Source organism: Balaenoptera musculus, chromosome 17 (genome assembly GCF_009873245.2).
Source record: "Balaenoptera musculus isolate JJ_BM4_2016_0621 chromosome 17, mBalMus1.pri.v3, whole genome shotgun sequence".
Classification (NCBI taxonomy): Eukaryota; Metazoa; Chordata; class Mammalia; order Artiodactyla; family Balaenopteridae; genus Balaenoptera; species Balaenoptera musculus.
This window is the reverse complement of record NC_045801.1, coordinates 47,365,845-47,504,875: the sequence shown is the minus strand read 5'-3', so window position 1 is coordinate 47,504,875 and position 139,031 is coordinate 47,365,845. Positions and strand designations below refer to the sequence as shown.

The window sequence follows — 139,031 nt, the reverse complement described above, 5'->3', positions numbered from 1 at the left end:
CTGAGGGTGGGGTGGGCATGGATGGAGAAATCACTATCATATATTCTCACCAAGGTGTTACAGGGTGCTTCCTCCTGACAATCCTGCCTCTCCTTCAGTAAATGGGTTCTGGATTGGTAAACTGGCTCAAGTTAGAAAACTGGGTAAGAGACTGACGTTTTATTGAGACTGCTGCTCTCAGCCTTATGTCACCCATCCTTGATTTCTTGTTATTGTATAGATTGAGCATGCCCTTGTTAGCTAACCTCTATCTTTCCCCCTAGGGATGCCATATTCTATTAATCATCTTCAGAGGTCAGGATCTCTGACTGTCACTCCTATTTTGCCACTCATTTGGATACGTGTAGTGGTACCTTTCTGCTGGTTAAGTGCTGCCACCTGGCTTCTATATGTGAACCCAGTTCTGTAACAACATCTTTTATCATTACCCATGACCTACGAGGAGAGCCACCACTGAGCTTCTCAGTGATGCTGGTGCCCCTCTCACCAGAGAATTGCTAGTCACTTTGATAAATAGAGCATCTGTATTGGAATACTAGCATGCCTACTTCTCTGAGCATTTTGCTCCTTACATCTTCCATCTGCCATGACAATTCTGCCATTTCTACTTCTCTTAGTGTGGGCCACCACTTTCTTCAAGCTTCTAAGAGCCATCATGGAAGAATGATATAGTCATATTTCCTAGGGTCCTTGATAGTATTAAATCCTCTCTCCCTGGAGAGTGCTGCCAAATCAATAAACTCTCCCTTGTCCAAATTTATTTTCCATCTGCTCCTTGTTTAGCATTCTCAGAATACAGTCTCATAAGCACTCTTCTTGTTCCTGCTGGTACATGTTGGTGAGGTCCTGCAGCTCCATCACTATAAAGTCACTTTTTCCCTTTTCAGGGCAAGTCCTTCCCCAGATGGCTTTTGCTATAACTTTGTCCTGTTTATGTCTGATTACCAGGAGGACAGATTGAGTAGTCTCAGAATGATTAAGGAAAACTTAACTGTTGCTTGGCAACAATACATGTCTGTTAATCAGAGTTGAGAAATATTAAAAAGATGGGACACAATGAGGGTAGAATTTAAGATTGGTAGCAAATTGGTCTGCTCATTGTTCCATGCTCCTTGCTTCGTGTAGTTTGCTGGCATCTCCTCTTACCTCTGTTCTCTTATAAACAAACCTTCTTAGATCTTTAAAGTCTTCATGGAAAATTCCCTCTACATCTTGCCTTAAATGAAACATGGCTCTCTCCCTAGTTCACAGCTTCCTTCCATGAGTTCTAGGATAGTCATTCCAATACCTCTCCCACTGACATGCACCATATTTATTGGCCAATAGAGTTACTATTTCCCTCTAAACTTTCACTTCTATTTTAAGATATTCATCTTCCCTGCCTTGCAAAATCTCTTCTAGGTCAGGATTATTTCATATGACTACCCATCCTCTATACCCCTTTTATTGTTACTAACTGCAAGTATGTCCATGTCATTTGCCCATATTCATTGAGGACATTGCCATCTATGTGAGAGTTTTCTTCTCCATCCCAACTCCTCCTGTCATTCTCAAGTAATTGTAAGACACAGCTGGACAATATATTCTACCAACTAGGCTCACATTTCTTTGACTTTCAGCTCCTGTGACTTTCATTTCTGCTTTGCACATACTACCCCTTTGAAGGTCAGTTTTAGCTCTTTATATCAGCAGAATCTTCTCCACCTTTGATATCCAACTTTCTGACTGGAGCTGCTTGGTCTTCTCACTCTTATATGTTCACTCCCATTACACCTGCTGTTTAGCTTCTTCCAGGTATCCAGCCACTTAAGCCCTCCACTTTACCCAGGTTATCTGTATCCTTCTATCCTCCATCATATGCAGGATAGACACCAGGATCTGAGCTTGAACTACTTTTTTTTTTTTTTTTTTTTTTTAATTTATTTTATTTATGGCTGTGTTGGGTCTTCGTTTCTGTGCGAGGGCTTTCTCCAGTTGTGGCAAGCGGGGGCCACTCTTCATCGCGGTGCGCGGGCCTCTCGCTATCGCGGCCTCTCTTGTTGCGGAGCACAGGCTCCAGACGCGCAGGCTCAGCAATTGTGGCTCACGGGCCCAGCCGCTCCGCGGCATGTGGGATCTTCCCAGACCAGGGCTCGAACCCGTGTCCCCTGCATTGGCAGGCGGATTCTCAACCACTGCGCCACCAGGGAAGCCCGAGCTTGAACTACTTTTGCTCTTAGCTCATCTCTCAGTACTGAGAATAGCTCTCAGAATAACTTTTACTCTCCGAGCTTTCAACTCTCACTTTCAGCTCTATAGCTTACTTTTCTATGAGCCCTAACAACCCCTCAGTCATGAGTCAATCATACAGCAACATTCTAGACTGAAGCTTCTGGATAAAATCTGCCTATTTTTGAAAATATGAAATGAATGCACATTCATAAACTAACTAAGGTAGCTCAGTCTCCTCTGACATATAAGTGGGATTAAATACTAGCTATGTTGAAGTATTATTGTTAGCATTAAATGAGATACTGTACTATGCATGGTAGATGTTAAACAAATATTAGTTTCCTTTTCTTTCCTTCCTTTCTAGTTCCTTAAGGGTAGGGGCTGTGTCTAAGTCATTTTTGAGTCCCTACTGTACAAATCATTTTTATATCTCTAATATTTACCATAGTGATGGGCACAAACAGGCACATAAGTGTTCGTTGAACTTAACTGCTCATTGATGTCTTTTGAATATCTCATTGAATATCCCTCTTTCCAACCTTTACTTATATTGGAACTGTGAAGATAGGTGGGGTGTGGGGGAATAAGAAGCATGTGGAGAAACAGTGTTGACTCAAGGTGTATCTTTATGATTCTGAGGATTATCTGATAATAAAGAACAATGAGTTCTATTTTTGTAGCCCAACCCTAATTCTACTTTACTAGAATTATTCTACTATAATGATTTTATATTTTTTGAGAATAAACAATTTAATTTCTATGTGACTAAATTGTTTTGTCTTTACATGGGAGTATAATAGTATATATGTTAATCTATGCATTATTAGTAGACTTAATGAATTAATCTACTGGATTACAATTATCAAATTGGCTGTTTGACCAGAATTTATTTGTTAAAAAATTGGAAGTTAAAAGAATGCAAGATCCCAAATTGCAAAGTGTATGACTTGACTTTACAGAATGAGAACAAATAAGTCTATGTAATGGAAGCATGGGTTAGCTTTACTTCCAGAAGTCACTCAAGTCACCCTAAATGATTGCAAAGCACTTTAAAAATCTGAAGCTTAATAATCATCTAAAACGTGTAAATTGGATGAAGTATGTAAATACTAGAATACATAAGAGCTACTATTCTAAAGAAAGTCATATCTTATCAATTACTTTATGTTAACAGCACTTAACAATGACTTTCGTAGTACCATACCAGATGGTCTATAATAATTCTACCAAATCTCATTTATTTGTAAAATCACAGATTTTTAGAACTACAAGTGATTTTAGAGATAATTTATACCAACACCCCAGTTTCATGGATGAGGAAAATAAAGCTGATAAAAATTTATTTGCACAGTAGCAGAAAGCCAGTGTGCAGCAGAGTCATGACAAGAACAAACTTCTGCTTCTCAGTGCAGCTCTCTTTGGATCCCTTCAACTGCAACCTGGACCAAGTCCTTGGAGGTCTACCCTTGAGCAATCTCTGTGTAGTGCAGCCTGGGAAGTGAACACTGGATCAGAAACTAGAAGGAGGAACATTATCAACTGTTGCTTCTTTTTCTCAGCCTCAGACATATAACTTTAAGGATGTTACAGGTCCCATGTTCAGTACCTCTCACCTAAAATAAGCAGGACACCTGCTATTCTCCAGTAGTGAGATAAAAGCCAGGACTTCTTAGTCACTCTAATCCTTCTTCAAGACAATACTAAACAACCCTCTGGCCATTTCTGGAAGTCATGTTTCTTTAGTACCCCACAGTCCAGACCCAAGCCTGGTGTGACTATGTGGCTTTAGCACTGGGCATTGTTGTTGTTTTTTTTTTTTAATGTCTGAAACATTTATATTAACATATTTCCATGCAAATAACCCAATGAAAGTTTAGTATTAGTTGTTTTGTTTGTTTTTTTATACTGCAGGTTCTTATTAGGCATCAATTTTATACACATCAGTGTATACATGTCAATCCCAATCGCCCAATTCAGCACACCAGCATCCCCACCCCACCACAGTTTTCCCCCCTTGGTGTCCATATGTCCATTCTCTACATCTGTGTCTCAACTTCTGCCCTGCAAACTGGCTCATCTGTACCATTTTTCTAGGTTCCACATACATGCATTAATATACGATATTTGTTTTTCTCTTTCTGACTTACTTCACTCTGTATGACAGTCTCTAGATCCATCCACGTCTCAACAAATGACTCAATTTCGTTCCTTTTTATGGCTGAGTAATATTCCATTGTATATATGTACCACAACTTCTTTATCCATTCGTCTGTTGATGGGCATTTAGGTTGCTTCCATGACCTGGCTATTGTAAATAGTGCCGCAATGAACATTGGGGTGCATGTGTCTTTTTATAGCTACTTTTATTTTTATTTATTTATTTATTTTTGGCTGTGCTGGGTCTTCGGTTCGTGCGAGGGCTTTCTCTAGTTGCGGCAAGTGGGGGCCACTCTTCATCACGGTGCGGGGACCGCTCTTCATCGCGGTGCGCGGGCCTTTCACTATCGCGGCCCCTCCTGTTGCGGGGCACAGGCTCCAGACGCGCAGGCTCAGTAGTTGTGGCTCACGGGCCCAGCTGCTCCGCGGCATGTGGGATCTTCCCAGACCAGGGCTCGAACCCGTGTCCCCTGCATTAGCAGGCAGATTCTCAACCACTGCGCCACCAGGGAAGCCCCATGTGTCTTTTTGAATTACGGTTTTCTCTGGGTATATGCCCAGTAGTGGGATTGCTGGGTCATATGGTAATTCTATTTTTAGTTTTTTAAGGAACCTCCATATTGTTCTCCATAGTGGCTGTATCAATTTACATTCCCACCAACAGTGCAAGAGGGTTCCCTTTTCTCCACACCCTCTCCAGCATTTGTTGTTTGTAGATTTTCTGATAATGCCCATTCTAACAGGAGTGAGGTGATACCTCATTGTAGTTTTGATTTGCATTTCTCTAATAATTAGTGATGTTGAGCATCTTTTCATGTGCTTCGTGGCCATCTGTATGTCTTCTTTGGAGAAATGTCTATTTAAGTCTTCTGCCCATTTTTGGATTGGGGTGTTTGTTTCTTTAATATTGAGCTGAATGAGCTGTTTATATATTTTGGAGATTAATCCATTGTCCGTTGATTCATTTGCAAATATTTTCTCCCATTCTGAGGGTTGTCTTTTCGTCTTGTTTATGGTTTCCTTTGCTGGGCAAAAGCTTTGAAGTTTCATTAGGTCCCACTTGTTTATTTTTGTTTTTATTTCCATTACTCTAGGAGGTGGATCAAAAAAGATCTTGCTGTGATTTATGTCAAAGAGTGTTCTTCCTATGTTTTCCTCTAAGAGTTTTATAGTGTCCAGTCTTATATTTAGGTCTCTAATCCATTTTGAGTTTATTTTTGTGTATGGTGTTAGGGAGTATTCTAATTTCATTCTTTTACATGTAGCTGTCCAGTTTTCCCAGCACCACTTATTGAAGAGACACTCTTTTCTCCACTGTATATCTTTGCCTCCTTTGTCATAGATTAGTTGACCATAGGTGCATGGGTTAATCTCTGGGCTTTCTATCTTGTTCCATTGATCTATGTTTCTGTTTTTGTGTCAGTACCATATTGTCTTGATTACTGTAGCTTTGTAGTATAGTCTGAAGTCAGGGAGTCTGATTCCTCCAGCTCCATTTTTTTGCCTCAAGACTGCTTTGGCTATTTGGGGTCTTTTGTGTCTCCATACAAATTTTAAGATGATTTGTTCTAGCTCCGTAAAAAATGCCATTGGTAATTTGATAGGGATTGCATTGAATCTGTAGATTGCTTTGGGTAGTTTACTCATTTTCACAATGTTGATTCTTCCAATCCAAGAACATGGTATATCTCTCCATCTGTTGGTATCATCTTTAATTTCTTTCATCAGTGTCTTATAGTTTTCTGCATACAGGTCTTTTGTCTCCCTAGGTAGTTTTATTCCTAGGTATTTTATTCTTTTTGTTGCAATGGTAAATGGGAGTGTTTCCATAATTTCTCTTTCAGATTTTTCATCATTAGTGTATAGGAATGCAGGAGATTTCTGTGCATTAATTTTGTATCCTGCAACTTTACCATATTCATTAATTAGCTCTAGCAGTTTTCTGGTGGCAGTTTTAGGATTCTCTATGTATAGTATCATGTCATCCGCAAACAGTGACAGTTTTACTTCTTCTTTTCCAATTTGGATTCCTTTTATTTCTTTTTCTTCTCTGATTGCCATGGCTAGGACTTCCAGAACTATGTTGAATAATAGTGGTGAGAGTGGACGTCCTTGTCTCGTTCCTGATCTTAGAGGAAATGCTTTCAGTTTTTCACCATTGAGAATGATGTTTGCTGTGGGTTTGTCATATATGGCCTTTATTATGTTGAGGTAGGTTCCCTCTCTTCCCCCTTTCTGGAGAGTTTTTATCATAAATGGGTGTTGAATTTTGTCAAAAGCTTTCTCTGCATCTATTGAGATGATCATATGGTTTTTATTCTTCAATTTGTTAATATGGTGTATCACATTGATTGATTTGCATATATTGAAGAATCCTTGCATCCCTGGGATAAATCCCACTTGATCGTGGTGTATGATCCTTTTAATGTGTTGTTGGATTCTGCTTGCTAGTATTTTGTTGAGGATTTTTGCATCTATATTCTTCAGTGATATTGGTCTGTAATTTTCTTTTTTTGTAGTGTCTTTCTCTGGTTTTGGTATCAGGGTGATGGTGGCCTCATAGAATGAGTTTGGGAGTGTTCCTTCCTCTGCAATCTTTTGGAAGAGTTTGAGAAGGATGGGTGTTAGCTCTTCTCTAAATGTTTGATAGAATTCACCTGTGAAGCCATCTGGTCCTGGACTTTTGTTTGTTGGAAGAGTTTTAATCACAGTTTCAATTTCATTCCTTGTGATTGGTCTGTTCATATTTTCTGTTTCTTCCTGGTTCAGTCTTGGAAGGTTATACCTTTCTAAGAATTTGTCCACTTCTTCCAGGTTGTCCATTTTATTGGCATAAAGTTGCTTGTAGTAGTCTCTTAGGATGCTTTGTATTTCTGCGGTGTCTGTTGTAACTTCTCCTTTTTCATTTCTGATTTTATTGATTTGAGTCCTCTCCCTCTTTTTCTTGATGAGTCTGGCTAATGGCTTATCAATTTTGTTTATCTTCTCAAAGAACCAACTTTTAGTTTTATTGCTCTTTGCTATTGTTTTCTTTGTTTCTATTTCATTTATTTCTGCTCTGATCTTTATGATTTCTTTCCTTCTGGTAACTTTGGGTTTTGTTTGTTCTTCTTTCTATAGTTTCTTTAGGTGTAAGGTTAGATTGTTTACTTGAGATTTTTCTTGTTTCTTTAGGTAGGCTTGTATAGCTATAACCTTCCCTCTTAGAACTGCTTTTGCTGCATCCCATAGGTTTTGGGTCGTCGTGTTTTCATTGTCATTTGTCTCTAGGTATTTTTTGATTTCCTCTTTGATTTCTTCAGTGATCTCTTGGTTATTTAGTAACGTATTGTTTAGCCTCCATGTGTTTGTCTTTTTTACGTTTTTTTCCCTGTAATTCATTTCTAATCTCATAGCGTTGTGGTCAGAAAAGATGCTTGATATGATTTCAATTTTCTTAAATTTACTGAGGCTTGATTTGTGACCCAAGATGTGACCTATCCTGGAGAATGTTCCGTGCGCACTTGAGAAGAACGTGTAATCTGCTGTTTTTGGATGGAATGCCCTATATATATCAATTAAATCTATCTGGTCTACTGTGTCATTTAAAGCTTCTGTTTCCTTATTTTTTTTCATTTTGAATGATCTGTCCATTGGTGTAAGTGAGGTGTTAAAGTCCCCCACTATGATTGTGTTACTGTCAATTTCCTCTTTTATAGCTGTTAGCAGTTGCCTTATGTATTGAGGTGCTCCTATGTTGGGTGCATATATATTTATAATTGTTATATCTTCTTCTTGGATTGATCCCTGGATCATTATGTAGTGTCCTTCCTTGTCTTTTGTAACATTCTTTATTTTCAAGTCTATTTTATCTGATATGAGTATAGCTACTCCAGCTTTCTTTTGATTTCCATTTGCATGGACTATCTTTTTCCATCCCCTCACTTTCAGTCTGTATGTGTCCCTAGGTCTAAAGTGGGTCTCTTGTAGACAGCATATAAATGGGTCTTGTTTTTGTATCCATTCAGCCAGTCTATGTCTTTTGGTTGGGGCATTTAATCCATTCACGTTTAAGGTAATTATCGATATGTATGTTCCTATGACTATTTTCTTAATTGTTTTGGGTTTGTTTTTGTAGGTCCTTTTCTTCTCTTGTGTTTCCCACTTAGAGAAGTTCCTTTAGCATTTGTTGTAGAGCTGGTTTGGTGGTACTGAATTTTCTTAGCTTTTGCTTGTCTGTAAAGCTTTTGATTTCTCCATCAAATCTAAATGAGATCCTTGCCGGGTAGAGTAATCTTGGTTGTAGGTTCTTCCCTTTCATCACTTTAAGTATATCATGCCACTCCCTTCTGGCTTGCAGAGTTTCTGCTGAGAAATCAGCTGTTAACCTTATGGGAGTTCCCTTGTATGTTATTTGTCGTTTTTCCCTTGCTGCTTTCAATAATTTTTCTTTGTCTTAATTTTTGCCACTTTGATTACTATGTGTCTCGACGTGTTTCTCCTTGGGTTTATTCTGTATGGGACTCTCTGCGCTTCCTGGACTTGGGTGGGTATTTCCTTTCCCATGTTAGGGAAGTTTTCGACTATAATCTCTTCAAATATTTTCTCTGGTCCTTTCTCTCTCTCTTCTCCTTCTGGGACCCCTATAATGCGAATGTTGTTGCGTTTAATGTTGTCTCAGAGGTCTCTTAGGCTGTCTTCATTTCTTTTCATTCTTTTTTCTTTAGTCTGTTCCACAGCAGTGAATTCCACCATTCTGTCTTCCAGGTCACTTATCCGTTCTTCTGCCTCAGTTATTCTGCTATTGATTCCTTCTAGTGTAGTTTTCATTTCAGTTATTGTATTGGTCATCTCTGTTTGTTTGTTCTTTAATTCTTCTAGGTCTTTGTTAATCATTTCTTGCATCTTCTCAATCTTTGTCTCCATTCTTATTCCGAGGTCCTGGATCATCTTCACTATCATTATTCTGAATTCTTTTTCTGGAAGGTTGCCTATCTCCACTACATTTAGTTGTTTTTCTGGGGTTTTTTCTTATTCCTTCATCTGGTACATAGCCCTCTGCCTTTTCATCTTGTCTATCTTTCTGTAACTGTGGTTTTTGGTCCACAGGCTGCAGGATTGTAGTTTTTCTTGCTTCTGCTGTCTGCCCTCTGGTGGTTGAGGCTATCTGAGAGGCTTGATGGGAGGCTCTGGTGGTGGGTAGAGCTGACTGTTGCTGTGGCGGTCCGGCATTGTTGGTTTTACTCACTAAGTGGTTTGTTGCTGGGGGACAGGGCATGATGAAGAACAAAATCTCCTGCTACTCCAGAAAACCTCTCCACAAAGATAGAAGAGAAAGGGAACAGCTTTATTATTGAATAAGCATAAACTGGAATTACAGGTGATCTGCTAAAGAGATTGCAAAGACAGAAAGAAATCTCACCCTTCTATATAGCGTTGACAAAAATTTAATCAATAGTTGAACTAAGAAAGAAATGGGAAATTTTATTTCAGCCAACCTGAGAATTATAACCTGGGAGACAGTCTTTCAGAAAGCTCTGAGGACTGTTCCACACATTAGAGGTCAAAGCACAGTTATATAAATTTTTGAGACAAAGGGTTAGACATCCAATGTTGTATTGACTGTTTACACAATCCAGACTGCATGTACAAAGCAAGTAGTTGGTCATTATGACCTTTACAGTATTAAGAAGGATGGTTGTCTCCTAAGGAGGTCTGGTTAATGCAGATGCACAATACACACTAAGGGGAATAGAGGAGGCCCAAATAGGTGGAAAAAAAATTATGATTAAATTTTTGTCCTGTCATAAAATGAATTTTATTTCATCAGTTTCCCCCTTTTGATCATTAATCTTTTGAGAGAAAGCATTGCGTGACCAAATATTTGGTCCCTCAATGACAGGGTGGTTGCTTACCCGCCCTGGGTCCATCATGTCCCTTGATGTCAGGTCTTAATAGCCTGGTTCTATTTTTCCTTTTATGGGTTGTACTAGTAAGAACTAATGACAGTTCCAAGTTGTCCAATAGGATTTACACCAATTTTATCTTGCATGTGCATCGTGCATGTTCATTAATTTATAGAGAACTATAGATGTGATCAATAGTTTCAAGTTGTTTATATATCATTCTTAGGAGGAGTAGGTGATGCATAGTGTGAAAGGCAAAAAAATTATCACTTTATGAGTTACACAAACTGTAATCAAATTGACAGTTTAAGTAACAATGTCATTTAGTAAAGGTTTAAGCCAAGACCCTCTTAAACCAAACCATTTTCTTAGTATTTCCCCTAAATTGGGAAGAGGAGCATTCAGAGTGGCAATATGATTTTTCATATGTGTCATAAGATGAGTTACAATAAAAGACTCATCAGGTATAAAAGCACAACATTCAGTATGTATTACAGCACAAGCTCCTCCTTGGGAAGCAGTTAGAATATTGAGGACCATGTGATTCTGATCTTCATGGAGACTTCTGAATTGAGCAAGCTAATGGCTTGATTACTATTATTCAAAGCTTGCTGAGTAAATTTTGTTAAAGCCTCTATGTGATTAATGACATCTTCTATTCCAAGCGATGGAAGAAATATTGTAACCAAATGGTCATACTGTTGGAAAACTGATTGAATACAGAATGCTCACATTAAAGGCAGGTTGGCAGGAGCTGTTTCCACCTACCTGTAGGTGACCTTGAGCCCAAGGAAGAAATACATTTGGTTCATAAACAAAAGTTTACTAAAGTAATACATGTCTGGCTTAGCACCTTGAGTCAGCTGTCTACTTCAGATGTCATCTTCTTGTTCTTGTCTGATAGTGCTGGTCTTAAGTTAGTCAGGTGTCAGAAACAGGAGTTGCAGTTCATTCAGGAGAATAAGAGGCCTGATATGGTCCCTCCCAACAGGGCTGTAAAGAATCATTTATCTGATGTTTTTTTCAGTATGCATAATCTCCTGGTCATGGGGCATCTGATCCTCATCCAAATATAGATTACTGTGATAAGCTTCAGAAACAAACTTTACAATAATGTAACATAGCAATAAGGAGCCATTTGAGAAGTGAGTCTTATGCAGTAAATACAAATAACTTCAAAGACAACAAGACTAGAACTTCTTTTTAAACCACATTAGAACTTAATGTCCACTGAAACATAATCTTTTCTCTCTAAAATACAGAAAGTTTTAACAGATTACTTAAAAGGTAAAGAAACTTTTACGATCTGTTATCAAAAGCAGATTAGTATCCTAAGAAAACTTTGTCCTCTTAACAGAGAGAAAACCAAGTTCAGATTTTACACCATCTAACCTTTAATATTAAAATTAATTTACTCAATTAAATTTATTCTAATCTTAGCAAATCATGACATAGAATTCTTTTCTAAAGATTCTTTCATTTTCTTTCTCACAAACCTTCTACAACTTTCTATATCCATATTAATTTGTCCCTTATTTCCTTTCCCATTTAGAAATAACCAGCTTTAGGACAAAATTACTTTCTTTTCCCTTAAGAAAACTCATTTCCAATCCTTATGCCTTCTTTTTCCTTGCGTACAAAGATGTTTTCCTTGTTAATTTTTAGTAGTTTTAATTACATATTTTAATTAGAATTCTTAACTTTAAAACCTTATTGTCTCAAACTAACAGGCAAGTAATTATGAACTGTTTGTTTGTCATACCAGCACTTCCTGATTGGCAAACTTAGGAACATATTTTATAACCTAATTTCTTTCCTCAGTGAGGTACAAAACATATCTAAAGAGCCCAAATATCTTTAGTTTTTCTCTAATAAGAAGACAAAAGTATGTAAACTTAGACTTGTTTAGCAATTAAAGTTCCAGTACATTATTTGAAATGATCTGGATATTCAATGAATTCCCATAATTTAACTTAATTTAGCAGTTTCAAGTTACCAAAAAATCTGGAGAAACTATTTTAAGTAGACAGTCCTAAACATCATTATTCCTAGAGTTCACCTAAGAAACTCTTACCTCACTTATATTTAATGTACTTTAAAGTTTCATCATATCAAGTTAATGTTCTTGCTGACAAATTTTGCAACAAGAATGATAACTTATTTGACTTGTAGTAAACCTAGGTACCATAAAAGTATTGATATTACACTTAATGTTGATGACTCTGAAGACACGTCTATATTAATTAAAACAACAGACTTAAACTTGTTTTCATTCATTAAAGTTAATCTTAGATCATGTGATACTGAAATTCATTTGGATTAGTTTCTTTTATATTTCTGAGTTTTTATATAAGCACTTAATTTCCTTTCACCCAAGTAAATAGAGTTCTTTCATAAATTAATTTTAGCAATACCATATATCTAAAACACACCTATGTAGATACATACAAACACACAGACACAGAGACCCCATAGTTCTTATAACAAAATTTCAGCCATGAATCAGGTACAATAATATAAAACCCATCAGTTACAAAAGAGATTGGATTCAAATTGGGTTTCTGGCAGATGGAACAAATCAAGGTCATTTGTTTAGATGGCTAAATCCTTTTTACTATTATTTATTGAGAAGACACTTAAGATTTGTATTTGTTCTTGACAAGTCAAGTTCCAAATTAACTATCTCCCTTTTGTATTTTTCTTTCCTTAAGAGATACCTTCTTGAAATTTGCATTTTAAAAAGATGGCTTACATAAGAGTTCTTAGAGAAGACCAGATATATGCCTTTATATCTCAAAGGCATAAGAGGGGAAATGCAAATTCCCCTTAGGAGGAAATTTTGTTCCCTTAAAGCCAGAATATATTTTTTCAATACTTACAAGCCACTTAAGATAAATAGGGGAGGTTTGTGGAGTAGTAAAAGGATTGGTGGGCTTTGGATTGTTTCTGGAGACACACATATGGTCCTGTAAAGACTAGACTTATAAAACAAGGACAGCTGTTTTTAATTCCTAAAAGGATTGAGTGGCCACTTAAATGATATCGAAGGGCTGACATACTTTTTCAGCTATGTTGGATTGTTTTCCTTTCCCTCCTTTAGCTTAGGGGAGAAGGCCAAAGGAGACAAAGAAATCCAATCAGGCCCTCAACATTAGCTATGGTTCTGTTAGACTGGTAGCTTCCCCTCTTGGTAATCCGTTTACAAAAACATTTGAGGGTTCTCCCTGGGTTTAAAAACTTCTTTAACTATGGCCCTCAGTTTGGCCTTTGATCTGAAGAGGCTCACCTAGAGCCTCAGGTGGTCCCATTCTTAAAGGTAACCATTCAATAGTCTCTTCATAGTGGAAAGGCAATTCAGAGGATTACTAGAATGAGTACTCAAATAAAGGGGGACAGAGGGGAACAGTAATTACATCAGTCTTGAAGTGTTTTGTTTTAGGTACCTTTTATATCAATCTTTCATTAGCCTTCTACAACAAATCCTTCAATGAGGCCACTTTGGAATTTTGAAACCTTTTGAGGCTTCTGCACACCAATTAAAATAAGTACAATGTTTTAAGATGAGAGGTCTCTAAAATTTTAAGTTTAGAAGTCTTTCCAATTCACAGAATCCAAGGAGCTAGCCCTACACATATTTTCTCCTGCTATTCTAATTTTAGAAAAGAGAAAAACTATTACCACTCTTGTTTCCGGTAGATCCTGCAGACAGAGATCCAGCAGACTGGTTGTCATGGTAAGAACTTACCTTCCACTGGCTTTCTTTAACTGTGCACACAAAGTTCAGTTTTGGTGTGCCTAAAGAACCCTATCTTGACCATTTCTGTGTGGGATTTCCTTTAATACCCAAATAAGTAAGTACTTGCAAGTATACATAAACCCAGCTGTTATCCCCCTGGGTGGCTATCTTCCCAGGAACTGTTTGGCCTTTGAGAAACAATTTTACATTAATAATTTGGTAATCTAATTCAGATATTAGATCTGATCTGAACAACTTTCTGAGGACAGTGTGGTAGATTGGATGTGTGCTTCTTCTGAGTCTAGCTTCCCAAGAAGTTGTCTTTGGGTTGGTTCAACTCTTTTACATGTCTCAGTTTCTCCCTCTGACAGTCTGAAACCACTGTGGGTGCTTGGAGCACTGGATGATCAGTCCTTATCTCGTGCATCTCTGGAAAAGCAGTATTTACTTAATGATTATAGTATGGTTCTCTGTGGGGACCTCACTGCACATCATGAGGATTGATCCTCAGATACTTACACTACATTCCTAGTCACCTAAGAACACCTTGTGGCTGGAAGGAGCAAATGCCCCTTGTTCTTCAGAGCTGAATGATTCAATCTTTCGTACCACTAACAAAAGTTTTGTTCTGAACATATATCAAATTTTTTTGTCAATTTAAGCCAAATTTAAAAAACCCAGGGGCTTCCCTGGTGGCGCAGTGGTTGAGAATCTGCCTGCTAATGCAGGGGACACGGGTTCGAGCCCTGGTCTGGGAAGATCCCACATGCTGCAGAGCAACTAGGCCCGTGAGCCACAATTACTGAGCCTGCGCGTCTGGAGCCTGTGCTCCACAACAAGAGAGGCCGCGATAATGAGAAGCCCGCGCACCGCGATGAAGAGTGGCCCCCACTTGCTGCAAATAGAGAAAGCCCTGGCACAGAAACGAAGACCCAACACAGCCATAAATAAATAAATAAAATTAAAAAAAAAAAAAAAAACCCAGCCACCTGTGTTTCCCTGAATCTCCTACCCAGATCACCCTAGGTTCCTGCCTAAGAAATGCACTGGTGCCCCTTAAGATTCCAAGTCTTAAGTAAAAACCGCTCAAATAAAAATTTAGAATCATCACTTAAAAGCAATGAGATCCAGATATCAGGAGGACTCACCAGAACACCTGAGGAGTACTGAGAAGCTGGTGGGGCTCAATGGGCCTATGTTGGTACCAAGTGACAGTTTGGGGTAGACTCCAGGTACCCTCTGGTGGGTATCTCTGATATCCTGCCAACCATACCATGCATATGTCAATGAAAAAATTAATCAATAGTTGATCTAAGAAAGAAAGGGAGAATTTTATTTGAGCCAACCTGAGGATTATAACCCAGGAGACAGTCTTTCAAATAGCTCCGAGGACTATTCTACCCATTAGAGATCAAAGCACAGTTATATAAGTTTTTGAGACAAAGGGTTATATGTCAAATTACTTATTGACCATTTACACAATCCAGATCTAAATGTACAAAACAAGTAGTGGGCCATCATAACCCCTTACAAGATTAAGAAGGAAGGTTATCTCCTGAGGAGTTATTGAGTAGCAGATCATCCTGACCCTTTACAAGATTGAGAAGGAATGTTGGGGATTCCCTGGTGGTCCAATGGTTAAGAACCCGTCTTCCAATGTAGGGGACGTGGGTTTGATCCCTGGTTGGGGAACTAGGATTCTACATGCCGTGGGGCAACTAAGCCCGCTTGCTCTAGAGCAGGGGTCCACACCCCCCGGGCTGTGGACTGCTACCAGTCCATGGCCTATTAGGAAGCAGGCTGCACATCAGGAGATGAGCAGTGGGCAAGTGAGCAAAGCTTCATTGCTTCATGTGTCGCTCTGCATTGCTTGCATTACCGCCTGAACCATTCCCCCCATCACTCCCGTTACTGCCTGATCCATCCCCCCCAATCTGTGGAAAAATTGTCTTCTATGAAACCAGTCCCTGGTGCCAAAAAAGTTGGGGACCGCTGCGCTAGAGCCCATGCACTACAACTAGAGAGCCCATGTGCTGCAACTACTGAGCCCACGTGCCACAACTAGAGAGCCCACATGCTCTGGAGCCTGTGTGCTGTGGAGCCCACGCACCACAACTAGAGAGAAGCCTGTGTGTTGCAACGAAGAGTCTGCCAGCTGCAACTAAGACCCAATGCAGCTAAAAATAAACAAATAAATAAATACTTTAAAAAATATATATGGTTAAAAAAAAAAAGATGGAATGTTATCTCCTAAGGAGGTCTGGTTAATGCAGATACACAATACACATTAAAGGGGAGGGAGCAGGCTCATATGGGCAGATAAAAATTTTATGTTTAAATTTTTCTTGCCTTGCCATAAAATATTAATTTTATTTCACCAATAGCCAAGCAGATATAACCCATCCCATGCATGTTCTCAAGATAAACAATTACTGGTCTTCAAGTAAGGAGGACTTGATAGCACTGTTTGTCACATATTGTTCATCCTAAATTTACGTGGTAATTGGAGTGACCATCTGTGTTAACTAATTGGCTTTATCCAAAGGAAAAGTAAACTTCTCATATCTTTATGACAGGAGATAATTTTGCAAGTTGGAGCTGGAGGTCCTCCGAAGTTAGGATCCAACCTACCCACAGAAACTAGGAGATGGGGTACTCTCTTTCTTGATAATTACGTTTCTAAGAAATGGCCCCCAGGTCTCTGAGAAAGACATCGCTGGATTGTAAAGCTATTAAGAAGTTTATTTAGCTTTATAAAAAAGATTTACATACATTTCAAAGAGTAAGAATTTACAATTATAAGTTTTCTAAAGTAAATGCTCTAAAAAAAGGGAGATAACGGAGTTTTCCCCCTTATTTTCAACAGGGAGAATTGTCTATTATTTTTAATTTGTATCCCCGTTACAGTACCAAACTAAGTGGGACTGATTACCCTCTTCAACCCTTCCCCTTGAGCAGAAGCTGTGAGGCATAATCTTGTACAAACAGAACTTGGTAAACTTATTTTGGACACTATATGTTAGGTTTTTGTAAAACTCTCTAACAAAAGTTTAAATAGCATTGAATGTAATTTCTAGACAATAATGCTTGAGCAGGAATTTTGTAAGTTTTTTCCCTTTTTTTTCCTCCCTTGGAGTAGTTTATCTTCTGGGTAATAATCTTGTTGAACTTGCTTAATAGTAAGAGACTGTGATTGCATGGGAAAAGAAAAAATCATTATATAGTGATGCCAGGGGTTTCCCCTTAATCCTGGGTTAACAATTGCCTTTGTCCATGTGCATGATAACAGTGAGTGTTTACTGGCTCTTTTCTATATGCCAGGCCCTATTCTAAGTGCTTTAAATATGTTATTTCATTTAAACCTGTATAGAACCTTACAAAGTAAACACTCTTCTTATCTGTACTTTACAGATAAGAAAATCAAACAGAGTTCATAACTTGCTACACATTAGGCATCTAGTGAGACCTGTAGCTTGGCTTTAACCTCAGCAGTCTGACTCCCATATTTACACCCTACTAGCAATGGCTGCGAGCTGGGCCCCAGAGCCAGACAGGTCTGGGCTCACATACTATCACTGTTAGCTGAGAAGTTTGCCTAATTGTTCTGTGCCTCAGTTTTTCAAATGGGGATAATAATAGTATAAACCTGTGAATGAAAAATGTTGCCTGCCATATCAGTAAACAAAGGATGTTACAGCCATAAAGCCATCACATTACAGCCATCCCTTACAGTGAGCCCTGAGGGAACTCAGGATGGAAACAGGCTGCCCGCTGCCCAGCCCTCAGCTGCTGTAGCCACCCCTGACGGTGCACCCTGAGAGGACTCAGGATGGGAAAGAACAGGATACTGACCCTGGTTGGTTAGGGCGCATATCAAAGGAATGATTTCAGTGAGCCCAGACTCTTGCATATTCCCATACATAGAAAAGTGCTAAATTCCTTAAGTTGAGATGTCTGGTTTTCTTTAATTAACAGCAATCTTTTGAAGTTACTACTACCTGGTCTTTGTTGCAAAACTCCTATATATCCTGGCTCCTCCCTTACCCCTTTGGAGCAGTCTCTCAGAGCTATCTGAGAGGCTGTGTCCTGGCTTAAGTCCTCAGTTTTGTCTGCCAAATAAAACATAATTCTCAACTTTTAGGTTTTGTGTTTTGTTTTGTTTTGTTTTTTTCAGTCGACAACCTCATGAAAGCTCATGAGGATTACTGATATGTGTGCACAGGATGCTGAAGAGTTTGACAAAGAGAAAAAAAGTTGAGAGATATTAGCTTTCATTAATAATATATCCTCAGTCATTGAAGTCAAACCCCATGGCTCCAGCCTAATTGAAATAACTCACTGCATTTGGAAAGGTCTCTTTCTTTCATGCCCCCAGTCTATTCCTTGGTAGTGACTGTCAATGCTACAAGTTCTCTATATTATATTTATGGTACTGGCTTTAGAAATGGCAACAGTCTCAGTGCTTACAAATTCATGCAACAATTGTTTCTTGAGGGCTCACTATGCTACCAGTCATTTGCTAGATATGGGAGATAGAAAGATAGTATATAAAAAAGACACTCACCCCCACACCTCCCCTCTAATACACAAAAGAGAGATGCAACTGCAACTGTGACAAGAGCTACAAAAGGGAAATTCAGGGCTCTATGAAAATGTAGAACAAGGTGGATTTACCTGAAGCTAGTAAACTTCAGGTCCCCTCACTTGCACAATCCTTCCAAGGACACAGAGCCATTTTTTTTTTAGTAAAAGTTGCAAGATATCTTAACATTTGTGGTTAAAATAACTTTTCATTCCACTTCTCTTTGTCAAACCTCCTCTCCTGTTGGACGATGTTGGGGTGACCACCAGCAGTTGGGGGATTTGCTAAGAGGAAGTTGAATTGGGGATAGCTTAGACTTGGACTAAATGAGAAATATTTTGTGATTAGTTGTCTCTTCTGTATAGGCATAAGTAAATTTTAGTTGTACTGCTATAGGACTATCTTCCAGAAATATACTTTCTCTGTACCTTGTGACATCCATGTCTAGGCCAGAGGTGGTATTGAGATATAGATGTGTCCCATGGTGTCCAGTCCTGGAAGAATATGGGGATTGAAGGAGAAGCAAAGTTTGAAATGTTTGAAGTGTATGGAATAAGAAGTTAGTATCAATTGTGTAAAATTGTAAGCAGAGGATATGGTTTCATGGATGCATAGTCATAATGGAAGTTTTCCTTTGTCAGAAATATTCAGCAATACAATATTTACTATTATGATGCACCATACTTTTTGTGTGTGTGTGATGGGAATTGGACACAATAGAATTTATCAGAATTTCTGCCTATGCAGGATACAAATCTGCAGCAGTCCTATAAACAGCAAGTCTGTATATGCGTGTGGTCACATGATTTAGCACCCAAACTTTCTACTCCCTCTATAGAAAATATGCTTACAAAATCTTTGATATATGAGGAGGCGATCAAAGAGAATGCAGCCAAAAAAATGTAGGGGAAAAGTGTAAATAGTGGTATGGTAATTAAGCATTTAAGTAATTAAACATATTACCTTACTTTTCTGGATTGTATGAAATGTGTGATATTACAGATTTTTTTGACATTTGTAATTTGTTATAATTTCTTCTTACATTCTAAATTAATATTCATTTTTGTACCTAATTTGGTATTCTTTTTTCTTAAAGAAGGCTCCCAAAAGTGTGTAAGTATCAGATATCACCAAACTTGGATGCAAGTCTAGCAGGGAGACCTAAACTAGTCCAGACGTCAAGGTAACTTTCTGAGAAAATGACATTGAAGCTGACTCTTGATGTTGGGGGTCAGAGGCAGCCACACTAAGATGGTAGTGTATTTATGTGTGTGTATGTGGGATGGGGATGGGAGGGAGAAAGTGTGAGGAACTGGGGTGTAGACGCTAAGGCTGAACCATGAGGAAGGATGGCAGAAGTCATGGTGTGTTTTTAGGCCCTGCAATTTCAAGAAAAATTAAAAAAATTTAATATGATCATTTCTTTTGTGTCAAGACAGGTACAGTGTATATGAATTTTCAACCCCATATTCAGGAGTGAAAGTAATATCATTTTATTTTATTTAAGTCCCATTCTTAGTCCTCATCCATCCGTCCATGATTGCGGGAAATTCAACCTTAGTCATCCTTAGAGTCCTGTTCCTTTCCTTCACTCTCAAGATCATGAGAAGGTGGGCTTTCTCTGAGGTATGTGTGTTAGTCCGTTCATGCTGCTATAACAAAATACCATCGACTGGGTGGTTTATAAACAACAGAAATGTATTGCTCGCAGCTCTGGAGGCTGGAAGTCCAAGATCAGTGTGCCAACAGAGAGTCCCCTTCTGGTTTGCAGACTGCTGACTTCTCATTGTAATACCATCGCTTTGGGGGTCATGATTTCAACATATGAATTTTGGGGGAACACAGATATTCACTTCATAGCAGCATGTGCTCTCCATCTTCTCCCAGAGTTTCCCTGTGGCATTGGTCTAACTGCCCACATTGTTAGTTAACTGGATAACTCACCCTGTATTGTCTGCCTCCCTTTCTTACTGGTATTCCAAAGTTCCCCAGTGAGTCACTTGTAGTGGATCCTCCTCTCAGGCTCTGCTTTGGAGGAACCCAAACTGAGACAATGAGTTAATACTGTAAGGGCACTGTCAATGCCCTCCAGCCAAAGACCACCAGGGACACATCTGCAGTTGAACCAGTTGGGTTTATTTATTTTTTGCATCAAGGTAGGACACACACCATGGGATATCATGGAGTGTCTCTGAAAAAGTGTGTCAGAAAGGACCTATTATAGTATTTGGACTTGGTTGGATGGTTTGGGAGATGGTCTAAGGAAGCAGGGATTGGATACTGTCAGAAAGCACAGGCAATTCTATGAAGGAGGATCTCAATAAATCTTACCTGTAGTGAGGGGAGACTAAAATGAAGTTAAAGTTGCAACTGGTAAAGAAATAGCCACTCATCTGGGCCAAGAGTTGGGTTGTCAGGTACTTGTGGGTGACAACCGGGAACTTGTTTTTGTCTGTGTTTAGACAAAATTGTGAAGTGGACTTGCTTTGTCTCACTTTCTGATCTCAGAGTAAACTTGTCTGAGGTTGGTATTCTGTGAGATGGTTTATGTCTAATAGATTAGCATGGTCTACCTGTGAATGCCAGGCCAGGTTCCCAAAGTCCAATCCTGGTCTGCTTTTTTAATTTCTCAGCACTTAGAAAATGCAAGGCACTTAGTAAACTCTCAATGTCACATACCAGTCACCAGTCTGAAGTTAGGGCTTCACAAGCATCCTCTTTTAATCTTAACAATAATCTTGAGTTAGGTATGAATTATATTCACATTTTAGAAGTGAGGAAGAAATGTGATCTGTGCTTATGCAGGATGTCAACAGGTACATTACATTAAGATGAAGAATGATAAACCAGAGATCTGCCCTTAATTCTGAAGTGAATATTATTAATCCCTTAGAGAGAAAAAGCAAAAGCAGGAGGGTCAGAGACCCGCTGTCTCTCGGCGATAAGATAAAAGTCGATGTGACCTTGGAAAAGTCAAAGCTGCCCGGAATCTGCAACTTTTATTAGATTTCAGCCACTTCCCCTTAGGAATATGGAGGCTGTCTTAAATATATTATTATTCTGATGATGTGTGGTTCAGCTTGGACTTAAACATGCACTTCAGGAATAAACATAAATTACTGAAAAGGCATTAGCAGTCCGGCAGTGTATACATGCCTTTTGTTTCTGCAGTCTTCAAACTTTTCTGGCACAGTAACTCGTCCACCAACACAAGGACATATAAACCGCCATTACCAGCTCTATAAAAAACAATCGGGACAACAAAGGGAAAGACAGCAAGAAAAAGCGTGGGAGAGACCAAGCGAGGCAGCGCCCTGGGGTTCAGACCCGGGTGGAAGGGCGCGAGACGCCTCGGCCGCCAGGGCCCGCCCGCTCCCGGCCCAGCCCTCATAGCTCTCGGATTTCTGGCCCGCCCCCTGCGCCGCCTGCATTTCCGGCCAGATGTTGGGAGGCTCTACATGGCGCTGCTAGGCCGTGTTCTCTTTGCTTGGGGCCGCGGTCCTCGGCGGGTAAGGCGGCGCTGGAAGGGTCGAGGGCCCTGCGCTTTCCCCGCAAACGCCCTGTCCGGGGGGCTAGCAGAGCAAAGCGCAGAGCGTGGACTCGCGTTACCAGGGCGCTGGGAGCGAGGACAGGGTATCTCGCGGAGAGAGGACAGAGGACTGGGGTTTCTGGGGAATCTCGCGAGGAGCGGGAACCCGGGGACTGGGATTAAGTGGGAAGGTCGCCTTGGGGTGCTGTCGAAGGAAATCCTGGTATATGTTTGTGTTTGGGGTGGGGGTGGGGTTGGGGAGGGCACGCCGTGGTTCTCACTGGTTCCCATTCCTAGTAGTTTCAAAGTTGTGTGTAAGCAGAAAGACAGAAGGACACTGTACACACCGGCCTTTAGAGGAGTGGGAGAGGGACGGGGTGGGGAGTGGGGCCCGGAGGGAGCATTGGCCTTATCTGTAGTTTTTTTTTTTAATGAAGGAATTCTTTCAAGTCTTAATTGTTCAGTTAAACATTAATACAAACATATTCACATAAAAAACTTCCCTTCCTAGAGATAATGCTGGGCGAGCTGCATCTCAGGCTGGCTTCCACCACTTTCACTCTCATAATTTTGTTTTGTTTTGTCAACATCTCTCCACTAGACCAATAATCAAAATAAAGTGTGCAAGAGAAGACAGCTGGAGGGGGGAAGAAAGAGAAAGGAAAATAAAAAAGTCATATCCAAGACAGCCTCTTCCCCCAACTAAATTAAAAAAAAAATCTTAGTGAGCTAAACTAAACTAAACCAGGGTTCACAATTTCCTTAGCCAGGTAGAGAAATTAATCTGCCAACTGTGAAAAAACTGTTTTTCAGTTAGAATGGGCAGCCATGGTTTTCTTTTTTGAAAAACATGGACAAATTCCAAATGTGAACACAAGGAAATGGTATAATGAGTCTCTGAAGTAAGAAAGAACTTCCTTTTAAAAAGTGAAATTTGTTCAAGGCTAGGGTTTTGTTGATACTGTTTTCTCTTATAAAGATTTAGGTTATAGGTTATTGTAAAAGAAAGCTACATTTTCAGACCCCTTCTTAAGGAACTCTCTCATCTGAATCCTACAGTGGCTCTGTAAAGAAGAAGTCTTAAGAGAATTTTTTTTTAAAACACAAATCATTAGGATTGTAGTAATAAGGTCACACAGACCGTATCCCATCTCTTCTGACACCATTAGACAATACAGCATGAGAGGGAGAAAATGAACTCATTTAAAAATTAACTGTAATCTGACAGTTGTGAAATTCCTTTGCTTAAGAAAAATGGAAGTTTTGAGGATGGGGGTTTGAAGGCAATAGAGGCCCTTATAGGTGGTGCTTCTCTCCTTCCTGGCACATGCAGGCTTGGGTGTGAATTACTGGGAAAGGAAAAGTCTTCACATCTGTTAAGTGGGAGATTGTTCCAGGCAGCATAATGTTTCTGTGAGCAAATACAAGTTTTTTCAGTTAAAGCCCCTGATTTGAATATTTTAGTTACCAAGAAACTGAGAAATGTTTCATTTGTCATACATCCTATTTATGAAGTGCTGTATTGTGCTGTTAGCTCTTAGGGTTCAGTTCAGTGCAGCGTTTAATGAGAACTGTCTCTGTGCCTGCCCTGGGGATGCAAAAGTTAAAAAAAGGTATGAAACTTGCTCTCAGTTTTTTTTTTTAAATAAATTTATTTATTTATTTGTTTATTTATGGCTGCGTTGGGTCTTTGTTGCAGTGCGAGGGCTTCTCATTGCAGTGGCTTCTCTTGTTGCGGAGCACAGACTCTAGGCGCATGGGCTTCAGTAATTGTGGCATATGGGCTCAGTAATTGTGGCTCGTGGGCTCTGGAGCACAGGCTCAGTAGTTGTGGCGCACAGGCTTAGTTGCTCCATGGCACGTGGGATCTTCCCGGACCAGGGCTTAAACCCGTGTCCCCTGCCTTGGCAGGCGATTCTTAACCACTGCGCCACCAGGGAAGTCCCGCTTTCAGTTTTAATGAGGAAAACATTCACTCATTCAGTAGTTTATCAAGAAATGCTAATTAAGTGCCTACAAAGTGTTGGGCGTTCTTTGGCGATTCTTACTTGAAAAGTATCTCTACCGTCCTTGAACTAATAGCCTCATGTGTATTTTTCAAGTTATGGATAATAACTCATGAATGGACCTTGAAATAATTTAGTGGAACAAAATGAGTTTAAGAAAAATAAAGTGGAATGGAGTAGAAAATAAAGTGGAATAGAGTAGAAAACCTAATGTAGTAAGGTTAAGTTTACTTTGTGAAACTTTTTTTTTAAATTTACTAGTCTTCCTTTCATAAATTCATTCTTTGATATCTGTGGTGCACATTGCTATCTTTTTCCTTTTTTTTATCAAGAGTAATAACTACTATTTTTATAAAAATGATACCTGGCCAATATGAATTCAAGTAATATAGTTAAATTGAAACAAGCAAAGTATCACATGTTCCCAAACTGGCCACCCAGAAATAACTGGGGTTAACATTTAGCTAACATCATTCCAGGCATCTGTTTGTGCTGGTAAAAGGATGGGTAGATAGGCATAATTTTGCTTGGATGTATCACATTTATTTTTCCCACTGAACTTCATCAACATTGTTTCATTGTCTTCTGATGCTGATTAGTGTCAAGAAGTGTAAGGCCAGCTGGTTTTTTTTATCCTCTTGTTTGTGTTTTGAGTTTTCTTTCTTTCCTCTCTCCCTCCCTCCCTCTCTCCCCCCTTTCTTTCCTTTCCTTTCCTTTTCTTTCTTTTTTTTCTCTGTTTCATTTTTCTATCCAGAAAGCCTAAGAAATCTTTCTTTACTCATCTCAGAATTTCAGATATAAGCTTCCTGGAGGCAAGGATTTTCATCTGATTTGTTCACTGCTGTATCTCCAGGTCTAGAGTAGTTCATAGCACAGAGTAAATATGGAATATCTGTCACACGACTGAATGCATGTACTGTGTTGTGTATAAGGCATATTTCTTACTAGATCCTCATTCAGAATATGTCTGAAAAATGATATTCTAGTGGGTCATCACCAGACATCAACAGACTGTGAAAATGCAGATGTTTATTAGAATGCATATATGAACAAAGCAGTGTGTGCCTAGAGGAGACAGGGAAGGCTTCATGGAGGAGGTGGGCTCCTAGAGCTCACTTTTGAAGGAGTTGCAGTGTACAGGATCCCAAAGATAATCTAGATGTAAGGAATAACATGTATCAAGAAGTGAAGGAGCATGACCTATTTTTAAAAATTCAGGTGTTTTGGCATTGTGGACTTTGCAAAGTATTGGAGTCAGAGAGAAGTTCATGGAGATGAGACTGGACAGGTTTCTGGGGGACCAGGGCATGGTGGGCTTCACTTATTTATATGGCAAATTGAGCATTTACTATATGTTAGGCACTGTACTAGGGATATGAGCATGAGAAAAAGAGCTGATTCCTGCTCTCAGGAAGCTTAAGAATCTAGTAACATTATAGTATATTATGGTATGTGTTATGATGAGTGTTCTTGATCTTAGAGGGGGTACAAATAAATAGCATCCCTCTTCTCCCGTCTGAAAAACCAGAGTAAAGATGGAGGCCAAAGTATCACTTGTTACAGTTTGGTATTAGAGCCAATGCTAACTGGATTTCCTGAATTAGGCAGACTTATCATCTGAGGAGGAACATTTGCTTTCTGAGGGCAGCTAGCTCCCAAGAGGGAGAACGTTTACGAAGGACTTCTCATGCCCAATTATTCTCTCAAAATTTGATGGTCAGATAAACCATTTCCAGGGGGACAGGGTGACTAAGGGGGCAAAAAGAAGCCTGGAGTTAAACTAACTCAGCTCCCCTCCTGGAGGGAAATGAAACATCAGGATTAGGGAAGAAACATTTCCCATCCACAGTGGGAGAAGTGTACAGTTTTAAGGAGTATAGGGGCTTCCCTGGTGGCACAGTGGTTAAGAATCCACCTGCCAATGCAGGGAACACAGGTTCGAGCCCTGGTCCGGGAAGATCCCACATGCCACGGAGCAACTAAGCCCGTGCGCCAAAACTACTGAGCCTGTGCTCTAGAGCCTGTGAGCCACAACTACTGAAGCCCACTCACCTAGAGCCCGTGCTCTGCAACAAGAGAAGCCACCGCAACGAGAAGCCCGTGCACTGCACCAAAGAGTATATCCCACTTGCCGCAATTAGAGAAAGCCCGTGTGCAGCAATGAAGACCCAATGCAGCCAAAAATAAAATAAATAAAATAAATAAATTTTAAAAAATCACTTTAAGGAGTATAATTTTTGGGTTTTACATATAAGCTGGGACCTGAAGGATTAGTAGAAGTCAGTCAGGGGGAGGAGTAAGAGTAAGAAAGTTCTAGGCAGGAGAGTGGCTTATGTGAAGGCCCAGACTAGATTATAGGTAGCAAGTAAGGAGGCAGGTGGTGAGAGACAGGCTAGGGAGCAGCCTGTGAGCCACATTAAGGAGTGACAGCTTTGTCCTGAAGGCCTGGGAATAGGGGTGAGAATGGAGGCAACCTGGGTAATCTTCTCTCCAGATGAGAGGCCATGGTGGCTTCAACTTAGGGATGGCAGTACATGAGAGACTTGAAGTCTGGTGATATTTAAGAGATATATTGAGAGGTCTTGGTGATTGTTTGGTGGTAGGGGGTGAGGAAGGAAGATTGGGCCATGCTGAGGAGGTGAATGGCACCATCAGAATTGTGAGCAGGAAAGTAATATCATCAGGTGAGACTTGAGATGGGGATACTAGAGTGCAAGTAAAAGTGATAAGGGTCTGAACTAAGGGTGGTTGTTGGAGCTATTTAGGACTAAAATGAACTGAACTTAGTGGTTTGGGTATGTGGTGTGAGATGAAGCCCAGATTTCTATTTTTGACCCCTGAGCTAAGGGAAATGCTACTCTCTGAGAGAGAGCATTTATGAGAGGGAGCCAGAGGGAAGAGAGGGGTAAGTGATATATCTTGAACATGTTAAAGGGCCTCTAGGACTTCCAAGCTGGTATACAGATAATTTGATTAAGTTATAGAGGTGGCGGTGAGAATAATTCTGTCGGGAATGTTAGGGAAGCCTCAGCCTTGAATGATGAATGTTGAGTGATGGTGGGGATCAATTTGTTGTTTTTTTTTTTTTTTTTTTTGGTGGGGATCAATTTGTATAAAGGTAGAGAGGTAGAAACAATTTGTGTTTGGGGAACCCTGCATATTTTGTTTTTTTGAGTGTAAATTTCAAGGGGGAAAAGCAGAGGGAGATGAGGCTGGAGAGATGGACAAGAGCCAGGTCATAATGACTTGCTGTGCTGGGTGAAGCTAAGGAATCTGGACTTTATGCAGGGAGTCACTGAAGGATCTTAAGGGTAGAAGTACCATGAGCAGGTTTGCAGTACTCTGGAGTGCAGCATTGCAGATATGTTGGGGTAAAGGGAGACTGGAGGACAGAGACCACATAATGGATGATGTAGCATAGGCCCTTAGTATTTGTGAATGATGGAAGATAGGGACCTTTGAACTCAGGCAGTGGACGGAGAGTAAAGATACTGACTGGGGAGGTAAAATACATGGGACTTGGAGAGGGATGGAATATATTAGGTGAAGAGAGAGGATGTGAAGGAGTCACTGGAGGGACTCACATGGATGAATGGTAGCCTCAGAGCTCAAATATTAATGTGAAGAAATTTCAAAACAAACTCCCTTCCAAAACTATAAAGCTAACTTCGTAATGTTAAAAAAAATCTAGATCTCAGATTATTCCCCACAGGTCATTAAAAAGCACATCAAAAAAGGAGGGGAATTCTAAAGTTAGCCAGGGTTTCCTAGAGCTCATATTAGAAGGCATTTCATTGGTGTTTGGCAACACTTAGTTTTTAGAGAAAATTCCAGGTAGAAAATAATCAGCAATCTTAGCTGTCCTATATTCTCTTCCTAAGATGATAACTTACTTTGAGATTAGAAATGCCTGCGTAAATATAAGTAAGTGAAGAGTAAGGGGACAGCTATACTTTGATCCCTTCCAGCATGGGGAAACTCCCACATTGCATTGCATTGCATCTAAAACAGTGATAGAACTGTAGGCTTTCACAGTTTGTGAAATGATGTTGCCGTTTACCTTTAGCCCTGATTTATTTTATTCTCTGTGCTTCAAAATTGTATTTCCAACTGCAGATTAGATATCTCCACCTGAATAGTCCACAGGCATCCCAGGTGAAGCATTTCTAATACAGAACTGGTTATCTTCAATTCTCCACCTTGAATCTTTTCGTGTCAGCCCAGTCATTTCAGTAACAGCATCACTACACATGCAGCTATTTAAACTAGAAAACTCTGTCGTCTTCAGCTCTTCCCTTCTTGCTCACCATTTCCAGTTGGTTGGCTTCTGAGTTCAGGCTAATCGACATGTTAAATATGTGTGGTAAATGTTGTCTTGATTTCTGCTGTCCTCATTATTTCTCACTTAGACTAATGCCTTTTGTCTGACTCATATCTATTTCCTTCTAGCTCACAGTTAAATCTTATTCTTTCCAAAACACAAAGGCAATGCAAAAAGTAGCAGAGATATTGAGGTGAAGGTGAGAGAAGTGGAAAAGGCTCTGCCCGCCAAATGGCCTTGATCAAATGGAGAGACCTCTTTGTCTGCTTTTAGTGAAATAGGTCAGTGCGTGCTGAGGTTGGACTTTGAGGCAAGAAGAAATAATTGGATCAGGCAATATTAGGTACAATAGTAATTCACTATATCCTCATTTTCTGGGACCTTCCCATCTGCAAGTAATTTTATTTGCTAACTTCTTACCCCTTCTATGATGGCATCCAGTCTAAATCATCACCTCTTGCCTGACCTGGTATAAAAACATTATACTTACTCTCCCTGCTTCCAGTCTTGCCTCCTACATTCCATTCTCAACTTAGTAGCCAGAACAATTCTCTAAAAACTTAAGGCAGCTCATGTCAATCCGCTGCTCAAAACTTTGGAGAGTTTCCCACTTGACTTGAGTATAATTGTAAGTCCACGTAGTGATTGACTCAGCCTGTGTGATCCAGTCCCCTTTACCTCATTGACCTCACCTCCTGTCCCTCTTTCTCTTCCCTCCTTCTACTTCAGCCACACTGGCCCTCTGACTCTTCTTAATGTGCTAGGCATGCTTCCTTCTCAGGGCCTTTGCTTTTAGTTTTCCGTCTGCCTGAAAGGACCATGCAACTCATCCCCTCACTCCCTTTAGGTCTTTGCTCAGATGTCACCTCGGTGAGAACTTTGCTGACCACTCTATTTAAAATAGCAACACTCTACCCATATTCTATGCCTTATCTTATCAGCAACATATTAGCTTTTAATATACTCTATATTTCACTTAATTTATCTTCCCTCCCCCCCAAAGATAATCTCTCTGAGGGTAGAATATTGTATCTTTTTTGCTCACTGCTGTATTGCCATTGCCTAGAACAGTGTCTGGGGCATAGCAAATGCTCAGTAAAAACATGCTAAAGATAAATAAAATGAGTTAACACTATAATCATAATATCATGTTTATCTCTAATACTTCTTCATACAAGCAAATTCCCAAATCAGAACAAACCCTTTTCAAGGGTTTGTTATGCTATGTTGTAACCTGTTACATTGTAGACACTTATTAGGAATTTTTATTTCAAATGCGATTATTTTTACCTTTATAACCTTTCCTCTATGAGGTTGAGAAAATGCTTTAAAATAATAAGAAAAGAAAGTTTATATGCAAATATCTTGCTTAATTTATCTTTCATAAAGTACCAGGTAAAATTCCCTATACAAATCAATACTAAATAAATAAAAATTCATTTTAGCGCTTTTGGGAAATTAGAACACATTTTTTCATTATCACTAGGTAATGATAAACTCACCAGCCTACTTGTGCAAATTTCCTGATTCATCATCTTAATGTAATAGTTCTGGAGTTGGTGGCAGCCTTAAGTAAAACTGCCATTTATGCAGAGAAAGATTATTGTAAGTTGCTTAGATTATCATGCTTTGGCAAAAGGATACCAAAAAATGCTTTGTCAACATGAAGGTAAATGAAATATAATGACCGGCATGGAGGATTACCAGATTTGCAAATTTATCTTTAACAATTATTTTATACATGTTTTCAAATTTTATCTTTCACTAACTTTTTCCCCTGGTTAAAAAATCAAATCATATTTATTGAATAGGTTTTGAAATTACTAAGAACCAATCAAACTAACAAAAAGAACAAATAATCTTCCATTATCCCATCACCTAGACATACATAATAACTGTGAAAGGTAATGAATGGACTCTGAAGTCAGACACATCTTCGATTTGAGTCTTTACTACTTATTATTATTTGTCTTTAAAAATTAGTTACTTGACCTTTCTGTGCTTCAGTTTTCTCATCTATAAAATGGGAGTAACAATAGAATTTACCTTATAGGGTTGTTGAAAGTCCTTTGTAGACCTGGCACATGGTAAATATTGAATCTACTACTAACTGTTATTATTTTCTTCTAGTCTTTTTTCTTAGTATATATTTTTATTTATAGTTAAGAACATCCTGTATATTTCTTTTTTTACTTAGCATCATATTTTTTTTGGGGGGGGGGCGGGGGGGTGGATGGTTTTATTATGCAGATTGCCTCTTCTTCCGCTTCGGGGGGATGGAGAGGTCCCTTTGAGAGATTAACCCATTGATTCTGAGCAGAAAATTCCAAACTGATTAAGATTACATTTCTGAGGAAGGTTGAAACTGCAGTTAGGTTAGGTATTTTTTTTTTTTTTTTTTACAAGAGATAAATAGACTGACACCAAGCATTGTACATGGATGACCACAACAAAAGCAACAATGATTGCAATTACCAAACATGAAACACACTCATACTATGTCATAATATTGACATTCAGTCCAGTAATCCTCCACTGTAACAGCTCCTTTACTTTGCAGTGAAAATTGATTTGTATATTCTTTGCCTCTGAGTCCTTGTGGGATTTTTTTTTTTTTAATTCAAACAGAAAGTCACAAAAATTATACTCATCCTCATCAGTTCACTCAGTCCCATGTAATTAATTTTTTTAATTCATCATGATCTTTTGTTAGCACTTTTATGAGTTCATCAGTTTTTCATTAGAGTTCTGAAAATGCTTATTCATTCAGTTCAGCAGTACAGTCAGTTACCAGAAACCTGTACTTGTCAGAGTCTTTTCCATGAATTTCCTGAAGATGAAACCCTTTTATAGGAACATATTTACAAAAGCATCAGAGTACACCCAGAACTGTCTGTAAATGACAAAAGACTTAAAAATGACCATGGTTAAAGATTTGATGAAAGTTCATAATAATACAGTGACAAGAAAATTAGTTATTTCTGAGATACACCTTTTAAAGTAATAACTAGGATTATGACTTATAACATTATACCAGAACATATAAGATTTTTAGAAATTTCATGTAATGTCTGAAACATTTATATTAACATATTTCCATACAAATAACCCAATGAAAGTTTAGTATTAGTTGTTTTGTTTGTTTGTTTTTTTATACTGCAGGTTCTTATTAGTCATCAGTTTTATACACATCAGTGTATACATGTCAATCCCAATCGCCCAATTCAGCACACCAGCATCCCCACCCTACCGCAGTTTTCCCCCCTTGGTGTCCATATGTCTGTTCTCTACATCTGTGTCTCAACTTCTGCCCTGCAAACCGGCTCATCTGTACCATTTTTCTAGGTTCCACATACATGCGTTAATATACAATATTTGTTTCTCTCTTTCTGACTTACTTCACTCTGTATGACAGTCTCTAGATCCATCGACGTCTCAACAAATGACTCAATTTCGGTCCTTTTTATGGCAGAGTAATCTTCCATTGTATATATGTACCACAACTTCTTTATCCATTGGTCTGTTGATGGGCATTTAGATTGCTTCCATGACCTGGCTATTGTAAATAGTGCTGCAATGAACATTGGGGTGTATGTGTCTTTTTGAATTATGGTTTTTTCTGGGTATATGCCCAGTAGTGGGATTGCTGGATCATATGGTAATTCTTTAGTTTTTTAAGGAACCTCCATATTGTTCTCCGTAGTGGCTGTATCAATTTACATTCCCACCAACAGTGCAAGAGGGTTCCCTTTTCTCCACACCCTCTCCAGCATTTGTTGTTTGTAGATTTTCTGATGATGCCCATTCTAACTGGTGTGAGGTGATACCTCATTGTAGTTTTGATTTGCATTTCTCTAATAATTAGTGATGTTGAGCATCTTTTCATGTGCTTCGTGGCCGTCTGTATGTCTTCTTTGGAGAAATGTCTATTTAGGTCTTCTGCCCATTTTTGGATTGGGGTGTTTGTTTCTTTAATATTGAGCTGAATGAGCTGTTTATATATTTTGGAGATTAATCCTTTGTCTGTTGATTCGTTTGCAAATATTTTCTCCCATTCTGAGGGTTGTCTTTTCGTCTTGTTTATGGTTTCCTTTGCTGTGCAAAAGCTTTTAAGTTTCATTAGGTCCCATTTGTTTATTTTTGTTTTTATTTCCATTACTCTAGGAGGTGGATCAAAAAAGATCTTGCTGTGATTTATGTCAAAGAGTGTTCTTCCTATGTTTTCCTCTAAGAGTTTTATAGTGTCCAGTCTTACATTTAGGTCTTTAATCCATTTTGAGTTTATTTTTGTGTATGGTGTTAGGGAGTATTCTAATTTCATTCTTTTACATGTAGCTGTCCAGTTTTCCCAGCACCACTTATTGAAGAGACTGTCTTTTCTCCATTGTATATCTTTGCCTCCTTTGTCATAGATTAGTTGACCATAGGTGCGAGGGTTTATCTCTGGGCTTTCTATCTTGTTCCATTGATCTATGTTTCTGTTTTTGTGCCAGTACCATATTGTCTTGATTACTGTAGCTTTGTAGTACAGTCTGAAGTCAGGGAGGCTGATTCCTCCAGCTCCGTTTTTTTCCCTCAAGACTGCTTTGGCTATTCGGGGTCTTTTGTGTCTCCATACAAATTTTAAGATGATTTGTTCTAGCTCCGTAAAAAATGCCATTGGTAATTTGATAGGGATTGCATTGAATCTGTAGATTGCTTTGGGTAGTATAGTCATTTTCACAATGTTGATTCTTCCAATCCAAGAACATAGTATATCTCTCCATCTGTTGGTATCATCTTTAATTTCTTTCATCAGTGTCTTATAGTTTTCTGCATACAGGTCTTTTGTCTCCCTAGGTAGTTTTATTCCTAGGTGTTTAATTCTTTTTGTTGCAATGGTAAATGGGAGTGCTTCCTTAACTTCTCTTTCAGATTTTTCATCATTAGTGTGTAGGAATGCAGGAGATTTCTGTGCATTAATTTTGTATCCTGCTACTCTACTGAATTCATTGATTCACTGTAGTAGTTTTCTGGTGGCATCTTTAGAATTCTCTATGTATAGTATCATGTCATCTGCAAACAGTGAGAGTTTTACTTCTTCTTTTCCAATTTGTATTCCTTTTCTTTCTTTTTCTTCTCTGATTGCTGTGGCTAAGACTTCCAAAACTATGTGGAATAATAGTGGTGAGAGTGGACATCCTTGTCTTGTTCCTGATCTTAGAGGAAATGCTTTCAGTTTTTCACCATTGAGAATGATGTTTGCTGTGGGTTTGTCATATATGGCCTTTATTATGTTGAGGTAGGTTCCCTCTCTTCCCCCTTTCTGGAGAGTTTTTATCATAAACTGGTGTTGAATTTTGTCAAAAGCTTTTTCTGCATCTATTGAGATGATCATATGGTTTTTATTCTTCAATTTGTTAATATGGTGTATCACATTGATTGATTTGCATATATTGAAGAATCCTTGCATCCCTGGGATAAATCCCACTTGATCGTGGTGTATGATCCTTTTAAGTGTTGTTGGATTCTGTTTGCTAGTATTTTGTTGAGGATTTTTACATCTATATTCATCAGTGCTATTGGTGTGTAATTTTCTTTTTTTGTAGTGTCTTTGTCTGGTTTTGGTATCAGGGTGATGGTGGCCTCATAGAATGATTTTGGGAGTGTTCCTTCCTCTGCAACTTTTTGGAAGAGTTTGAGAAGGATAGGTGTTAGCTCTTCTCTAAATGTTTGATAGAATTCACCTGTGAAGCCATCTGGTCCTGGACTTTTGTTTGTTGGAAGATTTTTAATCACAGTTTCAATTTCATTCCTTGTGATTGGTCTGTTCATTTTTCTGCTTCTCCTGGTTCAGACTTGGAAGGTTTTACCTTTCTAAGAATTTGTCCATTTCTTCCAGGTTGTCCACTTTATTGGCATAAAGTTGCTTGTAGTAGTCTCTTAGGATGCTTGGTATTTCTGTGGTGTCTGTTGTAACTTCTCCTTTTCCATTTCTGATTTTATTGATTTGAGTCCTATCCCTCTTTTTCTTGATGAGTCTGGCTAATGGCTTATCAATTTTGTTTATCTTCTCAAAGAACCAGCTTTTAGTTTTATTGCTCTTTGCTATTGTTTTCTTTGTTTCTATTTCATTTATTTCCCCTCTGATCTTTATGATTTCTTTCCTTCTGCTAACTTTGGGTTTTGTTTGTTCTTCTTTCTCTAGTTTCTTTAGGTGTAAGTTTAGATTGTTTACTTGAGATTTTTCTTGTTTCTTTAGGTAGGCTTGTATAGCTATAAACTTCCCTCTTAGAATTGCTTTTGCTGCATCCCATAGATTTTGGGTCGTCGTGTTTTCATTGTCATTTGTCTCTAGGTATTTTTTGATTTCCTCTTTGATTTCTTCAGTGATCTCTTGGATATTTAGTAACGTATTGTTTAGCCTCCATGTGTTAGTGTTTTTTACGTTTTTTTCCCTGCAAGTCATTTCTAATCTCATAGCATTGTGGTCAGAAAAGATGCTTGATATGATTTCAATTTTCTAAAATTTACTGAGGCTTGATTTGTGCCCCAAGATGTGATCTATCCTGGAGAATGTTCCGTGCGCACTTGAGAAGAACGTGTAATCTGCTGTTTTTGGATGGAATGTCCTATAAATATCAATTAAATCTATCTGGTCTATTGTGTCATTTAAAGCTTCTGTTTCCTTATTTATTTTCATTTTGGATGATCTGTCCATTGGTGTAAGTGAGGTGTTAAAGTCCCCCACTATGATTGTGTTACTGTCAATTTCCTCTTTTATAGCTGTTAGCAGTTGCCTTATGTATTGAGGTGCTCCTATGTTGGGTGCATATATATTTATAATTGTTATATCTTCTTCTTGGATTGATCCCTTGATCATTATGTAGTGTCCTTCCTTGTCTCTTGTAACATTCTTTATTTTAAAGTCTATTTTATCTGATATGAATATAGCTACTCCAGCTTTCTTTTGATTTCCATTTGCATGGAATATCTTTTTCCATCCCCTCACTTTCAGTCTGTATGTGTCCCTAGGTCTAAAGTGGGTCTCTTGTAGACAGCATATATATGGGTCTTGTTTTTGTATCCATTCAGCAAGCCTGTGTCTTTGGCTGGAGCATTTAATTCATTCACGTTTAAGGTAATTATCGATATGTATGTTTCTATGACCATTTTCTTAATTGTTTTGGGTTTGTTTTTGTAGGTCCTTTCCTTCTCTTGTGTTTCCCACTTAGAGAAGTTCCTTTAGCATTTGTTGTAGAGCTGGTTTGGTGGTGCTGAATTCTCTTAGCTTTTGCTTGTCTGTAAAGCTTTTGATTTCTCCATAAAATCTAAATGAGATCCTTGCTGGGTAGAGTAATCTTGGTTGTAGGTTCTTCCCTTTCATCACTTTAAGTATATCATGCCACTCCCTTCTGGCTTGTAGAGTTTCTGCTGAGAAATCAGCTGTTAACCTTATGGGAGTTCCCTTGTATGGTATTTGTTTTTTTTCCCTTGCTGCTTTCAATAATTTTTCTTTGTCTTTAATTTTTGCCACTTTGATTAGTATGTGTCTCCTTGTGCTTCTCCTTGGGTTTATCCTGTATGGGACTCTCTGCGCTTCCTGGACTTGGGTGGTTATTTCCTTTCCCTTGTTAGTGAAGTTTTCGACTATAATTTCTTGAAATATTTTCTCTGGTCCTTTCTCTCTCTCTTCTCCTTCTGGGACCCCTATAATGCGAATGTTGTTGCATTTAATGTTGTCCCAGAGGTCTCTTAGGCTGTCTTCATTTCTTTTCTTTCTTTTTTCTTTATTTTGTTCCGCAGCAGTGAATTCAACCATTGTGTCTTCCAGGTCACTTATCCATTCTTCTGCCTCAGTTATTCTACTATTGATTCCTTCTAGTGTAGTTTTCATTTCAGTTATTGTATTGGTCATCTCTGTTTGTTCTTTAATTCTTCTGGGTCATTGTTAATCATTTCTTGCATCTTCTCAATCTTTGCCTCCATTCTTATTCCGAGGTCCTGGATCATCTTCACTATCATTATTCTGAATTCTTTTTCTGGAAGGTTGCCTATCTCCACTTCATTTAGTTGTTTTTCTGGGTTTTTTTCTTGTTCCTTCATCTGGTATATAGTCCTCTGCCTTTTCATCTTGTCTGCCTTTCTGTAAATGTGGTTTTTGTTCCACAGGCTGCAGGATTGTAGTTTTTCTTGCTTCTGCTGTCTGCCCTCTGGTGGTTGAGGCTATCTAAGAGGCTTGATGGGAGGCTCTGGTGGTGGGTAGAGCTGACTGTTGCTGTGGCGGTCAGAGCTCCGTAAAACTTTAATCCACTTGACTGTTGATGGGTGGGGCTGGGTTCCCTCCCTGTTGGTTGTTTTGCCCGAGGCAACCCAACACAGGAGCCTACCCGGGCTCTTTGGTGGGGCTAATGGCAGACTCTGGGAGGGCTCACGCCAAGGAGTACTTCCCAGAACCTCCGCTGCCAGTGTCCTTGTCCCCACAGTGAAACAGAGCCAGCCCCCGCCTCTGCAGGAGACCCCCCAACACCAGCAGGTATGTCTGGTTCAATCTCCCCCAGGGTCACTGCTCCATCCCCTGGGTCCCGATGCACACACTATTTTGTGTGCGCCCTCCAAGAGTGGGGTCTCTGTTTCCCCCAGTCCTGTTGAAGTCCTGCAATCAATTCCCACTAGGCTTCAGAGTCTGATTCTCTATGAATTCCTCCTCCCATTGCCGGACACTCAGGTTGGGAAGCCTGACGTGGGGCTCAGAACCTTCACTCCAGTGGGTGGACTTCTGTGGTATAAGTGCTCACCAGTCTGTGAGTCACCCACCCAGCAGTTATGGGATTTGATTTTACTCTGATTGCGCCCCTCCTACTGTCTCACTTTGGCTTCTCCTCTGTCCTTGGATGTGGGGTATCCTCCTTGGTGAAGTCCAGTGTCTTCCTGTCGATGATTGTCCAGCAGCCAGTTGTGATTCTGGTGCTCTCACAAGAGGGAGTGAGAGCACGTCCTTCTACTCTGCCATCTTGGTTAATCCTTAGGTTCTTAGCATCATATTATAAGCATTTTGTTGTTCAATTTCTAGTTGATGAATAGCCTTATCCTAAATCAGTGACTACATTTCTATTTCCTTAGGGTAAATTTTAGATATCTCAGAACAACTAATGGCAGCCCATTTAACTTATAAGAGTGCTGTAGCAGGAAATTATTGATTCTGGAGTTTTAATCTTATAACCATAACCTGATGGGGAATATCAGATACCTGAGTGATGTGATCATTAAACTCAGTAGGAGCTCAGTGAGTAGAGAGAGGCAGTATACAAGGTCGTTATAATCTTGGTTTTGCAAGTTGGGCAACATACTTAACGTCTCTGGGCCCCTCCTGAACAATGGGGTAAAAATAATACCTATCTCATGGAGTGGTGAAGATTAGTTTCTAATCCTGATAAATGGTAAACCTTAATGAATATTAGCTCTTTATTGTTTGTTATTATGGTTAACACTTAAAAGTTTGTTTTCATAATTAAAAGTGAGAGAATAGCAGTGATTTTGACAAGTAATATGAGAATAAGCTGTAAAATATAAGAGGGCAGTATAAATATTTTTCAGTTGAAAATGGTTTGATTTTTTCCCCCCGTTTTAAATATAACAAATATTTTTATCTGTTCTAAATTTGTTATCCAGAAGACAACATGGGAAGAGGCATTTGGTTTAATAAATCTTATAAAGGACTTTTTATAATTTCCTTCAGTGATTCCAAGATGGAATGTGATTTTTATCCAAATTATTCTTGTTAAAAAACAAAAATGCTTTATTTAAGTTTTTTTGAAGTTAAATTTAAGCTAAACACGTAAACTAATAATGCTAGCATTTATAGAGTGCTTTCTGTGTGCTACACAATTTTCTAGGTTTATTATTCATATTAACTCATGAAATCCTTATAATGTCCTATGAGGAAGGTTCTATTATTATCTCCAATTATAGAAGAAACTGAGGCAAAAAGAGATTAAGTAACTTGCTGAAGGTTACATGACTAGGGAGAAAATTCTGCCCTGTGTAGTCTAGCTCCAAAGCCCATGCTTTTAACCACTCTACTATGTTACTTAACATTCCAACAGAAAAAGAATAAAAATTGATTAAATACAGTACCAATATGTTTACAGTGAGTTTGTGTTGATCCAAGAGTTTGATTAATATTAAAGAGTATGTTTTAAAAAAATTCATATCTTTTGTGGGAATACAAGTATGCAAATTTCAATTCATTTTTTTCTTTTAGTTTTTTAGGTATGGAACAAAAATATTATATCAAAACAATGAAGATTTTCAGTCTAAATTCTTTCCACCCTTTCAAAAAGTGATGCTACCACCAAATAGTTTTCAAGGAAAAGTAGCATTCATTACTGGGGGAGGTACTGGCCTTGGTAAAGGAATGACAACTCATCTGTCCATTCTGGGTGCACAGTGTGTGATAGCCAGCCGGTAAGTCAGTCTCAGCAAGTTGCCTCGCAAGAGTCTATTGATGAATAATTCTGTGCCACAATATTGAAAACACTATTTGCCAGAGCTGTTTGATTTGCGTCGTAATCATCTATGAAATATCCTTTAGATTATTTAACTAAATCTCCTTGGAAAAAGTCAGTTATAATTTGTGATGATAGGGCTTCCCTTGTGGCACAGTGGTTAAGAATCCGCCTGCTAATGCAGGGGACACGGGTTCGAACCCTGGTCTGGGAAGGTCCCACATGCCGCAGAGCAACTAAGCCCGAGTGCCACACTACTGAGCCTGTGCGCTAGAGCCCGCGAGCCACAACTACTGAAGCCTGCGTGCCACAACTACTGAAGCTCGCGCACCTAGAGCCCATGCTCTGCAACCAGAGAAGCCACAGCAATGAGAAGCCCGTGCACCACAACAAAGAGTAGCCCTGGCTCGCTGCAACTGGAGAAAGTCCGTGCACAGCAATGAAGACCCAATGCAGCCAAAATAAATAAATTAATTAATTAATTTAAAAAAATAATTTGTGATGATAGAAATAATTGATTATGGAACTGATGATATATATATTTCACAAATTCAGTGATTGCATTTTTTCTGTATATGAAGTTAAAAAGTACTATATTGAGGCTGCTTTGTTTTCAGTGAGAGTGATTAAAATTACTGATTCAGTGGATAGTTAAACTTGTACCAGGATAATGGATATAATGCTTCCATTTTCTATAAGATGGGCAGATATTTCAAAACAGCTGTTGTGATGAATGTAGGGAAGGTGAGACCATGTGGAAAGAATTTCTTATTTAGGCATGTCCTGGTACCTTATAACTATGTAAGTCTAGAGGTTTAGAGACTGGTCAAAAAAATCTACCCCTTCTTCCAATTTTGAATAGTGTACAATTTTTAAGTAGGCTAAGTAGTAACCTGAATGACAAGTCACTATAATTTACAGGGGGCAAAAGGAATTTCTTTCAGATGTTGTCTTTAATGCAAATTGGCCAGAACATTTTTTTTTCATGTTGTAATGTGTTTAAGAGTGTTAAAATATTATTTTCTTTGTAACAGTACATAATTTACATTGTTTATTTTTTTGTGTTTCTCTCAAGAGCATAAGATTCTGACTATATATAGTTGTCCAGACCCATCAATTTGATCTAAAATCTACTAACGTAGATTTTATACATAACATAGTTTTTTTATAGTTTAACATAAGCTTACATCATTCCAGGAATGTATTTTCCTTCTAAAGCAGGCTTGGGCAAGGAAATACATAGAAATGAATATAATTAAGGAAATAATTTAAAATCTATGAGTAGATATAAAATAACTGGCTTAGAAGTAATTCAAAAAACTAGTGTCACATATATGAAAATTGCTTAAGTTTAACTTCTAGAAAATAAATGCATTCAAACTAACTTGTTTATAGATATAGCTTTTCTATTGTCTTAAAAATTCATGTCATTAAGCTGTAGATTCTCTTTTTTAATTTATGAAATTAAAAAGAAAAATATAACATGAAGTTATTTCAAAACTCATGCAAAGTACGATGTGTTTATTTCTAGAAAAATTGATGCTCTGAAAGCAACTGCTGAACAAATTTCTTCTCAAACTGGAAATAAGGTACCTTAAAAACAGTTACTTAAATCAGATTTAGGAATTATAGCATGCTTAAGTAATTTACTTATGCTTATGGATTAGGAAGTCTGAAAAAATAGGGTTCTTTTTTCCTCTTTGTTGTTTTGCAGGTTCATGCAATTCAGTGTGATGTGAGGGATCCTGGTATGGTGCAAAGCACTGTGTTAGAGCTGATCAAAGTCATAGGACATCCTGATGTAAGTGTAATGGTGATAAGGCGAAAGTATGAGGCCTTTGATGTTGATATCACCTACCAAGATGTATTAAGGAAATAAAATATTGATGTGAGCAAGTGCTGTGTTAAGAAACATCTATTTTCCATCGCTAGCAAAAAGCTAGCTCTGTTTAAATCAGGGAATAGATTAGGTGGACTGCTACACCATTTCCTTTCAGGAGTACTTAAAAAATACACTTACAATCATATAGAACAAACTTGATTTCACGTTATTTAATAAGATTATGAAATAAGAGCAGTTATCCAAGAGCACAATATCTAGTTTAAATGATTCATGCTCTTTGCTTTTTTTAAATAACTTTTGGTTATCTCTGTCAGTGGAGGAGAATAATACAAACAAGAAAACCTACAAAAAAACTCCGGATTTCTTCTTGTAAGACCTGAGATATGCATGGGTATTTTGCTTTTGTTTGGTTCACATATTGGGAAGAAACCATTTCTTCCAGTAGTCTCAAAGAGAGCACTTTTCTATGTTAAAGATATTTTCAGACAGACCAATAATATATTAATATATATTGTATATATATTATATTAATATATTATATTAATATATTGTATTATTGGTGGAATAATAATATTCCACCGATAATAAGTGGAATCTTTATTGATATTGAAGAAGCAGGTCATCAACCAAGAATTTCATTAGCTAAATTAAGCCAAAATGATACCAGAAATTAAAGGCATTTTAATGAAGATTTCTTGAAATAAAGTATAGTCACATGGTAGATATGATTAATCTATATTTATATTTTTAATAATAGACTCTACCCTAATTTTGAGATGAGGATTAGAATTCTAAAATTTGGTAAATAATAATAGGAAATTTTCACAGGCTCAAAAAAGGTAAAACTGAACCAAATCTCGTGGTATTTTTTCATAGCAGACTGTGAACTTTAGCTTTATTATATTATTTGGATTTATAAGTTTCAGAAATAAAAGCCCTTTAGGGAAAGTATTCTTCCTCATCTAAGTTTCTGTAACTTGCCTTAATCATTTATTAGATTGTGATAAACAATGCAGCAGGGAATTTTATTTCTCCCACTGAAAGACTGTCTCCTAATGCTTGGAAGACCATAACTGACATAGTTCTAAATGGCACAGCCTTTGTGACACTAGAAATTGGAAAGCAACTAATCAAAGCACAGAAAGGTATGTATATTTTTTCTTTACATGTTTATTGGATCCCTACTTGTGCAGGTTCTGTGCTAAGCCCTGGGATATGTAAAAACATCAGTGACAGTGTCTATTCTTGTACAACTCATAATCTAGTGGGGAAGAAAGATACTTAAATAGTTACCATATGCACTTAAATAGTTACCATATGCTGTGATCTAAGCTATATTAAATGTTATGTTTCAAGTGCATTGGAAATTCAGAGAAAGAAATAACTAACTCTCCCTAGGGGTGATTATCTTGTTGAGGAACAGAATGCAATTTTAGCTGAATTTTCAAAGATCTAGACATGGAGAAGGGGGAAGGAAAGGAAATGTAAATGTCCATGGGAAGAAGCTTGGTGTGGGAAAAGCAGAAGGGTTTAGGGACTGGTTACAGATGGGGAGGGAGATTAGTGGGAGATGATTATGGGAGGTGGGTTGGGTGTAATTGGGAAAGTTCCCAATACCAAAATGGGGAATTTGATGTTAATTTTGAGGAAATGGGGAATTATTTCCTTATGGCTTTTTCTTGAAGGTGTCTCATAAAGAATGTGACTTGATTAGAAAGGTTAGTGGGAACAATGTGGGGGCTAGAAAAGATTAGAGAGATCATTTAGGAGGGTCTTATTTTCCTTTTGTTAGGATAGATGGCATGGAGGATAAATTAGGAGATATTTAGAAGATAAGATCAATAGGCCTTACTGATTAGGTGAGAGAGTTTTTAGTTGGAGTGGATAGTTTAGATGATGATGACATCAATGAGAAAACTGGAAGGAGAGTAGATTCAGAATGTACTAGAACATTTTTGTTTAGTACTATAGGAACAGACTTCTTTAGAAAAGTTCATACAATATAAATAGTGAATATGTTTGTAATGTATTTATGTGGGTATATACATATATGTCTAGAACCAGTGTACATTTATTCATTTAACAGAAACTTACTGATTTTTGTGTACCAGGCCCTGTGCTGCATGCCCACATGACAGGTGACTAAGACACTGTCCCTGAGCAGGTTGTGGTTGGGACTTGAAGGATGGGGGTATTTTCTCAGAGAGGTTGGAGAGTATTCTGAACCAGGACAAGGAGGAAGAATCCTTGTGTTCCTTGAAGGATGTCCTCTGGGGCTTGAGGGGAATGGCATGGAGCTGACCAGTTTCCTTCTGTTGGTTCAAAGCCTTTGCCTTATTAGATTCAATTTCTTCTTCTTTACAGTGTGGATAATTCTCAAATCAGCTTGAGAAAGGATGTAGAAACAGACAGAAGGATGCTAGAGAGGCACTAGCTTTTTTTCAATGCATGTGCTAATAACTTCCATCTTTTCTCCATGCACTCATTGAAATTGAAACCCCAGGTCACTCATTCCCATTACAGCAAAGTGGATATGATTGAAATTTGGAATTTACATAATTTTTTTTTTTGATTTTTTTTAAAAGGGTGGATGATTGGGAAGGGAGACAGAGAAGTGTGGGCTGACTTCTCTCTCTTCTCTGTTCTAGGATCCTTCTATCTCTTCTCACTCGGCCTCTGTCTGATTTTCTCTCGCCATACCTCTTACTCATTTCTCTATTTGTTTCTCTCTGTCTGTCTGTCTGTCTCTTTCTCTCTCTCTGTCAACTCTTCACTTTTGCTTCTGTTTCTTTCTTCATCATCTTGGTCTCTCTCACCACTTGGTGTTTCTCTGCCTTGTCTCTTTTATTTCATCCCCTGCCCATCTGTGTTACTCTTGATTTCTCTCTGACTCTCCCTTCTTTTCTCATTATTGTCATTCATTTTAACATAGACTTTGATCTATTTTTATTCATCACATTGGTTAAAATTCTATGGGCTTCATTAAAAATACATTAGCTAAGACTTCTTAAAAGATGGAGCCAGTTTTTCTTCTTCCAAAATTCCTGTCGGTTATAGATGCTGTAACCTGACAGGGTTTTAAGGACTTGTATTAGTGAGCTGTGGAGAGTACAATGCACAGGGTCTATTCTGGTATTGGAGCGATAGTCAAGGAACTCAGGTGCTAATGACCTCTGAGGTGTGTCAAAGTGATAAATATGGAAGTCAGTTCAGGGAGCAGGCAATCTGTAATAATCTGTGATCAGAAGTATGTTAGGTGGTCTGGTATCTAGGAAGGCGGTCAAGGTAAGGTATCCGGGAAGTCAGACTAGAAAATATAAGGGCACCAGCAACTAGAAGGCAGATGCTCACTTGCTGGGGATAGGAATTGGTGATGAGGTGCACTCAGAGAGGGGCTAGCAGATGACTGAAGATCAAGAGAACTGTGGCCTTAGCAGGGGCAGAGAAGCTAAAATTAGAGGGACACTGTTAAAGTATGTTTCTAGGCAACACTGATGCAAAACTAACAATTTTGAACATATAAAAGATTTAGGAAACTCCTAAAGACCTTAGCCCAATATGCTCTTATAGCCACAAAGGTCAGTGAATATATGGCTGATCCTTTCTGGGGAGGATTTGAAATTATCATGCTGAGGTTCATTCATCACTAGGATGTCATGTATACATTTAAAATTTTTAGTAAATAGTGTGGAAAAGAGAACCTAATTTTATTAAAGAATTGAGAGAACTTGCAATGAGGAAAGACTAAAAGAATAATACAGAGTTTTATTTAAGAGTCTAGTCATGAAGGACATGGATAGGATAAATATTGAATTTTTCCTCAAACCCTAGAGATCACTAGAAGCAAGAGATACCTCTTGAAACTCTTAAGAGGTTATTTTAACCTCTTAAAGTAGCATTATTATTTAAGTAGCATTAATAACACTTTATACCACAATAGTGCTTTGTAATTTACAAAGTATTTTCATGTACCAGTATAGAATCAGTATGAAATGCAGGATTATTGTGTACTGAAATACAGATAGATTAAAGAAAGAGTAAATCAATGCATAATGTAGCTCTAATGTATGTATTATTTTTAGTTTGCTAAATGGGAGGAAACATTTATATATAGTGAAATCCACAGATTTTCTATATATAAGTTGATACAGAATTTTGATTGTTTTATAAATTTATACACTTAGGTAACCATTACCAAACCAAGACATAGAACATTTCTATTGCCTCCAAACGTTCCCTCTTGCCAATTTCTACTTAATCCTCACTATCTATGTTTTTAATCCATTTTTATTGAGTTGTTTCTCTTTTTATTATTTTAAAAATTCTAGATTTATTTTTTATTGAAGTAACATTGGTTTATAACATATATAAATGTTTCAAGTGTGCAGTATTTCTACTTCTACATACACTACAGTGTGTTTACCACTAAAAATTTAGTTTCCATCTATCACCATACAGTTGATCCCCTTTACCCATTCCTCCCTGCCCCTTCCCCTGGTAACCACTACTCTGTTCTCTGTATTTATGTGTGTGTTTTTGTTTGGTTTTTTCATTTATTTTGTTTGTGTGTGTGTGTGTGTTTGTTTTTTATAGTCCACATATGAGTGATATCATATGGTATTTGTCTTTTTCCATCTGACTTATTTCACTTAGCATGATACCCTCAAGGTCCATCTGTGTTGTCACAAATGGGAAAATTTTATCTTTTTATGGCTGAGTAGTATTTCTCTCTGTGTGTGTGTGTATATCACATCTTTATCCATTCAACTGTTGATGGGCACTTAGCTATTTTAATATCTTGACTATTGTAAATAATGCCATGATGAACACAGGGTTACATATATTCTGTATTCTTTGGATAAATACCCAGAAGTGGGATAGCTGGAAAATATGGTAGTTCTATTCTTAATTTTTTCAGGACTCTCTATACTGTTTTCCATAGTGGCTACACCAGTTTATATTCCCACTAACAGTTTACTAGGGTTCCCTTTATTCTGTATCCTCACCAACATCTGTTATTTATGGTCTTTTTGATGATAGCCATTCTGACAGGTATGAGGTGCTATCTCATTGTGGTTTTGATTTACATTTACCTGATGATTAGCAATGTTGAGCATCTTTTCATGTGCCTGATGGCCATCTATAAGTCTTCTTTGGAAAAATGTTTATTCAGCTCCTCTGCCCATTTTTTAAATGGTTTTTTTTTTGTTGTTGTTGAGCTGTATGAGTTCTTTATATATTCTGGATGTTAACCTCTTATCAAATGTATCATTTGCACGTATCTTCTTCCATTCAATAGGTTGTATTTTCATTTTGTTGATGGTTTCCTTTGCTGTGCAGAAGCTTTTTAGTTTGATGTAGTCCCATTTGTTTATTTTTGCTTTAGTTTCCCTTGTCTGAGGAGACATATCTAGAAAGATTGCTAAGACTGATGTTAAAGAGCTTACTGCCTATTTTCTTCTAGGAATTTTGTGGTTTCAGGTCTTAGATTCAATCTTTAATCCATTTTGAGTTGATTTTTATGTATGGTGTGAGATAGTGGTCTAGTTTCATTTTTTTGTCAGTAGCTGTCCAGTTTTCCCAACACCAAGTACTGGAGAGATTATCCTCTCTCCATTGTATGTTCTTTGCTTCTTTGTCACATATTAATTGTCTGTATATACATGGGATTATTTCTGGGCTCTACTTTCTTTTCCTTTGATCTGTGTATCTTTTTCTTTCATTCCATGCTGTTCTGATTACTATAGCTTTGTAATTTAGTTTGAAATCGGGAGTGTGATACCTCCAGCTTTGTTCTCTGTTCTCAGGAGTGTGTTGGCTATTTGCTGTATTTTGTGGTTCAATATAAATTTTAGATTTTTTTGGTTCTATTTTCATGAAAAAAGTCCTTGGGAATTTGATAAGGATTGCATTGAATCTATAGATTGCTTTAGGTAATAAGGACATTTTAACAAAGTTAATTCTTCCAACCCATGAGCCCAGAATATCTTTTCACTTATTTGTATCTTCTTCAATTTCTTTCAACAATGTCTTATAGTTTTCAGTGTATGAGTCTTTTACCTCCTTGGTTAAATTTATTCCTAGATATTTTATTCTTTTTTTTTTGTGATTGTAAATGGGATTGTTTTTTAAATTTGTCTTTCTGCTAGCTCACTGTTGGTGTATAGAAACACAGCTGATTTTTTCTATGTTGATTTTGTACCTTTCAACTTTACTGTATTACTTTACTATTTCTAATACTATTTGTGGGAGTCTTTAGGGTTTTCTATATATGAAATCTTATCATTCACAAATAGTGACAATTTTTCTTCTTCCTTTCTAATTTAAATGCCTTTGATTTCTTTTTCTTGCCTAATTGCTCTGGCTGGGGCTTCCAATACTATGTTGAATAAGAGTGACAAGAGTGGTTATTCTTTCCTTGTTCCTGATTTTAGAGTGATAGTTTTCAGTTTTTCTGCATTGAGTATGATGTTAGCTGTGGGCTTGTCATGTATGGCCTTTATTGTGTTGCGGTATGTTCCTTCTATACCAACTTTATTGAGAGTTTTATCATAAATGGGTGTTTAATCTTTTCAGATGCTTTTTCTTATTCTATTGAGATGATCATATGGTGTTTTAAAATTAAATTTATTGAGGTATAATTGATGTATAAAAAACCGTACATATTTAATGTATATATTTGTGTATACCCATGAAACCACCGTCCAATCAAGGTAATAAAACATATCCATCACCTCCGTGAGGTTTCTCATGTCCTTCTTCTGTGTGTGTGTGTGTTAAGAGCACTTATGTGAGAACTACTATCTTAATAAAACATTTTAAGTGCACAATACAGTATTGCTAAATTTAGGCACGATTTTGTACCTAAAGAGATTTTGCAGATCTCTAGAACTTATTCACCTTGCACAACTGAAACTTTATAGTCATTGAACAACCCCCATTTCCCCTTCCCACCAGGCCCTGGCAGCCACCATTCTACCTTCTGCTTCTATGAGTTTTACCTCTTTAGATACCTTATATAAGTGTAATCATGCAATATTTGTCCTTCTGTGATGGGCTTATTTCACTTAGCATAATGTCCTTCAGGTTCATCCATGTTGTTGCACATGACAATTTCTATTAAGGCTTAATAATATTCCATTGTATATGTATACCAAATTTTCTTTTTTTCTTTATCTGTCGATGGGCCTTTGCGTTGTTTCCATATATTTGCTATTGTGAATAATGCTGCAATGAACATGGGAGTGCAGATACCATTTCCAGGTCTTGATATCAGTTCTTTTGGATATATACCCAGAAGTGAGATTGCTGGATCATAAAGGTAGTTTTATTTTTAATTTTTTGAGGAGCCTCCATACTGTTTTCCATAGTGGTTGCACCATTTCACATTTACACAATGGTTGCACATTCACCATTAACAGTGTACAAGGTTTCCATTTTCTCCATATCCTTGCCAACATGTATCTTTTTTTTTTCAAATAATATCTTTCCTAACAGGTGTGAGGTGATATCTGATTGTGGTTTTGATTTGCATTTTCCTGATGATTAGTGAAGTAGAGCACTTTTTCATGTACCTGTTGGCCATCTGGATATCTTCTTTAGAGAGATGTCTATTCAAGTCTTTTGCCTATTTTTTAATCTGACTATTTGTTTTTCGCTGTTGAGGTGTTGGAGTTCCTTATAGAATTTGGATATTAACCTCTTACCAGATATGTAATTTGCAAATATTTTCTCCCATGCTATAGGTTGCCTTTTTTATTCTGTTGATTGTTTCTGTTGCTGTGCAGAAGCTTTTTAGTTTGATGTAGTCCCACGTGTCTATTTTGGCTTCTGTTACCTGTTTCCACATGCATCCTTGAAAAAAGAACAAAAATTTTATTCTTCTGTGTAACACCATACCATTATTTTACCTAAGAAAACTAATAATTCCACAATGTTTTATTATCCAGTTCATATTCAAATTTCGCCAAATGTCTCCACAAAATATTTTTTTTAATTGAAGTATAGTTGATATATAATATTATATGTTACAGGTGTGCAATATAGAGATTTACAAGTTTTAAAAGTTATATTCCATTATAGTTATTATAAAATATTGTCTGTATTCCCTGTGTTGTACAGTATATCCTTATAACTTATTTTATACATAATAGTTTGGACCTCTTAATTGTCTCCCCTAAATTGCCCCTCCCCACCCCCCTCTCTCCACTGGTAACCACTAGTTTGTTCTATATATCTGTGAGTCTGTTTCTTTCTTGTTATATTCACTAGTTTGTTGTATTTTTTAGATTTCCCATGTAAGTGATAACATACAGTATTTGTCTTTCTCTGACTTATTTCACTCAGCATAATACCCTCCAAGTCCATCCATCTTGTTACAAATGGCAAATTTCATTCTTTTTTTTATGGGTGAATAGTGTTCCATATATACACATATATATATATGTTCCATATATATTTTACATATATATATATATAAAACATCTTTTTTTTTTATTGGAGTATAATTGCTTTACAATGTTGTGTTAGTTTCTGCTGCACAATGAAGTGAATCAGCTACATGTATACCTATATCCCCTCCCTCTTGGACCTCCCTCCCACCCCCCATCCCACCCATCTAGGTCATCACAGAGCACTGAGCTGTGTTCCCTGTGCTTTATAGCAGGTTCCCACTAGCTATCTATTTTACACGTGGTAGTGTATATATGTGAATCCTAATCTCCCAATTCGTCCCACCGTCCCCTTCCCCCCACTGTGTCCACATGTCTGTTCTCTACATCTGTGTCTCTATTCCTGCCCTGGAAGTAGGTTCATCTGTAACATTTTTCAAGATTCCACAATATGTGTTAATATACAATATTTGATTTTCTCTTTCTGACTTACTTCACTCTGTATGACAGACTCTACATCCATCCACATCTCTACAAATGACCCAATTTCGTTCCTTTTTATGGCTGAGTAATACTCCATCATACATATGTACCACATCTTCTTTATCCATTCATCTGTTGTTGGAGATTTAGGTTGTTTCCATGTCCTGGCTATTGTAAATAGTGCTGCAATGAACATGGGGTACATGTGTCCTTTTGACTTATGGTTTTCTCACAGTATATGCCCAGTAGTGGGATTGCTGGGTCATATGGTGATTCTATTTTTAGTTTTTTAAGAAACCTCCATACTGTTCTCCACAGTGGCTGTATCAATTTACATTCTGAGTGCAAGAGGGTTCCCTTTTCTCCACACCCTCTCCAGCATTTATTGTTTGTAGATTTTTTCATGATGGCCATTCTGACTGGTGTGAGGTGATACCTCACTCTAGTTTTGATTTGCATTTCTATAATAATCAGTGATGTTGAGCATCCTTTCATGTGTCCCTTGGCCATTTGTATGTCTTCTTTGAGAGATGAAATTTAGGTCTTCCACCCATTTTTTTGATTGGGTTGTTTGTTTTTATGATATTGAGCTCCATGAGCTGTTTGTATATTTTGGAGATTAATCCTTTGTCCATTGCTTCATTTGCAAATATTTTCTCCCATTCTGAGGGTTGTCTTTTCATCTTGTTTACAGTTTCCTTTGCTGTGCAAAAGATTTTAAGTTTAATTAGGTCCCCTTTGTTTATTTTTGTTTTTATATTCATTCATTACTCTAGGAGGTGGGTCATAAAAGATCTTACTGTGGTTTATGTCAAGAGTGTTTTTCCTATGTTTTCCTATCAGAGTTTTATAGTGTCCAGTCTTACATTTAGGTCTTTAATCCATTTTGAGTTTATTTTTGTGTATAGTGTTAGGGAGAGTTCAAATTTCATTCTTTTACATGTACCTGTGCAGTTTTCCCAGCACCACTTATTGAAGAGACTGTCTTTTCTCCATTGTATATTCTTGCCTCCTTCGTCATAGATTAGGTGACCATAGGTGAGTGGGTTTATCTCTGGGCTTTTTATCCTGTACCATTGAGCTATATTTCTGTTTTTGTGCCAGTACCATACTGTCTTGATTACTGTAGCTTTGTAGTATAGTCTGAAGTCAGGGAGCCTGATTCCTCCAGCTCCGTTTTTCTTTCTCAAGATTGCTTTGGCTATTCGGGGTCTTTTGTGTTTCCATATAAATTGTAAAATTTTTTGTTCTAATTCTGTGAGGAATGCCATTGGTAATTTGATAGGGATTGCATTGAATCTGTAGATTGCTTTGGGTAATATAGTCATTTTCACAATATTGGTTCTTCCAATCCAAGAACATGGTATATCTCTCCATCTGTTTGTGTCATCTTTGATTTCTTTCATCAGTGTTTTATAGTCTTCTGAGTACAGGTCTTTTGCCTCCTTAGGTTTATTCCTAGGTATTTTATTAGTTTTGTTGCAATGATAAATGGGATTGTTTCCTTTATTTCTCTTTCTGATCTTTCATTGTTAGTGTATAAGAATGCCAAGAGATTTCTGTGAATTAATTTTGTATCCTGCAACTTTACCAAATTCATTGATTAGCTCTAGTAGTTTTCTGGTGGCTTCTGCAGGATTTTCTATGTGTAATATCATGTCATCTGCAAACAGTGACAGTTTTACTTCTTCTCTTCCAATTTGGAGTCCTTTTATTTCTTTTTCTTCTCTGATTGCTGTGGCTAGGACTTCCAAAACTATATTGCATAAGAGTGGTGAGAGTGGACATCCTTGTCTTGTTACTGATCTTAGAGGAAATGCTTTTAGTTTTTCACCATTGAGAATCATGTTTCCTGTGGGTTTGTCATATATGGCCTTTATTATGTTGAGTTAGGTTCCCTCTCTGCCCCCTTTCTGGAGAGTTTTTATCATAAATGCGTGTTGAATTTTGTCAAAAGCTTTTTCTGCATCTATTGAGATGATCATATGGCTTTTATTCTGTAGTTTGTTAATATGGTGCATCACATTGATTGATTTGCATATATTGAAGAATCTTTGCATTCCTGGGACAAATCCCACTTGATCATAGTATATGATCTTTTTAAAGTGTTGTTGGATTCTGTTTGCAAGTATTTCATTGAGGATTTTTGTATCTATGTTCATCAGTGATATTGGTCTGTAATTTTCTTTTTTTGTGATATCTTTGTCTGGGTGATGATGGCCTGGTAGAACGAATTTGGGAGTGTTCCTCACTCTGCAGTTTTTTGGAAGAGTTTGAGAAGGATGGGTGTTAGCTTTTCTCTAATTGTTTGATGGAATTCGCCTGTGAAGCCATCTGGTCCTTGACTTTTGTTTGTTAGAAGATTGTTAATTACAGTTTCAATTTCATTACTTGTGATTTTTCCTTTTATATTTTCTAATTCTTCCTGGTTCAATCTTGGAAAGTTGTACCTTTCCACGAATTTGACCATTCCTTCCAGGTTGTCCATTTATTGGCATATAGTTGCTTGTAGTAGTTTCTTATGATCCTTTGTATTTCTGCAGTTTCAATTGTAATTTCTCCTTTTTTATTTCTGTTTTATTGATTTGAGTCCTCTCCCTTTTTTTCTTCATGAGCCTGGCTAAAGGTTTATCAATTTTGTTTATCTTCTCCAAGAATCAACTTTTAGTTTTAGTGATCTTTGGTATTGTTTTCTTCATTTCTATTTCATTTATTTCTGCTCTGATCTTTATGATTTCTTTCCTTCTACTGACTTTGGGTTTTCTTTGTTCTTCTTTCTCTAGTTGCTTTAGGTATAAGGTTACATTGTTTTTTTGATATTTTTCTTGTTCCTTAAGGTGAGATTGTATCGCTATAATTTCCCTTTTAGTACTGCTTTTGCTGCATCCCATAGGTTTTGGATCATTGTGTTTTCGTTGTCATTTGTTTCTATGTATTTTTTGTTTTCTTTTGATTTCTTCAGTGATCTCTTGGTTATTTAGCAATGTACTATTTAGCTTCCATGTGTTTGTGTTTTTTTCCATTTTTTTCCCTGTAATTCATTTATGATCTCATAGCATTGTGGTTCGAAAAGATGCTTGATACGATTTCAGTTTCCTTAAATTTTCCAAGGCTTGATTTGAGACCCAAGATGTGATCTGTCCTGGAGAATGTTTCGTGTGCACTTGAGGAGAAAGTGTATTCTTCCACTTTTGGGTGGAATGTCCTATAAATATCCATTAAATCTACCTGGTCTATAGTGTCACTTAAAGCTTTTGTTTCTTTATTAATTTTCTGTCTGGATGATCTGTCCATTGGTGTAAGTGGGGTGTTAAAGTCCCCCACTAGTATTGTGTTACATCAATTTCTGGCTGTTAGCATTTGCCTTATATGTTGAGGTGCTCCTATGTTGGGTGCATATATATTTATAATTGTTATATCTTCTTCTTGGATTGATCCCATGACCATTATGTAGTGTCCTTCCCTATCTCTTGTAACAGTCTTTATATTTTATCTGATATGAGTATTGCCACTCCAGCTTTCTTTTAATTTCCATTTGTGTGGACTATCTTTTTCTATCCCCTCACTTTCAGTCTGTATGTGTCCCTAGGTCTGAAGTGGGTCTCTTTTAGACATCATACATATGGGTCTTGCTTTTGTATCCATTCAGCTAGTCTATGTCTTTTGGTCGGAGTATTTACTCTATTTACATTTAAGGTAATTATCGATATATATGTTCCCATTACCATTTTCTTAATTGTTTTGAGTTTGTTCTTGTTGGTCTTTTTCTTTTCTTTTGTTTCCCGCCTACAGAAGTTCCTTTAGCATTTTTTGTAAGGTTGGTTTTTGTGGTGCTGAATTCTCTTAACTTTTGCTTGTGTGTAAAGCTTTTGATTTTTCTGTCGAATCTGAATGAGATCCCTGCTGGGTAGAGTAATCTTGGTGTAGGTTTTTCCCTTTCATCAAGTATATCCTGCCACTCCCTTCTGGCTTGCAGAGTTTCTGCTGAAATATCAGCTGATAACCTTATGGGGTTTCTGTTGTATGTTATTTTTTGCTTTTCCCTTGCTGCTTTTAATATTTTTTTTAATTTAATTTTTGTTATTTTGATTAATATGTGTCTTGGTGTGTTTTTCCTTGGGTTTATCCTGTATGGAACTCTCTGCTCTTCCTGGACTTGGGTGGCTATTTCCTTTCCCATGTTAGGGAAGTTTTCAACTCTCTTTGAATATTTTCTCAGACCCTTTCTCTTTCTCTTCCTCTTCTGGGACCCCTATAATTTGAATGTTGGTGTGTTTAGTGTTGTCCCAGAGGTCTCTGAGACTATCCTCAATTCTTTTCATTCTTTTTTCTTTATTCTGCCTCTCGGCAGTTATTTCCACCATTTTATCTTCCAGCTCACTTATTCATTCTTCTGTCTCAGTTATTCTGCTATTGGTTCCTTCTAGTGTAGTTTTCATTTTATTTATTGTGCTGTACATCACTGTTTGTTTGTTCCTTATTTCTTCCAGGTCCTTGTTAAACATTTCTTGTATTTTCTCAATCTGTGCCTCCCTTCTATTTCCAAGATTATCGATCATCTTTACTATCATTACTCTGAATTACTTTTTAGGTGGGTTACATATTTCCTCTTCATTTATTTGGTCTTGTAGGTTTTTACCTTGCTCCTTCGTCTGTAACATATTTTTTTGTCATCTTATTTTTTTGTTGGGTGGGAGTGTGTTCCTGTCTTAATGGTTGTTTGGCCTGACACTTCCAGCACTGGAGGTTGCAGGCAGTTGGGTAGAGCCAGGTTTTGGTGCCGAGATGAGGACCTCTGGGAGACCTCACTCCAATTAATATTCACTGGGGTCTGAGGTTCTTTGTTAGTCCAGAGGTTCAGACTCAGCGCTCCCTCCACAGGAGCTCAGTCCCGACCCCTGGCCCATGAACTGATTCTGCAAGTGATGTGGTGTGACAAGAAAAAAAAAAAGGAGCAGAACAATGACAAGGAGTAAAAAAGAAAATAAAAATTGAAAACTAACAGGTATATTAGAAAAATTAAAAATATAAATGAAACAGCAACCAGAAGGTAAAACATAACCCCAGTAGCAAAAAAAAAAAAAAAAAAGGCCGGAAAGGGCCTTGGATGTGGGGTGCAGAGCTTAGCTGGGGCGTGGCTTAGCTGGAGGTGGGCTTTAGGCTGAGGCAGAGCCTGTGTTCAGGACCTATGCTGCTGGAGAAGGCCCTGGGGGTTGGGGGTGGGGGTTAGGCTCAGCGGGGCTTGAGGGGCCCTTGGGGTACCTCCAGCCTCGGAGGGTGGAGTGCCAGGCCCAGCACCCCAGCAGCTTCCATGAGGTCGGAGCTGGCAGGGAAATGCTAGCTGTGTTCCCTCCGATTCTCCAATCCTGAGGGTCCCTCCCTGTTCATGTCTACTCTTCCTCCCCCGTCTTCCACACCCACAGAACCCACATGGCTGGAGGGGGCCTCAGAGGGCAGAGATCCAGGCTCAGGACTCCAGCTGGCTCCCAGGGGCTTGAGTGGGTGGGGGAAATGCTAGCTGTGTTCCCCCTGGATCCTCCAACCCTGGGGGTCCCTCCCAGCTCACCTCTACTCTTCCTCCCCCCTACCTCCCATGTTCCCATGACCCATACACCAGAGGGGGCCCTGGAGGGCAGAGGACCAGGCCCCGGACCTCAGCAGGCTCCCTAGGGCCTGAGTGGGTGGGGGAAATGCTAACCTCTGAACCCCTGAGGGTCTCCCCCCACCCCGGTCCCCATTGGTTCATTCATGGTGAGTGGGCCTCTCCAGGAGTGGGAATCCCTCCCCTTCCCCAGCCACCCCTCAGGTGTGCCGGTCCCATCTGACCTCCACTTCCCCCCCTCGTTCCCCACCATGTCCTACCCTGTCGCTCGGGGGTTCCTCCCGTCCCTTTGGGTATTGAGGTCCCCCACCAGCATCTATCTGGTAGGTGCCCTAGTTGTGAGGACATGTGAACTCTGTGTCCTCCTACTCTGCCATCTTGACTCTGCCCTGTTTATATCTCATCTTCTTAATCCACTCATCTGTTGATGGATATTTAGGTTGCTTCTGTATCTTGACAATTGTAGATAATACTACTTACAAATAAATGTAAGATGTTAGGGGAAAACCAGAATGAACTTTTTGGCCAACCCAGTACAATGAACATTGCAGTGCATGTATCTTTGCAAATTAGTGTTTTTTGGATGTATACCCAGGAGTGAAGTTGCTGGGTCATATGGTAGTTCTATTTTTTTTTTTTTTTTGAGAAACCTCTGTACTGTTTTCCACAGTGACTGCACCAATTTACATTCCCACCAACAATGTACAAGGGTTCCCTTTTCTCCACATCCTCGTCAACGTGTGTTATTTGTGTTCTTTTTCATGATGGCCATCCTGACAGGTGTGAGGTACTATGTTATTGTGGTTTTGATTTGCATTTTCCTGATGATTAGTGATGTTGAGCATCTTTTCATATGCCTGTTAGCTATCTGCATGTCCACTTTGGAAAAATGTCTATTCAGGTCTTCTGCCCATTTTTAAATCAGGTTGTTTGTTTTTTTGATGTTGAGTAGTATGGTCATCTTAACAATATTAATCATTCCAATCCAGTAACCTGGTATATCTTTCCATCTGTTTGTGTCATCTTCAGTTTCTTTCATTAGTGTCACAGTTTTCTGAGTACATGTCTTTTACTTCCTTAGATAGGTTTATTCCTAGGTATTTACTCTTTTTGATGTGCTGGTAAACAGGATTGTTTCCTTAGTTTCTCTTTCTGATAGTTTGTTGTTAGTGTACAGAGATGCAACAGATTTCTGTATATTAATTTTGTATCCTGCAACTTTACCGAATTCATTGATGAGTAATTTTTTGGTGTGTTCTGAGGATTTTCTATTTATCTTATCATCTGCAAGCAGTGACAGTTTTGCTTCTTCCTTTCCAATTTGGATTCCTTTTATTTCTTTTTCTTTTCTGATTGCTGTGGCTAGGACTTCCAGTATTATGCTGAATAAAAGTGGCAAGGGTGGGCATCCTTGTCTTGTTCCTGACCTTAAAGGAAATGCTTTCAGCTTTTCACTATTGAGTATGATGTTAGTTGTGGGTTTGTCATATTGGGTCTTTATTATGCTGAGGTATGTTCCCTCTATGTCCACTTTCTGGAGAGTTTTTTTTTTTTTTTTTATCATAAATGGATGTTGAATTTTGTCAAAAGCTTTTTCTGCACCTGATTGAGATGATCATGTTTTTTATCCTCATTTTGTTAATATGGCATATTACATTGATTTGTGATCTTGAACCATCCTTGCATCCCTGGGATAAATTGCACTTGATCATGGTGTATGATCCTTTTAATGTATTGTTGTATTTGGTTTGCTAATATTTTATTGAGGATTTTTGGATCTGTTTTCATCAGGAATATTGACCTGTAATTTTCTTTTTTTTCTTTTAATTTTATTTATTTATTTATTTATTTATTTTTGGCTGTGTTGGGTCTTCGTTGCTGTGCGCAGGCTTTCTCTAGTTGCGGTGAGTGGGGGCTACTCTTTGCTGTGGTGCGCAGTCTTCTCATTGCGGTGGCTTCTCTTGTTGCAGAGCACGGGGCTTAGGCACACGGGCTTCAGTAGTTGTGGCTCACAGGCCCTAGAGCACAGGCTCAGTAGTTGTGGCGCATGGGCTTAGCTGCTCTGCAGCATGTGGGATCTTCCCGGACCAGGGCTCGAACCCATGTCCCCTGCAGTGGCAGGCAGATTCTTAACCACTGCGCCACCAGGGATGCCCCTGTAATTTTCTTTTTTGTTGTTGTTAGGATGATGATGGCTTCATAGAAATGAGTTAGGAAGTGTTCCCTCCTCTTCAAATTTTTGAAAGCTTTTTAGAAGAATAGGTATTAATAGATATTAAATGTTTGGTAGAATTCACCTGTGAAAACATCTGGTCCTCTACTTTTGTTTTTTGGGAGGTTTTTGAATACTGTTTCAATCTCTGTACTAGTGATCAGTCTATTCAGATGTTCTGTTTCTTCATGATTCAGTCTTGGAAGGTTGTATGATTCTATGAATTTATCTGTTTCTTCTCAGCTGTCTGATTTGTTGGCATATAGCTGTTCATAATATGTTTTTATAATTCTTTGTATTTCTGTTGTGTCTCTTGTTATTTCTCCTCTTTTGTTGCTGATTTTATTTATTAGAGCCCTCTCTTTTTCTTGTGGGTCTAGCTAAAGCTTTGTCAATTTTGTTTGTCTTTTTGAAGAAACAGATTTTAGTTTTATTGATATGTTCTTTTGTCTTTTTAGTCTCTATTTCATTTATTTCTGCTCCATCTTTACTATATTCTTTCTTTTACAGACTTTGGGCTTTGTTCTTCTCTTTCTAATTCCTTCAGGTGTAAGTTTATTTATTTGAGATTTTTCTTGTTTCTTGTGGTAGGCCTGTATTAGCATAAACTTCCCTCTTAGTATTGCTTTTGCTGCATCCCATAAATTTTGGTATGTTGTGTTTCCGTTTTCATTTGTCTTCAGATAATTTTTGATTTCTCCTTTGGTTTCTTTATCGAACCAGTAGTTGTTCAGTAGCATGTTGTTCATTCTGCACATATTTGTGATTTTTCCAGCTTTCTTCTTGTAGTTGATTTCTAGTGTTATACCATTGTGGTTGAAAAAGATGCTTGATATGATTTCAAATTTCTTAAATTTTTTGAGACTTGTTTCGTGTCCCAACATATGGTCTATCCTTGAGAAAATTCCATGTGCACTTGAGAAGAATGTGTTTTCTGCTACATTTAGATGGAATGTTCTTTACAAATCTATCAAATTCATATGGTATAATCTCACATTTAAGGTCACTGTTTCCTTGTTGACTTTCTGTCTGGATGATCTATCCATCAATGTAAGTGGAGTGTTAAAATCCCCTACTATTATTGTGTTGCTGTCAATTTCTTCCTTTAGGTCTGTTAATAATTGTTTCATATATTTTGGTACTCCTATGTTAGGTGCACATATATTAATCACTATGTCTTTTTGATAAATTGTCCTCTTAATTATTATATACTCTCCATTTTTGTCTCTTGTTACCTTTTCTATTTGATGTCTATTTTGTCTGATATAAGTATAGCTATATCCACTTTCTGCCAGCGTTGAGTAGATGTTCTGTGTGAATCGCTCCACTTGTACATGTGTTTTGGTGTTTTTGTGGGAGGAGTAGAGCTTCAAATCCTGCTCCTCTGCTATCTTTTTTTGTTTGTTTGTTCCCAAACAAGATGGCGGAGCCATCTTGATCACTCCCCTATACCCACTTTCTTTTGGCTACTATTTGCTTGGAGTATTATCTTCTATTGCTTCACTTTTAGCCTACATTTGTCTTTAGAGCTGAGATGAGTCTCCTGGAGGCAGCGTATATTTGGGTCTTGTTTTTTAATTCATCTAATTCTGTGTCTTTTGATTAGTGAATTCAATCCATTTATATTTAGGGTGATTATTGTTAAATGAGGACTGCCATTTTATCTCCTGTTTTCTGCTTGTTCTGTATCTCCATTGTTTCATTTTCTTTGTGTTTCTGTCTGCTTTTTTGGTTTGGTGGTTTTCTAGATATTTTACTCAGTTTCCTCTTTTTTATGTTTTGTGTCTCTGCTCTAGATTTATGTGTTGTGGTTCCATGGGGTTTGTATAAAATGTCTCATAGAGAAAATTGTCCTTTTTCTGATGATAGCATCATATCTTTATTTACCTATATGGGTTCCATCCCTTACCTCTTCACTTTTGTGTTTTTGTTGTCGCAACTTACCTCTTTTTATGTTGTGAGTTTGTTACCAAATTGAAGTAGCTATATTTTTCTGCTTTTGTTCCCTTTTAACTTAAAAAAAAATCTATTTATTTATTTATTTATTTTTGGCTGCTTTGGGTCTTTGTTGCTGCACGTGGGCTTTCTCTAGTTGTGGTGAGTGGGGGCTACTCTTTGTTGTGGTGTGCAGGCTTCTCATTGTGGTGGCTTCTCTTGTTGTGGAGCACAGGCTCTAGGCATGCAGGCTTCAGTAGTTGTGGCTCGAGGGCTTAGTTGCTCTGCGGCATGTGGGATCTTCCTGGACCAGGGTTTGAACCTGTGTCCCCTGCATTGGCAGGCGGATTCTCAACCACTGCGCCACCATGGAAGTCCCCCTTTTAACTTTTATGCAATAATAGAGTGTTTAAAAGACCTGTTCTGTAAGTTTGTTATGTACAACATGATTAATATAATTAACACTGCTGTATGCTATATATGAAAGTTAGAGTAAATCCTAAGTGTTCTCATCACAAGGAAAAAACTTTCTTTTATTTTGTATCTGTATGAAGTGATCATTGTTCACTAAACTTATTGTGGTAATCATTTCATGATGTATGTAAGATTGTTATGTTGTACACCTTAAACTTATATAGTGCTTGCTGTATGTCAACTTTATCTCAATAAAACTGAAAGAAAAAAACCTATTCTGATAAAGAGTTGCAATTTTCCAATTACGTCTTTTCTATTTATCATCTTACTCAATGTTTTTTGTACTTTTGCCTTTTTGTTTCTAGTAGAAGTGATGCTTTCAACATTTTTTGTAAAGCAGGTCTAGTGTTGATGAACCCCCTCAGCTTTTGTTTGTCTGAGAAAGTCTTTATTTCTCCTTCATATCTTAATGATGACTTTTCTGGATAGAATATTCTTTGGTGACAGTTTTTATCTTTCAGGACTTTGAGGGTGTCTTTCCTTTTCTTCCTGGCCTGTAGGGTTTCTGTTGAGAAATCTGCTGATAGCCTCACGGGTATTCCTTTGTAGGTTACCATTCTTTTTTCCCTGGCTGCCTTTAAATTTCTTTGTCATTGACTTTTGACAATTTTAATAAAATGTGTCTTGGAGAAGGTCTTCTTTCATTTAGGTAATTAGCTGTTCTCTTAGCTTCATGGACTTGTATATCCAGTTCTTTCCCCAAGTTTGGGAAGTTATCAGCTTTTCTTCCTCCCTCTCCTCCCTCCATCCCTCCCTCTCTCTCTCTTTCTTTCCTTTCTTTCTCTTTCTTTCTTTCTTTTTCTTCCTTTCTTTCCTTCCTTCCTTCCTTCCTTCCTTCCTTCCTTCTTTCTTTCTTTCTTTCTTTCTTTGATTCTTTTGATGTGGACCATTTTTAAAGTCTTTACTGAACTTGTTACAATATTGCTCCTATTTTATGTTTTGGTTTTTTGGCCACAAGGCATGTGGGATCTTAGCTCCCCCACCAGGGATCGGAGCCACACCCTCTGCACTTGAAGGCAAAGTCTTTACCACTGGACCACCAGGGAAGTCCCTTATTTCTTTAAATAAATGCTCTGCTTCCTTCTTTCTCTCTCCTCTTGCTGGGATACCCATTACCCTAGTGTTTCCCTTCTAAAAGAGTCAGATAGCTCTTGTAGAATTTCCTCGTTTTTAAAAATATTTTCTCTTTTTTCTTATACTTGCATCACTTCTAGATTTCTATCTTTGAGCTCATTACTTGTCTCTTCCATATGGTTTGCTCTATTTTCTGTGCTTTCTAATGCATTCTTCATCTAATTTACTGAGTTCTTCAGCTCTAGAATTTGTTTGGTTCTTTTTGTTTAAAGTTTCAATATTTTTGGTAAAGTATTCCTTCTGATCATTAATTTTATTCCTGCGCTCATTGAAGTACCTTTCTTAGTTGTTGTTGTTTTTATCTTTTTGGCTGCACCACATGGTTTGTGGGATCTTAGTTCCCTGACCAAGGATTGAACCTGGGCCCTTGGCAATGAAAGCGCAGAGTCCTAACCACTAGACCACCAGGGAATTCCCATGCCTTTCTTAGTTTTCTTATAGTTTGTTGATTTTCTTCATGAAAGATATTTTGAATTCTCTATCAGTTAGATTGCAGTATTCTGTGACTTTAAGTTTGATTTCTGGAGAATTGTCATTTTCTTTTTGTGGTACAGTGTTACTGTGTTTCTTCATGGTACTTGATGCAGTGTTCCTTTGCTGGCACATTTCAAGTAGGGAACTCCTTTCTTTTTGATTCTAATGAATCAACAGATTAGAAATTAGAGGCTTTTCTTTTTCAGTAAGTGGTACTATAGCACATTTTTTTTCCCTCTTACCTGTGCTGCCTTTGGTTATATTGATATTTGAGAGTCTGCACCTTCCACTCTCCACCACCTCTGTGGCCCCATGCCCTTGTTATTGCTTCTTGTGCCTCCAGGGTCATTGATACCTTGCTTTTGTCAGTTTTGCTGGTGTTACTGCCTGGTACACTAGGATGGTGGGCTTTTTTATCATGTTATGGGATCCCCTGATTTACAGGCTCTGCCATGCTGGGGGAAGGTGAGGGTAGAGGGTACCTGGGGTCACATGGTTGCCTCTGATCTGTCCGACGTTGTAAAGTTTATGGACTCCTCCACTGGGTGGGAGAGTATGGGGCCAAGGTTCTGGATGCCTCAGTGGCTAAAAAGGGACAGAGTCACAGGCCCCACTGCTGCTGCTGCCCAGTTACCTGTGGCTGGGGGCACCACTGCGGTTGGGAGGTCAACATTGTGTGGGCTGCGACCCCTCCTATCACCAGCTTTTCTGGGGTTCTGGGCTCAGCTGATGGGATTGCAGGCACTGCCTCCGCTGTTCCCTTGGTTCCATCTCCTCTTTGTGTTCCAGTCCACCCACCTTTAGAAGTACAGATGTGTGGAATTCTCTGGCATCCTGGTGTGTTGGGCAGAGGCACCTGTTGTATTTTAGATGTATTTTACTGCTTGTAGATTGAAGGGGAGAGATAAAGGTAGCTTTTGACTCTGCCATTTTGCTCTGCCTTTTCTTACTGATTTCTAGAAATTCTTCATAGAATCTGGATTGAGTACTTTGTCAGATATGGTATGTATTTAGAATATTTCCTCCTAGTCTATGGCTTGTCTTCTGATTTCCATAGCGGTGTCTTTGATTACAGAAGAAATTTTCACTTTGATCAATCTGCCAAATGGTTTTCCAAATTGGCTTTAACCACATTGTGTTCCCAGTAGCAATTTACAGGTTGTAGGTGCACCACACTCTTGCTAACACCCACTTGGTTATACAGTTGACCCTTGAACAACACAGGTTTGAACTGTACGGGTCCACTTACATGCGAATATTTTTCATGCAACAGTACTACATGATCTGAGGTTGGCTGAATTAGGATACCAAAACACAGATATGTAGGAACCAAGTACACAGAGGGACGACTATAATTATACATGAATTTTTGGTTGCATGGAGTGTTAACGCCCCAACCCCATGTTCAAGGGTCAACCATATTACATTTTATCCACTCTAGGGTTGTGTAGTCGTTCTTCATTTATGGTGTTAACTTACATTTTCCTAATGACTAATGAGGTTGAGCATCTTTTCATGTGATTATTCATCATTCGTATGTATTCTTTGATCAAGTGACTGTTCTAACTTTTGTCCATTTGTTATTGGGTTATTTATCTTCTTGGTATTGAATTAAAAAAGTTATTTTTATGTATTCTGATACAAATCCCTTATCAGATCTGTTTTGCAGATGTGTTTCCCAGTCTATGACCTGCCTTTCATGTCCTTAACAACGTTTTCTGGAGAGGAAAGGTCTTTAATTTTGATATTTTCCAACTTATGATATTTTTCTTCTAAGGCTTATGCTTTTTGAGCCCTATCTAGGAGATCTTTGCCTGACCCAAAGCCATGAGTAATTTCTCCATTGTTTTCTTCTGGAACTTTTATAGTATTCACTTTTATATTTAGGCCCATGGTCCATTTTGAGTTAATGTTTATATATGGTATGAGATAATGGTCAAGGTTAATTTTTTTGCATTTTCCTTTCCCTATTGAAATACCTAGGTACTTTTTTTGGAAATCAATTGATATATGTGGGTCAATTTCTGAGATCTCTGTTCTGTTCAATTGATTTATATGTCCATCATTATTTTTGTTTCTTAGCTTTATAAACTATATATTATATGTTTTACATATATATTGATTACTTTAACTTTATATTAACTTGAAATCAGGTAGCATTCTTCTTTTTCAAAGTTGTTTTTGCTATTCTATGTCCTTAGAATTTTCATATACATTTTATAATTAATTCAACAATTTAAAAAAATGCCTCCTGGAATTTTAACCAGGCTTGTTTTACATCTACAGGTTATATTGGGGAGACTTGATATTTTGACAATATCAAGTCTTTCCATCCATTAGCATATGTCTTTCCATTTTATAAAGTTTGATTTCTGTTAGCAGTGTTTTGCTCTTTACATTGTATAGGTCTTATATCAGTTTTGTTAAATTTCTCCCAAGGTATTTTATATTTTTTGATGCTATTGCAAAAGGGCATTATTTTCTAAATTCTATTTTCTAACTGTTTTCTTCTACTATTTAGAAATACAGTGGATTCATTTCTATACATTCCTTAAAATTTTCTATATTGTTAATAATGTTGCTGAAAAAAAAAGATGATTTTTATATCTTTCTTTCCAACATGTCTGTGTGCCCTTGCTTTTCTTGCCTTATTTTACTCTCTGGGACCTCTAGTACAATGTTGAATAGCAGTGGTGAAAGCAAATGTCCTTGTTTGTTCCTGATATCAAAAACAAATCAAATACATTTCCTCCTGATATCAGTTTTTTCTTTTTTAAAAATCATGAATAGGTATTGAATTTGTCAAGTCTTCTTTCTATATTTATTGAGATATCCATGTTTTTAACCTGTTAATATGGTGAATTACACTGATTAATTTTCGAATTTTAAAGCCAACATTGCATTCCTGGGCTAAACTCTACTTGAGTAGAGTTTAAAAAAACTCAAAAAAAAACCTTTTTTTTTTTTTTTCAATCTTTATTGGAATATAATTGCTTTACAATGGTGTGTTAGTTTCTGCTTTATAACAAAGTGAATCAGCTATACATATACATGTATCCCCATATCTCCTCCCTCTTGTGTCTCCCTCCCACCCCTCTAGGTGGTCACAAAGCACCGAGCTGATCTCCCTATGCTATGCAGCTGCTTCCCACTAGCTATCTATTTTACATTTGGTAGTATATATATGTCCATGCCACTCTCTCACTTCGTCCCAGCTTACCCTTCCCCCCTTGCCGTGTCCTCAAGTCCATTCTCCACATCGGCGTCCTTATTCCTGTCCTGCCCTTAGGTTCTTCAAAACCTTTTTTTTTTTTTTTGGTTCTGTATATATGTGTTAGCATATGGTATTTCTTTTTCTCTTTCTGACTTACTTCACTCTGTATGACAGACTCTAGGTCCATCTACCTTACTACAAATAACTCAATTTCATTTCTTTTTATGGCTGAGTAATATTCCACTGTATATATGTGCCATATCTTCTTTATCTACTCATCTGTCGATGGACAGTTAGGTTGCTTCCATGTCCTGGCTATAGTAAACAGAGCTGCAGTGAACATTGTGGTACATGACTCTTTTTGAATTTTGGTTTTCTCACGGTATATACCCAGTAGTGGGCTTGCTGGGTTGTATGGTAGTTCTATTTTTAATTTTATAAGGAACCTCCATACTGTTCTCCATAGTGGCTGTATCAATTTACATTCCCACCAACAGTGCAAGAGGGTTCCCTTTTCTCCACACCCTCTCCAGCATTTATTGTTTGTAGATTTTTTGATTATAGCCATTCTGACTGGTGTGAGGTGATACCTCATTGTAGTTTTGATTTGCATTTCTCTAATGATTAGTGATGTTGAGCATCCTTTCATGTGTTTGTTGGCAATCTGTATGTCTTCTTTGGGGAAATGTCTATTTAGGTCTTCTGCCCGTTTTTGGATTGGGTTGTTTGTTTATTTGAAATTGAGCTGCATGAGCTGCTTGTATATTTTGGAGATTAATCCTTTGTCAGTTGCTTCATTTGCAAATATTTTCTCCCATTCTGAGGGTTGTCTTTTCGTCTTGTTTATGGTTTTCATTGCTGGGCAAAAGCTTTTAAGTTTCATTAGGTCCCATTTGTTTACTTTTGTTTTTATTGCGATTTCTCTAGGAGGTGGGTCAAAAAGGATCTTGCTGTGATTTATGTCATAGAGGGTTCTGCCTATATTTTCCTCTAAGAGTTTGATAGTGTCTGGCCTCACATTTAGGTCTTTAGTCTATCTTGAGTTTATTTTTGTGTATGGTGTTAGGTAGTGTTCTAATTTCATTCTTTTACATGTAGCTGTCCAGTTTTCCCAGCACCACTTATTGAAGAGGCTCTCTTTTTTCCATTGTATATTCTTGCCTCCTTTATCAAAAATAAGGTGACCATATTTCTGTGAGTTTATCTCTGGGCTTTCTATCCTGTTCCATTGATCTATATTTCTGTTTTTGTGCCAGTACCATGCTGTCTTGATTACTGTAGCTTTGTAGTATAGTCTGAAGTCCAGGAGCCTGATTCTTCCAGCTCTGTTTTTCTTTCTCAAGATTGCTTTGGCTATTCGGGGCCTTTTGTGTTTCCATGCAAATTGTGAAATTTTTTGTTCTAGTTCTGTGAAAAATGCCATTGGTAGTTGGATAGGGATTGCATTGAATCTGTAGATTGCTTTGGGTAGTATAGTCATTTTCACAATGTTGATTCTTCCAATCCAAGAACATGGTATATCTCTGCATCTGTTTGTATCATATTTAATTTCTTTCATCAGTGTCTTATAATTTTCTGCATACAGGTCTTTTGTCTCCTTAGGTGGGTTTATTCCTAGGTATTTTATTCTTTTTGTTGCAGTGGTAATTGGGAATGTTTCCTTAATTTCTCTTTCAGATTTTTCATCGTTAGTGTATAGGAATGCAAGAGATTTCTGTGCATTAATTTTGTATCTTGCTACTTTACCAAATTCATTGATTAGCTCTAGTAGTTTTCTGGTAGCATCTTTAGGATTCTCTATGTATAGTATCATGTCATCTGCAGACAGTGACAGCTTTACTTCTTTTCTGATTTGGATTCCCTTTATTTCTTTTCCTTTCTGATTGCTGTGGCTAAAACTTCCAAAACTATGTTGAATAATAGTGGTGGGAGTGGACATCCTTGTCTTGTTCCTGATCTTAGTGGAAATGGTTTCACTTTTTCACCACTGAGAATCATGTTGGCTGTGGGTTTGTCATATATGGCCTTTATTATGTTGAGGTAAGTTCCCTCTATGCCTACTTTCTGGAGGATTTTTATCATAAATGGGTGTTGAATTCTGTTGAAACCTTTTTCTGCATCTATTGAGATGATCATATGGTTTTTCTCCTTCAGCTTGTTAATATGGTATATCACATTGATTGATTTGCGTGTATGGAAGTATCCTTGCATTCCTGGGATATACCCCACTTGATCATGGTGTATGATCCTTTTAATGTGTTGTTGGATTCCGTTTGCTAGCATTTTGTTGAAGATTTTTGCATCTATGTTCATCAGTGATATTGGCCTGTAGTTTTCCTTCCTTGTGACATCTTTTGTCTGGTTTTGGTATCAGGGTGATGGTGGCCTTGTGGAATGAGTTTGATAGTGTTCCTCCCTCTGCTATATTTTGGAAGAGTTTGAGAAGGATAGATGTTAGCTCTTCTCTAAATGTTTGATAGAATTTGCCTGTGAAGCCATCTGGTCCTGGGCTTTTGTTTGTTGGAAGATTTTAAATCACAGTCACAATTTCAGTGCTTGTGATTGGTCTGTTTATATTTTCTATTTTTTTCCTGGTTCAGTCTTGGAAGGTTGTGCTTTTCTTAGAAATTGTCCATTTCTTCCACGTTGTCCATTTTATTGGCATAGGCTTTCTTGTACTAATCTCTCATGATCCTTTGTATTTCTGAGGTGTCAGTGTTTACTTCTCCTTTTTCATTTCTAATTCTATTGATTTGAGTCTTCTCCCTTTTTCTCTTGATGAGTCTGGCTAATGGTTTATCAATTTTGTTTTTCTTCTCAAAGAACCGGCTTTTAGTTTTATTGATCTTTGCTATTGTTTCCTTCATTTCTTTCTGATATGATCTTTATGATTTATTTCCTTCTGCTAACTTTGGGGTTTTTTTGTTCTTCTTTCTCTAATTGCTTTAGGTGTAAGGTTAGGTTGTTTATTTGAGATGTTTCTTGTTTCTTAAGGTAGGATTGTACTGCTATAAAGTTCCCTCTTAGAACTGCATTTGCTACATCCTATAGGTTTTGGGTCATCATGTTTTAATTGTCATTTGTTTCTAGGTATTTTTTGATTTCCCCTTTGATTTCTTCAGTGGTGTCTTAGTTATTAAATAGTGTATTGTTTAGCCTCCATGTGTTTGTATTTTTTACAGATTTTTTCCCTTAATTGATATCTAGACTCATTGCGTTGTGGTCAGAAAAGATACTTGATACGATTTCAATTTTCTTAAATTTATCAAGGCTTGATTTGTGACCCAAGATATGGTCTATCCTGGAGAATGTTCCGTAAGCACTTGAGAAGAGTGTGTATTCTGTTGTTTCTGGATGGAATGTCCTATAATAAATCAATTAAGTCCTATAAATATTAATTATGTCCATATTGTTTAATGTATCATTTAAAGCTTGTGTCACCTTATTTTCATTTTGGATGATCTGTCCATTGGTGAAAGTGGGGTGTTAAAGTCCCTTACTATGTTTCTGTTATTGTTGATTTCCCCTTTTTTGGCTGTTAGCATTTGCATTATGCATCCTATGTTGGGTGCATAAATATTTACAATTGTTATATCTTCTCTTGGATTGATCTCTTGATCATTATGTAATGTCCTTCTTTGTCTCTTGTAATAGTCTTTATTTTAATGTCTGTTTTGTCTGATATGAGAATTGCTACTCCAGCTTTCTTTTGACTTCCATTTGCATGGAATTTCTTTTTCCATCCCCTCACTTTCAGCCTGTATGTGTCCCTAGGTCTGAAGTGGGTCTCCTGTAGACAACATATATACAGGTCTTGTTATTGTATCCATTCAGCCAGTCTATGTCTTTTGGTTGGAGGATTTAATCCATTTACATTTAAGGTAGTTATCGATATGTATGTTCCTATTAACATTTTCTGAATTGTTTTGGGTTTGTTATTGTAAGTCTTTTCCTTCTCTTGTGTTTCCTGCCTAGAGAAGTTCCTTTAACATTTGTTATAAAGCTGGTTTGGTGGTGCTGAATTCTCTTAGCTTTTGCTTATCTGCAAAAGTTTTAATTTCTCACTCTGAATCTGAATGAGAACTTTGCTGGGTAGAGTAATCTTGGTTGTAGATTTTTCTCTTTCATCACTTTAAATATGTCCTGCCAGTCCCTCTGTCTTGCAGAGTTTCTGCTGAAAGATCAGCTGTTAACCTTACGGGGATTCCCTTGTATGTTATTTGTTGTTTTTCCCTTGCTGCTTTTAATATTTTTTCTTTTTATTTAATTTTTAATAGTTTGATTAATATGTGTCTTGGCGTGTTTCTCCTTAGATTTATCCTGTATGGGACTCTCTGCGCTTCCTGGACTTGTTTATTTCCTTTCCTATTTTAGGGATTTTTTCAACTATAATCTCTTCAAATATTTTCTCAGTCCCTTTCTTTTTCTCTTCTTCTTCTGGGACCCCTATAATTCAAATATTCATACGTTTAATGTTTTCCCAGAAATCTCTAAGACTGTCCTCAGTTCTTTTCATTCTTTTTTCTTTATTCTGCTCTGCAGGAGTTATTTCCACTATTTTATCTTCCAGGTCACTTATCCGTTCTTCTGCCTCAGTTATGCTGCTATTGAGTCCTTCTAGAGAATTTTTATTTTCATTTATTTTGTTGTTCATCCTTGTTATTTGCTCTTTAGTTCTTCTAGGTCCTTGTTAAACGTTTCTTGTATTTTCTCCATTCTATTTCCAAGATTTTAGATCATCTTTACTATCATTACTCTGAATTCTTTTTCGGGTAGACTGCCTATTTCCTCTTCATTTGTTTGGTCTGGTGGGTTTTTACCTTGCTCCTTCATCTGCTGTGTGTTTCTCTGTCTTCTCATTTTGCTTAACTTCCTGTGTTTGGGGTCTCCTTTTCACAGGCTGCAGGTTCATAGTTTCCGTTGTTTTTGGTATCTGCCCCCAGTGGGTGAGGTTGGTTCAGTGGGTTATGTAGGCTTCCTGGTGGAGGGGACACTAGTGCCTGTGTTCTGGGGGATGAAGCTGGATCTTGTCTTTCTGGTGGGCAGGACCGTATCTGGTGGTGTGTTTTGAGGTGTCTGTGACCTTATTATGATTTTAGGCAGCCTCTGTGCTAATGGGTGGGGTTGTGTTCCTGTCTTGCTAGTTGTCTGGCATAGGGTGTCCAGCACCGGAGCTTGCTGGTTGTTGAGTGGAGCTGGGTCTTAGTGTTGAGATGAAGATCTCTGGGAGAGCTTTTGCCTTTTGATATTACATGGAGCCAGGAGGTCTCTGTTGGACCAATGTCCTGAACTCGGATCTCCCACCTCAGAGGCACAGGCCTGACTCCCACTCGGAGCACCAACACCTTGTCAGCCACGTGGCTCAGAAGAAAAGGGAGAAAAAAAGAAAGAAAGACAGAAAGAAACAGGTACATGGGGAGTTTTTGCCTTTTGGGAAGTCTGAGGTCTTCTGTCAGCGTTCAGTAGGTGTTCTGTAGGAGTTGTTCCACATGTAGATGTATTTCTGATGTATTTGTGGGGAGGAAGGTGATCTCCATTTCGTACTCCTCCTCCGTCTTGAACGTCTCCTGGATTTGTTTTCTTAAGGCCTCACTTACTACTCTGTCAGTCTTCAGCTCTACTTTGCCAATAGATGATGTGTTGGTTACAGCCCTGTCTTTTGAAATTGGTATTATATTTAAACTAAATTCAACAAATGCCTCTTGTGCCACTGTGAAAGACATATTAAATAAGTGTTCAACATAGTATGATACTCTTCACACTTGGTTGTTTTTCAGAATTTTAAATTACTTAACATTTGAGTAAAAATATTGACCACATATCCACTATTGTTTTTTTAAAAAATATATTTGTTTGGATTCTATTTAAAGAGAATAATTTTTCTTAAATTTTACTTTTTTTGTGTGTGTGAGTGTATTAATTGACAAAATATGTGACAGCCTACCCAGATATTTTACTTGATTTTGGACTATCTTTGATCATTGAGTCACATAGATTTCTTTATACCAGGAAGCTAGAATTTCTTCCACATAAGACCACATATGAGAAATCTCTAGTGATTACTGCAACTTGTATAATTATTAAATACAGATATAAGAGGCAATAGATGTTAGAATACTGAACAGTATTATTTATAAGGAAATGCTCAAATTTTAACTAAATTTTCTTCCTTCTTGTCTCCCTCACTCCCTCTCTTTCCCTCCCTCTCCCCTCCTTCCTTACTTCCTTTCTTCTTACTTTTTTAAAACACCTAACATTTATCAAGTGCTTATTCTATATCAGGTTTTGTTCTAAGTGTTAAATATTTATGAGCTCATTTAATACTTGTAATGACTCTGGAAGGTAAGTGCTGTTTATAGTTATGGGTAGAAACTGAGGGGCAGAATTAGTCTTTTTTAATATATTGGTAGATGTTTTTAATTCACACTTTTACAGATGAGAAAATGTGGTTTATTAAATAAGAAATGTTAATTATCACTTAAAATTAAAATTAAAGTTAAAATTGATGATTGGCATATTTTTTTTTTATTGTCAGAAGTGGTCCAGGGCTTCCCTGGTGGCGCAGTGGTTGAGAATCCGCCTGCCAATGCAGGGGACACAGGTTCAGTCCCTGGTCCGGGAAGATCCCACATGCCGCAGAGCAACTAAGCCCGTGCGCCACAATTACTGAGCCTGTGCTCTAGAACCATGGGGCCACAACTACTGAGCCTGCGAACCACAACTACTGAGCCCGCATGACACAACTACTGAAGCCCACATGCCTAGAGCCCGTGCTCTGCAACAAGAGAAGCCACCACAATGAGAAACCCACTCACCGCAATGAAGACCCAACGCAGCCAAAAATAAATAAATAAAATAAATAAATTCATTAAATAAAAAAAAAAGACGTGGTCCAGTAGGAAAAAAGAAGGAACAGTAGTTTAATTGAACTCATTGTCACCTAGTTTATACCTGATACTTAGATGGTGAGTCTTGATATTTTGACCACTACTCAGCTTTCTCATCTGTAAAAAAGATTGGATAATCAACTACTACTCCAATATTTAGTAAGCAAACAAGGTATTAGATACAAAAGTTTTGTGAAAAACATAAATTGCTTAAAAAATATTCATGTGCTTCTTCATGTATGTGAATGAACATATGGTAGCTTAGATAATTTAAAGAATTAGGTAGAATTAATTTTCAGAGATGCAGGGTATCTAAGTGTACAGAATAGTCAGAAGCAGCCCAAGGAAGCTTGAATCATATGGACTGTGTCAGGGAAAGACAAAGGAGTGAAAGGTTACTCTCTAGTCAGATTAATCATGAACAATGAAGGGGAAATAGAAAGTAGTTAAGAAATGTCTGTAAAGGAAATCATGGATAGGATCAGTGTCATTGGAAGTATGCCTGAGATGATCTTACCAACAGCCTGAGAATATCTTACCAGCGGCCTTGTGTTAGAGGAAGAGAAGAGTAAATGCAAATAATGCACCAACCGAAGAAAGTAAAAAAGGAAAGATCCTTTTAATCAATAGTTATGAAGAAACAGTTGAGGGCTTTGAACTTAGTAAAATACTTTATGCTATTCTTGCAATTGAGTTAAAACAAATTATCAGAAAACACAAGGTTTTTAACCATCTTGCTGTTCTAGACACAATGTGTGAACTGTAAACACAGAAATAAATTTTATAGCATTCTTATTTTCAATCCATTGATATTGAACTCAGCCAGTTACTTTTCCCTCATCATTCATCATTTAGTGAACCTCAGCCTGTCCAACCTCTCGTCCTTCTGTAATCACCCTTTGTTTGGCTGCTCTTTTACATAGACTCTGACAGAATCATTTTTCCTTAAGCCATATAGAATTGTCATGCCCAGCTTTAGTTCCACACCTCAATGAATGATGTCCTATTCAAAAGCTCTAATACACACTTTAGCATTTAAAAACATGCCGCACATTGTTATTGTTCCATGTTGCAAGTCTCCTTTTCTCATCTATCAAAATTGGAAATGCTATTACCCATCAGTATGCAATACTTCTGCCCCACCTGCAAACCCTTTCCACCCTTACTCCATTCTTCTCCCCACCAGTTCCTAACTCATCACTAAGCACAAAGGTGATGCTTTGTTTATGGAATGAAACATTTGTGAGACCCACAAAAAAAAGGCGCATTGAGGGCATGTTTAACACTACTTTCAATTATGTCCTTCAGCTTTACTGTTAGGGGAAAAGAAGATGATAAGCCATTTGACAAAATCAACTGATAAGGAGGCAAATGCACCTTGTTTCAGAAGAAGGAAGAATAGAGCAGGCATAGGATGAGGCTTTTCTTATTTGTCAGTAGTGTGAGTGCAAGTTGTATGCTGTTTAGGTTTTAAAGTATAGAAGAACCATATGGGTACATTTCTGTGTATTGCATCTAGGCCTTCCTTAGAACAGTGGGTGCATTTTAAGAATGTTTAAAAACACATTCTTAGTAATGAGTTGGCATTTATTAAGGCAGTGTTAATATCCTTTTAAAATCACTTTTTGCTAGAGTTACTAATTTGATACAACATTTCTACCTCACTTATTAAATTTTCTTATAGCAACTGTGTACCTTACTTTGATGTTTTGTGAAGATAATATAAAGGTAAGGTGATTTGGAAATTTTGGAAAGGAATCTTTTTTTTTCTTTTTAACTATATAACTGGAAATTTCTTCGAGAGGAAATTTTATAAGAGTGTAGGCTCTGGATCAAACTGCCTGGTTCTAGTCCTGATGATACCACTTATTAGTAGTGTGAACTTGGGAAAACTACCTCTCTGTGCCTCAGTCTCTTTTGTAAATAGGAAGATAAAGATAGAACCTTCCTCCTAGGATTGCTGTGATGATTAAGTGAGCTAGTGCCTGTAAAGTGTTAAGAATAGTGCCTGGCTCAGACTACTGCTCAATAGTATTATCTATTAAAGAAAATGTTAGATTCCTCCAAGATAAGTGTATTTTTACCACCTGTTTTACAAGGGGACCATAAAGCATCTGAATGTGAGGTTATGTCCCTATGTCCCATAGTTAAAATAGACTAGAAAAACCGGAGCTCTGATACCACTTATTGTAATTAAACTTTTAAGTTTCAACCTACATGAAGGATGTATTTATGTTAAATGTTCAAATGAGATGTCTTCACTTAGTAGATAATATTCTTTTAAAAAGAGTTATTCTATTTGTTTTTAAGTTATATGATCATCCTGTGAATAACTTTTAGAGTGTTGATGACTTTTAGATTTAAACTCAATAGTCGCTCTTATCAAAAAGTGGCTGAGAGATAGTGTCCTCTGTGCCTTCATCAAAAAGAGAAGTGAAGAGTTTTCTCTTCATGTTATGATTGTCAGGAAGATTAATTGCTGGCAATAACAGTAGAAGAGTTAAACCTGCAAACAATAGTTCACCTGTGTGCTTAGGAAGTACAAGGAGTTCAGGCTTACTTACATGTAGTATGTAATGCCTGGAGAGGCAAAGATGAGGCTAAGGGGTGTGGACTTTACCCCCTGGAATTGGGTAAAGATAAACTGAAGGATCTTAACAAGAGATATATTCAGAGTGGAGATTGAAACATGATTAATGACTGAGGGGAGGGCCCAATGAGGAGAAGTGTTGAAAAAGAAAGAAGAGAGAACCAATGAAGGAATGTTCTAGTCTCAGGAGATGTGAATCAGAAACATAGGTGGAGAAGCTTACTCTGGATACTGAAAGAGTTGATAAATGATGTTGAGGGCCCTGGTGAAATTGTAGGTGCATCTTTCCAATGGCATTTACCCACAGTTTGGAACAGTTTTGAAACTCCCTCCTTATAAGAGTGGAGAAGCCCATTCTGGTATTGAGAGCTGCAGGGTGGATGTTTGAGAGAGTGTGTGGCTAGGAATTGAGTGCCTGATTCATGTAATAGTCTAGGCTGTAAATAGAAAAGTTAGACTAGGAGGGAACTATAAGCCTAAGGAATATGGGAGATAAAGCACCCAGAATTTATAATGAGGTCTCAAAGAGCGCATGTAGTATGAGGATGTGAAAGATCTGGAAGGACAGAATACAGAGAGTAACACATTGCAGTCAGTAGTTTGGAATGATGACAAAGTTCAGGTTGTGGCTAAATTGGGGTAACACCGAAGGTCATGGAGCTGTAAGATTTATGATCTTGTCCACCTGAATGTTGAAGTCTTCCAGATTGTTGAGAGAAGTTTGCTTTGAGATGTGGTTACAGATATTTTTGTAGGTTTAAGGCCAGGAGTCAAATTTTAATGAAAATGGCAGAGTAGTTGGGAAGTCAAAGTTAACATCAATTGAAGTTACAAATGGTAGTTAAAGAGCTGGATATTATCATTTTCAAAATGGGACTTTTTGCATGAGGGTAAAAGAGTAATAGGTAGAATCGATAACAATGATTAATTAGTGAATAATCTGTAGAATGTAATGACATTTGCTGGAAACTCCCTATTTTCCTTCTTACAGTAATAAATCTGGGGCCCAGAACAGGGAAGTGATTTGCCCAAGGTCACACAGTTATAGAGCTAGTAAATAGTAGAATCAATGTTTGAGTCAGGTGTGTTTAAACTACAGTATTCCATCTCTACTGGACATTGGAACTAAAATTTTTTATTTTAATTTTCAAAATTTGTATTTAAACCAGATTTTAGAGCTTTTAAGTCTTTTTTTGAAACTGGCACATAATCTTACACGTTTTATCCTTTTTAATAGTGTGATTTTTAGTGTTTCTTTGTTACTACTTTTTTCCATTTTGAAGTAGTTAAGGATGGGCTAGCATGATATTTATTTTATTTATTGCTCCCTTTCTCTATTTTCTAAACTTCGCTAACATAGATTCTATTTTTGTTGTCAGCACTGGGATGTTAGAAACTTGCCATTTACAAACCTCTTCCATAGGTAATTCTAATTTAAATGATTAGTCTTCCTACGAAAAGAAAAAATATATCTGTGACTGACCCTGGGAATCTGGGAATTCTTTACTTTGAGCTATTAGAACCACTGTTCATTTTTTGAAATCCAGCTGTTAATTGTTTATGCAGCATTCATCCTATTGGAACAGTGCAATTTCAAATGTTTGCCTCTTTTTTACACTCGGGTAATTAAAAGCAGCAGTATCTCATTCTAAGCAGTGGGCTACCCACATCTTAAAATCTAGAGAGAAAGAGAAGAGGACGATAGCTTTCATTTCCAGTGTCTCAATTACATAATAATGGCTTAACTCCTCCTTTCCCACACCTCAAGAAACATTTCTGTTAAATCTGAATGGGAAGATAGAGCACATTCTATTGGAACATTGGCATTACATAAGTAATTGTCACTTTTAAAAGTAGATTTTATAATTTTGTTGTAAGATGATGCAGTTAGCATCTGTTGTCAGTGTACTGTAATGGTGTACACTAAAGTTCTACATCCCTCTTCTTTCACAGGGTGAATTTGGAAACAAAGTAATTTTCAGAGATCTGAAAGACTGAGCTTGATATATTAGAAAAAGTTACCATAATGCCTAACATAACTATTCTTATTTCTCATGTCCTTAAAATGGTACTCCTTTCCCTTCTTCCACTCCCAATGTTTTCCGGGTTGTGCTAAGTTTTGTTTCTACTCTGGAGTGTGTGGAGGGAAAGAGAAACAAAATAGTCAAGGAGAAAAAAAACTTATCTGAATATTCTTTAAATTATTTTCCTTGTAGTCCTTCAAACTTGTAGTCTTAAATTTCTTAAAGTATCTACTGTTTCATAAATTATATATATATAGTTTGATTCATTTGCTAATATTAACTTACAGTATTTTCAGTGTTGTGGCTAAGTAAGAAGTAGAAAATCACTGATTTTTCAGGAGCTAAAGATTATTATTTTAAACTTTCATGCAGTCAATTTACTGAGAACCCACTATGTCCCAGGCAATGTTGATTACTGTGTTTGTCGTGTAGTTTTATACTGTCAATTATTTTCAAAAGGAATTTAGAGAACAAGAAAAAATGTTATATATTTACTGACAAATTTATTCAATACCATTTCTGACATCCATCATTTCATCTGAATATCTGAATTTCTATTTAATATCATTTTCATTTTATCTGAAGAACTTTCTTCCATATTTCATGTAGTGCAGGTCTGCTGTCTGTGAATTCTTTCAGCTTTTCTTTGTCAGAAAGTATCACCTTCATTTTTGAAAGATATTTTCTCTGTGCAAAGGCTTCAGGGTTGACAGGTTTTTTTTTTCTTTCAGCACCTTGAAGATACCATTCCATTGTTCTCTAGTTAACATTGTTTCTAATAATGTCAGTGAATATTTTTATCTTTGTTCCTTTATTTTTTTCCTCCTCTGGTTGCTATTTCGGTTTTCTCTATATCTCTTTGAGTGATTGGTTGTGATATGCCCTGGTATGGTTTTCTTTGTATTTATACTGCTTGGGATTTGTTTAGCTTCTTGCCTCTACAGGTTATAGTTTTTACCAAATATGAAACATTTTCGGTATTTATTTCCCCAAGTGATTTTTCTGTCTCTTTCTTCTGGGACTCCAATTATACATATGTTAGCATGCTAGATACTTCCACAGCTCATTGTGGCTCTCCTTTATTTTTTCCCTCAATTTTTATCCCCTCTTTGTCCTTTATTTTGCATGGTTGATATTTGCTGTGTCTTCAGGAGCATGGATCTTTTCTTCTGCAACTGAGGCCATTTATTTAATTTTTCATTTCAGATATTTTATGTTTTAGCTTTAGAAGTTCTATTTGGTTCTATTTTTTATATTTCTAATTATACTCATGTTTTCCTTGAAATCTTTAGCATACTTACAATATCCTTTTTTCTACTGTCTTTTTAAAAAACATTGAAGTATAGTTGATTTACAATATTATATTAGTTTCAGGTGTACAACATAGTGATTCAATATTTTTATAGATTATACTCCATTTAAAGTTATTACAAAATAATGGCTGTATTTTCCTGTGCTGTACAATATATCATTGTTGCTTATTTTATACATAGTAGTTTGTGTCTCTTAGTCCGATACCCCTATCTCACCCCTTCCCCCTTTCCTCTCCTCAGTGGTAACCACTAGTTTGTTCTCTATATCCGTGAGTCTGTTTCTATTTTGTTATATACATTCATTTATTTTATTTTTTAGATTCCACGTATAAGTGATAACATACAGCATTTACCTAAGCATAATACTCTTTAGGTCCATGCACATGTTGCAGATGTCAACATTTCATTCTTTTTTATGGCTGAGTAATATTCCATTGTGTATATATATACCACATTTTCTTTATCCATTCATCTGTTGATGGGCACTTAGATTGCTTCCATATCTTGGCAATTGTAAGTAATGCTGCTATGAACATTGTGGTGTATGTATCTTTTTTTTTTTTTTTTTTTAAGAAATGTCTTTCTCTCTTTTTTTTTTTAAAGATTTATTTATTGACTGATTGATTGATTGCTATTTTGGGTCTTCGTTTCTGCGCGAGGGCTCCCTCTAGCTGTGGCAAGCGGGGGCCACTCTTCATCGCGGTGCGCAGGCCTCTCACTGTCGCTGCCTCTCTTGCTGCGGAGCGCAGGCTCCAGACGCGCAGGCCCAGCAGTTGTGGCTCACGGGCCCAGCCGCTCCGTGGCACGTGGGATCCTCCCAGACCAGGGCCCGAACCCGTGTCCCCTGCATCAGCAGGCAGACTCTCAACCACTGTGCCACCAGGGAAGCCCCTATGTATCTTTTTGAATTAGTATATTCTTTTTCTTCAGATACATACCCAGCAGTGGAATTGCTGGATCATATGGTAGTTCTATTTTTAGTTTTTGTTTTTTTTTTTTAAAGTTGTTTTTTAATAGCTACATTATTTATTTATTTATTTATTTATTTATTTAACTGTGTTGGGTCTTCGTCTCGTGCGAGGGCCTTCTCTAGTTGCGGCAAGTGGGGGCCACTCTTCATCATGGTGCAGGGACCACTCTTCATTGTGGTGCGCGGGCCTCTCACTATCGCAGCCCCTCCCGTTGCGGGGCACAGGCTCCAGACGCGCAGGCTCAGCAGTTGTGGCTCACGGGCCCAGTTGCTCCGCGGCATGTGGGATCCTCCCAGACCAGGGCTCGAACCCGTGTCCCCTGCATTAGCAGGCAGATTCTCAACCACTGCGCCACCAGGGAAGCCCTATTTTTAGTTTTTTGAGGACTCTCCATACTGTTTTCCATAGTGGATGCCTCAATTTACAATCCCATCAACAGTGTACTAGGGTTCCCTTTTCTGCACATCCTCGCCAACATTTGTTATTTGTAAACTTTTTGGTGATAGCCATTCTGACATGTGTGAGGTGATATCTCATTGTGGTTTTGATTTACATGTCTCTGATGATTAGCATTGTTGAGCATATTTTCGTGTGTCTGCTGGCCATCTGTATATCTTCTTTGGAAATATGTCTATTCAGGTCTTTGCCCATTTTTTAATTGGGCTGTTTGTTTTTTTGATATTGAGTTGTATGAGCTGTTTACATATTTTGAATATTAACCCCTTATTGGCCATCTTATTTGCCAGTATTTTCTCCCATTCAGTAGGTTTTTACATTTCATCCATGGTTTTCTTCATTGTACAAAAGCTTTTAAGTTTAATTAGTTCCCATTTGTTAATTTTTGCTTTTATTCTTTTGTCTTAGGAGACACATCCAAAAAAATATTGCTGTGGTTTATGTCAAAGTGTGTTCTGCCTATATTCTCTCCTAGGAATTTTATGGTTTTAGGTCTTTTTAGGTCTTTGATTCATTTTGAGTTTATTTTTGTATATGGTGTGAGGAAATGTTCTAATCTTATTCTTTTACATGTAGCTGTCCAGTGTACAATATCATTTGAAAGGTCTTCATCTGCTGATTCTATCTTCTGTGTCATTTCTGAGAGTCTTTCTATTATCTGATTTTTCTCCTGGTTGTTTCTGTGTCTTTTTATGTGTAGTAATTTTTGGTTGCATGCTGTGAATTTTATGTTGTTGTTGTGTATGTGTGTGTGTGTGTGTGTGGTGTCCACATATGTGTATGCATTTTAATTTCCCTTTGAATTAAAAACTTGTGGACCAGCTTATCAGTTCAGTGTTCATTTTTAAGCTTTATTTGGGTGAGTCTCGGGTAGACTTTACTTTTGGGCTAATTTAACCCTCCTATTAATGCACAGCCCTTCTGAACTTTCCACTGAAAGCCCTGGATAGTCAACAAAGCTGCTCAGACTCACTTATCTCCCAGCCCTATGTGTACTCTGGGAATTGTTCAGCTTATGGTTCCCAGGCAGTTGTTCTTTGCCTCGCCTTATGGAATCTTACCCTAAACATGTACAGCTTGGTGTTTGGCCAGAGACTCAAGGATACACTGTGCAGATTTATGGGGCTCTATCTTTACATACTTTTCTCTTTGGGGGAACTCTCCTCACAAACTGCAACTTCCTCAGTCTCTCTAAACTCTGATCTGTCTCCTCAACTCAGTGATAATGCCTTATTTGGCTATTTTCCTACTCCTTGTGCCACAGTCTATATGACATATGTATATAGTATAATATAGAGTATGTAATATAGAATATATAGTATGTATATATATGTAGTATATAGTACATACTATCGTATATGTACAGTACCTTTAGGCAAAATCTGATCTTAGGGCTCATTTCATTTGTTTTTCTTCTCTCAGGAATTGCCATCTTTCCCTGCCTGCTAAACAGTATCTGAAAAGAGTGGTATCATATATTTGATACAGTTTCTTTGTGTTTACAGGAGGAGGACAAATCCATGATGCTGGAGGCAGAAGTCCCTGCTAATTTAGTTTTGGTTCTGATTTATTCTTATAAATGGGTGCTTAGTTAATGGAAATCCTGTCCAGTTGATTATGCAGGGTATAATAGGGCCATACCTTTGAGATTTGAGCCTTGGTATTGACTCACCTGGTATAGAATTTTAATTAAGCACAGACTGGACCATACTGAATGGCAGCAAGATTACTAGCAAAGATGTAGCAATTTTATTAGATTACTCTTTCATTAATTTAGCATTAGTGAAGTTTTGAAAAATTTTTCATTTTTTGTTATACCCTCTTGAATTAGATCCCATTATTATAAATAATGTTTTTCTGATGTGAATTGATTTAGCTGTATTGTTAATTACTGTATCATTTTAAAATGTCAGGAGCATCGTTTCTTGCTATTACAACCATCTATGCTGAGACTGGGTCAGGTTTTGTAGTACCAAGTGCTTCTGCCAAAGCAGGAGTGGAGGCCATGAGCAAGTGAGTACTACTGTGTTAATCCTGTCACTGAAGATAAATAATGTGCTTTGGTAGCTTGTGTAACTAAATTCCTGCTTTCTAGTCTCTTTCCAGAGAAAAATAAAACAAAGACTAATTTGGATTCACCAGGAGACATTCTATTTCATGAATAGGTCCTATTTGTCTACAGCAGCACTGTCCAATAGAATTTTCTGCAATGATCAAACTGTTCTGTAAATCTGCAGTATCCAATAGCTATATGTGGCCATTGAACCCTTGCATTCTGGCTACTGTGACTGAGAAACTAAATTTTATTTAATTTTAATTACTTATCCAGTATGACTGTGTATTATAAAGTATGAGAAAAGGGCTGATAGGAACTCAGACTACTGTATCCATGTATCTTTACTAGTGCCCCCTCTGACCTCTCTTAAACATACCTTCATCCTTTTATTGTACCTACTATACACGATTAATAGAACTAACATAGACAGTGACCACTTGTCAGCTCTTTTGGCCTTTTCTCAGCAGCATATGATTGCTTTTTGAATCTGTTCCCCACTGGCCTTTTCCACTGTCTTAGTTGTAATGTAAGGTCTTATCATTGCTTGTCTTGCTTATTGTAATAACCCCATAATATGTTTCTCTGCTACCAGTTTCTTTTCTCTTTATTTTTTATTCACATTCTCACCAGACTCACCTTACTAAAAATGTATATCTGCTTATTATAATGCCTAGCTAAAACCTTAGATCATTTTTCTATTACTCTTTGGAATAAAAGCCAAAACTCAATATGGTATTCTAAACAGACTTGTCCCTGGCCTTTCTTTATTCATTGACTTATTTGATAAATATTTATTGTGTATCTTTTGTGTACATGGGATAAAGGGATATGATAGTGATGGAAATAGAACAGTCCTCATTCTCACCTGAACTTGCATTCTTTTACCATTATTCCTGTGCTTTTAATCACCATCATTCCTGTGCTCTATATTTTCTTAAACACACCACGCATTTTCATATCTCTATGCCTGGGTTATGCTGTTGTTGGAATTTGCTGTGATATTTTGCCTCTCTTCAGGGCGCTTGTATCACCTCCTCTGGGATATTTTCTTTCATTCCTCTAGAAGAGAATTAACCATTCTCTACTCTTTGCACCCTTAAAACTTTGTTTATTCCAATCTAGTGAGAAGACTAACACATTAATAAATGCCATCCAGTGTTGTAGATTCTAAAATGAAGGGGCACAGAGAAGGGCATTGTAGACTATTTTTAACATATCATTAAAGCTATATGACTTCCCCACTAGAATGTGTGTTCTGTGGGAGAAGAAAGCATATCTTATTCATCTTTGTATACTCATTGCTCAGCAAGATCTGGTACATAGCTGGTGCTCAGTGCTTGCAGAACTACATAATTGTTCTCTTTTTCGAGTAGTCTCAAGGTTCTTTTTAACATTTAAACCACTAATACACATTTGTTTGAGATACAAAGAAGTCATACTTTACTCAGCAGTTTAGTTTGAATAGAGATAATTACCGTTTTTGGGTTTTTTTTTTTTAAGGTCAAATGGTATTGGAAATAAGGGATTTGAACTTGACTATTTTGGCACCATTTGTACAATATTTGTTTTGTCGAGATCTTTGACTCTTGTTAGAGGTTTCAATTTCATGTCTTTTAAAGACTATGATTCTGTGCTGCTTTTTTGGTTTTACTGCATAGTGAATTGCACATAACAGATGCTCAATAAATGTGTACCTTCCTCCCCAGCCTGTGTTCCCATCAGCCCTCTTTCATATTTTATAGTACACAATCATACCAGATAAGGTCTTGTAGGTCCCTGAATACTGCATGTTGTTTATGCCTTTGTCCTTTACTCACACTGGCCCATATGCCTGGGCTGTCTTCTTTTCTCCACCCTACCTTCTAATATCTCCCATCCTCTTCTCCTTTCCTCCTTACTCCCACAAAAAACTCCTAATCCTTCTTCAAGTGTCAGCTCAATTATCACCTCCTGAGGGAAGCCTTCCATGTACTCAGGAAGGCATAGGTACTTCTTCCTTTAAGTAGCCTTGGCACATATTACACAATTTCCAGGATAGTAGTATCTAGTTCATTTTACAACTAAAGTGACCTCTCTTGAGAGAGGGACTATCTCCTGAAAGCAGGGCTGCCTTTCTTTATTTGAGGGTATTGGCATATAGTAAGCTCACAATAAACACCTGTTGATTGAAAAACAATAATGGTTAACATTATTGAGTATATTGTACTTAGCATCTTAACATGCAGAGTGAGCCAGTGAGGTGGATTCCTCATGTTACAATAGATCTTGAGAATATAAACTAGGTTAAAAGAGCTAGCACTAGAACAAATTTATCTGTTGCACCTATGAATAGAGATAGCATGGCTTTTCCTCTTAAGCCAGTTTCCTTAATAGCTTGCCCAGTTTTTCACAGAATGCTGTAAACTCTGCTCAGCTCAGTAATTCTGTTAAGACACACAGCTACTACTTCCCTAGCAATCTAGTAGGTGCACTATAAGTACATACCCAGGGTAGATATGGTCTTGGACTCTGTCAAAGGTATCACTCAGAAAAGCAGTTTTTATGTATGGTTTGCCTGAAGAGATGCAGCCCATTTCTCTAAAATGCACCAGTGGATTAATCAGATTAACAGACTGTACTTGGAGCACAATGCTTTATAAAGCATTGTTAATGTTAATGCTTATCTTAGTGGGTATCTTATAATCACATAAAGCTTGTGTTAATGGATATCTTATAATTACACAAAACGTATCCCTTTGTATCTATTGCAAGGATACAGTGTCTTAAAGGCATTACTATACTACACAATTTTCCTTTTATACGTTTTCTTGGAAGAAATGTTTTATTAAATTTTTTTGTCAGAAACAATTGTGTTTTTCCTGAGAGATTAGCTTGCTTTTTTTGTTATGGGCAGTGTGAATTGTATAACTGATTAGGCTTACCTTTTGCATAGCATCATGGAAGGAGTAGATACAAGTTTTTGACCTGCCTATTATAATTATATGAAATATCACAATACATTTAGTTATACGTTTCATTCTTGACTTCTTTATATTTCCTTATCCTTGTTTTGTTTGTTTTCTTTCTTTTCAAGTAATTTTATCTTCCTCATTTGCATTATATGTATTCCTTAAGTTACGTTAAATCATTTTTTGAAAGTAGATTAAGTGTATATGCACACAAATATACATATGAATATAAATTTCTAAAATAAGTTTAGGTAATAAAAGTTAGACATATCTATCAAGTAAGCTTTTTTTAAAAATTTATTTTTGGCTGCATTGCGTCTTCGTTGCTGCGCACGGGCTTTCTCTTGTTGCAGCGAGTGGGGGCTTCTCGTTGCGAAGCATGGGCTCTAGGCGCACGGGCTTCAGTAGTTGTGGCACTCAGGCTCAGTAGTTGTGGCTCTCGGGGTCTAGAGCTCAGGCTCAGTAGTTGTGTCACATGGGCTTAGTTGCTCTGCGGCATGTGGGATCTTCCTGGAGCAGAGCTCGAACCCATGTCCCCTGCATTGGCAGGCAGATTCTTAACCACTGTGCCACCAGGGAAGTCCCAAGTAGGCTTTTAAAGCAGGTTGCTTCTTCAAGGTTTCATGTTTGCTATTAGTGTTCTATTTTGCTTTGGGGCATTTAGCAAGATTCTTTTAGATTCTTATTTCCTTTTTAGCTCAGTTCAACAATTGTATTAAAGCCTAGTTAAACATGATATGGTTAATATTTTAAATCTATGTAATCCATTTCTTACTCAATTAAGGCACTTGTAATGTTGCGAACATTGTAATCTTATGTACTATGAGTAAAGTTACATTGAACTTTATAATTACAGGACTGAACTCCAGAAAATGTGGGGGAGAGACGTGAATCTCTTCCTTCCTTATGCTAAATAATGATACCCTTTTTAAAAATGTGTATTGATATTGGACTTTGTTCAAAATGTGAATGGTAGGTCATCTAGCATAGTCCTTAAGGACACTAAAATGTAAATGGTAGATAGTACAGCAGAGTGAGATTAAGGGCACAAACTCTAGAGCTAGACTGCTACAGGTTGACTCACTAGCCATATGACCCAGAGCAAATGATTTAACTTCTCTGTGCCTCAGTTTCCTTGTCTATAACAGGGGGAATAATAATAGTCCCTACCTATTGGAGTTGTAGTCTCTGGCATTTAATAAGCATGCAGTCTTGGTTATTAGTATTTTTAATATATAGTTTAATATTTTAGAATCTGTGTTGTTTATTTTAATTTTTAGGTCTCTTGCAGCTGAATGGGGTAAATATGGAATGAGATTCAACGTGATTCAACCGGGGCCTATAAAAACCAAAGTAAGTTTTGGTTTGCTTATGATCACATTTTGAGTGATTAAGGAGTGAAAGATAGATAGATATATTCTGATGTGTGCAGGATTTTCCAGTGATACCTTAGTTTGGAGCCCTGGTGGAAGGGAAGAAGGTTTTGCCATTATCCAACATAAGAAATAAGGAGATGGGCAAGAATACAGCAGCTATACAACTCCTTGATAAGGTCTATTTCAGTGTCATAATCTTTCTGGGATCTTTTATGCCATCAATTTTGGCATTTTGTCTGATTTGCTTTAATGATCTGTTATTGTGTTATATTTCTTAATTTTTACTATATTGTAAAGGTTCTTACTTTGACATCCTTTTTTAAAATCATGGAAATGTAATTATATTTTAAATTTAAGAGATGCTTTAGAAATTTATCATATATGCTTGGTCTCATCATAGGCAACATTTTCTTTGACTCATGTCTGTGCCTTTTCACTTTCAAACACTGTTATGCACATCATTTAATTCCCATGTCTCTCTGATTAAAAATCCTTCTGATGGCATGCATTTCACCTGAAATCAGATATTGCAACTCATAATTATCACTAATGCTGTTACAGATGTTGCTCAAAAGGTTCACAGGTTCTCTTTCTCTCACATTACCCCAAATGACTTTACTCTCATACTTCTTTTTGTTTCCGTGTAAAGCAAGAATTTATAATCCCAACTGGGATGTTTCTTTGAAGGCCCAGGTGCAATTTGCTAACTTGTTTCTGTTGTATAAACTGAAAATAATGCAAAGGAGTATTTGGCTTGTAGATGGTTCTGGAGTATTAAATATTAACATGGAGATGGTTGTATTAATTTATTTAGCAGTTTGAAGGGTGGAAAATGGAAAGAAAAACTACCTGAGTGAGTGAAACTTGACTGAATATCTTATTTGGTTGGCACTTCTATAATAAAAAATAATAAAATTAATGGAAAAATAATTCAAAGGCACATATTAAAACACATGATTCAGAATAACACTGTGCTAAGCACTATCATATATAGTCATAGAAACTTCTTTTTAGGACCTCACTATCTAGGAAAGATCATCGGCATTTTATTATTTATTTAACATGTATTTACTGAGTGCCTTCTGTATGCAAAGGTGCTAAGAAAGATACAAAAACATTTGTGACAGATGCTTGCCATCAAGGAGCTTTTAGTCTAGCAATATAGTTGTAGGTTTTATGCAAATAACATGCATATAGTTTTAAAGAGATTAAAAGAAAATTGAAGTATAGAAACTCTCTAGCAAGAGCTGATAGAACCAGGATTGGGACCTTTGTCTACCCTTTGTCTTTGATGCTTCATACCTGCCTAGGGAGAGCTGAAGTGCTCACAAGGAGCCTGTGTGTGCTTGCTATGTCTCATATCTGTGTTATTGAAGAGAGTTGTCACCTAGACTTCCAGGAACTGGTAGAGAAAAAGCCTATTATTTTTATTAATCAATGCGCATGCATACTTTATCTTGGTCTGCTCCTTTTTATCATTAACAGAAGGCAGAAATTGTTTGGCAAATTTAGTTATGGTTTTTCTCTCTTGGGAATCTACTTGAATTTAATATTCCTACATACTTGTTTTCTTCCTTTTCTATTATTATGAGGAGAAAGGAGAAGAAAAGGAATTTCCTCTTAAATATTTCCTACTTGAGTGATTTTCCTGTGTTTACTAAATCAGATGACAGTAGCAGCCCTACCTCCACCACACTAAATTTGTACATATTTCAGAGTACTTTCATATACATTTTCTCATTTCTCAGACAACAGTTTTGTGAGATAACTAAGACAGGCATCCTCATTTTACACATGAAGAAACTAAGGTAAAAAGGTTTTATTTTCTAGTGTTTTGTTTTTTTTTTTTACCATCTTTATTAGAGTATAATTGTTTTACAATGGTGTGTAAGTTTCTGCTTTATAACAAAGTGAATCAGTTATACATATACATATGTCCCCATATCTCTTCCCTCTTGCATCTCCATCCATCCCACCCTCCCTGTCCCACCCCTCTAGGTGGTCACAAAGCACTGAGCAGATCTCCCTGTGCTATGCGGCTGCTTCCCACTAGCTATCTATTTTACGTTTGGTAGTGTGTATATGTCCATGTCACTCTCACACTTTGTCCCAGCTTACCCGTCCCCCTCCCCGTATCCTCAAGTCCATTCTCTAGTAGGTCTGCATCGTTATTCCTGTCTTGCCCCTAGGTTCTTCTGACCTTTTTTTTTTTTTTTGATTCCATATATATGTGTTAGCATACGGTATTTGTTTTTCTCTTTCTAACTTACTTCACTCTGTATGACAAACTCTAGGTCCATCCACCTCACTACAAATAACTCAATTTCGTTTCTTTTTATGGCTGAGTAATATTCCATTGTATATATGTGCCACATCTTCTTTATCCATTCATCAGTTGATGGACACTTAGGTTGCTTCCACGTCCTGGCTATTGTAAATAGAGCTGCAATGAACATTTTGGTACATGACTCTTTTTGAATTATGGTTTTCTCAGAGTATATACCCAGTAGCGGGATTGCTGGGTCGTATGGCAGTTCTATTTTTAGTTTTTTAAGGAACCTCCATATTGTTCTACATAGTGGCTGTATCAATTTACATTCCCACCAACAATGCAAGAGGGTTCCCTTTTCTCCACACCCTCTCCAGCATTTATTGTTTCTAGATTTTTTGATAGTGGCCATTCTGACCAGTGTGAGATGATATCTCATTGTAGTTTTGATTGCATTTCTCTAATGATTAGTGATGTTGAACATTCTTTCATGTGTTTGTTGGCAATCTGTATATCTTCCTTGGAGAAATGTCTATTTAGGTCTCCTGCCCATTTTTGGATTGGCTTGTCTGTTATTTTGATATTGAACTGCATGACTTGCTTGTATGTTTTAGAGATTAATCCTTTGTCAGTTGCTTCATTTGCAAATATTTTCTCCCATTCTGAGGGTTGTCTTTTCGTCTTGTTTATGGTTTTCATTGCTGTGCAAAACCTTTTAAGTTTTGTTAGGTCCCATTTGTTTATTTTGGTTTTTATTTCCATTTCTCTAGGAGGAGAGTCAAAAAGGATCTTGCTGTGATTTATGTCATAGAGTGTTCTGCCTGTTTTCCTCTAAGAGTTTGATGGTGTCTGGCCTTACATTTAGGTCTTTAATCCATTTTGAGTTTGTTTTTGTGTATGGTGTTAGAGAGTGTTCTAATGTCATTCTTTTACATGTAGCTGTCCAGTTTTCCCAGCACCACTTATTGAAGAGGCTGTCTTTTCTCCACTGTATATTCTTGCCTCCTTTATCAAAGATAAGGTGACCATATGTGTGTGGGTTTATCTCTGGGCTTTCTATCCTGTTCCACTGATCTATATTTCTGTTATTGTGCCAGTACCATGCTGTCTTGATTACTGTAGCTTTGTAGTATAGTCTGAAGTCAGGGAGCCTGATTCCTCCAGCTCTGTTTTTCTTTCTCAAGATTGCTTTGGCTATTCAGGGTCTTTTGTGTTTCATACAAATTGTGAAATTTTTTGTTCTACTTCTGTGAAAAATGCCAGTGGTAGTTGCATGGGGATTGCATTGAATCTGTAGATTGCTTTGGGTAGTATAGTCATTTTCACAATGTTTATTCTTCCAATCCAAGAACATGGTATATCTCTCCATCTGTTTGAATCATCTTTAATTTCTTTCATCAGTGTCTTATAATTTTCTACATACAGGTCTTTTGTCTCCTTAGGTAGGTTTACTCCTAGATATTTAATTCTTTTTTTTGCAATGGTAAATGGGAGTGTTTTCTTAATTTCACTTTCAGATTTTTCATCATTAGTGTATAGACATGCAAGAGATTTCTGTGCATTAATTTTGTATCCTGCTACTTTACCAAATTCATTGATTAGCTCTAGTAGTTTTCTGGTAGCATCTTTAGGATTCTCTATGTATAGTATCATGTCATCTGCAAACAGTGACAGCTTTACTTCTTTTCCAATTTGGATTCCTTCTATTTCTTTTTCTTCTCTGACTGCTGTGGCTAAAACTTCCAAAACTATGTTGAATAATAGTGGTGAGAGTGGGCAACCTTGTCTTGTTCCTGATATTAGTGGAAATGGTTTTAGTTTTTCACCATTGAGGACGATGTTGGCTGTGGGTTTGTCATATATGGCCTATATTATGTTGAACAAAGTCCCCTCTGTGCCCACTTTCTTGAGAGTTTTTATCATAAATGGGTGTTGAATTTTGTCGAAAGCTTTCTCTGCATCTATTGAGATGATCATATCGTTTTTCTCCTTCAATTTTTTAATATGGTGTATCACATTGATTGATTTGCATATATTGAGGAATCCTTGCATTCCTGGGATAAACCCCACTTGATCATAATGTATCATCCTTTTAATGTGCTGTTGGATTCTGTTTGCTAGTATTTTGTTGAGGATTTTTGCATGTATGTTCATCAGTGATATTGGCCTGTAGTTTTCTTTCTTTGTGACGTCTTTGTCTGGTTTTGGAATCAGAGTGATGGTGGTCTCGTATAATGAGTTTGGGAGTGTTCCTCCCTCTGCTAAATTTTGAAAGAGCTTGAGAAGGATAGGTGTTAGTTCTTCTCTAAATGTTTGCTAGAATTCGCCTGTGAAGCCATATGGTCCTGGGCTTTTGTTTGTTGGAAGATTTTTATTCACAGTTTCAATTTCAGTGCTTGTGATTGGTCTGTTTATATTTTCTATTTCTTCGTGGTTCAGTTTCGGAAGGTTGTGCATTTCTAAGAATGTGTCCGTTTCTTCCAGGTTGTCCATTTTATTGGCATAGAGTTGCTTGCAGTAATCTCTCATGATCCTTTGTATTTCTGCAGTGTCAATTGTTACTTCTCCTTTTTCATTTCTAATTCTATTGATTTGAGTCTTCTCCCTTTTTTTCTGCATAAGTCTAGCTAATGGTTTATCAATTTTGTTTATCTTCTCAAAGAACCAGCTTTTAGTTTTATTGATCTTTGCTATCATTTCCTTCATTTCTTTTTCATTTATTTCTGATCTGATCTTTATGATTTCTTTCCTTCTGCTAACTTTGGGGTTTTTTTGTTCTTCTTTCTCTAATTGCTTTAGGTGCAAGGTTAGATTGTTTATTTGAGATGTTTCTTGTTCCTTAAGGTAGGCTTGTATGGCTATAAACTTCCCTCTTAGAACTGCTTTTGCTGCATCCCATAGGTTTTGGGTCATTGTGTTTTCATTGTCATTTGTTTCTAGGTATTTTTTGATTTCCTCTTTGATTTCTTCAGTGATCTCTTGGTTATTAAGTATTGTGTTGTTTAACCTCCATTTGTTTGTATTTCTTACAGATTTTTTCGTGTAACTGATATCTAGTCTCATAGCGTTGTGGTTGGAAAAGATACTTGATACAATTTCAATTATCTTAAATTTACCAAGGCTTGATTTGTGACCCAAGATATGATCTATCCTGGAGAATGTTCCATGAGCACTTGAGAAGAATGTGTATTCTGTTGTTTTTGGATGGAATGTCCTATAAATATCAGCTAAATCCATCTTGTTTAATGTATCATTAAAAGCTTGTGTTTCCTTATTTATTTTCCTTTTGGATGATCTGTCCATTGGTGAAAGTGGGGTGTTACAGTCCCCTACTATGATTGTGTTACTGTCGATTTCCCCTTTTGTGGCTGTTAGTATTTGCCTTATGTATTGAGGTGCTCCTATGTTGGGTGCATAAATATTTACAGTCGTTATACCTTCCTCTTGGATTGACCCCTTGATCATTATGTAGTGTCCTTCTTTGTCTATTGTAATAGTCTTTATTTTAAAGTCTATTTTGTCTGATATGAGAATTGCTACTCCAGGTTTCTTTTGATTTCCATTCGCATGGAATATCTTTTTCCATCCCCTCATTTTCAGTCTGTATGTGTCCCTAGGTCTGAAGTGGGTCTCTTGTAGACAGCATATATACAGGTCTTGTTTTTGTATCCATTCAGCCAGTCTATGTCTTTTGGTTGGAGCATTTAATCCATTTACATTTAAGGTAATTATCGATATGTATGTTCCTATTACCATTTTCTTAATTGTTTTGGGTTTATTATTGTAGGTCTTTTCCTTCTTTGTGTTTCCTGCCTAGAGAAGTTCCTTTAGCATTTGTTTTAAAGCTGGTTTGGTGGTGCTGAACTCTCTTAGCTTTTGCTTGTCTCTAAAGCTTTTAATTTCTCTGTCAAATCTGAATGAGATCCTTGCTGGGTAGAGTAATCTTGGTTGTAGGTTTTCCTCTTTCATCACTTTAAATATGTCCTGCCGCTCCCTTCAGGCTTACAGAGTTTCTGCTGAAAGCTCAGGTGTTAACCTTATGGGGATTCCCTTATGTGTTACTTGTTGCTTTTCCCTTGCTTCTTTTAATATTTGTTCTTTGTATTTAATTTTCGCTAGTTTGATTAATTTGTGTCTTGGTGTGTTTCTCCTTGGATTTAACCTGTATGGGACTCTCTGTGCTTCCTGGACTTGATTAACTATTTCCTTTCCCATATTAGGGAAGTTTTCAACTATAATCTCTTCAAATATTTTCTCAGTCCCTTTCTTTTTCTCTTCATCTTCTGGGACCTGTATAATTCGAATGTTGGTGCATTTAATGTTTTCCCAGAGGTCTCTGAGCCTGTCCTCTATTCTTTTCATTCTTTTTTCTTTATTCTGCTCTGCAGTAGTTATTTCCACTATTTTATCTTCCAGGTCACTTATCCATTCTTCTGCCTCAGTTTTTCTGCTATTGATCCCTTCTAGAGAATTTTTAATTTCATTTATTGTGCTGTTCATCTCTGTTTGTTTGCTCTTTAGTTCTTCTAGGTCCTTGTTAAACGTTTCTTGTATTTTCTCCATTCTATTTCCAAGATTTTTGATCATCTTTACTATCATTGTTCTGAATTCTTTTTCGGGTAGACTGCCTATTTCCTCTTCATTTGTTAAGTCTGGTGGGTTTTTGCCTTGCTCCTTCATCTGCTGTGTGTTTCTGTCTTCTTATTTTGCTTAACTTCCTATGTTTGGGGTCTCCTTTTCACAGGCTGCAGGTTCATAGTTTCCGTTGTTTTTGGTATCTGTCCCCAGTGGCTAAGGTTGGTTCAGTGGGTTTTGCAGGCTTCCTGGTGGAGTGGACTAGTGCCTGTGTTTTGGTGGATGAGGCTGGATCTTGTCTTTCTGGTGGGCAGGTCCATGTCTGGTGGTGTGTTTTGGGGTGTCTGTGGCCTTATTATGATTTTAGGCAGCCTCTGTGCTAATGGATGGGGCTGTGTTCCTGTCTTGCTAGTTGTTTGGCATAGGGTGTCCAGCACTGTAGCTTGCTGGTCATTGAGTGGAGCTGGGTCTTGGTTTTGAGATGGAGATCTGTGGGAGATTTTCCCCATTTGATATTACGTGTAGCTGGGAGGCCTCTTGTGGACCAGTGTCCTCAACGTGGGTCTCCCACCTCAGTGGCACAGCCCTGACGCCTGGCTAGAGCACCAATAGCCTGTCCTCCACACGGCTGAATCACTGCAGAAACATTCTGGAAATGAAGCATGCTGATCTCCTAAGCCCATTTAGAAATACCTTGGAGGAGAATCATGGAGTCCCTCCAATCTGGTTTTCCTTTTTCCTTCTGTCCTTTCTAGTGGTTTTTTAAAGGTCAGTATTGGGTAAAATGAATATGGAAGAATTTGGCAAAACTCTCTGTTGCTTAGAAGTACTAACGTATGAACAGGCTGCCATAGTAACATTCCGTTTACTGCAAATTTGTTTCTTAAATAGGAAATAGGTTGTATTAAAAAAAAAAAGCAACCTAATTATTTTCTTAATTCCTAAGGGTGCCTTTAGCCGTCTTGACCCAACTGGAGCTTTTGAGAAAGAAATTATTGACAGAATTCCCTGTGGTCGGCTAGGAACTGTGGAAGAACTTGCAAATCTTGCTGCTTTCCTTTGTAGTGATTATGCTTCTTGGATTAATGGAGCTGTAAGCATTGTTGTCTCTCAACTTTTTTGGGAGGTGGATTTGGGGTGGGCAGGTGGATTGTAGAACCAATCCTGACGATGTTGAATGTAAATATGATTTAAAGTATTTAATTAGCTGTATTTAGTATATTATTTATAATATAGAAATATTAATATATTTTGTTTAGCTTATGGAATTGATTCCACAATTGATTAATTGATAAATTAATTTTATTAAATGCAAATCACTCTGGTAGACATGCCTCTAAGATGAACTTTAAGATTGGGTAGAGGGGCTTCCCTGGTGGCGCAGTGGTTGAGAATCTGCCTGCTAATGCAGGGGACACGGGCTCGAGCCCTGGTCTGGGAAGATCCCACATGCCGCGGAGCAGCCAGGCCCGTGAGCCACAACTACTGAGCCTGCGCACCTGGAGCCTGTGCTCCGCAACAAGAGAGGCCACGATAATAAGAGGCCCGCGCACCGCGATGAAGAGTGGCCCCCGCTTGCCACAACTAGAGAAAGCCCTCGCACAGAAACGAAGACCCAACACAGTCATAAATAAATAAATTAAATAAATAAATAAAAAAAAAAAAAAAAAAGATTGGGTAGAATTTGAAATTGTAGAAATGATGGAGAGAGTATTTTAAAGAGAGTAAATCAATTTAGGTTTAATCATCAGTTTTGTCCTTAAAATTTAGGCTTTGATTGAAAGTGCCAAGGAGATGGTCTATCCAGTTAGGAGGGAGAAATGGCTAATGGTTCGGAAACTTTTTAAAAGAAGTTAGTTTCACAGCTTTTATTATTATTTTTCAGGTAATTAGATTTGATGGTGGAGAGGAAGTACTTATTTCAGGGGAATTCAACAGTCTGAGGAAGGTAATGCCATTTTGTGAGTATAATATAATGTTGGCAGTGAGGATACTAAGCTTTAAAAACACACAAGAACCTCATTGAATTGACTTTTTCTTTTTGTGGTAGGTCACCAGGGAGCAGTGGGACACAATAGAAGGACTCATCAGGAAGACGAAAGGCTCCTAAGACTACTCTGGCCTTCATCTTGGTTATAATGGAAATTATACAAACTGTGTATAATCTTTTGAATATTTTCAAGTCTAATAAATTGTTACTTAGCAAACATTGAGCTTGTATTATGTGCTAGGCCAATGGTAGGTAGATCTTGTATATTAAAATATAAATAAGATGGGCTATTGTCCCTGTAAAGAATTTTTTTAAAATAAAAAGAGGAAAGTGAGTGAAGGCTTTTGATAGAGGTGAAACGAGACTGGAAGTGCAGAGAAAGGAACAGATATTTGTAACCTGGAAAAATCAGGAGAAACTTAATGGTGAAAGTAGTATTTGAATTATATATTAAAACCATGTCTTTGGTGATGGTGCCTAAAAGAAAGTAGAGGATTTACGGTAAATCTAATGGACTGTCTTTTCAGTGTATTTCCTTTTCATTGGCCTTATGAATTGTCTTCTTTAGATAGCTCAGTATTAATTCAAATAAGTTTTTGCCAGGACCTATTTTGTAGCCAGACATTTTATTTGGTACTGAGAATAAAACATGAATAATCTACAGCCTTTGCCCTCTTAAAACTCATTATCTAGCAGGATAGACAGACCTGTAAATAATTATTTATGATTCATTGTGATAAATATTCCAGCAGTGTTAAAGTGTGGAGGGGGAAGTTATTCAATCTGTCTCCAGAGTTTAGAGAAAGTGACACCTAGGAGATAGCATTCCATCTCAGCTTTTAAAGTATATATTCTCTATGAATTTATGGTTACTGGGGGTGGGGGTGGGGTGGGGAGGGATAGACTGGGAGTTTCAGATTGACATGTACACATTGTGATATTTAGGATGGATAGCCAGAAGGGACCTTCTGTATAGCACAGGGAGCTCTGCTCAATATTCTGTAATAACCTAAATGGGAAAAGACTTTGAAAAAGAGTAGAAAAAAAACCTTTTTTTTAATAAATTGTTGTTATAAAAAAATACAGTGTACTGGAATAGGAAATGCTAAAAAAAAAATAAAGTATATATTCTCGTGTAGAGAAGATGAACAAAGCTCATAAAATATTTTTATGTATAATTTCATTTAATTCCATATTTGGTTTGACTAATTTGTCATCCTAAGACTCAAATAATAAGAAAGCCACAGTCTCAAGTGTATATAGTTATAATTTTGAGTTTATATTAAAAAAGAGTATTTTGCTTTCATAGGAATCACTCATTACATGCTCACTAGACTGACTTTCCCCATTGTCTGAATTACCAAGAGAGGGGACCAGCTTCTATTTTACCTCCTCTGAATAGATCTGCAAAGGAATCTCGTTTTCCTGTTTGAATTTATATGCTGTAAGCCTGATGGGCAAATCCTTATTACATTGACAGTTAATTTCGTGCATAAGTTACATTAAATTGTGTACATAAATGGTTTAGAATGAGTGGCCTTGACATTTCCAATAATTTTGCCTTTCACTGGGATACCATACCCAGTCTCCATTTTACCATTAACACTAACCATAGTTTTCCTCTCTTCTATCTACATATTTCTTCTTTATTTTTAAATTATCAATACTTCTTGTGGTGTAGGAAAAAAAAGTGCCAGTAGTTATATAAATTACCTTTTGTAAGTTTCATCACTTCTTATTTTCTTCATGATAAAATTCAGGATTATAATATCTGCTTCACAGGGTTGTTATGAGGATTAAGTGAGATGAAACAATTAAAAACACCATGTAAATGTAAAGCACACAAATGAAAGACAAGGCCCTCCTGTTTTTCTACTCTTTGATTTTTAAGACATGATTATCGTAGAAAATGTGAGAATACAAAAGAATAAAAAATTTAAAAACTAACTTCCTAAAGAAAACTTCTATTAATACTTTGGTATATTTATTTTCAACCTTTTGCCTTTTTTCATTTAATTTTTATTTTTTATGAAAGTAATTTGTTTATATAATTTATATAGGGAAGAGTACTACTGCAATCTCTGCTCCAAAGCTATCTTCCCATGTAACTATCTTCAGCTCTTTTAACCATTATTTTGGTTTGTTTTTTTTTTGTTTGTTTTTTTTCTGGAATATACATTCTTCCCCATCCACTAATTCTACCAATATAACCATATCCCTATTTTTGGTTAAATTTATATTCAGTGTTTACATTTTTATAACTTTATTAATATTGCTTTTTCCTCAATGTTTTCTCAACTTCCCTACTTCTTTTTAACAGTTGAGATTATATGATAAGTCAGATCCTATTTCTCATAAATAAAAGATTTTTTATATCTCATTGTTTATATGTATCATACTTTGATTTTTTATTCTTAGAATTAGTTTAAAAATTTTTTTCAGTATAATATGTAAAACTGCGATGAATATCTTTATGCATAAAACATTTTTAGAGTTTGGAATTTTTTTCTCCTGATAGATTCCTGGAAGTAATATTATTAATCAAAGTTATGAAGCTTTTAAAGACCCTTGAAACACATTTCCAAATTGCTATTCCTGAGATTTGTATGGGTTTAAAAAACCCTGAGCTATGTGTGCTAGTGCCAATTTCAACAAATACCTACCAACATGGGGTAGTTTCACTTTCAAACTATTTGCCAATTTCATAAGTAAAAATTGATAGCTCCTTCAGACATGTATTTATTTAATCATTAGTGATAATACTTTTCTATACTTAATGAATGTCCTGTTTGTCTTTTTGCCTCTTAATGGGGTATCATAAAAATTTTGACTTGTCTGAGTTTGTATACAAATTTTTCTTCCATTAATCATCTCTTAGAGTTTGCTTCTTTATTGTATGTTATTACAAATGATGAATGAAGAAGCAAAGCTTGCAAGCATGGCAGGGAGGACCAGAAAAGAGATCATGGTAATATCGTTTGATTGAAATTTCTTCCTAAGAAAAATTTCTTAGGAAGTCTGAAAGAGAAACAAACATTATTGATGGATAGTCACTATATTTTATGACACAACACCTTTGGGCTGTAACCATATCAATGTTTTACCGTAAGAATTATTACTTTGTCACACTACTTAGTAACTTCTATAAGAGTCCTGCTTCTAATGCGTTAACAGAAGAGTTAATACTCAGAAAATTAAAGTTAAGATTATTGGTAACAATATCACTCATCTTAGAATTAATGTATGAAGACATCTCCAAGAAATGTTTCAGGTAAGGAGTAACAGCTATTGTTACTTTGTTCTTGTGAAAAACTAAAGCAGTGAGAATTTAAGTGACTTTGAATAATAGAATTTTAGAGCTGGAAAAGTCTTAGAAGATAGTACTCTCAACCCCTTCATTTTATAGTTAAGGGAACTGAGGCTAAGGAAGTTGTGACTTGGCCAGGGTCATATAATTAGTCAAGCTCATGTCTTCTGCTCAACTGGACCAGTTTCTTGGGATCATAATTTAAACCAAGAGACAATAATAGGGTCTTCATGAGATATAGTTGTATTGCAAAATCCTTCTTCAAAGGAAAAAGGCCCATTAATTTTTGGGGGGGAGGTGTTCTTGATCAATTTTATTTTGTTGTAGTTGAACATAAAAATATTTATTAGACTTTCATAAATTCATTCTCAACCTCAATCCCTTTAATTTTCTTCTAAGGTCTTACATTTCTCAACTGTACAGTAAAATAATCCTTGGGTTTGGAGACAGAAAAATGGCGCTTAGTATAAAATCTCGGCCCCTTAACACTAGCATAGGTGATCTTGCCTGCTCTACCTTATACACACTCACCCCTCACACAGGCTCTGTAACAGCAGCTTTCTTTCTGTTCCTTAGGATTGTTCAACCTAGGGCCTTTGCACTGGCTGCTTATTTGTCCTATGAATGTACTTTTCCTTATCTTTATATGGCTGGGTTCTTCAGAGAGGCTTCCCTATATCCCTATTTGCACACCATTAATTTTAAAAAACTTTTAAGTGACCTATGATTTCTAAAAGTACTCAAATCATGAATTTTCACAAAGTGAATACGCTTGTATAACCGCTAACCAGGTAAGAAACAAAATATCACCAGGAATCCAGAAGCCTCGCTTATGTCCCCAATCATGACTCCCTTTCTCTCCCTAAAACTAACCACTATCTTGACTTGTAACCTCTAAGCTAAGCTGCTTTTGAAGTTTATTTAAGTAGAATTACACAACATGTATTCTTCTATTGCTGGCTTTTATCTGTGTAGCAATTGCTTATGCATTCTCATTGTTACATAACATTCCACTGTATGAGTATACCACAATTTATTTTGTTCTGCTATTGGTGGACATTGGGTTGTTTCTAGTTTGGGCTATGTCAAATACAGTGCTGCTGTGAGCATTCTTTTTTTGGTGAAGATAAAACATAGAAGTGAAATTGCGGGATTGTGAAGTGTGCATATGTTCAAATTTAGTAGATACCGCCAAATGGCTTTTCGAAGTCTTCACAACTTAACCTCCTATCAAGCAGTGTGTAAAAATTTCCATTGTGCCACATCCTCATCAATACTTAGCATTCAAAAATCTCTTTAACTTTAGCCTCTCTGATGAGTGCATGGTAGTATTTCATTTATTTTAATTTGTATTTCTCTTGATTACTAATAAAGTTGATTAGTTTTTATTTTGGATATTTAGATATCCTTTTATTTGTGAAATGCCCATTCAACTTTCTTATATATTTTCTGTTGTGTTATATATAAACATTATTTTTAGGAATAATGTTTATATATTTTGGATATGTACCTCTGTCAGTGTTATAAATTGTTGGAGGAGGTCTCGAGAGGACGTGACTGCAGGTTGACCCAAGAGCTGAATCCAGGCTCCTCACTCCCTCGTTCTGGAATGTAGATTTGAGCCACTGTTCCCACAGCCAGAGCTATTTCAAGGAAGCAGCCTTGAGTGAGTAAGGTGCTGTTGAGACCATCTGGATTGAACTCATGACTGAACCCAGTTTAAAGGCTCTAGAAACTTTAAGATTCTGGTGGGCAGGTGTAGAGATCTACTCATTTTACACCCAAGCCGAACCTTGTACATAGGTTTCCTTGCTTATTAAACTTGCCACCTACCAATCTGGAGTGGTCTGACTCTTTCTTAGGTCTCTCCTTGTCCTCCATGTACCGGGGCCAGTTTCAGATTTCACCTGGGGAACTCTCAAGGTTGTGAGCCAACATAAATGTCTTCTCACACTCTGATGTTTGTTTTTTCAAACTACAAACAAATTTACTCTCTTAATAGTACATTTTTGGGAACAGAGTTCTTAATTTTAATAGAGTCCAATTTTTCAATCTGTTTTTTCATAATTGGTTAAGGAATTTTTCCATGCATGAGATATTAGAGATATTCTCTTGTTGTTGTCTGCATATACTTCCCATTTATGTTTAATAATATACTTGGAATGAATTTTGTGATATGAGGTAGGCATTATATGAGCTATCTTACATTTGCCCTTTCAGATTCATCTTCCATTCTTCATTCTGTTCTCTGCTCCAGGGGACTGGCCTGTCACTTATATGTAACTGTGACTGATTTAGCTGAGTTATAAGAATTTCTTTTCCTGGTAGTGCTCGGGAGTTAAAGTCCACCATGATAGGCCAGGTGCTGGATTCGTAGCCATTATTACTATGAGCACTCTAGGATGTTCCCTCAGATATACTCCTATCAGACTTTTTCTTGTTGCTTTTCTTTCTTTTTCCATGCTATTATTGTAAGAGTACCAAACCTGGTCTAGTTATAGTGTATACTTTGTAATGGATAGTTGTTTTCCTACAGATGAAATGTAGGAAAATTCTATATATTCTTCCTATTCCTCTGGAGAATATCTTTCATACAGAAATATTTGATTATGTCTGTTGGGCAAAGAGCTACAAATATTTGGATTTTTTGAGATTTCTTTGTAAATCTTAATGTCAGAGACACATATTAATTCAATGAGGCATCCAATAATGCACTGAGTCAGGCAGGTTTACATTTATTTAGATTTCCTAGGCTGTAATAATTTCAGTAACCTACATTTCCCCTGAATTGATCATGGGCTACGTATTCACTGACTTTTTGAGGAAGAAAACAAATATACAATATTATTAGAGTTATTTTCCTTTTTATTTATTCTTAGTAGTTAAATTCAGCCTAAGGTCAGTGCTTCCATTTACACACTAGAAGCAAAGCCAGTCTACTACTGCCATAATATGAGAAATTTTATTTTTTGGCAATCTTTTCTGTTCATTCTTGGGGGAAAGAGATACCTCACTTTTTTGTTATTTATATGAATTGAGAAAATCAGTGCAGAATTTATAGAATGGGGACATTCAAAGTGACCCAGAACCATTAACTCTTTGGCAGTAACTTTATAAATTTCAAAGAGACACATCTCTCATAGTTCCCTGCTTCACATCAAAAAATGAGAAATCACCAACCATAACATGTCAACTATAACCAGTGTAGTATATTCTAGCTACAAATATATGAAACTGTGACTTGGATGTGGGTCAAAAGAATGTTTTAGAGTCACCCTTGCTACATAAGATAAATGATTGCATTAGCATTTCTCTTGAGATGTTCTTTTTAACTCATTTGAAACTATTCGCAGATAGAAATAGAACTATTTTGAATGCTGATCTCAACATGAAACATAGAATTCACAGAATACACAAAATTATTGATGATATAATATTCAACAATCAGGGTGCTATGAATTTTAAATTAAAATTCAATTATGTATTAAAAATAGAGGTGTTGTAGCTAGAAAAAAAAAAAAATTTCAGAGGCAGCAGTTACCCTTGGTGGAAATGAACAGTTCTACATAAAAAGAAGATCCAGGAAGAATGCAAACTAAACACCAGGATACCTGATATATATAATTTAATCAGATAGTACATAGACTATGACATAAAAACAGCAGTTTACTAGAATAATTATAGTCTGCAACACATGAAAACAGTTTAGAAAATGGGTTAAGGTCATACTCTTTGACAGTAGACTCGTTGGAAATACAAATGTACAATAAAACTGATTTATGCATCGTCTGGTGCTGCCTTTCCTTGTCATCAAATCAACTTGAACCAATAGACTGGTGTGGATTCAAGCAATAGGTGTGTTGTTGATTAATTGACTAAATCTTGCCTAGTGAGACTGTTAACCTCATAGAGCCACAGTTAACTAACTATTGATTGATATTTTGGTATTTTAGAGGCAAAAGCACATTTCTTCTAATTGGAAACACACCTTAGAACTACTTTGTGAGGCAAACTTACAATTGTCTGAAATAAGAATGCTTGGCTTGTTATGTATAGTTCTTCTATTCAGTGACAAATATGCATTTACATATCAGAGACTAGGATTTTAGAGATTAATCCTGGTGGGATTTTTAGGGAAATCTTGTCCAACTATATTTATGGAAGCAAGAATATGTTAGATTATTTTTTTTAATTGGATGTATTGACTGGCCTAAGCATAGACATTTTCCTTTTCAAATGTACAAAAAATGTACATTACAAAGAGTATAGAAACAAACTGAAAAGAGTGTGCCACACATCCTGGATAATTATCTATATGCAGTTAAATTTACAGATACAAAACAAAATACAGCCTACTCCCTTATAGTGCACAGTTATTTTTTAGATACAATGTACCGCTAGTAAGTGGTCGTGGGCATCAACTCTAGTTGTCCCCAGCAGAGAGAATAAGAGCAAGATCCGTTCGGTACAGCTTCCCTCCATCCGATAAAGCCATTATGCTTTTCTTGTATGTTGGAATATTATTAATATCCAGATCCTATATAGGACATAGAATGTATTATAATCCAGTTAAACATGGAAGTGAATTAACCACCGTCAAGTGATAAAATGTGAGACGAAATTGCTTGTTACATCAATCCATCAAGAAAAGAGCTAGATTAAATTCTTATAAAAATGTGGATAAATCACAAGGTTGTTTTTGAAATCTATTTATCACAGTTAAACACTGATTCAGGCCAGTACCAAATCAGGTTAAGAACTGAAATCTACTTCTGCTCCTCTATAAATTTTTAAAGTAGATTCTCCAAAATGGATGTGAGGTTGCTTCTAGATGGATCCATCACGTCTGCTTAAGAAGTAAGTGTGGCAAGGTAACTAGATTACCTGTTTATTCTTCTCACATAGATCCTTCAGTAAAGCATCCAGTTCATTTTCATCTATGTATCCATTGCCATCCTAAGGGAGGAGTAATAAAACAGTATATAAGCAAACTCATCCATAATAATGGAGAATGTAGTAAATTGGAAATAATTGAAATCCTCAGAAAATCATCCTACTGCAAACTTGGCAGATATTCTAACCTCTTAGGTCAGACCCTCAAATTTTTAACTGCTCCAAAGTTCCAAAACAGATATGAATTCCCTCTCATTCAGCATCTTATATTTGTAAAATGCTTTGAAATTTTCAAAGTGATTTCACATTTAATATTTCACTTTATGTTAACAATATCACCACCTCCTGTTGAAGTAAGAAATTAATCACAAATATTTTCATATGAGTGAGGACATAGGCTTGGGGAAGCTATATTACTGGCTTGATGTCACATCAGGCAGTGGAAAGGCTGCACTAGAGCCCGCAGAGGACTGATTTGGTCCAGGAGTAGAGAAATTAGAAGAAACAAAGCATGTTAACTAGTGACATCATACACAACCTTTTCTCACACACATGATCTTACCATACACTACATGGGAGGATTCTGCTGGATATTTTCATCTAGCTTCATCCTCATTCTACCCTGCAAAGTGAGCATTATTATCTCTTGGTTACAAATGAGGAAACTGAGGATCAGAGGAGTTTGGTATCTTATTCAAAGCCTCACAGGAGATAAATTGTAGCATGGGATTTGAATCAAATTTGTCTAATTTGGGATATAACATAACTCATTTCCTATGACAAGAATAAATTGGCTGAGTAATTTTAATAGCTCATGTTTCTTTTAATATAACCTTGAGTTTGAGGTTAACCCTTCCTGAGCATTTTCCAAATTCTTCTAAAGAATCAAATTATAGATAAGAAAATTTTTTTACCTGATCATATAACTCAAAAGCTTTATTGAACTCTTTCCCACACATTTTGACTCCCTAAATGATAGAGAAGAGAGCAAAAATTAAAATGCAACCATTATATTCCATCGTGTTTCCCTTGGCAAATATCCCACATTCTAACCTTTCGAGAAAAATATTATTTATGGTAGAGAAAAAGAGAAATACCTGAAATTTAAGAAGAAAATTCTCCTGCACTGGCAGTAACCTTTTGAGAGAAAAACATTATATTAATACATTAGATTTTTGACAAGGATCAGCTTTTTATAATAATATTTGCATAGTTCCTAAACTCACCTGGCCATCTCAGTTAATTCCAGCTTCCCATCATTATTTGAATCAAACAATTTCAGCTGAAAGATAGAATGCATTACTGTAGCCGTTGAAGAATTGTTTATTGCATTAAGGAGAAGGAAATTCAAAATAAAGCAGTTTGAGTTATCAATTACCTATATAGACAGCAGAATTCTAGAAACTAGCATCTATTAAACTTTCAGTGCAAAATTTCTATTCTATGACCTGTGTCAATTGCCAAAATTTATCAGAATATAGAATAGTCAGAGTAATAGTGATCTTAGGCTAGGTTTCTGGAACATAATCATTTATTTTTCTTGCAAATATGTGTTTATATGTATCAAGATGTGGGAGAGATGGTGTTTGGCATTACATAGCACGTCCTGAAACTTTCCAAATAATAGTATGAAAATTAATATTTAATTTGTTTCTCTCTTTTAGAGTATCAAAGAGTACAATCAGAATAAGCAGGTAATATGAATAAATCCTCAGAGAATAAATTTTTTGAGTAAGTTTGAATTGTTTTATTTTGCCTTGAGTACTAGATACTTAATAAAGCTCCTTACCTCCCCATTGCACTTACATACACATCATATACCAAGACATAGCCAGGTATAAACACATTCTTACCCATATTTGGGAAGCATTCACATTTTAGAAAGTTGCAACTACTGTTCTAATATTTTATATAGAAGGATTACATATAAAATAAAATATATAAAATATGTGAAAAAGTGGTACTATTTTTGTTTTTAAAGAAAGGAATGTGATCATAAAGGATATAGGTTTGGTGAGGTCTCTTTACGGAAAAAAAGAAGGGCATTCTGTGGTTTGAGCTGTTCTAAGAATCCTTTGTAGGAGGTAGATTTTTTCAGGATCTGATACTGATGCAACATTTTATAGTCCATTGTCTATAAAAGTTCTAAATTGTCACAGTGTCTACCAAGATACTGGACACCAGATCACACAGTTTAGTGTCCACAGGGAAATATTTCCCTACAAATATATTTAAATTTTAATTAGTTCTTGATTAATCTGCTTCCTGGATTTGAGCTTGTTTATGACATTTAACCAGATAGGCCAGGCCAATTCAACAGGGGGAAAACTCCCATCTGAGTGGTTTTAAAAAGGCTGCTTCAAATTTCTACTTGGAAAGGAGTCTTTAAGTAGACATCCTTTAATACTGGCACAAAACAGAAAATTGATAAATGTAGGTTATTGTCCATTTCTCAAAAGTTATTCAGAGTGTAGATCTGCCCATTGTGACATGTGTGTGTTAGTGCTGTGGTAAGTGGCGATGTAATGAGGAATTAAAGAGGACACTTCCTTACAGTGAAAACTTTTTTGATTGTTTTGAAACTAAAGATTAGTCCCACTTTATAATAAATATCACTGTATAATGAATAAGGCAATAGTAAAGTTCTAGTGGGTTTTTTTCCCCACAAAAAAGTAGGCTGACAGGCTGAAAGTAAACCTCAGTTACACCAAATATGATCAAACTCTTTATAAAATTATTTCTCAGGAGAAAATTCTAACTCCTTTATTGGTCTAAAATAACATAATTGTTATAATAGGGACTTATGTTTTACAAGTTACTTATTTATATCAATGAGGTAAGAATTCACTGTACATTTATAGTACTTAAAGTGTGTATAAATATAGGTACTGATCTGGATAATTTAAAACTCTGAATTTCAAAAATTAAACAATTAAAATAATGTTGCCAAAATATTGGGCCATGGCTTAATCAGTTTGGCAAAGGCTTTTTCCTCATAGTCCTAGTGCTGTGAATCAAAATGAACAAACTTTACCCACTTGGAAGTTAATTAACTTCATGGGCATTGTATTATTTTATCTGGAACTTTATAAATTTATTTGTTCATTCATTCTTCAAACATTAAGTGCTTATGTGTGAAGCAATTTTCTTCACTCTATTGTCAATATTCTAAAATAGTTCTTGGTTATACTATTTACCATAGCATCAAGCTCAGGGTATATGTGGATTTCCTCACCCAAAGCACCAAGACAATATTCCCAAATAACAGGAATCAAAAGAAAGAAGGAGGAAACATCTATTTTTAGTCACTCAATGAATAAAGTAGCCAGAAGTTTTCTTTAAACTGTAACAAAATCAATGATTTCCTAAGACATGATAAAAATGGATTCAGAATCTCTATAATAAATGAGTTTTTGGTGATATAATTTATATATCTATAATGTAACTTACATATATATGTGATACAATTACACTGGCTTGTAAGAAAAACAAGTGATATTTTGATAGATGAAAATTACCTACCTCCACAAGATAGGAAATGCTCATATGCTGAGCCTTAAAGCCAGCCTTACAATACAATTGTAGCATTCAGCCTTACAAGGTATAAGCATCCCTAGGTATCTCACTTTTCAAGTGAAATGATACCTATGTGCATGTGATACCCACACCATGGCTTGTTAATTTTATCCTGTGTAGACTTGGGAATTAGCCAGAACACAGTAATATTTCATAGGCTCTTGGCTGTAGTCTTTTCAAGATCAGTCTTACCATTAGGTCTGTATACTCAGCTAGTTTTGTATCATCAACAGTCTTGTTTGCTTTTTCCAGCAGGTCCTTTAGAAAGTTCTGTTAAGACAAAAAGTCAGATAAATTTCATCAATAACAAACAATCTGCTTTCATTTCAGCCTGCCTTGAAATGGAACACCCCAGGAATACAAAGGAAGTCTCTTTTTGAGGGTAGAACCGGGTAATGGGAGGAGCTTAGAAGGGAGGTACTCTTGGTGTTCCAGCAGTTCTCTTTGACTGAAAACTGATCTGTCACAGTCTGTGCTATGCTATGCTATGCTTTTATGATTTCAATTAAAGAAGTATCTTGATTGTGCACCATGTAGGAATCAGAGTAAAAACTTGTAAAACAAGCCAGCCCAATGGATGCATTTCTACCTAATGGTATCTTCACAAATACTCATGTAACTCTTCTCCAAGAAACAAGAAACACAAGGGACCCCCTTAAACCTTTGTAAGATATGTGAACAATTATCAATAAAGAAGGTGGAGACCTACCCTTAATTTCAAGTGCATTTTCTGCCCTCACAAGCTGTATCTCCACATCAGTTTATAGCCAATATGAAGTACATTTCACCAGAGGGCTTTTAGGCTTGATGCGGTACAAAGCACCTTGGTTAGATGTTTCAGCTGACTGTTCAAACTAAAATAGTTGGCTGCAGATGTTACCTAATCTTTGAAGGATATATGAATCACATCAAAGTAGAGATTAATGTGGGAAGGATGAAAAAAGATGATTATTAATTTGACAGTTGAAGTTTAGGAGTGAATTTAATTTTTTTTAACAGAGAAATAAATTAAAGCTTTAAAAAAACTTGCCATATAAATGACAGTGTAAGTACTTAATATAAAAGTCTTTCATTTTGTCTAGTGCTGTTCATTTGCAACTTCTTTATTTGTTCAGAAAATGAATTAATGCAATTATGGAAAACTGAGCAGGTATTATGTTCAGAAATTATTGAAGGATTGGGTTTCTTCAGTTTTGCAGTTGTTTATCTCCCTCCCAGATTTTCTAGCTCTGCTGGACTGATTTAACTTCATTATTTTCAAGGAAGGAGACCTTTTTCTTGGTTTGATAAATTTAATTTCACTTCAAACATTCCACTTCAAATTCAAAGTGAAGCATGGAAAATTCAAAGTTATCTGTTGGGGGGTGAATTTTACTTTTGAACCATATGAGGCTTTTGTCAGAGACTAATTGGGTTAAAAATCCTCATCAGAGACTAAAATGGTGGTCACAAAAATAGCCTGGGAGAAACCTCGGGATGCTGAGATTCAAAGTCGTGTCTGAGAGCAAGCAATGTTTTACTCTATTACGGATCTTAAAATTAGCTTTCTTGAAAGATCCATTAAAAAAGAATGCCAACTTATCTTCAAAATTCCCCAGAGAGGAGTACTTCTATTTAGAATCTCTTCTGAGAATAAAATTTAGAATAAAGAAGGCCAGTATTGGAAATGAGCTAAAGTTTCATTATGAACTTGAAATGATTTTTAAAAGAATTTTTTTTTGGTCCAATAGAATAAAAACACAATAGTTTAACTGTCACCTTGTGGGTAACCTTGTGGGTTGCTGAGTTGCAAATTTGTGAAAGACATTGTTTTTGGTGATTGCACATGAAAAATCTTTACATTTCTAAGTGTTTTTATTTTTTAAGATGTTATTACTATTATTTTCCTTTCTTAAAAATTTTTTAAGAAATTTTAAAAAATTATTTTTTTGGCCGTGCCACGAGGCATGTGGGATCTTAGTTCTCCTACCAGAGATTGAACCTGTGCCCCCTGCAGTGGAAGTGTGGACTCTTAACCACTGGAGGGCCAGGGAAGTCCCTGTTAAGTGTTTTTAGTTAAATATGTTTTAACAATTTTGCAGTGGTACAAATATATGTAACTCAAACCATGTTAAACTACGACCAGGAAACTGTGTTTGATATTCATGTTTCCCTACATAATAGCAGAAGAGGTAGCTCTTGATGACTGAAGCTTGAAAATGTTTGGCCTTGTGGGGAAAAAAAACATTATTATCATTATCAGATATTCTGTGTCCAAAACCAGGTTCTTTTCCCAGGCAGCTGTGTACTCTTTAAAAATTATCTAATCTCTCTGAATTTCAGTTTCTCTGTTTGTATAATGGGAATTATAATACCTCCCTTGTAACTTTTCTGTGAGGATTAAATGTTAAAATATATTTTAGGCATCTAGTACTATGCCTGCCACATAGTAGGTGCTCAATAATTATTAATTTTCTTCCCTTTTAGTCACTCTATACCATGAAGATAGAGAAAATAGAGTCTTCCAGACTGAGAAGTATTGAGGTCAATTTAAAGAAATGAGAGAAAGATGTTTCTATATTTCTGAAGGCTAGTAAATTATTGAGTTCATGAATAATATAATTTATACTGTGCCTGTATTTCACAAAATCTTCCACGTGCAACATCTTACTTGACCTTCACAATAAATCTGAAAGGAAGGTATTATTACCCCCACATAAAAGATGAAAAAAATCAGGCAGAATGATATAGAGATTTGTCTAGAGGTAGGACTTGATTTCAGACCTCTTTGCCTTTTCCTTCATATCTTCTTCCTCCCCCACCAGCTCCTATATACATCTGTGAGATATGAATTGATAAATTCATTTTCAAAGTTGCAGTTTTTCAGAAGTTTGATTATATTAGGACTTTGTTTTTATTGCTGTTACTGAGAGACAGTAAGCTAGGGGTCTTGGAAACAGACGAGTTTAAAGATCACTGTTCTATGTCTTATTTCTGTGTAGCCTTCAGTACATCACTTAACTTCTTTTAAATTTTTCCTCACTGGGGTAATACTAATCTCAAAGAACTCACGTGAAGATTAAATGAGTGTAAAGCACCTGGCATACAGTAGGTGTCCAATAATTATTTATCTTGAAAGAGAAATCTATTTTATATAGCTGTTTCATTTATAAAATAAAATGCCAAATTTTAATGAAAATAACCAACTTCTTTGGCTTAGTATATCATCTATCTATCTATCTATCTATCTGTCTATCTATCTATCTATCTATCTATCTATTATCTATCTATAAGCTACCTCATATAACAATTTGTATACACCACAGAAAATGCTAATTTTACATTGCTGAACAGAATTTCAAGAAGTACTTGAAGTCTCTTTTTTGATCTGGTTCTTTATTAACAATTGGAAGAGTGGGTGAAAATGTGCCATTGCTCAACATTAGTTTCTTTTGTGGGAGGTTTTTTAAAAAGCTACAAAGTTCATAATTATATTTGACAGGAAAAAGCTTACATGTTTTTACTTGCTTACCTTAAGCTCCTCAGTTTCTATGAAGCCACTGTGATCAGTATCATATTTTCTCCATGTCTGTAAATTATTTTGGATAAGGAAAACCAAATATATTAAAAAAAAAAGCAACCATTTTCCTATTTTAAGTAGCTTTCTGAAAACATCACTCAGTGACAGAGCTTTCTTATACCTTCATGAATTCCTCACAGGACTTCAGCTGCTGGCATCGGAAGAGCAGCAGGAAGTTCTCTTCTGTGGGTAATATATGAGCCAACTAGAAAAGATTTAAAAAGTTATTGTAAGGAGCTTGAAAGCAAGTCTCATATTTCCTGCTCTTAGTTTTTCTTAACATAGTTTTATTACCTAGAAAACTAGGAAAGGAAAAACATTATAATCGATTTTCCCTTTCTGATACTTTGCCCCTACAAAGTGCCATTGTGTTTTCCAGTGCTTGGGTGTCCTTGAGTGACTGGTTCTCTGGTCTGGTAGATGACCACAGCAAGCATGCATAGGAAGCTCAGATAGGCATTATTTGACCAATTCTCATCTGCTAGACATACAAGCAGACTCATCCTGGTGGCTTGACCCCTTCATCTTTTCTGTGCCACAGATCTGGTCTTGTTCCTCTCAGGGCACACAGAATGGCACACACGGGGCCATACATTTCATGTAGAATAAAAGAAACTATGAGAAATATGAATGCAGTGGAAAGGATAGAAGGAAAAAATGCATTCCCAAGTCTGAGGAGAAAGCTTATTAAGAGATGCAAAGGAAGAGAAACTCAAGACAATTGTAAGACAGTGGAAAGAGAGATGGAAAAGACAATTCACAATGAACAGTGGAAACTGACCAGTAATAGGGAATATCAGTTCTCAAATTTTTGGTTTCTGCTAAAAGGACATCTGCTGCTTGAGTCCAGGACTTGAATTCTATTCGATGATCTCCATTTAGTGACCCTATGACATTTCTCCTTAGATCTCATTTCATAACTTCAATGTTCACTTTTTTTAGGAAAGAAGGACTCCAGATCCCATTTTAAGATGAATATAATCTATCTATTGTGTGCAGGGAGGGAGGGAGCTGGATTGATGGCCTCACTGAAGGTGTGGGTTCTATTCCTGGCTCAGCTGCTAATTAGCTGTGGTCCCCAGCAACTCCCTCAGCCATTTCTGGAACTTAGCATGCTCATCACTAAAATAAGGAGTTGAAATAGAAACCAGTGTCTCTTAAATGTATTGGGTTCAAAATGACTTTGAGAATCTGTTAGAATCACTACATCTTCAGCATTAAAGAATGAACCTACAACACTATATTTCATCTAATTTCCAGAAGCTGATGAATCCCCTGAACTATGGGCATGAACCCACATCTCTGGATTTTAGACCAAGAATCTGCAGTCTAGATTAACCTTAAGGTCAGCATAAAGGCCGAAAGTTCTACCAAATTATAGGAAAGACTCTCACACTTCAAAAAAATGTTGTCCTTTTAGGTCCATTAAAAAATATAAAATTTAATATAAAATGTATCATTCTACCTTATAGGCAAGTAATCTCAGCTTCTTTATGCCTGTAAAATATGTCCTTTAACTTATCTTGTTTTTAGATCTTTGAAATAATATCTCAATTTAGAATCATTCAGTTTACAGGCACTAATAATGGGATGAAACTAAGAGACAGGGCCAGACATCTTATTAGGATGTTTAGTATGACTCAGAAGACATTTTCTTATTTATTTTGAAACAAAGGTCACTAGTTTGGTTGTGCATTAATGCAAGCATTTATTTAGGAAACAGGAAATAGCCAATGCCAACTCTCTATTTATTGGTATGTAACTTGTCAGATACCACTTTGTAAGTTTTTGGTGGACCTCCCCATAGACCATCCACTTCAGGAGGGCAAAGACTATTCTTTGCCTGCATCCTCTGAATACTTAGTGTGGTGCTCAATGTTAGGTGCCTGACATAAATGTTTGGAATTTGTTGATAATTTTACTTCATTAAAAATACCTACTTAATATGATTTGTAGTGAGCATTTTTTTCCCATCTTGATTGCAATTTTCTATATTGCTTAGATTTTCCTAATTATTGTGTGTTGTTTTGAATAAAAATAATAATTTTTCTTAAAAACTTCTATTTATCAAAATCCACCAAATATATAAAAACAGAAAAAATAAAAGAATGAGCTAGTAAGCAACGACCACATGTAAAATTAGGGAAATTTTAACCATCTTTGTTTCAAAAATTAAACTTCATATAACTTTCATAAAGTACAGAGGTCTCTAGAATGTCAAATATAGAGATGGTAAAATTGCTTTTTATGTGTAGTATGAATATATATCTCTTTGCCCATGCCATTTTGGTCCTAGTTGGTTTAATTATAAGAAAATACATATTATATCTACATGCAAAATAGTCAATCTTTTAATTTAATTGAACTGTTAATGTTAAACTGAATACAGTGCTGTCCTATTTTACAGACATTAGAAATGAGTCTTAAACACAAAAAACATTGTAATAAGACAAACCAGCCACTAAGAAAGAAGCAATGAATATGTGTGGATAGGATGTGGCTATTAGTGAACATTAAGAAATCATCTTTTTTGTGTTTTTTGTTTTGTTTTTGCTTTTTGGTGGGGTTTTTTTGGCCACACCATGTGGTTTGTGGGATCTTAGTTCCCAGACCAGGGATTGAATCCGGGTCCTTGTCAGTGCAAGCGCCTAATCCTAACCACTGGATGGCCAGGGAATTCCCAAAATCATCTTTTTCAAGGTGTGTTTCACAATGCTTATGAATTAATATTCAAATTTCAGAGCTGGTGCAGTAACTCTCCAGCTGTTGACTCTAAGACCATATCTACAAAGTACCTGAGGTCTTTTATAGAAGTTGTTAAGTAGGGCTGCTTTTGTCTCTGTTTTGCTAAGTCACTGTTGTCCATAGTAGTATCCAATACTACCTGTTCCAAGATTATTGGTGATTTCTTAGTTCTTGGGCTGCCTGCCTGCTTTTTTATAAACTCTCAAAACTTTATTATGGGTTGGAGAAGAGAGTGGAGAAAAGCAAGGGAATAAGTGGCAGGCAGATAAGCTGCCACAGGAGAATCTCTCAAAGCTTCATTTATGAAGCTTGTCACTTGTTGCTTGTCACTGAGAGTGGGGAAGCAAAAATTTCTACTTGCCTGTCTTCCCTATCAGTCTATATACATGTTGAGGAAAAGGTCTGTGTCTTAATTACTGTTTCTTTGCCTGGCACCTGCAAAAATTTCAGTAAATATTTTACTCAGCCAATGAATGAAGGCAATTGACTATCTAGGGTCAGCGTAGGCTTCCAATAAATGGAAATAAAGTTCCTTTGGAGATAATTCAAATAACTTATTATTGAGTTGTGGATAGGGGTTGGGGTGGTCACTGTGATATGACATCCAGAGCTCTCTTTAGGTGCTAGGAGTGTTGCTATGGTCTCTTTGGGAGATTACCTGGGCTGAAGAGAGTTATGTTCCCCAAGGAAGCTGAATTCTATGACTGATGCATATGGAGATATAAAACCTAGCCCCCTCACTGAAAACTTGGGACATCTCTGCTGTAGGGTAAACTGAAGTTGAGACTATATCACAGCCCAAAGTCTCCCTCTGCCCAGCCCTGTTCTTTTCATTTACCTTCCACAGGTATTGATCCCAAGAGCACTTCCTAATAAACTTCCTCATTGCTTTTCTTCAACTCAGATATGCTCCCCAAGGAACTCAACCTGTCCCATGACAGGGATCTTTACCATCTCTCTTCTATTCCTAGGCATAAAATGGAGCTCTTGCCTGTGTTTTGGAGTAGGTTGAAATCCCTTGCTATGACTCATGTGGCTATGATTCAGAACCTACTAGGCACTGTGCTGGATGCTGGGGATTCGTAGTCACCGATATTAAGAACTATACAGGGAGGCAGATAATTTCAAAAAAAGTTTTTTTCAGACAATTTCAAAGCAACATGCTAGGTGCTGGGAGAGTACACATGAAGTAACTTTACTAGAAATATAAGTGACTGAGCTATATCTTTTAAAGCACACATGAGGCATAACTTTTGAAGACAATCTTGGTGCATGTTAGCTTCCTTCAACACATATTAGTAAAACATTCACTTTTTTGGTTTGGGAACCAAATAAATATTTTTCTAGCCAATGAGAAGTGAGTCCAGGAAACCTGGAAATTTGAAAGGCACATAATCTTTTTGTACAAATTAAAGACTAGTGGAATTTAATAATTTGAATTTGACAAGTTATAAAAATGGGAAAAAGATTGACATTCAGAAAAATGGTGTAGATTTTCCAATGAAATACTTTTATTTTCAATAATAATAGAAAATACATTTATTGAGTTTTTACAGTGTGCCAGAGTTTATCTATTTGTTTGACATGTATTATCACATTTGATGTTGATACTCATATGTCACCCCTGTTCATAACCAAGGAAACAGAGACTCAGAGAAGATAAATGGCCTGCTATCACATAGCTTATAGTTGGAGCCACATTTGAAATCAGACAGTCTGACTTTTTTGATTTTGAGACCTTGTCCTTTTACCATCACCCTCCATTAAAATCTTCAGTCAAAAAGTTTTCTTAATAAACTGTTTTTAAAAATCTATCCAGAACGAAGTTTTAAATCAGACTTTATTGTCAGTCATTTCCCCAAATTCTTTGGTAGAAAAGTAGTCTGCTATAAAAAAATCACATTTACTATGGTTAAACTCACATGCTCAAATCCCACTATGGCTGAAAAGAAGGAAAGTCTAGAGAAGTGTCTGCTTCCCTGGGAAGGTTATTATAGTTTTAGGATTAAAATAGCTTATAGATCTATTTTTCCAGTGGATGCACTGACCTAGACAAATAGACACAATAGACTGGAGAGGTTAGTAGTTTCCCACATAGTTCCCAAGGGATCAGGTGAAAAGTTTGCAGATTTGACATCCAGCTAAAGGAAATATCTATACTTAATGTGAGCACCAGAGAAGAAATTTCTATTATCTGTTAAATCATTCAGTTTCTCTCTTTGACTATTTTAATCAGTGTTCTCTGCAATAGAGCTATTAGTCTGAATAAATTTAGAACATTTTGACTGTCATGGTATTTGTTAAATTATCTCAGAATTTCAGTGCTCCTGTTTTGAGTTTGTATCAACAATCTCTTTATTACCAAACTGTATTTGTGTGAATTTTAAAATCTCTTTGGAGACATAAAGTTGAAAAGTTCACAAGAAAGCATATCTGTACATTACCCTTCTTTTTACATGTTTTTACATGTCTAGGTAGCAAAAGCATGTTGTTGGAAAGTATCAGTCAACTTTATTAGAACAGAAGTTTGAAAATTAACCACTATATTTTCTGATCTTTTGAATGACACATTTCAATTAGAGCCAAGTCAATTTGGCCTGTTTCCACCAGGAAAGTAGACTGCCACTTAAATACCATTTGGTTTACTTTGATTAGATTTTGATGAGCCCATGTGTACACCTGCTAAGTGGGCAAAACAAGCAAATCTAACCCCTTTTTCCTTTGAACACCGAAGTGATGGTGTACTTGATGTGAGTTGATGGGAGTAAGTAGACTATTATATATTTTGGAAAACCTGGGTTTTTCCATTCCTTCATAGCTGGCTGAGATTTGTATTCCTTGTTATATATAGTATTTCTTAGCAAGTGATATATAAGTTGGAAAACAGAAAGGATGAAGTTTATTTAATACAACTTTCTGGTGACACTAGAGGGCACATAACAAATTCAGGCATTCCCCACTCTCCCTTTCTCCATTTTGTACATGTAATCTGTAGCTTTCAATTCCTTTTTTACAATGATTTTTTCAGAACCTCTCCTTTTTCTTGTCCCTTCTGCTTAACCAGGCTAAGTACAATCAACATGCATATTAACTACAGCAGCAATCTCTTCCCTGTTCTCCCATTCTCTCATTCTCACTTCTCCAAGTACTCACCCTCCCCACTTCCTTCTGTGTCTTGGATGATAACTTAGATTAATGAAAAGAATTCTGGAATCAGAGTCAGACATAGGCCTTTATAAATGTTCTGTCACTCCCTGCCAGTGGGATCTTGGACACATCATTCAACCTTTCTGGGCTTCAGTTTCTTTACCCTTAAAATGAGAAATCTTGGCTAGTTTTTCCCACAGGTCCCATATGACAAAAAGTTCCCTGTTCTGGAATACTTAAACTTTCTAATTAATTCTTATGTGTCTCATTTCTCTCCCTTTAAACTCTTTCTGCTTCCACTGATCTGAAAATTCTTCCCAAATTATGTTTCAAGCGGTTTGGTCAAATAACTTCTCTATACTTTCTGCATCCCTGTTCAACCAGGCTAAATTTAAGCCTTGCCATAAGTAATCAATGACCTGAAGCTTGAAAATATTTTCTTTTAATGCAGAAAATGTATGGATTATTAATTGTAAAAAAAGGCTGAGTAATTTAAAGGAAAATGGCTGAAATTCTATTGAAGTCACAGGTTTCCTCAACTATAAATTAGATGCTCATTTTATATTTGTATTTATTTTATTTTGTTATAATGAGGATCAAATGAGATCACATATTTGAAAACACTCTATAAATTGTGTAATGTATACAAATAAATGAAAATTCTTTTTCTTACTCTTATTGCTATAAAAAGTTCCTCAAGTCTTCATTTCAGTCTTCATTAACTTCTTCATCCACTTCTGTTACCTATTTCTCTCTATCTTTCCTCATACAGAAATCTTTTCTTTCCTATAACAGTTTCTTTTCTCAAACTTCTGGGGAAATTTCTTGCATCAAACCTCTAGAAAAATGCATCTGCTAGTGACTCCTAGCCTCCCATTCAAATTAGACCTCAAATGATGCTTCATAAATGATTATACCATATCATACACAGTAAAATATAGATTCAAAACAGATTCATCCCTCTTATCCTTTTAAAAACGTAGAATCCATGTGAATCAGATCCATGCTTTTTGTGCTACTGTTACAACCCAGTATCACTGAAGAAATTAAAATAAATAGCTGAGCCCACTGGAGTTCTTAAAGGTGAAATACTTTAAATATAAGATGACAGTCTTTCCTCTGCTAGAATTATAAAGTATGCCAAACTCTGAAATAGCCACATCTATAATTTCACTGATTTTAGAATTTCCACTAGTTTTGAATAATTAGATTTATGTCATCTCATTTATGCTCATTTCAAAGTTATTTTCTTATCCTTGATGATTCATATCTTGATTAGTTGGCCTCTATGTCAGTCTATAAGTCCCATTACTATTAATTTATCTATTTATATAGTAATGAGTTACACATGGGCAAAGGGGAAAGTGTATACTCCAGGGAAATATTTTAATTACAAAGATAATAATAGTATGTTCTTCCTTAACTCTATTTGAAGTAGCTGTTTAAAAATAAGTGTATTTCACATTGACATCACAGGTGTCCTATAAGATCAATTATTTGAAAACCAGGTTAGTTCTCTGAATCAAAGGTAAATTATGACTAAATGTTGTTGACAGCCAAAATACTTCACAATCTAATACATTAAGAACATTATATAAAGAACATAATTATGCCTGTGATTTGGTATATTTTAAAATATGACCTTATTAATTTTTCTGGACAAAGTTGTTCACTCAACTTCTCTAATGGGTTGCAGAGATAAAGAAAGTAGCTGAGACACTAGATTTTATAAAAGTAGAAGTAAGGGAAGCAACAGCTGTTTCACAAATCTGAGAATGCTGAAGAATTAATGCATAGTCAAAGTTTTGCCTCCTTGATTCATAGACAAAAAAAAAGTTGTCCTCAATAGGAAAAGTCATTGTCAAAAGATAAGATTTGACACCCACAGTTTTAACTCTTAAAGACTCAAAAGAAATCTGTACCTATAACACATCATATAATATTCACTGACTTTAGCTAAGTTCTTATGTTTTTATAAGGCCAACTGCTAATCTAAAATGGAATTTCAGAAACCAACATGCAGTTTTTTGCCATGATATCATTTAGGGACTGCAAATACTTTATTTTATATTCTAACAGAAAGGTCTACACTGTTAAACAATAAGAAATACCAATGAACCATGTACTTGGTTGGTGTTTTATTGAACTGAATCTGGGTAATGTAATGGGATGAGTACTCATCCAGAAGTTGGGGACTTGAGCCTCTAACTGCACCAGTGCCAGCAAACAGATAACATAGTCAAAGGCAAATCATTTCACTTCTCCAGGTCTTAGTTTCTTAATGTATTAAATTACAGCTTTGGATTAGGCAAATTCTTAGGTTTCTTTCATTTCTGAGCAGTTTTTGATTTTATATTTCTTAATAAAAGATAATATGTTACTTAAGTAAAATAAACCTCTTGGAACAGGTCTTGCCATATCATGTTTGAGTTGAATAAAACTCCAAAAAACTCATTTATTAAAACTATATGAGAACAATGCATAAGTTCCTTACCTCTACAATTCCTATTTTTCCATCATCTTTTTGCCCATACTGATCCACAAAAGTTTTCATCTCAGGTGATAACTCCTAAAATTATAAAAAAGCAGGTAAGAAGTTTTTTTTAAAAAAAAACCCAAACAAACAGTATGCTTGTGATAGTGTTAATAACTTGTTGCAAAGAAAAACTGGAATTAGAACCATTCAGAATTATGCATACTGATTAACTATTTTCATGAAAATTAAGATACAAGTGATACACAGTTTTTACTGGTTTCAAATGACTTATTATTATTATTTCTGAATCAATCACTATGATTTATCTTCTATTATTAGTTTTCAGAATATGTTATCCTTTGAGAATGTAGTCAGAATCATTCAGTTCATAACATTTAGTGAATTTAAATATAATGATCACTGTGAAAGTACTTTAACATTGCTTGCTTCAGGAAAGATTATTTTATATTGCTGCACTAATTGCCCTATAATATTTTCCTTATTATAACATGTTTTATCCATGGAAGTTAAAAATATGTGTTTTCAGACAAGCAAATAATGTGAATGTTCAAGAGCAACTCATTTGTAAGCAAAGAATGTTTCCAGCATGGAAGTAGTCAGAAACATTCTTTGCTTACAAATTAAAAATCAGAAAAATATGTGTCAGATTAAAAAAAAATAACTTGACCAATTTGCACTTTCATTAGAGACAGACAATACTGATGACCTTATTTTGGTCACTGACTGTATATGCTTAAGATTTTTGACTCCAAGAGTAATTTAGGGAGCAGTTTTCCAGTGTTTCCTTGTTTCCATTTTTTTTCCCAAGACGATGTTCTCTCTCCCATTTAGTTATGTACATAAGACATGTTTAAGAGTGAAAAAGTGAATGCTTTCATCTCATTTGACTTGTATTTTTCAATGTATTCTATTGCTTACATAATCTCTTCACATATTGCCAGATTAGAAAGCTCTGAACTGTAAACTAGTAACCTGAACATAGAACTAGTATTCAGGAAGCTGGATTTATACCCTTGGGTCTTCAACATAGCCCATTTAAAATAGCCCTCTTACATTAACTGAAGCCTATGTAAAATAGGTCAGCCTTTATGAGTGTCCTATTCTGTGTCCTTGGAAAAGTAAATTAAGGTCTCAGTTTTTATCATAACTAACAAGGTAGTGATATTATCTATCACACACATTTGCTCTAGGGATATAATTTGATGGCTATATTGAGGCTGACTATTATTATTGCTAGTGTTACAAAATCCTACTTTGGTTAAAAGTAAATATCTTTAGTAGAACTGAGGTAACAAATAGTAATTAAGCAATTTAATATAGACTTAAAAAACTCTTCCAATATGGATTATTTCAACTTGTATTTATTAAAGTTTATTTATTTTATTACAGCAACAATTGTAAGAAAGTAAAAGTGGCAATAGTGTGACTATCAGCTGTTATGTTCTTTACACATTCCTTAAAGTAACAAAAAAGTATAAAGTAAACTTAAAACAGTGTATACCTCTAGTCCAAATTTGTTTTAAACAGTGTAAAACATAATGATAATGATAATAATAACAAATTAAAGCTTTATAAAAAAGAAATGCAAACTTAAAAACTATTTTTAGTGAAAAATGGTAACTCTGAAAGTAGACTGTGTTGTTATATTTCATTAATGTTATATTCACTTATAGTTAATATTATTGAAATTTTTGAAATTTCACATTATTAATATGATAAGCCAAACAATGTTTCCATTAATACAGCAAAATCTGTTATCCTATTGCTAGAAATGCAAAGAAGCTGGGTTTATAAGGTCAACCTTTAAGTTCTAAAAAAAGAGAAGAAAAAATATAAAAGTAGATTTAGTACAATGGGGTCAGTAGTGAAATATTTGTCTACTACATGAACCTCTCAATCCATATCTGGATTTAGATTTTAACTATTCAAAGCCTATATTACATAATTCACAAAGTATTCAATAATCAAGGTATTAAGCAACTTGATATAGTCCTGTACCTGTGCTCAAATTTGGTATTATTGGATAATAATCTAATAATTACAGCTTCCAATATTCTAAAATTGGAACATTGACAGTAGAAAAAAATAATTAAGATCTAAAATCTTTAAAACTCTAACATGAAGTCACTGTTTACAAAAAGTATAAATATTAAAATGGGAAGAGGAAAAGAAGTATCTGAAAACATGTATAGAGTTTCTAAATATCTGAATTTCTAAATGAAAATAAATTACTTCCAGAACAATTAAAATATAATCATTTAGCTGCTGGAAGCATCTTTCAAGGTTTTAATGAGAAATTTTATGGCAGGTAAGATTTTCCAACCAGATTTTTAAATATTTATATTTTTAAATGTGGAAGAAAATGTTTTATTAGTCAAAGATACATAGAGCTATAATGATAGTATTGCATGAATTTATTTACATGGTAATGTATAAGGTGGGGGAAGGGAATGGAGAAAGTTTATAAAACATTTTCAATTTTATTTGATCTCATCCTATTATACTTTCAAATTTATGTAATATTAAATCTGGGTAAAACAATTCCCAGAGTGTTATCTGGTTTTAAATCAATTTGATTTAAATCATTGGATTTTAGCAATTGATAGTTTTTTAATGCATCATAATACATTTTAGTGTTCTCTGGGATTCTTTTGAATATGTTGTACAGAGATGTGTATCACACAATTTTCAATTTAGATAGAACAAAAAGGTAACTATTAGTAAATTGTATGGACAGATATATATATAATATATGTATACTATTATATATATAACTCAATGCTAGACGTGGTGATCTGCTAAAAGATTCACACACAACTATATTTTCCTCTAAAGATATACATATGTATAGTCTATAATGTAAAATCTCTAACGATAGTCAAAAAGACCAAAGATTGGTAACTTCTCTCTAGCCCAAATCCAACATTGCCTTCTGAAATGCAGTCTTACATAAACCCCAATAGATTACTAAGATTCTTAACCTATTTCCCTCTATGTAATCATCTCATCTATGTTTTAAAGCTGGGCATATTTTATTTTTATGCTGACAATATCTCTTCTTAACAGGTTAATTTATGCCTAAAGGAAGTCATTCATAATTAGTAAAAATTGTCATTTGTTTAATTAACTAATGGCTTAAATTACAAATACAGCTTATTTTCAAAACACCACTAATTGCTTCTCATTAGAGTATCACTTTGCTTGTTTAAAATATGTGAAGTTCTTAAAATTACTTTTTACATCTCTAACTTTTGGTTTTCTCCCTCTCAACAGAAATGAATCCCCTTTTTGCTAAATTTCTTGCTCATTGTTATGTTGCAAAGTTGTACAACTTTCCCCCAGAGAGGAAGGTCAAGACAGGACATTTTTTCATCACTCCAACCACATCAACATTACAAGAATAATAATTGGCAATAGAATAAGAGATCCATAATCTGCAGATTTGTTTCCTGACCACCAAGGGGCAGAAATGTATTTCTACCCCCATACAGGCTGTTAAAGAGAAGTTAAAAATTACCTAACTGAACTCAATCGAAGAGGTGGTGATCTGCTAAAAGATCTCACCCACACTTTCCTTTTAAGCACTATTAAAGAAAGTACAAGTATAGAATCTATATTTTAAAAGCTCTGATTTCATACTGTAAGGTTTTTTCCCTTTAAGGAATTTCTCTCTCTCTCTCCTTTCTCTCCCCCTCTCCCCCTTCCCCTTCCCCCTCCCCTTCCCCCTCCCCTTCTCCCTCTCCCTCTCCCTCTCCCTCTCCCTCTCCCTCTGTCTCTCCCTCTCCCTACACGATTTGGAAAGGCTGTCTTTCTCCCCTTCTCAGTAAATAAATGTTTACATTCCTGGAAACCGTTTGATTTCGCTGGCTCTTTATGAGAATGCTAGAATATCTATTTATTTAAGGGCGAAGGTCCTTTTACTCCTTTGCAAACTTGAACCTACCAATCCAGCCTTCTTCCGCGCCTGCTGGAGCTCCTGAATCAAGTTCTGAAGCTCTTTTCCTTCCAGGTAACCACTTCCTGTAAAGACAAAGAGGCACCCAGGTGTCAGACATCTCATTCTGAGTTTCTTCCCCATTCAATTTCCACAACAGCTATCTTTCTGGCCACCGGAGAGGTTCTCTCTTGCCTCGATATTCATTAACCCGCAAAGGATACAGACGCAGCAGTGCTCCCCTCCCGGCGCGTCAACATTTAGACCCACTAAGGGCAAAGGAGGATGGTTGGGATGCTGAGTGTAGCCGTAGAAACTTTGGGGGCAGGGTCCCTCAATCCCCCCCCTTTTTTATGAGTACCATTCTTGGAGAATAAAAGTTTACGGTTTTGGGATAACATAGAAACAATACATAAACTTTAAAGATAATGGTTGGCCGCCAAATGGAGAGATAAGATTAAGGAGGTGGGGGAAGAAGTAAAGAAAAGAAATGAGGGATAATCAGATCAGGAGCCTCAAGGAAGGGGAAAGGGAGGGAAAGGGCATGGACAAGGTTCTTCAAAAGAGAGAAGATAATCACCGTCAGCGTCGAAATGAAGCCAGATCTCGAAAAACTGTGAGGCTGTGATCAGGGATGATTGCAGGTGGGATTCTGCCATTGTATAGCGGAGTGTGTGTCTGCCTGCAATATGTGTGTGTGAGTATGTCAGGGCGAAAGTGGGGTGAGAACCTCAGGGTGTGTGTGTGTGCGTGTAAAGAAGAAATCCTGGGCTGCTGGAGGAAGAAGAGCAGGGCGCAGGCGCTGCCAGGCGCTGTCCTCGGTGCTGCTCAGCTCTGGCTTTCCTCCGGAGTTCTCTCTCCACAGCCGGCACCCAGTTCTCAGTATTTATCTTGACAGTCGAGCTGGGCCACGCCTCCTCTTACCTCCCATTCCTCAATCCCGCCTCTTGCTCGCACCAACCTTCTTCCCCTCCCTTCCAGTTTTCTCCTCTCCTCCCAGGAAAGCTAGTTGGAGCAGTAGTTTTGAAGTGTAGAAAGCAGCGGGTGGTGGGAAATCCTTAGCTCAGAGACTGGATGCTGAAAACAGACTAATTTCCCTCACATTCTTATGTCCAAAAGGTATCTTACTCCTGAATATTATAGTAAAACAACGTACATGAAGAGGTTTTGATTTCAGATGGAAGAGGAAAGCTAATGATGGGTAGAACCACATAAATGATACTTATATTGTGTGTGTATGTGCATGATTTCTCCAAGATGTTTTAGTATTTGTTTGAACAAAGTCAGGTGAAAGTTTGGCAAATATTAGATTAATTTGATTAATGTATGCAAAGAATATATTGATATCAATAACTACTCTATTTTGTGCTTGTGAGGACCATCACATGAATGTTTCTTAAGATGGTTTATGTAAACAAGCCTTGCCAACATGAGAAAGCAGGATTATGGTTTTTTTTTTTCAACCTGAAGTAGAATTGTAATTGGAAAGTGACAGAATTAAACTATAAAATCATAAAATGTTAGGAGAAGAAAGTAATCTTTAGGGATACTATGGTTTATCTCCTTTGGGTTTAGAAAGAGTGAGCAAACTAAAAAAAGATAAACGAAGGATCTGGTCCAAGTTCACACCTAGGTGAGTTAATGACTCAGCCAAGGCCCTGCTCAGTGGCTGGAACACACATATCTTTCCTTTTTGCTATGCCAAGCAAGTCCTGTTAAATAATTTTTCAGAAACGGGAAGTTACCATCAGAGTTGGGGGGAAAAAAACTAACTGAACACTTTATGTATTTTAATATAATAAATAATATATTTAGATGATTTATTATCTACTTAAATACTTCTAAAATATTTGGTTTTGAATATTTTGAAACCTCGAGGTCCATTGAATATGTATCTTTTTTTTTTAAGATGTTAGCTATGAGTTTTTCTTTTTTTAAAAAAATTATTTATTTATTTATATTTATTTTTGACTGTATTGGGTCTTCGTTTCTGTGCGAGGGCTTTCTCTAGTTGTGGCAAGAGGGGGCCACTCTTCATCGCGGTGCATGGGCCTCTCACTATCGTGGCCTCTCTTGTTGCGGAGCACAGACTCCAGACGCGCAGGCTCAGTAGCTGTGGCTCAAGGGCCTAGTTGCTCCGCGGCATGTGGGATCTTCCCAGACCAGGGCTCGAACCCATGTCCCCTGCATTAGCAGGCAGATTCTCAACCACTGCGCCACCAGGGAAGCCCTGAAGATGTATCTTAAGTGTCTGATTAGAATGGTACAAAAGCAAAATGAAGGAACAAGAGAAAATTCGAATACAGCCAATATAGACTTAAAGTGAATTAAAGTGAATTCACCAAGCTCTATTTTTTAACCTGTGTAATTGAGAATGAGAACCCTCAATTTTATGTTTCTGAGACTGTAAGTCTACCTAGTAGTAGATTTGTGGCCTATTTCAATAATCTTCTCAATGGAGTTCTCACTTCCATAGTACTTTGCTGTATACAAATTATTTTCACTTTAGTTACCTTATATGATTCTCACATTTAGTTTCTGAGGCTGTTATGCAGAGCAATACTACTACTAATATTTTACACAAAAGGTAAATAACTGTATTCTTGGACTAAATAGGCATTCATTAAATATTCATTTGTTTATACTTTTATTTATCCAATAAACATTTATTAGTACTTATTATGTCAAGCACTCTGCTAGACACTGGAAAATAATGAAATAAAAAACATGGTGCCTGCCTTATGGAAGTTTAGATTTATGGGGATATAGTCACATGCACACACATGACATAATAGATATGATGGAGGTATGCACAAACTACTATGTATGTATAAACCTCCTAATTTTTCTGCATGTGTGAGAGTTGAAGCTTAAATTATCTAACTTTTCTTAGGTAACAAGCACAGAGAAAACTTTGTTCCATGGTGGGCACTTTTGGTTATAAGGAGAAATGGTCATGGGAATGAAAGACCAATAGCTTGTGCAAGCTCATAAATTCTGGAAGACTAATCCTAAATCCAATTTGCCACTATATTAGCAGCAGGAACTTTGCTTGAAAAAATATAGTATGTGAACTTGGAAGCAAATGCTATCACTTCAAAGACAGGGTGAGAAAGAATTGACTATAGAATAATTTGAGGAAGCACTCTGACCCTTTCTAGTCCTAACAGCTAACAATGTCTAGACTTTGGGTACAGTTCGGAGAGAAGGAAAAATGCTGGGAAAAAAAATGAAGGAACATGAATTGAACAAACCAATGAAAATACAGCTGACACTTCTATTACTTTTGGTAATTACAACTAATTTTCTTCCTGAACACCCCCTGACACCCTCCTCCCACCCAACATACAGTGGTATAAATTCCTAAATAGTTCCACCATAACTTTTTTTAGAGTATTGTTTTAAGTTTCAAAAATATTACATGACAGTGAGAGAGAGATGTAAGAGGGAGGAGATATGGGGATATATGTATACATATAGCTAATTCACTTTGTTATACAGCAGAAACTAATACAACATTGTAAAGCAATTATACTCCAATAAAGATGTTAAAAAATACATTACATGACAACTTGAAAAAGAAATTTAAAGATGTATATGAAAAAACCAGCTCCTTTCCATTTTACTTGCTGAAGTTAAGAAGACTTCAGAATTTCCACATAACATTTTTTACATGTGGTGATTTGCTTAGGGTGGGAAAGGAATAGGTGATTTTCTTGGAGCTGTGTGCAAATAGCAAGCACACTCTTTTCACTTCTTTTTATTTTTATGTAGAATGGCTTTTGAGGGAACTAATGTAGATTATGGAGATCTAAAGCCCCCTTTTAAATCATCTCTTAGTACTGCCACTACCTTGAGCAATCAATATTAAAATCTCCATGCTTTTACAAACACAGAAATATGTTTTTTTTTTAAATTGGTTTCACAGAAAAGAGACTATATTCTTTATATTACTCTGTAACTTCTTATTATTAAATCAAAGGCATCCCTCCAATATTAACATCAACATCTAATTCATAATTTTTATAGTCAAATAATATTTTATTGATTAACTGTAATTATAGACATTCAAGTTATTTCTAGCTTTTTCAAATTTTTATTTTTTATTTTTTCTTCTTTTTACTGACAATGTTGCAACAGTGCAACATACACCTTTATCCATTTATCTTAGCTAGAAGTGTGTTTTGTTCTTGTTGTTTTTTGTTTGTTTGTTTGTTTTTTGGCCCTTGGCTTGAGGGATCTTAGTTCCCCAACCAGGCGACCAGATATTGAACCCAGGCCACCGCAGTGAAAGCGCTGAGTCCTAATCACTGGACGGCCAGGGAATTCCCAATACGTGTATTTTTAATTACAATAGGACAGAGTCCCCAAAAGTAGTATTGCTAGTTCAGAATTGTGCATACTTTAAATTTTAATATATGTTTCCAGACTATTTTCCCCAATTTGTAGCAACTCATACAAAGCATGAGGATGACTTATCCTCATTAGCTATGCCTTTAAATTTTGTGCTAATCTAATGGGTAAAAATATGTTATTAGTCTTCTCTTAATTTGCATTCACTATTCTTAAAAGTTACCTTTTGATTTTCTAAGGTGAGATTTTCATCATATATATATATATAATAGCAGAAATATCAGTCAACAGAAAATATTTTTCCTTGAAAGTATTATTGGTCTATTGTCTCAGACTGTTACCTAATTGTACCTACAATGTCTCTTTTCAGAATATTTTCAGCCATTTCTAGATTAAATTCTACTCTATGCTACCAGCAAAGAAGTGTATGTTTTATATAGATTTGAAGTAAATTTAGAAATAATTCTTACTATTGTCTTCAAATCCTTTGATTCCTTAATTAAGGTGAGAAGGATCTTCTTAAGTTCATGGGAATCCTTTCACTTCTAGGATTCTTGAAGAACTACACAAGCTTTTAATAATGAGAGTGATTTTTCCATAAGATTGGAGTTTCTAAAAACAGCATTGCAAACAAGGCATTTTTATGACCTGCTTTACAGGCCTCATTACTCAACATTAAGGTGAATGGGTTCATGATCCAATATTGTCATAAAAATAGAAGCAATTCGTTTGCCAAAAAAAAAAAAAAAATTCCCTGAGGTAATTAAAATGCATTTCCCATTTCATGGTACTGAATTACCATATCTCCATTCATATTAAGGCTACTGTGGTTCCAATTCACTATGCAAATTGGAAGACTGAACCTCCCAGGTTTAATGAATGCTTACTTAATGTCTATTCAGAAAAGAAAACTCCCAGAAATCTTTCACTATGGGCAATTGCTTGTGGAATATAATAAATCACTATCTCTTAGCATCATAGCTCCTCATAGAGGTGTCCTTTTTTTTGGCCATGTCGCAGCATGTGGGATCTTAGTTCCCGACCAGGGATGGAACCCATGCCCCCTGCAATGGAAGCTCAGAGTCCTAACCACTGGACAGTCAGGGAATTCCCTAGAAGTGTCCTTAATAGATGAATTAAGCCTTCTGGGAGGAGTTCATTGTTTTACCTACTTGTGTTCTCTGCAAGATACCTCATCAGCATCATCTTGTCATCTGATATTATTTTCCCGAAGATTGAAAAACTTGCATAGATATAGTCACAGAGAATTCTGGGCTGGCTAGGCAACAATTGGAAGGAATTATATTTCATTCTGAGTGTCACAAGTTTTAGAAAAAGAAATGACCAAATGTTGCTCACATAGAGGACAGTAAAGTCTTGGAAACAATGACATGTGGCAAATGTTGGAATGGTGAAGTGTGGCTTGGTGAAGAAGTTGCTGCCTGCAAATATTTGCAAAGCTTACATATGGAAGATGGGGCAGAATTTATTAGAAGGTGCCAGAGGTGAATTTAGTGTAGTTTAAAGGAACATCCATCAATTTGAGCTCTTCTACAAAATGGGCACTACTGGATATAGGTGACACAATTTCCCCCCAAGAACACCCATTCACTTGCTCAAAAATATTTACTGACCACAGCATTCAGGGGGCTATAATGGTGGAAAAGAGAGTCTCTGTCCTCATGGGGGTTACAGTTTAGCAGGAAAGAATGTAGAAGTTGAATGGCAGGCTGTGAGAAGGGATACATGCACAGGGGGCGTTTTAACTTTTTAACTTCTGTGGTCCTTCCTAACTCTTCAATTCTATAATTTTGTGACTCTGCTTGGTCTGGTGTTTTTGCGATAGGTAGTGTTCATTTGCAAAATAGATTTCTAGTGAGGAGTATAGACTGTGGCCTTGAGCAAAAATGATTTTCTTGGTGACTAACTGACCTACTTAAGATAATTCTGAAGTCCTTGGCCTCACTGAACCCATATTCTGAAGTCCTTGGCCTCACTGAACCCATCTTCTAACCTCCTGAGTTACAAACACCAGTAAATACTGCTACAAATATTTTTATTTACATTAACTGTATTTTCATTTTTTCAAAGACATAGAATCTTTTGATTTATGAAGAGAAAGGGATCTAAAACATGAAAGGCAGATTTTACCAAGTTTTTTTCTTTAGAGTAGATATCTAAAGTTATCAGGCTTCTTCAGTTGATAACAATTTTAATCAGTCCTAAACTTCATTTTTTTTCATATTTTACAATCTCTGATATTGTGACATATCTTACAATTAGTGTTCTACAATTGGCAAGTTGATACATGATAATCATGTACCTTACATCAATGGTATATTAAACTTGAAGTTTGTTAATTCCCTTCAAAAATTTCAGTGGTTACCCAATTACATGAAGAATAGAATTTAAATCTCTCAGCCTAGAATCCAGAGACCTATGACCTATACAATATATTTTCAGCCTTATTTCCAACACCATTCCGATAATATCCAACTTTCCAGACACACACACACACACCTGCATATTTGCAGTAAGTCTTTGCTTATGTTATTCTTCTTTTTCTGGGAAATTTGCCTTTTTCCTTCATCAATATTTCCCTGTTGGAGTACTACCTATCAGCATCTTGCTACAGGTTTAGACATTGCCAGGTTGCTCTCTCTTGGTGTCTCATCAAGACACAATTCCCTCTGTTGAGTAACTTTGAGCAGCTTACTGTTCTGTATCTTCTCTGACTGGCCTCTCAGCTGGATTATGCAGTTATTTATACAGTGGTTTTTAAAGGCCTAGATAAAAGGAAGTATATTTGGCTAACAATAGCCAGGAAATGGAACACATCTTGATTTTAACCTGGATTAGCACCTGACTAGAAGAAAGCCATTATACGCTAATATCTTTGAATTTATAATTGTGCCTTTTTCCCAATAGACTTTTGTAACATTTAGAAGTGTGAAAGGTGGAAAGTTCTCATCAATACATGCAATGAATTAAAATATTAGCTTTTTAAAAAATGTAATAGGGAATTGAAAATGGACAACTAGTTAATCAATGAAACAAGTATGTACTGTTCAAGAATTTCAAAGTTATTAACAAAGTCTGGTGTCTGACTTTTTTTATTTTTTATTTTATTTTTTTAACATATTTATTAGAGTATAATTGATTTACAATGGTGTGTTAGTTTCTGCTTTATAATAAAGAGAATCAGCTATACATACACATATATCCCCATAACCCCTCCCTCTTGCGTCTCCCTCCCACCCTCCCTATCTCACCCCTCTAGGTGGTCACAAAGCACTGAACTGATCTCCCTGTGCTATGCAGCTGCGTCCCACTAGCTATCTATTTTACATTTGGTAGTGTATATATGTCCATGCCACTCTCTCACTTTGTCCCAGCTTACCCTTCCCCCTCCTCGAGTCCTCAAGTTTTAGAATCATCTCTTTCCAGCACACTTGCCCTATTGTATTCTGTGTGAAACTTTTTTAGTTCTGCAAGATTCTCTTTTTTTCTCCAGGGCATTTGCACTTATGCTTCCTGTTTCCTGCAACATCTTCATGCATTCTCTTAGCTGGGCCAATTCCTGATCATCACTTGGGACTAAAATTAAATGTTAGTTTTACAAGAAGTCCTTTCCTAAATTTTCTTTCAGTTTATAAAACCTTGCTATATGCTCAGCGAGCACCCTGTGTACTTCCTTTATCATAACACTTGACACTCTAACTTTTAACATCTCTTTTTTTTCACCAGATTCTAAGTTCGCTCAGGACAGGGGCCAAGTCTATCTTTCCTTCATTGTTTCATAAGTACCTGACACAAAGTACATAATCAATAGATATTTTTTAAATGAGTTATTAAATACAGATAAAGATGTAAGTGTTCTTAATTAAGGATCTGAAGCTTCAATACATTTTGTATTTCTTCATTCTGCTTTTCTGAGATCTAAATTCAAATGGATAGGGAGGATAGACAAAGGGAGGAGAAGATCATGGGAAAAAAGCATACTAAATTACTCAGGGCAAATGAAAAACTAATTAAAGTAAATAACTGTATGGAAGTATGGCTAAAAATATTCAGGGATATTAAATCCACAGAATTCACACCCAAAATTGGACTCATATTCCAACCCTCACCTCAGTCAATGCCCTCCCATTCTGTATTTCACATTTTTGTTAATGGCTATTCAGTTTCCCAAGCCACAGGGACTGGACTTTTCTGTCTACTGCATCAAACTGGTTTATTCCAAAATAATTAAGTTCTCTCTTTTTCCCACCCAAGGCGACTCTTTTGTTCAACCCCTTCAGCCTAGTCATTTCTTGGACTATTGCAATAGCCTCTTAGATGGTCCTCTGCCTCTACTCTGGATGCCTTCTCTACTTAATTATTCTTTTATAAAACAGCTTTATAGCGGTATAATTACCATACAACAAACTACATATATTTATACTGTATAATTTGACAAGTTTTTTCACTCTTGTGAAACCATCACCATAATCAAGATAATGAGCAACATCCACCACCTCAAAAATTTCCTCATGCCCTTTTATGACCCTTTCTTACCTTCTATTCCTTCCAGTTATCTCTTCCCCATCTCCAGGCAGCTACTGATCTGCTTTATGGCACTATATTTTCTAGGGTTTTATGTAAATGAGATCACACAATGCACATTCTTCTTGTCTGGCTTCTTTGTGTTGCTATGTTTATAAATAGTTCTTTTTTATTGCTGAGTAGTATTCTACTTCATGGATGTACCACACTTTGTTCATTCACCTGGTGGTATTCATTTAGTTTGTTTCAGTTCTGGCCATTACAAATAAAGCTGCTATGGGCGTCCATGCACAAGTCTTTGTATAGACATAAGCTTTCATTTCTCCTGGGGGAACATCTAGGTGTAGAATGGCTGAATCATATGGGAGATATATGTTTAAATTTTTTAAAAACCTGCCATACTGTTTTCCAAAGTGGTTGTGCCATTTTGCATTCCAACCAGATCTGCATAAGATTTCCAGTTCTGTCACATCCTTGAAAACACTTGGAATAGTCTTTTTATTTTAGGTAGCATAATATGTATGTAGTAGTATCTTATTATTGTTTTAATTTGCATTTCCCTAATGACTAATGATATTGAGCATCTTTCCATGTGTTTATTTGCCATTTGGTGAAATATCTGTTAAAGGCTTTTATAAATTTGGTTGTATGTCATCTTCTTATTGAACAATGAGGTTTTACTTTTTTATATATATTCTGGATATATGTTCTTTATTGAATATACAATTTGTAAATAATTTCCCTTGGTCTGTGGCTTGTCTTTTTATTGTCTTAAAGCTGTCTTTTGAAGATCAGAACTTTTTAATTTTGATGAAGTCCACTTTATCAATATTTTCTTTTATGGATCATGCTTTCGGTATTTCTAAGAAATCTTTGCCTGATACAAGAATGTAAAGATTTTATCTTCTGATTTTACACATTTTATAGTTTTAGGTTTTACATTTATATCTATGATCATTTTGAGTTAATTTTGAAGTATGTATCAAAGTTCATTTTTTTGCATTTGAGTACCCAAATTTTGAAAAGATTATCCTTTCTCCTGTTTTTTTGACCATATACTTTTTTTCTGTACTTAAAAATGTTGCTCTACTATCTTCTCACTTGCTTTGTTTTTTACAAAAAATCTTTTTCTCTGTTTCTCTGTGTGTATATGTAAAGTATCTTTTTTTTTTTTCTGGTTGCTTTTAAGATTTGTCATTGTCACAGGTTTTGAGGAGTTTGATTATGATGTGTCTTGGTGTAATATGATTTATGTTTCTTGTGCTTCATTTTTGTTTTTCTTCTTGGAAAATTTAACAATTTGGAAAATTTTCTTGGAAAATTCTTTCTTGGAATTCATAAAAAGTGGAAGTTTTAAAATCTTTCTTTCTTTGTCCTTCATCCTTTTGGAAACTCCAGTTATACTAGGTCACTAGAAGTGGTCCCACAGTTCACCGATGCAATTTTCAGTTTTTAAAATCATTTTTTTCTCTGTGTGTTTCATTTTGGAGAGTTTCCATTGCTATGTCTGCAAGCTCACTAATCTTTTCTCCTGAAATCTCTAATTCAGTGTTACTCTCATCCAGTGTATCTTCATCTCAGACATTGTAGTTTTCATCTCTAGTAGTTCAATTTGAGTCTTTTTTTATATCTTAATTTTCTGAATATATAGGATACAGTTATAACTGTTTTAAATGTCCTTGTCTGCAATAATAGTTGTGTCAGTTCTTGGTCAGTTTTGATCAACTGATTTATCTTCCCAGAATGGGTCATATTTGCATAATTCTTTGAATGCCTGGTGATTTTTATTGGATTCCAGACAATGTAAATTTTACCTTGTTGGGTATTGTCTATTTTTGTATGCCTATATATATTCTTGAACACTGCTGTATGACACAGTTAATATTATGGAAAGCAGTTTGATCTGTTTGGGTCTTTCTTGTGAGGTCAGAGCAGTGTTTAGTCTAAGGCTAATTATTCCCCACTACTAATATACCTCCTGTGTACTCTACCTAATTCCCCAAGTGTTTTTCCAGTCTACCTGGTGGGAATAGGCAATATTCCCAGCCATATGAGAGCACTGAATATTCCTTTTTCTCATCCTTCCTGGTGATTTCTTCCCAGCTTTAGTTAGTCTCCTATATGCATGTACTGGTCAGTACTTAGCAGGAATCCTAAGAGGACACTCTGTAGATTTCGAGTTCTCTCTCTGTGCAGGTTTCTTCTCTCTAGTACTCTTGCCTGTAAACTTGATCCACATTGTTCTCCTCAGACTCGTGGCATTGTCTCCTCAGCTCAGAAGTCTGCTGGACTCTACCTGGGTTACTAATCCCTAAACTAAGAACTAGAACCTTCTCAAGGCAGTAGCTGTTGCAATAATTGAGCTCATCTCATTTGTTTCCCTTCTCTCAGGGATACCTGTCTTTTGTTGCCTGATCTCTGTTGTCCTGAAAACTATGGTTTTATATATTTTGTACAGTTTTTGTTTTTTACAGGTGTGTGTGTGTGTATGCGTGTGTGTATTTGGTTCTTGTTGCTCCATCTTGACCAGAAGTGGAAATCTTCTAATTCATTATTTATTATGCTGGTAGAGTGCTCTTTCTAAAGGCCTTTCATTCAGTGGCTTCCCACTGTACGGCTTATGATATGCTCTGTAATTTCACTTTGCCCTCCTTTATAGGTTCTCTCAGTGTTTTTTTTCTTTCCCCAATTTTTCAGCTTTTCCTTCAATACTCTATGCTTTGTATATTTTTGCCTGCCATTTTCTTTCCTTTTAATCTTCCAGGATTAAGAACCATTATCTCTTAAGCTTTTCTTTCATTTCACCTTTTCTTTCATTGTTCAGAATTGATTATTCTTTTCTTTGCACTTCCACTAACATTGTACTTACTTTTGTTATAAAATTTATCATACTGTTATAATGATTGGATTGTACCTCTTTCTTGTACATTAGTCCATGGAGACAGAGATGAGGTCTTCTTTATTTTCTGTCTCCTCAGTGTCAAACACTGTGCCTGGGATGTAATGAATGTTCAATAAATTGTTAAATAAATTGATAGAGAGTTGGAATACCATATATTAAGGCTTCAAGGAAGAACAAACTTTATTGTAGGAGTTCTCAACCATTGACTGGACATTTGAATAACCTGAACAGCTTAAAAAAATTCTTGATGCCCTGATCCTAAGAATATTAAACCAGAATATCAGACAATGGGCCCCAGACATGAGTATATCTTCAAACTATCCAAGTGATTCAAATGTGAGACCAAGGTTGAAGAACCTTGCTCATTTAGTATTTTTTAATGGCTTTATTGAAATATACCATAAAGTTCACCCACTGTTAGTATATAATTCAGTGATTTTTAATGAATTTATAGAGTGTAAAACTACCACCTCAATACAGTTTTAGTTTTCCCCACCTCCTGAATTTATCTTAAGCCTGTTATAAATCTCTACTTATACTCCACCAGCTCCAGGCAATCAGTGATCTGCTTTTTTCTGTAAATTTCTCTTTCTTGGTATTTCATATAAATGGAATCATACAATGTGTAGTCTTTTGCAACTGGCTTCTAATGTTCTTGAGGTTCAACCATGTTGTAGCATGTGTCAGTATTTCTTTCCCTTTTTATTGCTGAATAGTATTACATTGTATGGGTACAGCACATTTTGTTTGTTCATTTCCCAGTTAGTGGACATTTGGATTCTTTTAAAGTTATTGGTTATTATGAATAATGCATCTATGAACTTTGTCATACAAAACTCTGTGGGGCATATGTTCTAATTTTCCTTTGGTGGATTCTTAAGAACAGAATTGCAAAACCATATGATAAATTTAGATTTAACTTTTTAAGAAACTTCCAAACTGTTTTCCAAAATGGTTATATCGTTTGTATTTACATTCCCATTAGCAATGCATGAAGATTTTAGTTTTTCCACAGTCTCACCAGCAGTTGTTATTGTCTGTCTTTTTGATTATAGCCATTCTGGTTAGTGTGTAGACGTATCTCATTGTGGTTTTAATTTGCATTTCCCCATGTGTACTGATTTTGTGTATCTTTCATGTTCTTATTAGTCAGGCATGTATTTACTTATGTGAAATGTCTATTTAAGCCTTTGTTCTTTTGTAAGTTTTGTTGTTTTCCTGTTATGTGTATACTGTATACAAGTCTGTTATCAGTTTTATGATGGGCAAATATTTCATTCCAGTCTTTGGCTTGCCTTTTTATTTTGTTAATGGTGTCTTTTGAAGTGCGAAAGGTTTAAGTTTTAATGAAATTCTTTTTCTTTTGTTGCTTATGTTTTGGGATTGTATCTAAGAGATATTTACTAATCCAATGTCATAAAACTTTTCTCCAAAATTATGTTAGTTCTTAAATTCTAGTTCTTACATTTAGGTCTATAATCCTTTTGAGTTATTTTTTCAAATTGATGTATAATTGACAAATAACATTATGTTAGTTTCAGGTATACAACATAATAATTTGATATTTGTATATATTGTGAAATGATTACTACAATAAGTCTAGTTAACAGCCATCACCATACATAGTTACAAAATTTTTTTCTTGTGATGAGAACTTTTAAGTTCTACTCTTAGCAACTTTCAAATATGTAGTACATACAGTCACCATGCTGTACATTACACCCCATCCCCAGGACTTATTTATTTTATAACTGGAAGTTTGTAACTTTTGACTCTTCACTCATTTCAACCCCAGCCCCACATCTGTCAACCACCAATTTGTTCTCTGTATCTATGAGCTTGGTTTTTTGTTTGTTTTGTTTATTTTTTTTTTTAGATAACACATATAATTAAGACCACACACGATATGTCTTTCTCTGTCTTACTTATTTCATTGAGTCTAATGCCCTCAATGTCCATCCATGTTGTCACAAGCAGCAAGATTTCCTTCTTTTTTTGTGGCTGAAGAATATTCCATTATATATATATACCACATCTTCTTTATCCATTCATCCATTGATGAACATTCTTTTGAGTTAATTTTTGTGTCTGGTTTAAAGCAAGGATCTAAGTTTATTTGATCTAAGTTTATTTATTTACATATGGATATCAAATTTCCCCGGCATCATAGGAAATGACTGTTCTTTTCCTATTTAATTGCCTTGACATCTTTGTTGAAAATCAATCGATTATAAATACAAGGATTTATTTTGGACACTCATTTCTCTTCTACTGATGTTAATGCCAATCTGTATACTGATTTCACACTGTCCTGATTATTTTTAACTGTATTGTTAATTTTGATATTGGGCAGTTTAAGTTTTCCAACTTTTTCTTCTTTTTCAAAATTGCTTTGGCACTTATAGGTCCTTTGCGTTTTCATAAAATTTTAGGGTAGCTTGGCAATTTCTACATAAAAACCTGGTGTAATTTAACAGAGATTGAGTTGTTTCTATAGATGAACATGTGAAAGATTGTCCTTTAATAATATTGAGTCTCCTACTGTATGGACATGGAATGACTCTTCATTTATTTAGATCTTATTCAATTTCTCTCAGGAATGGTTTGCAGTTTTCAGTCTATAAACTTTGCTCTCTTTTGTTAAATTTATTCCTACATACTTTGTTCATTTTGACGTTATTGCAAATGCAATTATTTTTAATTTCACTTTCAGATTGTTTATTGGTAATATGTAGAAATACAGTTGATTCTTGTACTTTGATCTTATATCCTGTGACCTTGCAAAACTCATTCATTAATTCTAGTACTTTTGTGAATTCCTTGGGGTTTTCTACCTATTGAGTAACCTGCAAATAAAGACATTTTTACTTCTTCATTTCTGACCTGAATTTTTAAATTTCTTTTCTTCCTTCTACTCTTTCTCTTCCTCCCCCTCCCTATCCTTCTCCTCTTCTATGTAGATGATATCTCAATTATTGAGAGTGGGTTATTGAAATATTCAACTATTGTTTTTCAATTATCTATTTCTCCTTTAAATTTTTTCAATTTTTGCTTCTGTATTTAGATAATCTATTCTTAGGTGTGTATACATTTATGATTGTTATACATCCCTGGCTTTTATCATTATAAAGTATCCTTTGTCTCATAATATTTCTTATTTTAAAACATATTTGTCTAAAGTTAATATAGCCACTACAGCTCTCTTATGGTTACTGTTTGCATTTTATATGCTTTTCTACCCTTTTATTTTCAATCTACTTGTACATTTGGAATCTAAAGTATATCTTTTTTGGACAACATATTGTTGGGTTTTGCTTTTTTAATCCAGTCTGACAAGCTTTTTTTGAGTATATGGGGAGTTTTTAAGAAAATCAACATCTTTTACTGTTACTCTGTTATTCATTAAGTGAAAACAGATATTACTGATTAGGAACCACAGGATAATAGGAAAAGCACAGGCTTTGCATCTTGGAAGACCTGTTGCAAGACCTGGTTGCAAGACCCGTTGTTTATTTTGTGACCTTGGTCAAAAGGAGTTCTAAAATGTGTAAAATGGTGATATCTGTCTCATGGTATTGTAAAATTAAAAAAGAAACCTTAGAAAAAGTGCCTGGTAGGGTGCTAGCCAGGTCAAGTAGTTAGTGATTAATGTAGTAATAATAAGCATCTTTTAAGGTTAGCATATTAGAGTACTCAATTAGATTCAAGATTCTTATCTTAAAATTCTCTAATCCTGATTCATTATAATTGACTGGGGAAACTATTCCCATGCCCTTTATGATAGCAAAATTCCATGGCAGTTTTTATTGGTGCATAATTATTGTATGGTTATTGTTAATTTTCATTCATAGATCATAATTCATTAACTAGAGGTGTTGTTTTGAATGACCTTTTGACTTATTCATTGCAAGCAACGCCAGCATAAATTAAAATATAAAGGTGAGGTCTATTTATCACAGTGTTGTTGAGGTATTTTTGACTATTAAAGCTGAGCACAGTCTCAGTAAATGAATCTTAGGATATCCATTTCCAATCAGCCAAAAATAAATAGACACAAAATCAGACACAAAATAAAGAGATCTCCCGAGAAAAATGCCTTCATGAAAGATGAATAAAAGGAGTATTTAAGGGCACCACAAAAATGAGGGTAAAAGAAGATAATCAGTAATGAAACAAAACAAAAGCAAACAAAGAGAACTACCTGATGCAAAACATATTTTATTCCAGCACATTTGTGAGTGTGTCTTCTGCAAACAAAACATTAAGAATGTTCTCGGACATCAGGGAAAATTTGAAAGTTGGATTCTTTTCTGTTTTGTTTCTTGGAATAATAGAGCTTTGGAACACTTAGGGATAAATCAGACTGAGAGCTTTTACATTATACTCAATTTCCTCTAGGAAAATGTTATTAATTTTTTTTTTCTTAAAAATCATGTATATGCCCAGGGAGAGCAGTGACGAGCAGTAGAGAAATATCTTGACAGACAGATGGAAAACAATTAGAATATGCTCAGAGGTACTGCACCCAGCACTGTAGTGTTTGGTGCCAGGGAAATGCAAAATAACTAAAGCACCAATAATCATAATGTTAATTATGATGAACACTGTTTAAAAATTATTGAAGATAAATAGACAGAGCTTTATCTATAAATATGTACTAAGGATATATATGTATATATGCAAGCATATGTAGTGTCAACTAAAAAATTATTCACAACCTGAAAGTTGAGAGTTATGTTTTATTCGGCAGGAATTTTTAGGACTTCAAGCCCAGGAGGCAGCATCTCAAGTAACCCTGAGAGAACTGCTTTGAGAAGGCGAGGGGGGAGCTAGGATATATAGGAGTTTTGCAACAAAGGGCAGGTAGTAGGGAACATCAAAATATTATTGTTAATTAAAGAAAACCAAATACCCCAAGTTAAGGCATATAGCACTTTTCTATGTATGGGAAGATACAAGAGTCTGGGTTCACTGAAATCATTCCTTTGATATGCACCTCAGCTATCTGACGCCAGTATCCTGTGTTTTCACATCTTAAGTTTTCTCAGGGTTCACCATAGGGAGTGGCTGCAGTCTGATGGCTGCTAAGTGGCAGGTACTCTTTCTTTCCTGAGTCCCCTCAGGGCTCACCAACTTACCATCCAGTGGTGGCTGCAATCATTGATGTCTGTGACATCCTTTGTTTACTGATATGGCAGGCAATATTCCATTTATCTGTAGTTAATGAACCATATTTCACTTTATGAAATATATTTGTGCTAATGAATTTAAAGTGAGTTTCCATATAGCAAATCTTATTTTCCAACCTATCCCATTCAGGTAATTGGAAACATTTTCCATGGAAGATAATGAAACTGAGAAGCAAATACTGGTCTGGAATTTGTTAATAAAGTTTTTACTCAAAAACAATTTTTCAACAATCACTATGTGCCCTCTACTGCAA

General features: G+C 36.3%; 2 protein-coding genes across 3 annotated transcripts; one reads left to right on the top strand and one right to left on the bottom strand.

The window, feature by feature from the left end:
- The first annotated feature begins 21,993 nt into the window (after positions 1-21,993).
- On the top strand, positions 21,994-94,442 carry DECR1 (2,4-dienoyl-CoA reductase 1). 2 transcript variants are annotated; one of them, XM_036830477.1, is made up of 10 exons: positions 21,994-22,080; positions 38,671-38,873; positions 40,446-40,503; positions 40,629-40,715; positions 41,755-41,902; positions 80,830-80,929; positions 85,201-85,273; positions 93,087-93,233; positions 94,026-94,088; positions 94,191-94,442. In XM_036830477.1, the coding sequence occupies exons 1-10, from the start codon at positions 22,030-22,032 to the stop codon at positions 94,248-94,250; spliced, it is 990 nt and encodes a 329-aa protein (XP_036686372.1). In that variant the 5' UTR covers positions 21,994-22,029; the 3' UTR covers positions 94,251-94,442. The 2 variants fall into 2 exon arrangements, with proteins under 2 accessions (XP_036686372.1, XP_036686371.1); XM_036830476.1 differs by having other exon boundaries at positions 94,026-94,101.
- A 6,603-nt stretch (positions 94,443-101,045) lies between these two features.
- Positions 101,046-122,643, bottom strand: CALB1 (calbindin 1). The gene is made up of 11 exons (XM_036830349.1): positions 122,369-122,643; positions 121,798-121,874; positions 117,852-117,926; positions 109,587-109,670; positions 109,418-109,474; positions 106,099-106,176; positions 103,557-103,612; positions 103,428-103,467; positions 103,245-103,298; positions 102,322-102,393; positions 101,046-101,974 (listed from the first exon to the last, which is right to left on the bottom strand). Exons 1-11 carry the CDS (start codon positions 122,445-122,447, stop codon positions 101,861-101,863), a joined length of 786 nt encoding a protein of 261 aa, XP_036686244.1. The 5' UTR covers positions 122,448-122,643; the 3' UTR covers positions 101,046-101,860.
- Between the last annotated feature and the right edge of the window lie 16,388 nt (positions 122,644-139,031).

Bases quoted from the DNA above. Each gene is read 5' to 3' on its own strand.
- CALB1 (XM_036830349.1), bottom strand. From the start codon at position 122,447: ATGGCAGAATCCCACCTGCAATCATCCCTGATCACAGCCTCACAGTTT. The intron at 103,613-106,098 runs GTAAGACTGATC...TCTATCTTTCAG, and splicing joins CTGAGTATACAGACCTAATG to CTGAAATTGTTTGATTCAAA. The intron at 103,299-103,427 runs GTATTTCTCTTT...TCTATCATTTAG, and splicing joins ATTTTCTTCTTAAATTTCAG to GGAGTCAAAATGTGTGGGAA.
- DECR1 (XM_036830476.1), top strand. From the start codon at position 22,030: ATGGCGCTGCTAGGCCGTGTTCTCTTTGCTTGGGGCCGCGGTCCTCGG. The intron at 22,081-38,670 runs GTAAGGCGGCGC...TTTTTCTTTTAG, and splicing joins GGGGCCGCGGTCCTCGGCGG to TTTTTTAGGTATGGAACAAA. The intron at 41,903-80,829 runs GTATGTATATTT...TTAAAATGTCAG, and splicing joins ACTAATCAAAGCACAGAAAG to GAGCATCGTTTCTTGCTATT.